The 121908-nt window shown below is 40.4% G+C and overlaps 1 protein-coding gene across 5 annotated transcripts; it reads right to left on the bottom strand.

Moving 5' to 3' along the window:
• Positions 1-6655: 6655 nt before the first annotated feature.
• LOC121270832 (AP2-associated protein kinase 1-like) lies at positions 6656-121237 on the bottom strand. Of its 5 annotated transcripts, XM_041176312.1 has the most exons (18): positions 120949-121049; positions 81006-81207; positions 65949-66067; positions 45255-45363; positions 41896-42038; positions 41686-41807; positions 39225-39306; positions 38937-39069; positions 38734-38837; positions 38035-38114; positions 37594-37829; positions 33149-33333; positions 22185-22346; positions 13342-13571; positions 12544-12701; positions 11744-11860; positions 11294-11389; positions 6656-8641 (listed from the first exon to the last, which is right to left on the bottom strand). In XM_041176312.1, the coding sequence occupies exons 3-18, from the start codon at positions 66003-66005 to the stop codon at positions 8547-8549; spliced, it is 2109 nt and encodes a 702-aa protein (XP_041032246.1). In that variant the 5' UTR covers positions 66006-66067; positions 81006-81207; positions 120949-121049; the 3' UTR covers positions 6656-8546. The 5 variants fall into 5 exon arrangements, with proteins under 5 accessions (XP_041032246.1, XP_041032244.1, XP_041032247.1 ...); XM_041176310.1 differs by lacking the exon at positions 81006-81207 and having other exon boundaries at positions 120949-121237; XM_041176313.1 differs by lacking the exons at positions 81006-81207; positions 120949-121049 and adding an exon at positions 75238-75315.
• Between the last annotated feature and the right edge of the window lie 671 nt (positions 121238-121908).

The following is a 121908-nucleotide window of genomic DNA, read 5'->3' as shown; positions in this document are numbered from 1 at the left end:
AGAGACAAGGGAGGGAGTCAGGCAAGGTAGGACTGGGTATCATCAGCATACGTATGGAAGTTCATCCGTAGACAAAGGGTCATGTAGCTAGGTAGCAACATGTAGACGAGAAAGAGTTCAGGCTATAATAATTCAGGGACTCCAGAGGCAACGTGAGATGGAATGAAAGCCTTTGCAGGAGATGCTCTTGCTAGGACTAGATTACTGTGAATAGATACAAGCAACGGTAGACCCACAAGCAGAAAACAGAATTTGGAATGGTTGACAGTATCAAGGCTGCAGGGGGGTGGAGGGGGATAGGATAAAGCACTAGAGTAGAAAACATAAGTACTATTATTCAAATCATAGATTTGCCAGTTAGAATTGTGTGTCTAGGTGTGCGTTTTACAAAGTTTGCCAAGACCATGCCATAGGTACAGAAAAAAAATCTATTGAGATGACGCTAGAAAATCTAGAGTTTTTTCAATTTAAACAGTGAAAGCTAATTAACCATCAGGTGGAGTTAAAAATTGGGTTTTAAAAAGATAATCAGTGAAGACTATTTTCAAAAGTTGGAGATATGGTAACAAATGCAACATTTGAAGATTACCATTATAACAAAGGGAGAGAGTAGACTTCTTTTGTAAATGCCCTGTGCAAGCGTGCTTGAAGTTGAATCTGAAATAGCTTTTAAAAGAGAAATGAATAAATAAATTTATTAAAACGTATATGGGAGAAAGGGCAGAGGAACGTAAGTGGTGAGCTTTTCCAGAGAGCTGGCATTAACAGAATAGGTGAATGGCCTCCTGGCAATGAAGCCAGCAATATTATACTGGCATTTCTCGATTCCTTATTACAAAGATTTATTGTAATTGAGTAGTAAAGAAATATACAACCGAGTCTACAAACAGTGATGGTCAGGTTTTAATTCATGCTCTTTGTGAAGTCTATTGATTTATTTATCGGCACAGATTTCTCATTTTTCCCCAAAGTCAGGCTACAAAAAAGTCACAGTGATGGGCACCAACTTATATGGTCTACTTTGAGCCACGTGTTTGAATATTTACATATCCTTTCCCTGGGAACGGTGCAGCAGAAAATGGGTCGTCATTGTCCAGATGCTGGGGTGAATTTGGACATGCGGGATACTCCACATCAATCACTCCCTCAGATTGTAGCTGTCCCAAATTTCTCAAAGCATGGTTTTGGCAGCTTCTACTTGCTTTATTATTACCGTCTAAGCATTCAAAACAGCAATTCTGACTAAAAGGATTTAATACAGAATAGACTTTTGAAAACAATTCAGGACTCTGATACTTTAAATGATTAGTTGCTTCTGAATGTTCACCCAGCAATAGCTCTTGCTGTTCTTTGTCTAGTTCATCTTTTTGTCCCACATTGCTGATCTCATCTGTCATTCCTTCCTTAGGTGAATGCATAGGTTCCTCAGTGGCATTTGTACTTTCACTCAATATGAAGTGGCATGTTTCTACAGAGGACCTTCCACTTTTAACAGGGACTTCTTCAAAAGGAAGATGACCAAACACATCTGTGTGCACTGAAGCAACAGATTGCAAGCATGTACCAAGGGCTGGAGACATTGTTTTGCTTCCAAATGGCGCATTTGTGAAAATCTGAGATTCATCTTCACCAATTTCAATATTATTCCTAGGTGTAAATGGTGCTTTTTTAAATACATCTGCATCCTCACTAGCAGTTACGTTATGAATATCGGTACATAAATCAGGTGAAAAAGGTAGAGGATTAGTTTCCAAATAACCCACTGTGAAATCTTGCAAAACTTCAGTATCTTGGAGGCCGAAAGTAGAATTCAGAAGCCCAATTTTAAAGAGCACATGGTCATCTACTGCAGAAATATTATTTTGGGCAGGATACTCCCCTTCATCCTCTGATTGGTCATGTAGGTTCAGATAAGAATTCCTCTGTTCTAGATCAAAATCCTGTTTTAAGTCTGCAAGTGCAGGCATGGAACTGTTGGTGTCTTTCAGATTGATTGTCTTCTCAACACTTTTACCCTCCTCTTTATCACTGCTATGTAAAGTTCCTGTAGATGGGGTGAGATCACTCGAATGTTCCTCGGTTATTGGTGCTGATAAACAGCGTCCTATAAAATGCACCATGTCTCCACAAGTCAGTTTTATTCCATCTTCTGATGTGCATCCCACAACAGTAGGCAGTGTGCTTTGCTTTATAAGCTTCACAGAGATTACACTTCCACAGCCTGAAATATAACCATAGAATCGAAAATTGGGAGATGGGCATTTGATAGATTATTTCTTTTGTTGAATTTATTCTTTGAAGGTGTTCAACATATTGGATTCGGGTACAGCAAGCTAAATGCAGTGAACCTATGAGGATAGATACTTGCTGCTTGTAGTGTTACCGTGGAACTATAAAGAACTGAATCCTTCACGTTTTAAAAAAAAATTCTAAATAAATCTTAAAAGTACTCTTAAAACATACTCTCGTACTTCACAAAACTCAAAATTTGTTCACATCAATAAACTAAGTCCACATGGCGGGAACCGTTTGATGAAAATACATATTTTAAAACATCTACAGGCAAAGTTTTCACTCTAGCCATGTAAAATGCCCAATTGCTGTATCGAGGCAGGAATGGAGAGAAGGATAGGTGTTGATATCAAACTATCCGTTCAGTAAACTGCAAGTAATGAATATCTAGGGGCTGGTGCTAAACTTCCCAACATTGACAAAGATATAGATTTCAGTGATTTTAAATCTCAAAACCTCCCATGCGAGTTACAAGTTTACTAACAAGCAGTTTGTCTGAAATGGTCCCAAAAATGAAAACTGAAGTTCCATTAAAGGGTTACTCCAAATCTAACTAGTCAGGTTTCTTCTTCAATCCAGTGATCTAGATTAGAATTATTCACACACTCAGCCAGAACTCCATTTCAAAACCTTAGTAAAATGAACAAGATCAAAATGAGGGTTTGCAAACATTAATTGGGTCTACACAAGTCACGTGAACTCCAGGAAAGAACTCAACCTCCATTGTGGAAAACAGCATCATGATCACCTTCAAGTTACCTACAGCTTTTACTATCTCATATTCAGCAACTTCAGCCATTAGCTGGAGATGCTTGAAATGTAGCTCCTTTGGCAAAAATCATTGAAAAGGGAAATGAATGAAGGCTCTGTTGATTACAACGCCAGTAGAGTGGCTGTTCAGTGGTTAAGGTATGGAGAAAAAAAAAGTTAATTCAAGTAAATAATTAGGAGAATGCACTCTAACAACACCGACAAGTGTCATATTTCAATAATCTTGGTAATACTTATATAGATGACAATTACAAATATCACTCCATTGGAATAATTAATTTAATTTCTGGGGATTTTATTTAGTAGAGGGCAATTAAAGACTATAACCAAGCTATGTCCAGAACAGCAGCCTATTGAGCATTCTAGAATGTAAACCACCAGTCTAAATCTATTAACAGTAAGCCATAGTCCTGGGAGATGCAGTGAAACATTTTCTCTAAACTCCAAGGCTCAGGAACCTGACTCAAGGTCAGCTCCCCTCTCTTCATTGTGTTGCCAATACACTCAAAACAGTTGTGCAAGTGCCCAAATTTGATGGTTAATGTACAACTGCTGTACAAAAACACCAGAATTCTAACCACTTCCTCATCACAATATCATCTCGAGACAGGACTTCAGTTGCTGCATCATATTCCATCTGTACAAGTTCTTATACAACTCGCATAGTAATTGAATCAATCACCTCATACCTGAACTATGATAGTATTATATCAAGCAAAGCCACAATGATTACTACTCAGAATTTGATTAAAATTGATCCAAGATTTTCATTTAATTTAAACTGCTAGAAGGTGAAGCAAAGAAAACAACTCAGGAAACTGGAGTTGTGGATTAGAGTCCCATGGACTGATTGTGTACATTGCCTGTAAAAGGAATAAACACAATGGAGCCAAATGTTTTATGCTTTCATACTCATTGAGTGAAAAGTTATTTTTTAAAGGTTGGATTGGCAAGGAGGAAAAGAAAAAGTTGTGAGTCCAGGGATGATGAGGTCAAGACTGTATAATGGATATTTCTGTGGACATAAAATGAGAAATAAACCCAGTGAAAAGTGCATTTGCAGGGAGAAAACCCATCTCGGTTATGGGAGGCTTGTGCTCAGTTAGCTGTCTGCAATTTTTCAAACCAATCTCACGCTCACACTTTGCACGACAGAGTACCTTGCAATTACTGGATCAAGAGTTAGAACCATATCGAGATGATGTATGCAGGGTCTTCAATAAGTTGCTTAACTGACCATTGAACGGTACAGGTTAATCCAGAACAGCTGAAACTTGCACACCAAATGTACTCTACACTCCATTGCATTTAGTTTCCTGAATTTCACTGATTTTGGAAGTTATCAAACCCAATTAATGGTGCTGTAGTTCAATTCTACAGAAAAATGGTAGTCACTGGATTCAGATTGACTGAAACAAGCATCAGAATAGAAGAATACATTAAAGAGTGCATTAACATTTCTCAAATCCTCAGAGGCTTTATCTGCAACGAATTACATTGAAGTGCAGCAAAAACAACAGCAGTTTTGCACATGAGAAAATTCCCTCAAACAGCAATGAGATGAATGATCTGTTTTTAGTGGCACTGGTTCAGGAGAAATGTTGGGTGGGCCGCCAGAACTCCCTGCTGTTCTCTGAACTGTGACTTAGTTCTTAATTAAAAGATGTTAAACCTTCTAAGAACCATAGGAAATAGGAGACGACAACCATTCAGCCCCTCAAGCCTGCTCTGCCATAGAATACGATCATAATTGATCTTTGGGCTTAACTCCACTTCCCTGCCCACTCTCTATATCCCCTGATTTCCTGAGACACCAATAACCTATCTCAGCTGTATATATATTCATCAATGGAGAATCCACAGCCTTCTGGGGTAGAGTATTCAAACCCTTTAAGTGAATTAATTTCTTAGTTTCAGATCTGAATGACCAGTCCCTTATCCTAAGGCTGTGCCCATGTTCTAGATTCTCCAGCCAGGGGAAAGACCTCTCAATGTCTACCTGTCAAGTCCCTTCAAAATCTTATATTTTAATGAGATTTCCTTTTATTTTCTGAACTCCAGAGTAAAAGCCCAGTTTACTCAGTCGCTCATCATAGGGCAATTCTCTCATCCCAGGGAACAAGTAGACAAAACCTTGGTTTTCACATTGAATCTGAAGGATAATGTCTCTGACAAAGAAGTACCACTCCAAAAACATGCTTAATTCCTAGAGCACAGTATAAACGTATAGTCTTCTGACACAGAGCCTGTCAACTCAGACAAGCTGACATACTGGCCCAAAATAAGACTCCTTTAAAATGTATTGGTTATGCCAATGGCATTGAATTAAACTGAAGGGTTCTAATTTGTAATATTCCAACTTTTATGTGTTTCCACAGTTTCTTGCTTAGTTTTTTCTCACGTGAAAGGTCTGTGGTGGAACAACTTGACATTGCTTGTGTTCTTAGCCAAGGAGGGCCTCTGCAATGGGCAACATAGACCTCGTCCACTAGCCATGTTTTTATTCCAATTAGATCTGCCTTGGGAAAGACTGGCACAAACTCCAGAATGTTGGACAAGTCAAATCAGTTTGAAAATACTGAGTATGCTCACAAAACTACACTATTAAAAGGCCCCAAAATGGCAGCATTGCAGAAAATACAATGACTTTTTCTGTGTTTGAAATCACATCTGATGAATATCAATATCACAAATATAACAAAATGATTGCAACATAGGAACATCCCATGATGAATTTAAAAAGGGCATTAGTTCATTCTGGAAAGATTGAAAAGATGGTCATCCTTTAGATTTACTGTTATTCCCCAACATTATTGACATTAAAGGAAGATATTCTTTCCAGTGATACTCTAATGGTGGTTCTTTGGTGAAATGGTTATTAGCAAGATACACAGGCATTTTATGCACATGCAGTTATTCAAACTCATCACTGGTGCAACAAGGATTTCAATGGCCATGCAGTTTGCAGAAAGCAACCTTTGTATCCATTTTTAAATATGAATATGATCACAAAATGTTACCATTTTGTATAATTTGTTACAATTATAACTGCTTTAGAAAGCCAATAAATATGTTTTCAGTCAGATGTTGAGTTATTACTACAAAATTCTTGTTTCTTCAATATAACCCCTCAAACCCATGACCTCTGGCACCCAGGTGGACAAGGGCAGATGGATGAGAACACCATCACCTCCAAGTTTCTTCCTCCAAGACACATGCCAGCCTGACTTAGAAATATATCACCGTTCCTTCATTGTCAATGGGCTCAAATTCTGGAACTCCCTCCCTAACAGAAATGTGGGAATACCTTCATATCACAGCGGTTCAATGTGGCAGCTCAGTACTACCTCTGAAGTGCAACTAGCAGTTGGCAATGAATGCCAGCATCACTGGTGATATCCATATCCAGAGAATTTTTTAAAAAGCATAATCTCCCTGTTAAGACATTTTCATTTGCACATAATTCTATACTCTCAACAGAAACAGTCATACTTGTTTTTGCAAAGCACAAAATTTGCTAACAAAGCTATTTTAGACAAAGCACTAATTACATGGTACAAATATACAAAATCAATAAACCAGAAAAGCAGCATTTAATGCAAATGTGAAAATGTTTTCAAATTTATTTACAGCATATATATGTTTTAAATAATCACATTTTAGTCATCCATTTGTTGCAGTCATTCAACACTAGCTGAGTGGTAGGACATTCAAAATTACTAGTGCAGAAACAATGCATCATATTTTATGCTCACAACTGCCAATAATGGCTACTTGATAAACAGGGAAACAGGATATATCCTGAGATTTAAACACAATGAAAAATATAGTGCAAAGCTTTATATTCTAAAAACCCTGTCAAAACTAAGCAATGTATTAAACAGACATCATTGCACATTGAGACACCTAGTAACAGTCCTCATATTAGACATTAAAAGACATCAGGAAGGTGACTGTTCCATCATTATCTTCATCCTGTTTGAAATATTTACAGCCAACAGAGTTTGTAACTTTACTATTGTTTCATTTATATATATATATATATATGTATAATGTGTATATATCTAGCAAAGTTACCTGAGACACTTTTTGTAAAAGCTCATCGCCCATTTAAGATACACAACAGCCATCATTCTAATAACTAACCAAGCTTCTATTTCGGTATTCATTATAGCTACTTTGATTAATAGTCCTACAAAAAGCTAAATCTTACTTAAATAAAAAACATTAGTGAAAAATGTGACCACTTCAAAATCTAACAGACTAAATAAAGAGCCAAATTCTATACTGAATTAAATAGAAATGATTTCTTTTTCTTTTACTGCAAAGAGTTGTGCAATAGATTTTGGGGACTAATTAAGCCTGAACTGAAATCTCAAAATCCTCATTCATGTGATTATGAACAAAATGCAGCAAAGACAGAATTAGATAACAGTGTGCATATAATATGTATACAACATGTATACATTTTTTGAACTTTAACCCACCACCAAGGTTGCTTTAATAACTCTAGTACAAAATAAATGACTTACTGGAAATAAAAAGCAATTTAAAAATCATGCTATGGAAGATTACTTATGCACAATGAGACATTGCACTCATTGTTGCTTAGCCCTATATGACTGGATGACATTTCATTGGTATGGCCGTACATCAAGTTAAAAATAGGCTAGTCAAATTAAAATTCAAAACAAATTAACAATGGAGGGAAGAACTAAAATTAAATAGCTAAATGGTGGATGCTCTGCTATTGACATTCAGTTTGAGGCTGAATAATGTTAGAAAAAATGAAAAATTATCTTTACAAAAAGACAGCAAAAATGCTCAAATAACTGAAGAGCATACGTAATGCATTGCAAACAAAGGCAAAGCAATTAAGCAGTGCAAAACAAGCTGCACGTTTTCACATCAGTATGTAGTTAAGTGTCATGCGAGTTAACACATCAGACCTCAATGCCACTACAACTTCAAAAGTAGTAGAATCCAGGTAGTGTTAGTTTAAATTGTTCTCAAGGTACAAAATTAAACCCAAAAAAAGACAAACAGGGTATCCAGTACTGCATTTTCAAATTAACTAATCACTGCGCAACCAAAGAATATTGTAGCTATGCACAGTTTTACCATACAATGCACAAAAATGCTGAGGTATATCGAGCCAAGGTCCTGCAGGGAAGCATTTCAATACAAGACAGGAAGGTAGGTAGAGGATTTCAGCAGGTTTTAAAAAGTGGAGGGATGTCCAAGCAGTTTTTCTTGTATATGCATATTAACGGCACACAGGCAGGTACAAAGTGAAGGAAGGCCTTGATGAATAGTCATTTATTTTTTTAGTAGCATCTCCATTGCATCTTGTTACAATCATGTCTTGGTAGGCGTGGCATTCAACTGAGGTATACTACTGATTTTACCATGCTTTCTTTGGAAAGGGATTTCTACTGGAAGGTGCAGGTAATTAGTATGCAGGTAGGTTAATGGAAGGGTCATTAAAGGTCTATAAGCTGATCCACAAGCAGTAAAGATCTAGCTAGACCAGGAAGACTGTTCTCTGAACTCCCACTGCGGTTCTTTGAATGACCACCTAGAAAAGTAAAAAATATAATTTACTAGGTTATTTTTATGCATCACACAACTGGATTTTGTGAACTACTTTATATTATTCCTAATTGCACTCACACTGCCAGAGTTGGAATCATTAGCTGTTGACAGATTTTAAAAAAAGATTGAAATGAGAAGTGCTGAAAAAGGCAAAAAGAATAGAAGTGATATCGAGGTGGAATGAAGAGGGGAAGAAGAATGGTACAACCCGGACTTAAAGTGGCAAGAATGGGAGAGAATGCCACAGCTCAATGAATTTATACCAGTGTCTTGGTAATTATTCATAATACAACAGGCCTGAAATGAGACACAATGCTGTTAGTCAATCCCAGACATCCTTTGAATAATATGGAAAATCGTTATCTTCTGTAAGTGGTTGTACCTCACATCAGTGAAGAATCATCACAATAAGCAAAACATTTTCTAGACTACTTACCAATTACAACCAACTGATTTTTTTAGATTTTATTTTTGTACACTTTTCCATATTACCTGGAAATTGATTTGTGTCCTGGATTCATCATAAACACCATTTATAAAATCAAATCATCTGCCATCTCCTCTTACCAGTCTGATTAGAAGATACAGCAGGGGTAAAAGTGTCAGCGCTGTCAGCTGAAGCAGCAGGAAGGATTCTGGGATTTGAAACAGAGTCATCCCCAGTACAGCTACCTGAGGTGCAACAGGAATAGCAGAGGAAAGAACATGATGACTCAGAAAAGGTTGCAAGACAGAAAAGTGAGAAAAAATACAACAAAACCTACTCTGTAGAACATGCAAAACAAGAGTTTCCTTAAAAAAAATTAGTGTTTTGCAGAAATTGACAAGAGTTATAAAGTCAGCTTAAAAATTAGAATCATATCTGGCTATCTGGACCTTCTTTCTGGGGAGGTAGTCCAAGGTATGTATAATTACCAAATTTTATTTTCATGCTCAGGAAATTTCTCTCAAGTTTGTGGAAACAAAGTACATTTGAAATTTAGCACTAAAACAAAAAGCTTCCATAAAAAAAACCAAATATTTGCCATTGAAAACCACCAGGTTAATTAATTTTCAAATATAATTTCAAGAATGCAAACAATAATGAATATACCCAATCCATTCATGATGGAAGAAATTCAATACCCTGTCATACAAAATAAAATCTAGTATTAAGGCACATCATATGGGTCCCACGTCTGTAGAAAAATAAATGCAGCCTCCCAGATGGCTCAGCGAGTTTATTTGGTGATCAGCTGACCTACACAGACAGAAGATCTTTGGGGTCCATCTCCGTCCGTGCTGGCATTAACTGATCTACTAATGGTAGGGGTGCTGCAATTGGTCTTGATGCCCTGGGCAGGGAAAAAAACTACGCAGGGTTCCTGTTCTTGATTAGGTGGAATGATTTCTACTAGAAACATACATCTAACTAACAGGATTTCGCTCATAAATGAGTGCCATCAGTCAAATAGCCTACCAACAAGAACCATCAAGGTTGATATATGGATAATGGTTACTTGGGTGAATGTCACACAAAGAATTCTACTCGAGCAAGATCCTTATTACAAGGGAAAGATAAAAAAATTCAAGTATTTAAACAGAACTTTGAAAATAAAGTATATTTTAGGTATCTCAATGTCAAAGTTTTCCTGATATTTTGCAATTCTAACTACAACTAAAACCCACAGGCAACCAACTATTTTGCATACAATTATACTAAAAACAATAATATGTGTTGCACATTTTTGGTGCATCCTGTGGGGCATGGATTACTATAAGCTTTTGAATAACTTTGAACCGCACTTTCCATTTTAGTAAATCCCTGACCATTTTTCTAATTAGATCTGAAGAAACAAGGCAAAGGTTCTCCTTACCGTTTCCAAAACAAATCAACAGGTCAACTGTTTGACAGCATTAAAAAAATTAAACAAAAACTTATTTCACCTTCAGAATGATAGACAAAGGCACCCTTGCATTGTGGCTGTGTTTACCTGTTATCAATTTAGGGCCCATGTGCCAACTACTTCACCCACTCTAAGTTTTGCATTAAAAAAAGGTTCAATTTTGGCCCAAGCCTCTACTTTAAAGATTTTTTTCCTTAAAAATTCTTTATCTTGACATTATATCTCATCAACAACCTTATAAATCAAGTTTGTCCCCAACCAATGTATACTGTGGTTACTGAAGTGTTACACAAAGATCCTGAGATACTACGGCAATTGGAACCCTTTTCCAAAATGAAAGCGTTCACACTACGAGAGACTGATTGTATCTGCACAAGTATTCAAAGCATTAGATTTTTAAAAAATCTAGCCAGGATCAGGATGACGTTATGGTGGTTTTAATTACAAATTTAATTTATTATTAATGAAATAAACTACAATCAGTTCCTTTCCTGTACATTGCAACACATAAAACATATCATAAATATATCTTATTGGCTCAATAATCACACTCATCTTTCAAGTCCTACACCTCAGATTACACATGGGAAGAGGAGCTCTTAATGTATACTTTTCAAAATATATAAAAATTGCTAAAGCATAATTCAAAATTGAATTTGGGTTAATTATGGGAAAACTGTTCCCCCCGCCTCATTAGAATAATCGTCAGGAGACCAAAATGCTAAGCCTCATTATTTATTCATCCTTACCTGGGAAGTCAGATAGCGGTACATGTATAAAAGGATCAGAAATAGCAGCCGAAGAGCTAGAGTCTAGAACTGAAGCTTCCATAGATACTTTAGCTTCTTATGAAGAGTAAAAGAGAACAGTAGGGAGAAAGGAAACAGTATGAGAAAGGAGTGGAGAGAATATCATGCATTTTAATAGCAGGCAAGCTGCATATTAGTGACTAAATTAAAAATATAAACTGAGTTACAAAGAGACTTTGTATGCATTTAAAAACTTTTACTGTGGACTCCCTTAATTTTTTTCTACCAAAATGGTTTGCTTGCATTGAATACTTAAAATTCATGATAAAATTGCATGATGTATTAACTGATGGTTTGTCAGATAAATATTATTTGTGATCAATATTGATAACAAAATTATAAAGGAATCTGCAGCTGCTGCTGGTAGATTATACAAATCCTAATACAAACCTGCTCCAGATGCAAAAGGTGATGCCCCAAATACATCAGTTTGGGGTGGAGTCATGCTGGGGTGAAATGCTTGAACTAAATTTTCGGTCGGCAATTTTTTCAGTTCTGCAGTTTTATCTGTCGGAATAGTTTTGAAGGAAAGGGTTAATTAACGTGGATCACCTTCAGTTCATATTTTTTAAAAAGAGGGTGACGAGTTATTTCAATGAGTTAAATAACAACATCTTTAAGCGACCATTGGCCATACCCCATTGTTGTTACACTGCTGAGCCGATTGAGCTTCATCTTACTGGAGCATATGAAGGGTTACTTCAGCGGCTTGGAGTTTGCGAGATCAACAAGATCAACTCCAACAACTTACTGATAGCTTCTCCAAGTCAGGAGTGGCAATGCACTTTCAGGGACACTTCCCAATGAAGGCAGGCCTAAAGACAACCTGTGAAACTTTAAAATCAGCAAACCAATCCTGTTTTAGTACCAAGAATAATCCCGTCATACCATGAAGTGCCGGTATTTCAAGCTTTTTTCAAACTTTTTACATCTCTAAGGAAAAGGCAAGAAAACTCAACAGCTTTTGTCCACAGTCAGTGTGGAAAAGTTATGGAATCAATGAAGCTTGCAACATGCAATCTCATAGGTAGTGCCTACATACATCCAAATACAGTACTATTCTTGCAATTCACCCCACTAATGTCCTATGTTTAGCCCCAGTGGTATGCAGAGGGCAAGGAACAGTTGTCACATGGAACGACTTATGAAAAATGAATGGAACACAACTCAAAAATGCACAAAACACTCACCAATTCGAAGCTCAGCAAACTCTTTATCTAGAAGTTCTTCCACTGTTAGTTTAGAGAAATTGTCATCTCCAAAAGGATTCCATACAGAGAGATCTGGTGGATTGTAAATGTTTTGCTCCGAAGCTTTGGGTGATCCTGCAGGACTTGTAGAGGCTGATCTAGATTAGAATTGGCCAGAAATAAAACATTTGGAAATGCAGACATTTACAGTTCCTGAATAAGTGATTAATTTATAATGTATATCTCATAAACAGAGATAAGTCCCAGAATGGAGAACTCATTCGCCAGAAGTTGAAAAGTGGTTGCAGAGGCCAAGTCCAGAAAGTCAACAGAGCCATACCTATTACTCAGCAATCTCTCTCATTACTAAAAGTATCTTCCAGATAAATCTAGAAAAATATTCTATTTGCTTAATTTATTTCACTATCAGCAATATATCTAGACAAATCTTATTCTGCAGGAAACAAGATATCTCATCTTCATTAATAGCCAATACTTAATATTTGAGACAAAAATTCCAGATTTTTGAAACTTAAGAGCTAAGGAAAGTCTTGTATGTTTTTTTTTATTCCAAATACTGCTTTGCAGAAAAGTAAAATAATAGATTTTGGAGAGTAGTGGCAATTTATAGTATGTCAACTTTGTCAACAATGGAGATTCTAGCGTCTATTATTTAACTTTGCAAAATGCAATATGTGGTGGTAGGGTGGGTGATTTTTAACAGGAAAGGAAAACTTATAGAGATCTTTGCAAGTTAAGGTGCAACCTAAATCAATACAGGTGTTGTGTTGAACTCACTTTGATTTATAAAGGTTCGCCTCTGCAGCAGCTGCTGCCAGTTGTTGAGAGGAATGACTGGCAGGGACTCCAAACACACTACTGAACGGGACATCACTGACGATTCTCCTGTGGCCTGCTCGCTGTACCTTTGGTGAAGACGGTGGCGTTAGCAACAACAGCTTGGCTGTCTGTTGGGACTGGGGCTGAACTTGTTGAGCTTGAACTTTTTGCTGCATATGTGCCTGCAACTGTACAGAAGTCATTATATTTTACGCATTCATTTTCACTGACTCAATTTACTTGTGTACAAGGTAAAAATGAATTGAAGGAAACCCAAATGCTGAAGTGCTTCACAATGCATTTAGGGAAGATGGTCAATTATGTTTGGGTTATGCCACTAGCTGAATCTTAAATCTAGTTTGAGGGAATCACATCTCCCTCAAACCCCAAAAGAAAACTGCTCTCTCTAAACAAATCTGTTATTTAAAAACCATGTTTGGACAGCTTTACAAAGCAATCAATGCCAAAATCTCACTAAACAAATTATGGAAAACACAACCAATAGTACAAGTAGCACTGAGAAATGCACTTGAAGCACCAAAAAATGTCGTTTATGGGACAAGTATCTGCTCCAATGAGCTATCTCCTTCCTGACATTTAGAGGATTTCACTTTGAGAATCTTTGGCGTGGTTCATTCAGTATGGTGTCATCAACTGTCTAAAGACATCTTTCAGAAAATAAAAACTTGGAAATTAGAATTGGTTGGAAGCTTTTAAAATGTTTTAGTATTTTATTAAAAAAACTAGAACTAAGTTATATTTTCAGCCATTGGTACAAAAAAGTTTTGTACTCACAATATTACATGTATAGATTAACGGACCAGAGAAAAGGATTGCAGCAAGATGGCATAGGGGGAAAACTACACAAGGCAGAAGAAACAGAATTTCACAATATGAGATAGCACAAATGGCACAAAAATGGAGTGTCTTAAAATTCTTCACTGTGGACTACACAAGGTTGGTTACTTCTGTGGAAAACCACTAGGGTTCGACTGATGCAGCATCCTATTCCAAAATCTTCATCTATTAATTTAGTGTGGCAAGTTCAAAACAATTACCTGCAGATAAAAGCTGCTCTTGAATATTAGAGATGTGCAGCTAAAGCACCAATGTTTAGGCCAGGGGTCAGGCAACCTTTTTACCTTAAGAGCATTTTAAAAATAATTTACCCAAAATAAAATCTATTGGAAACCACAAAACAAGAAAAAAAATCAGCATTTCTAAACTAATACTTGACAAATTTTACTGCAGCTGTACAGGACTTTGGTGAGGCCATTTTAAAAAATTCATTCATGGCATGTGGGCATCGCTGGTTAGGCCTTGTTCAGTGGGCATTTAAGAGTCAACCACAAGCTCTGGAGTCACCTGTAGGCCAGACCAAGTAAGGATTGGAGATTTCCTTCCCTAAAGGACATGGCAGATTGCATAATTTGCATACATAAATAAAATATATGTATCAAATTTGTATTATCAATAGAAAAAAATCAAAATAGACCCAACTTCTCTGAATTCTAGCATTTTTTAAAAAAAAATCACTATAATTTTGTCAGTAAAGCCATCTTTTAAACAACATTCAACTTAAGATGCATAGCATTAAGAGTTTTTTTGGCTATTGATTCCCATGATTTAAAAAATGCTTCAAATTGCAGTTGTAACATGTTACTCAGAGCAACACAGCACAGATTTAAATAATACAAAATGTTGCTCTAAAATTACTGTGACAATCTTTAGATTATGAGCAAGTAATTTAAGGAAGGATTCAACTTCTAAAACAATGGATAAAAATCAAATGATCTGAATAGCATTTAATCTCACAATTGGCTTTAAGTGGTTTATGACAATTTTTTTTATTACGTGAATATTCGCTCATCTTAAATTAACGCTCAGGAGCATTAAAACGCTGAGATGTACAACCTAGCTTTGAACCTAGAGATGATCTGCAAGCATTTTGGTGGATTAAGTCATGAAATGAAGGCAAATAACCAGAATCTTACAGCACAGAGACAACTCTTCAGTCCATCACTGTGCAGCTGCCAGATTATTAGAACTCAGATTTTAAAGATGTGCATCGTTTTAAAAGTAAAGGCTGGAGCATGTTGATCAATGCAAGTCTTTTTCAGCCCCTATTCAACACTTACTTCTCTCTCACGCGTACTGTGGCTTTTACACAAATGCCAGCTTACAGAATTTGCAGTGAGAAAAACTGAGGAGAAGAATAACATTACAGTTGTGCAGAAACTTTTCACATGTGCTTGGACTACAGAATTCTTCAGCTAAAGAGATTGCAGATTTCACAATTTCAGTGGTACAGGAGGGATTTGGATGGTCCTGGTACAGGAATCACAAGGTTAGTATGCAGCCACAGCAAGCGATTAGGAAGGCAAATGGAACATTGGTGTTTATTGCAAGGGGAATGGAATATAAAAGTGGGGAAATTTTACTGTAGCCGTACAGGACTTTGGTGAGAGTATTTTTAAAAATTCATTCATGGCACGTGGGCATTGCTGGCTAGGCCTTGTTCAGTGGGCATTTAAGAGTCAACCACATGCTCTGGAGTCACCTGTAGGCCAGATCAGGTAAGGATTGGAGATTTCCTTCCCTAAAGGACATTAGTGAACCAGGTGGGTTTTTACGACAATCGGCAATGGTTCCACGGTTGTTATCAGACTCTGAATTCCATATTTTTATTGAATTCAAATTTCACCATCTGCCACGTGGGATTCAAACACGGGTCCTCAGAGCATTACCCTGGGTCTTTGGAGTACTAGTCAATGACAGTACCATTGTGCCACCGTCTCCCCTTATCGGGAATGCTCTGTACAGTTTTGGTGTCCTTATTTGAAAAAAAAGATATAATTGTGTTAGAAACAGATCAGAGAAGGTTCACTCGACTCATTCCTGGGATGTGGGGGTTATCTTTTGAAGAAAGGTTGAACAGTTTGGGCCTATACCCATTGGAGTTTATAAAATCCTGAGGGGATCTGATTGAATGGTGGAGCAGGCTCGAAGGACTGAATGACCTACTCCTGCTCCTATGTCCTTTTTTCCTATATTGCTAACTGCCAAGACCAGCAGGGGAAAAAGTCACTTTATGGACAGCATGGAGTTACAAATTAGGATCCATTTCAGTGAATTTTAACAGGACATTCTAAAATTTCATTTTTAATACAATTTTAATAACGGGTCTTAACTTCCAACTAGCGTTGGAAAGTGCTGGCCCGCAGAAATAAATGCACATTTACTTGGTCTTGAAAACTGTGTTGCCAATTCTGTTCGCTGGAGCTGCTTGGGGCCTGCGTCGAAAGAATCCTCGCAGGCCCCAAGGAAGTTTAGATCCAGCGTATTCAAGGAGGCCATGCTCCCTTTTTTTTTAAACAGCACTTGCTGTCGTAAAGTACCTAAGTTTAAAGGGTCAGGGAAATTGACAGGCCAGGGAGAAGGTAAGTGTCTAAGGTAAGCGAATAGGATTTGGGGGTTGGGGGTATCTGGAGGTCAGAGGGTCTGAGGTCTGGGGGAGGATGTCCAGAGGTTGGGGTGTCCGAGGCTGGGGGCCCAGAGGTCAGGTGGGGGGAGATGGTGTCTGGATGTCGGGGCGAAGAGGTGGGGGCTTTCAGAGGTCAGAGGGTTTGAGGTCTGGGTGAGGGGTTGGGGTCCAGGAGGGGGGAAAGAGATGGGCTTGTTGGAAAGGGGGAGGGGGTGTGTGTGTGTGTGGTGGTGTGGAGGTGGTGTCTGAAGGTCAGGGTAAGGTGGGGGAGCTTTCAGAGGACAGGGGGTTTGAGGTCTGGGCTGGGGGTGTGGGAGATGGGATTGTCGGAGGTCGGGGGTGGAGGTGTGGGGGAGTCCCATGGGGTTGGTTGGATCTTTACTACAGTTAACCAGAAGTTAGAAGAGGTTTTAATTTTTCTAATTTTTTTTCTGGGTAACTGCTGGTATAACCCCGGCAGAATCAAAGTTTGCAATTTAAATTGCATTTTCGGATGGTTCCCAGCACGGTGCAATTGGCACTTCTGGGCATTTGCCATGCATGCCCTTGCATGGGAACTTGCCAGAGGGATTCCCTAGCGCATCTTTGGGGTACCCCCCCAAATCCGATGCTGGGGAACGGGAAAGTTACAGGCCATTATATCGTATCCATTCTCAGATTTTGCAGTTCATGATTTAATTTTGTTTAAAATAGACAACTAGAAACCTCTAACTGTAAAATTTTAGCAGAGGTAGGGAGATGGAAAATGGAAGGGAGGAAAAGAACAACTTGGGCATCAAGACACAACAACAGAAAAATCCATCAGGTAATGGACAAATACATCGACTGTTGTACAAAGGGTACTTTGGAATCGCACTAAATTCTACTGAACACCATGCCAAAATTGTGCTGTTACAATGCAAGAGTAGTGAAAATATGATTAAAGGTAATGGCCAAGATACAAATGCTTTTTAATTAAGTACAGAAATAGTAATACAATGAACAGTTGCTGTTAATGAAAACTGCTCGAGGGTGTAACGCATGACTTGAAATTAAATGAGATAGCATGTTGGAACACATGCCAGTGGGCAGAAAACAACTATCCCCAATGTGTTTAGTTTAGAATGTCAATTGTAAATGTTGCAAGGGAAAAACAATCACCAGGGCAATTGTTGCAAATCTCCTGATAACTGCTTTGCAACATTTTATCACGATAACAAAAATTAAAGGATGGAAGGGCAACAATAGGTTTAATTAATTTGTATTAGCTGTGTTCCTCATGTAGAGGATAATCAATTCTGCAATTCTACTGGAAATAGCGTGCCAAATTATATTTTAAAAGTAAAATAAGACACCAGGGACAGAGGGCGAACTTTGCTAAGAGAACCTCATGTGGTAATCAACGTACAGTAATAGTCGCTCCAAGATTTAAGCATCCATCTGATGTTTAAAAAATAGAAACAATACACTAATTTTAAAGAAACCTAGATGCCAAGATATCTGTAGAGAAGAGAAGACTAAAGATTAGAGAAGATAACTTTATAAGTGTTTCATGTTTCAGATTTATGTTTTATGTTTCAGATCACCAACTGCCTGCTTCTGCTATAAAATCTATAACATTGCTTTACCACTAGAGGGAACAATTGCACACAATCAATGGCAGCAATTTAATACTGTAGAGCAGTGGTAGGCAACCTGCGACCCATCAGGGCTCTGATTGTGGCCTGCAAAACATTTTGTTGACCGTTGCCCGAAGGATTGCCAGATTCCACCTACATTGTTTTTTTTTCCTACCGGTATAACTAAAGCGATATGCATGCAATGCAAAGGCACGTGAAGTGAGGTGCCTGCTGATTGCCCACAACATTGGCTGTGAGAGCTGCGCACTCCCTCTGCGACCAATCAAATCACTGTTAGGTTCAAGCGGCTAAAGAGGAAATGTATACGAGAACTTTGATTGAATACCCCTGCTCAATTCTCTGGCATTGCATTGCAAAATTGATGTCAATCTTTGGATCAACATACACACGTGAGCAGACTTTTTCTGCTATGGGACAGATTAAATGCAAGTATAACAGACTAACGAATGGAAATCTCAGTGCTGAATTGCGAAGCATCTGCATATCTGAGTCCTACTCTAAAAAGTCTATGGAAGACAGATCCAACCAGAAGTTCCACTGAGTATGATGCAAGGAAAACGTAAAATTTTTTTTTTTTTGCCATTTGAAGTTGATGACAGCTCTATTAGTATGAATATTAAGCATTTTCTATACCTTATTTTGAAATATTTGGCATGTATCAAATGTATTTAATCTTATTCGTTGTGTCATGGTTAGCGCGCGTGCCCGATTTCAATCTTACGGCCCACTGAGATGGGTGGGTGGGGGGGGGGGGGGACACTCACGCAGCCCACTCACTAGCCTAGGTTGCCCATCACTGTCTGGTGATATTGCTGAAAAGAGATAGAGACATGTCACCAAAGCCTTTTGTCTTGCACTCATCAGGACAAACACAAGATTGCCAAATTTCAAACCATCACGATAATTTTCACAATGATTCAGCCCAATCGCTGAATCACATCTAACAGTAGATATTTTATTTAGGTTTCGCAAGCACGACTAGTATGGTCTGCACTCTATTACAAACAGCCCACCACACAATTGAGCAACGTTGCGTATGAATTTCAGTGTCACTGTGATGCAAGGTACATATATCATAACTCCAAAAGATCGGCAGGTCGAATCAGACACGTGCTTCTGTTTCTGATAGGCAGAGTATAAATGTGCTCACCCAGCCCATGCTTGCGAAACCCAAAACAAAACATCTACTGTTGGATGTAATTCCATGATTGTCAGCACATGCTGAACTATCCTGAGTGCGCTAATAGTTACACCAACAACCAATTTAGGATAAAGGCAAAATACTGCAGATGCTGGAAATCTGAAACAAAAACAAAAAACGCTGGAAAAACTCAGCAGGTCTGATAGCATCTGTGGAGCGAAAGACAAGTTAACGTTTCAAATCCGTATGACTCTTCAGAGCTCTGAAGAAGTCATACAGATTCGAAACGTTAACTCCCTCTCTCTCCAGAGATGCTGTCAGACCTGCTGAGGTTTTCCAGCCTTCTTTGTTTTTGTTACCAATTTAAGATAATCAGTTAAGCTCGCAACATGGCTCATTTACACTTGCTAGAAATGACATACATTCATATGCAGGGAGCCATTTTCTGCAAACAAAAAGAAGGTTCAAGCCTTGAGCCTCTTTTGAATCAAATACATGTTGTTTTATCCAGGCAACACCAATCAGCAACTTTATCTCCTATAGTATAAATTGTTGTAAATGTTTGAAATTTGGCATTCTTGCATTTGTCCTGATGAGTGCAAGATGAAAAGGCTTGGCAATGTGTCTCTCTTTTCAGCAATAGTCAAGTTCTGTCCTACCAAGTGACAAGATTTGTGAAATTATTTATATGTGCTAACAATGTTGAAAAGTGCACCTTGTAACATTCCTGTGCTAGTGAAACATCAGTGTATTCCAACAGCCAGCAATCATTTCAGTTCTTACCAAGTTCTAAACCGTTGCTTTGTAAGGAGAGAGATGTAGGTGTGGGATAGGAGTACAATTTACAAGACCATCTGCTAACCTCACAGATTCTTACATTTCAGTATAATGCACTGAACACTTTCCACACAAAATGAATTTATGGAAGTTGCTAGCTAGGACGTTATGGTCAAAGGCAATTGCTTTGATTTTCCCAACTTGAAGTATTAGCTATTTGGTAAACAGGTCACTGGGTAAGGATTTTTTAGGTTTTATTTAAACATATATGAAATATATGCAGAACAATATCAGGAATATTTTATGAACACATGCTTGAACCTCTTATCTGACTAAACAATAAAGAAACATCACAACAAAATGAAGCGGTTCCAAGATTCAGACAGCATGCAAACTTTTCCAGAGTGTTGAGAAAGGTTACTTGATTGCTTGTGTAGCATCAAATTAGGGGTGTGGGCAAATGAACCTGAAATGTCATGGTACTACAAAAGCAAAATATTGCAGACGCTAGAACTTTCAGTAGGTCAGGGAGCATCTATGGAAAAAAACAGGGTTAACATTTCAGGTCAACATCGACCCAAGGAGTCACTGCTACAGTACTGTTCCATGACACCAGCATTACATTGGTTCAAACATGGACAAAAGAACTGAATTTCAGAGGTAAGGTGAGAATGACTCTGTTCCAAGGCATCACTGCAGGAGTTCCTCAGGATAGTGTCCTAGGCCCAACCATCTTCAGCTGCTTCATCAATCTATTAAAGTCAGCCCTTGAGCCAACATTTTTCTAGATCAATAGATATGGTAGGGTGGTCATGTTACTTGTTTAGTATTAGAGATATAGGCTAATAATCCAAGCGAACTCAAATTCAAATCTTATCACAGCAGTTTGAGAACTTTAATTCAGTCCAAAACAAAATGGGAAACAAAAACATGGAACCAATATGAAGCTGTGTGAGTGCACTAGTGTCCTTTTAGGAAGGGGACCAGCTAACCTAATTCAGTCTGGTCTTTATGTTACTCCAGTCCCACATCAGTGGTTGTCTCTTAACATCCCTCTTATTAGCCTAGCAAACCACTTAGTTACTTGAAACCAATGCAACAGGTCAACAAGGCAGCCCACCACCTACTCAGGGCAATAAAGGCCTAGGCAATAAATCTCAGCTTCATCAGATTAACAAAATCTCACACACCCATCAGACCTGTCCTTACCAACCTACATTGGCTCTCAATCACTTAACAGCTCAAATTTTAAACCTCCAACCACATTAAGCTCTCTCTTCCTCTAGCATTGGCAGCCATGCTGTTGGCCATGTAGATCCTATTTTCAGGAATTTCCTCCCTAAACCTCTTCACCTCACCATTTCTCTCTCTCCTGCAAGACCCACCTATTTGACTAGATTTTGCTCATCCTTCCTAATATAACTCGGTTCAGTTCTACTTATTTATGTTTACAACTCACAAAAGCACCATTCTGAAGAAGAGTCATACGGGCTCGAAACGCTAACTCTGTCTTTCTCTCTACAGATGCTGTCAGACCTGCAGAGTTTTTCCAGCAACTTTTGTTTTTGTCACAAAAGCATTGAACAGCTTTCTATGTCAAAGGTGCAGCATAAAGTACTGTTGTTGAACACATTTAAAAATGGAATCAAGTGATCGGATTTTCAGCCTGCTGAATAAAGGTTTTTAAAACTCAACACCGCTAGGTTCATCAAGCGGTAATTATGTACATAAAGCATTAATAAAATAAACTAATTAAATAACTATAAATTAAAGTTCTTACAAGAGTTTGTTGCTGTTGCTGCAGAGCCATTTGCTGTTGAACGGACGCTTGTGCCATCATCTGCCGCAAAGCTGCTTGTTGCTGCATGGCTGTTGCGTACTGTTGCTGAAGATAGTAGTTTTGCATCATCTGCTGCTGGGCCTGCTGCATTACCTGGTAGCGCTAAATTAGTACAGAGTACAGCATTAGTGCAAGTTCTTTAGGTTTAGAGAAAAAAAAAACTGGAGTTTCAGGCTTTATTATTTTAATTTTACCATTTTATTTTTTGACAGCACCTTCCAAACCTATGATCTTTACTACCGTAGAAGGACAAGGGCTGCAGATGCTGGGGGAACATTGCCACCTGCAAGTTACTCTCCAAGCCTCAGACCATTCTGACCTTGAACTATATCATCGTTTCTTCACTGTCATGGGGTCGAAATCTTGGAACTCCCTTCCTAACAGCACTCTGTGTACCTACACCACAAGGACAATAGCAGTTCTAGGCAGCAGCTCATCACCATCTTCTCAAGGGCAATTAGGGATAGGCAAAAAAATGCTGGCATAGCTAGTGACGCCCATTTCTTGTGAACGAATAAGTACAAAAACTATACATGTATACAACAGAATTCAACTGCTTTCATTCAGTAGTCATGGTCTAGGACATACTACAGTTTCAGTCATGGCTACATTTAATTCTTTCACAGGATGTAGACATTGCTGTAAAAACCGGCATTTATTACCCATGTATAATTGCCTTCAAGGAGGGGGTGATCAGGGGGTGAGCTGCTGCAGTCCACGTAGGAACATTACTCCCAACATTGTTAAGTAGGGATTTCCGGGGTTTTGACTCAGCAACGATGAAGGAACATAATATATTTCCGAGGCAGGGAGGTATGTGACTTGGAGGTGATGGTGTTCCATGCCTCTGTTGAACTTCTAGGTGGTAGAGGTCGCAGGTTTGGGACATGCTATTGGAAAAGCCTTGGCAAGTTTCTGTAGTGCAGCTGCTAAATGATGCATAGTGCAGACAGTGTACCAGTGGTGAAAAGAATGAATTTTTATAATGGTGGATGGGGTACCAATGAAGCAGGTTACTTTTATCCTTTCATCCAGATAACTGAACAGTATTCCAACACACTCCTGAATTGTGTCTTATAGATGGTGGAAAGAATGTGAATAGTCAATGGCTGAGTCATTCAATGTGGATACCCAGCCTTTGCTCTGCTCTTGTAGCCCCATTATTTGTGTGGCTGGTTCACTTAAGTTTTGGGCCAATGGCGATTCCCAGAATCTTGATGGTAGGGGATTTGACAATGATAATGCTACTGAATATCATGGGGAAGCAGTTAGACTTTCACTTGTTGCAGATGGTCTTTGCTGGCCACTTGTGTGGAGCAAATGTTACTTGTCATCATCAGCCCAGCTTGAACAGTGTCTAGGTCTTGCTACATACAGACACGGACTGCTTCACTGTTTGAGGAGTTGTGAATGGAACTGAATATTGCGCAATCAAACATTCCCACTTCTAACTTTATGATGAAGGGAAGGTCGCTGATGAAGCGGCCAAGACAGTTTTGTCCCAAGTAACTCTGCTCCATTGTCCTCAGGCTGAGACGATTGGCCTCCAACAACCACAACAATCTTCATTTGCGCTGGTATGACTCCAGTCAGAAGAGAGTTTTCCCCAATTCCCATGGATTTCAATTTTGCTAGGGCTCCTTGAATCAGTCAATTGCTGCCTTTAATATCAAGAATAGTCACGCTCACCTCATCTCTGGAATTCAGCTCCTTTGGCCATTTGTGGACCAAGGCTGTAATGTGGTTCTGGCATAACCCAAACTAAACATTGACGAAGGAGTAAGTGACACCTGATAGCACTACTGATTACACCTTCCATCACTCTGCTGACGAGTAAACTTATGGAGCCATAACTGACTGGATTAGATTTGTCCCGCTTTTTCTCAATTGGACATGCTAGCAATTTTCCACTTTGTAGATGCCAGCATTATAGCTGTGCTAGAACAGCTTGGCTAGAGGTGTGGTTAGTCAGTTATCAGTACTAAAACAAGGGTGCTGTTTGGGTTGATAGCCTTAGCTGATGCCAATGAACTCTGGCATTGCTTGGTGACACACTGAAGTGATCGAAGATAGGCACCTGTGATGCTGGGGACCCCAGGAGAAGACAAAGTGCTTAAGTGCTAGTCTTTGCTATTATTAAAGATAGGGATGGTCATGAAGCCTCCTTTGCCCACTAGTTGTTTAATTGTTCACTCTCTGCAAGAGAAACTCAGCTAGTCTCACCCCTCACACTTTCCCTGCGGTCAAGCAAATTTTCTCTCTTCAGGTGCTTATCCAATTTCCTTTCGAAAGCCCCATTTAAGTCTGCCGGCACCACGCTCTTGTGCAGTGCATTCTAGATTCTAAACAGCTGCTGTGTAAAAAATTGTTTTTCGCAATGGTAGTTTTGCAAATCCTCTGGTTTTTACCCTTCTGCCAATGGGAACAATTTCTCTCTGTCTATAGACCTTATGATTTTTAACACTTCTATCAAATATCCTCTCAACCGTCTCTGCTCTAAGGAGAACCACCTCAGCTTCACTTTAGGGAAACGGGAACATGGTGGCAACGTTACTAAACTAGTAATCCAGAGGCCAGATTAATTCTTCGGAGAAAGGAGTTCAAACTCCACCATGGCATCTGGAGGAATTTGAATTCAACTAAATAATAAATCTGGAATAAAATATCATGAAACTAATGAATTGTTGTAAAAATGTACCTGGTTCACCAATGCCCTTCAGGGTAGGTCACCCTTACCTGTCTGGCCTGTTGTCTTAGACTAGTCAAGCAACAGCCTGACATTGTATGTATGATTGAGAGTATGACTATTTCCCATACACCACCATCACCATCCCTGGGTATGTCCTGTCCCACCAGCAGGATAGAGCCAGCAGAGGTGGTAGCACAGCAGTAAACAGTCAGGAGGGAGTTGCCTGGGGTGGTCCTCAACATCACCTCCAGGCCCCATGACGTCTCATGGCATCAGGTCAAACATGGGCAAGGAAACCTCATGCTGATTACCATGCACTGCCCCCCTCAGCTGATGAATCAATACTCTATGTTGAACACCACTGGGAGGAAGCACCAAGGGTGGCAAGGGCGCAGAATGTACTCTGGGTGGGGGACTTCACGTCCATCACCAAGAATGGCTCGGTAACACCACTACAAACCGAGCTGGCCGAGTCTAAAGGACATAGCTGCTAGACTGGGTCTGCGGCAGGTGGTGAGGGAACCAAGAGGGATAAACATACTTGACCTCATCCTCACCAATCTGCCTGTTGCAGATGCATCTGTCCATGACAGGATTGGCAGGAGCGACCACAACACAGTCCTTGTGGAGGCAAAGGTTAATCCCCACATTGTGTAGTGTGGCACAATGGGAGAGATTTTGAACAGATCTAGCAACTCAAGGTTGTGCAACCATGAGGCATGGGGGCCATCAGCAACTGCAGCATTGCACATAACCACAATCTGTAACCTCATAGACCAGCATATCTCCCACTCTACCATCCCACCAAGCCAGGAGATCAATCCTGGTTCAATGAAGGGTGCAGGAAAGCATGCGAGGAGCAGCACCAGTAATACCTAAAAATGAGGTGTCAACTTGGTGAGGCTACAACACAGGACTACGTGCATGCCAAATAGCATAAGCAGCAGGCGACAGACAGAGCCAAGCAATTTCGCAAACAGCGGATCAGATCTAAACTCTGCAGTCCCGCCACATCCAGTGGTGAATGGTGGTGGACAATTGAACAACTCAATGGAGGAGGAGGTTTCACAACTACCTCCATCCTCAATGGTGGGGGAACTCAGCACGTCAGTGCAAAAGATAAGATTTAAGCACTTGTTACAATATTCAGCCAGAGTGCCGAGTGGATGATCCATTTCAGCCTCCTCCGGAGGCCCCCAGCATCACAGATGCCAGTCTTCAGCCAATTCAATTCACTCCACATGATATCAAGAAATGGCTGAAGACACTGGATATTGCAAAGGCTATGGGCCCTGACAATATTGCGGCAATAATATTGCAGACGTGCTCCAGAACTTGCTGCACCCTAGCCAAGCTGTTCCAGTATGGCTACAACACTGGCATCTACCCAGCAATGTGGAAAGTTGCCCAGGCACGGGCTGTACACAAAAAGCAGGGCAAATCCAACCTGGCCAATTATTGCCCCATCAGTCTACTCTCGATCATCAGAACGACTACCAATCGGCGCTTCCTCAGCAATAACCTGCTCACTGATGCTTAGTTTGGATTCTGCCAGGGTCAGTCAGACTTTGACCTCATTTCAGCCTGGGTTCAAACATGGACTGAACTCCCGAGCTAAGGTGAGAGTGACTGCCCTCGACACCAGGAAGCATTTCACCGTGTGACATCAAGGCACATCAGCAAAACTAGAATAAATGGGAATCAGGGGAAAAACTCTCCGTTGGTTGGAATCATCCCTCGCACACAGGAAGATGGTTGTGGTTGTTGGAGGTCAATCGTCACAGTTCCAGGACATTACCCTGAGGAACTCCTGCAGTGGTGTCCTAGGCCCAACCATCTTCAGCTGCTTCATCGATGACCTTCCTTCCATCATAAGGTCAGAAGTGGAATTGTTCATTGATAATTGCACAATGTTCAGCGCCATTCGCGTCTCCTCAGATAATATCCATGACCAAATGAAGCAAGACCTGAACAATATCCAGGCTTGGGCTGACAAGTGGCAAGTAATATTCGGGCCACACAAGTGCCAGGCAACGACTTTCTCCAACAACAAAGAATTTAACCATCACCCCTTGTCCCTCAATCGTATTACCATCATTCAATCCCCCACTATCAACATGGGGGGGAGTTTACCATTGACCAGAAACTCAACTGGACTAGCCATATAAATACTGTGGCCACAAGGGCAGGCCAGAGGCTAGGAATCCTGTGCTGAGTAGCTCACCTGCTAACTCCCCAAAGCTGTCCACAATCTACAAGCCACAAGTCAGGAGTGTGATGGAATATTCTGCAATTGCAGCTCCAACAGCACTCAAGGAGCTTGACACCTTCCAGGACAAAGCAGCCTGCTTGATTGGCATCCCATCCACAAACATCACTCCCTCTACCACCAATGCACAGTGGCAGGAGCGTGTACCATCTACAAGATGCGCTGCACCCAGTACAGGGGGGGGGGGGGCAGGAGGGAGGACCACCTCCTCATGAACCTGCTCCTGGGCCTGGCCAAGTTGGCCATTAACAGGCAGCGGGCGATCGAGGGGGTCGTCTGACCCGACTGTCTGCTCCTCTTCCGCAGCTACGTTCGTGGCCGGGTATCCATGGAGGGTGAATACGTGGTGGCTGCTGGCACTGTCGAAGCCTCCTGCGCCTGGTGGACACTGCGGGGACTGGGGTGTTTTATAGACCCTTTTGATCACATTTTGGTTTGACAATTGTATGTTTCCTTTGAATTTTGTCTTTTGTTATTGCAGTTTCTCTTTAAGGGGCTGCTTTTACTTTGTCCCTGATTTTGTTAATTTAGTTTAATTGTTTTGACTGAAAAGAGTTACAAGATGCATTGCAGGAACTCACCAAGGCTCCTTAGACAGCGCCTTCCAAACCCACGACTGCTACCATCTAAAAGGACAAGAACAGCATACATGTGGGAACATTATCACCTGGAAGTTCCCCTCCAAGCCACACACCATCCTGACTTGGAAATATATCGCCGGTCCTTCACTGTCACTGGGTCAAAATCCTGGAACTCCCTCCCTAACAGCACTGTGGGTGTACCTACACCACATGGACTGCCATGGCTCAAGAAGGCAGCTCACCATCACCTTCTCAAGAGCAATCAGTGATGGACAATAAATACTGGCCTAGCCAGCGATGCCCACGTCCTGTAAATGAATAAAAAAAGTGACTCCAAATTCACACCAATCTGTGATGTAACTGCCCTCTGAAATTGCATTCCCAATGAAGGGTCATCACCAAGCTAAAACATTTACTTTTTCTCTCCATAGATGTTACCTGACCTGCAGATTATTTCCAGTATTTTCTGTTGTTTCTGATTTTCAGCATCTGCTGAATTTTCCTTTTGTGAAACAAATTTGCCTATCACAAATCCATGCTGGATTTTACTAGTTAATCCACAACTTTGTCCTGGATTATCATTTCTAAAAGCTTTCCAACCACTCAGGTTAAACTGACTTGCTATTAGTTGTTTGATTTATCCTTGCACCTTTTTTTTGAAGGGTAAAATATTTGCAATTCTACAGTTCTCTGACTCCAACTCTAAAAATAAGGATGATTTTAATTTGTGGCCAACACTTCTGCAATTTCCACCCTTACTTCTCTTAGCGTTCTCACATACATTCCATCCAGTCCCAGTCACGTATCAACTTTAAGCTAGCAAATACCTCCTCCATCAATTTTTAACACTTCCAGTATCTCAACTCCCTTCTCCTTCACTATGACTTTGACAGCATCTTCTTCCTTGATAAAGACAGGTGCAAAAGTACTCATTTACTTTCTTAGCCATGTCCTCTTTTCTGCTTTTCAGTTGCTGATAGAGCAGGGGTGCACCCAACCTTTTCACTATTCAGACATTTGAGTCTTTTGGATTCCCTTTTAATTTAGCTGCTTGACTTTCTCTTTGCCTCTCTCAATTTCATTTTTCACGATCCCTCTGAGCTTTCTATATTCAGCCTGGTTCCTTCCTGCATTTTCAACCTGACATCTGTCATCAATCTCCTTTTTCTGCTTCATCTTAAGTTGGCCTAAAAGGCAGAATCTGTACGTGCAGCAAGGATTTTGCTTTTATGTGCAACAGGTCAATTTCCGTGCAGATTGTGCTTTAGGTTCATACTTAACAAATTAGCTTGGACCCACAACCAAGGTTTGATTTAGGGGCCAATGCAGACAGAAGGATTGAATTTAATCAGTCTTCGCTGAGTTGAAAAGGGCATATGCTAGTCTACTTTGTGTATTCAATCCTGGAATTGAGAGTTGCTGTCATGCCAGCATTTATTGCCCATTCTTAATTGCCCTAAAGAAGGCAATGTTAAGTCACCTTCTTGAACTTCTGCAGTTTACGTGAAATAGGTACACAGACAATGCTGTTAGGGAGTGTGTACCAGGATTTTGACCCAGTGACAGTTAAGGAACAGTAATATAGTTCCAAGTCAGGATGGTGTGTGGCTTGGAGGGGAACTTTCAGGCGAAGGTACTCCCATGCATCTGCTCCTTTTGTTCTTCTAGATGGTAGAAGTCATGGGTTTGAAAACTGCTGTCAAAGGAGGCCTGGTGAGTTGCTGCACGTATCTTGTATGTGGTACACACTGCTGCCACTGTGCATCTGTGGTGGTGGATGAGATGCCAATCAAGCAAACTGCTTTGGCCTGGATGCCACAAACTTGAGTATTGTTGGAACTGCACGAAGCCTTTTAGATGGCAGATGAACTTTGAGCAGTCAGGAGGTGCACATTTCGAGAACTCCCAGCCTCCGACCTACTCTTGCAGCCACAGTTAAGTTTCTAGTCAATGCTAAACCCCAGAATGAGGGGGGGATCCAGCAATGGCATTGTTGTTGAATGCTAAGGGCAGATGTTTAGGTTCTCTCTTGGAGATTATCCTTCCCTGGCACCTGTGGTGTCAATGTTACTTGCCACTCATCAGCCCAAGCCTGAATGTACAACTCAATCCTCCCTTCTCTCCCCCCTAGCAAAGTATGATAGTTTGCATTCTCTTAGTTCCAAAGAAAAATATACAATCAATGTAGCCATATCCTATTTGAACATGAATTATGCATATTTTTATCTCCAATCAAAACAAGTGACTACCTAGAGCCAAGAACACAGGCTAACCTAAATATAAGGTCTGACAACCGTGATATCTGCACTCATTTGAGGGAATGCACCAGTAGTAAAAAAACCTCAAGTATGAGAACTTATGAAATTATATTCTGACAATCTTAAGCAACGTGGAATCTTGTGGCTGACTTGAGTACCAAGCCAAATGTGCTGAGTCAAGCATCAGAAGTTGATGCTCATTAAGTGCGCAGATGACAGCAACACAGAAGTTACTGTTTTAACTGCAAGAAACTTCAGTTTGCTTGAATTGAGAGGTTACACAGGCAACAGTTATTTATATGTAGTATGTTTAGCTGATTACTTGCACAGTTACATTCAGGAAATCAACTATAATCCTAGAATCAGTAAGCATGGCTTAAATGGTACGCTAATTTAGTTCCCACTTTATCTTACAGCTGTCTTTTATTTTACACATCCCCCAGGTTTAATATTTATGGATAGCAATAGACAGGTTGACAGCAAACTGGGGTAGCAGAGTTGGATGGAATATGGGATTTTTTCTGCATTCATAGGCCAATATGCTGTGAGATATAAAATTGAGGCTATACAATGCCAACACTAGCATCAAAGTGGCATGCTTGCATAAAGAGTATGTTATAAAAGTGTAATTATGAATCTTGATTCGAAGAAGTTGTCCCAGAAAGTTCACAGAAATACAAGTTTTAATACATGGTAGATGGTTATAGAATTAAGATATCTACAACCTCAATAGTAATGTGTGGCCACCAGATGTATCATAAGCAAACCTGGACCCTCTTGGACAAAGAACTGGAGCAGAAATGTGTGCGATCTTTTAAGGTTTCATAATACACAAAGGATAAAAAGAATTTCCTGCCATCAAAAAAGCTCTCTTCCATTTCATAGTATATGCCTTGGGGTATGGAGGAATTATCTGATGTTATAAGAGTGTCCACAACAAAACAAGATCACCTTAAAGTGGTAATACCTCACAGCTGCCACACAAACATTCAAAGTGTTATCACCACATCTGGAAAAATAAATCTAACAGAGAGCTGAAGTTACCTGATGCTTAGAAGTTTCTAGAAAGGCAGAAAACAATGTGGTCATCAGCTATACTGAGGTTCTGAAATTTCCCATAAAACAGGAAAAGTGTTTAACTCAACTTTTAAGAGGTAGGAGTTCAGAGTTCCACTGGCACATTCTGTATTCTCAATCTATTTTGGGCACAGAAAACATCAATGCCAGATTTTTGGAATCTATCAAAGAGCACCAGACACCCAATTTATTTAACAGTTTGCCACAATTTAGTTTGTCCACCAGAGCGTGCCTGCATGCATCTGAATATAATCCCTCACGAATGCAATATTTGGAAGGTGATTTTTGGCTGACTCCACACATCTAGGTTCAAGTCTCTTTGCTGATGAGCATTTCAGCTGACAAAGCAAGTGTCAAACTGTTATTCAGCTTACAGTCACGAGATCAAAACCAACCACCTGCATATGCTCACAGATCTGAACTGCAAAAAAATCTTTTAGTGCTCAGCCTAAAAGTTGAGAATGGGAACTTTGCACTGGAGAGTCTGGGTCTGCCAAACTTTGATAAAGCCGATTCCTGATTACAAGGAATGCAAGAATCGTCATATGTCAGGATTATGTTTTGCATAGTTTAGTTGAAATACAACAGTTTTTCCTTGATTTTTCACTGATACTAGTTCTTTGATCCAACAGCTATTATCTTGGCACTAGGGGAATAGTTATTTTGATTATCCTGGCAGCTCTGATATGAAGCTTCAGGTTAAGATGCCTTACGATGCATGTTCATTTGAAGATCACCATCAAGCTACTACCTACTTGTTTGCTAGATCATCAGGCAACAAAGCCACTCAGTCACAAGGTACCAGCCAACCCATTGGGTGGTACCAAAAAACAAAGCAAAGGCCCTAGAAATGCACATCAGGCATTGTTCTGCCTACAGAAGTCAAGACGCTATCTTGTTTCTTTTAAGACAAAGGAGCCTCCATCGTAGCTGAGGACATTGGATAGTTTCACCAGCTCTGGCACTTGGTCATATATTTAAAGAAGCAGAGGTGGTGCACAGCCTGCCCAATTGGGCAACTGGCTATGTCCCCAACAACAAAGTCCCTTTCTAGCTTAAGAGTCTGTGTCTCTTGGCCTTTGGTGAAAGGGACTAACTTGGTACTTAATAAATTTGCAAGATGACTGAGCAAGTGGCATTGCTGTTGATAACAGCAGTGAATGTTTCAACTTGAAGTTCTTTAGACCTAAGCGAAGGCTCAGCTCCTAGAACTTGTAGGATGATAAATACAAAATACTTTTAATTATTATATAGTTCCTTACACTAGCATTGATCAAAGCAGGCTTTAACAGAGATAGATCCTGACTGAAGGATTCAATGCAGTAAAGACTGCACCATGAGGCACAGAATGATGGGGCTTGAAGGAAGTTTAAAAGGAAAAATGTATTGCCTAAAAAAACATGTGTGCTGAACCAAACAGAATGCACCTGCAAAGTGATCATGAAACTCCAATGAATGGATGAGTAGTTCATGAGACCAGCACTGCTGACAATGGGGCAAAAGCACCAAGCAAGATCAATACAAAGACAGTCAATTATAGCAAGTGAAACCATGCAAGTAAATGTTTCAGGGCTTGAAATCTTAAAGGGGATGACCATTTGAAGAAATGGACCAGCCTGTTGGTACTTGGAGGATGAACACAAAAGAGGTATTGAGTACAAAAGCAGGCAATTTATGCTGAACTTTTATAAAGCTTTGGGTTAGGCCACAATAGAGTATTGCATCTAGCTTTGGTCACCATGTTTTTGGTAGAATGTGATGGCCCTTGAGAGGGTGCAGAGGAGATTTACCAGAATGGTTCCAGGGATGAGACAATTTAGCTACAAGTTTAGATTGAAGCAGCTGAGTTTGCTCTTCTTGGAGCAAAGGAGACTGACAGAAGATCTGATAGAGGTGTACAAGATTATGACAGGTTTAAATAAGGTAGACAAAGAAAAGCAATGAGAGAATATTTGCAATGCACCAATCTGCTTTTGGTGATGGCATGGGAAGAAAAACAAAGTATAGTTTTAAATGAAATTGAGCATTACCTGTGCTGCTTGAAGTATTTGCTGTTGCCGGAAATAGGCTTGTTGCTGGTGCAGCAAATACTGCTGCTGAAGTAACAGATGTGCCTGTGGTTTCAGCTGCAGATGCTGCTGAGGCTGTACTGGCTGAATTTGTGCTCGTTGACCAAGTAACTGAGCAATGTGGCCACTACTTGCAGCTGCAACTCCTGTGCAAACCAAAAATTTCAAATGTTTAATATGTTCTGATCATTGTTGTGCTCACAGATCTGAACTGCAAAAAAATCTTTTAGTGCTCAGCCTAAAATTTGCGAATGGGAACTTTGCACTGGAGAGTCTGGGTCTGCCAAATTTTGATAAAGCCGATTCCTGATTACAAGGAATGTAAGAATCGTCATATGTCAGGATTATGTTTTGCATAGTTTAGTTGAAATACAACAGTTTTTCCTTGATTTTTCACTGATACTAGTTCTTTGATCCAACAGCTATTATCTTGGCACTAGGGGAATGGTTATTTTGATTATTCTGGCAGCTCTGATATGAAGCTTCAGATTAAGATGCCTTACGAGCTTCAGGTCCATGAGACCAACAGGAATCGAGCTGCTAGCAATTACTTTTCTCCAACAATATCTAAGCTTCAATATGAAAATGCATGGGTATTATCTGAACATCTTGGGAACTTGAATGTGTAATCCAAATGCGATGCTCAGAAGTTAAAGGTAACTCACTGTGCCAGAACTAAGTTTAGAATTCTCAATTATCACAATTTTCATTATTCACCAGGGTAGGGAAAGAAGGTCTACCTGTAAGTTGATAGAGGTTCCATTTTGCATAGAATATTGATATATTGAATTTTAGCCCTCTTTGATATAGCAAAGCAAATCAATAGACCAAAATAAATTTGTGGCTCCACTCAGATATTGATCCAACTCATATTACAAATACTGTGCGAATCTTCTACATTACTCCGCAGCACTGGTGTAGCATTCTCTTCAACCAAACTTGAAAACAGCATAAAACCAGTGCCAGGAGGATTTTTATGTATGCCAGAGTTAGTGTATTTGAATTTGACAACGCTGCATCAGAGATTATGATGTCAGGTCTCAGCACACCTCTGTCATTGGTGGGTTGTGTATCGTTTCCAAAGAAAGAGTAGGGCCAGTTTTTGACAATGCAGCTGCATGGAGTACATGAGGGAGAGATCAGCTGAAGCATTAAGGGGTTGGGACCCGAGCCGCAGGCAGAAACGTTGATGCAAAGTCTCAATGCATCAAAGCTTTTTTTCCTGTCCTTAGGATGTCATTAGACTGAGTAGTTGCTTTCACAGCTCCTAAAATGTTAAGACACAGTAGAGGTCAATGCTACTATTTGCAGCACTGAAAGTTAAGGGCCTGAAGATCCACTGTAGGAACCTCAGTGACCTGGTTTAAGTTCCTTAGAATATCTTTGTTTTGAGAGGCCATATGGGTTTCACAATTAAACTGCCCCTGTAGTTTCAGAGCTCCCTGTACTCAAATGCTAAAGGAACGACTGAATGATTATAATCCTAAAGCCTGTTAATTTGAACAATCTCAATACATTAAAAATCAGAGCATCAAATAACCTTGCATTTCACATTCACCAATCCTGCAGTCTGCAGGGGAACAACATTTAAAGGGGGTACAGATTGGAAAGCTGGCATTGCAATATAGCAGCCCACATTTCTTTCAAGTTTGGCTTCATCTGGGAGAGTTGGATCACTGACTTTAGCAACTGATTCATTCAACAAACAATTCTGAGATACTTAATGAACATACAGGACAAAACCCACTGAAGCAAGTAAAATAAAAGGGAATATCAAAGGCTATGTGATGCTCTGTCACATGTTACACTACCCTTTTGCTGCTAATGTTCTCCTACATCCATTATAATTTCTGATCTGCAGTATAAATTACTGCAATGAACAGAAAATATAAAAGCACTCTTTTTTACAAAATAAGTTTCTCTGATAAGTTAACAGACTTGAGAAGTTTATCACTAATGCCATCTAGAGAAAGCAATTTGGATCTCAAATACATGAAGGATGCTCAGTTGACATGACTATGTGACTGTGGTGGTTCGTGTCCAGGATTGAAAAGGGTTACTATTGCTAAGAGACAGAGGCTGTCAAATTCAATACCAGCTGAACAGATAACAGTACCCAGTTGGTACTGAGCTTTCCAGTCTGAGTTCGCACAATAGGCATCCTTTTCAGTCCTGGATTCCAACGACTATGGAATTGCTTGTTGAGTGTCAGCTGAGTGGCTCCGTGGCTGGTCTCAGACAGGCTGTGAATCATACTGTAAATCTAATTTCTTCTGCAACTGAAAATTCAAACAATGTTTTGAAGAGACTTTTACCAAATATTGGGAGGAAGGAATTACATTGTCATTAAATTTCCACTTGCATTTAACTTCTTTAAATTAATAAACCTTTATCCTAGCTTTAAATAGCCCACAATTATCATGACTTGAGTTCTCAGCACAACATAGTCCATTTACTGCCAAGGGCCACATAAAAATTAAAGTTCAATTAGTTTTGGTCAAGTCATATATATTTAAATGTTTTAAGTCTGCTTGTGTACAGCAAATTGCTGAAATAAAGTACAAGTGCACTATGCTTTCATCTTTGGTTTATAGAATGTTTGATCCAAGCACCATTTCTTAGAGTTAGTCTTATCATAGAATGGTTAAAGATTACCATTTGACCTGTCATATTTGTGTCAGCTCCCTGCTAGTGCAACTCACCTAAACACCCTCTCCTCCACCTTTCCCCATGGCCCTGCAATTTGTTTTTCTTCAGATAATTATCCAATTGTCTTTTGAAAACAACGATTCCATCTGCCCTCACCACAATCTCAGGCAGAGCATTCCCGATCGTAACCACTCTATGCATAAAAAAGTTTTGCCTCTTGTCACCAGTTCTTCTTTTGCCTTTAACCTCCATATATCAGTGCGCTCTGGTTCTTGATTCTTCTGCCAACAGTACAGTTTCTCTCCACCTACTTTGCCCTCATGATTTTAAACACAGCTATCAAATCTCTTCAATCTCCTCAAAGGATAACGCCCCAACCTCTCCAACCTATGCATGAGACTGAAGTTCCTCATCCCTGAAAATATTTTCATGAATCTTTTCTGCACCGTCTCTAATGCCTTCACATCTTTCCTAAAGCATGGTGCCCAGGATTGAACCTGTGTTTGATACAGATTTATCAAAACTTACCTGTTTTGTACTCTATGCCGCTTTCTATAAAGCCCAGAAACCCATAGCTTTATTAACCACTTTCTCAGTGTCCTGCCACCTTCAATAGTTTGTGCACATAAAAATTTGTATCCTTATGCTCCTACCTCCCCCCTTTAGAACCGTACCCTCATCTTATATTGCCTCTCCTCATTCTTCCTACCAAAATGAATCACTTCACACTTCCCTGCATTAAATTCTATCTGCCATTTTTCAACCCACCCCACCAGCCTATGTACTTTTGAAGTTTATCACTATCTTCCTCACAGTTCACAATACTTCCACTACAGTTGTGCCTGCCAGTCTGATTCCAATTTAACTGGGCCAGATATATTCTCACCCTATTGAAGTTGGCCCTCTCCCAATTAGTTATATTTGCTCTGGATTGTTGCCCTTTTCCACAGCCAGCCAAAACCTAGAGATGCTATGATGACTGTCCCCTAAGTATTCATCAACTGACACTTGATCCACTTGACTCAACTTGTATTCCAGAACCAGATCCACCAAAGCCTCATTCATTGTTGGACTGAAAACATACTGATGTAGAAAATTCTCCTTAAGACACTCAAGGCACTCTCTGTCCTTTAAACTATTACCGTCCCAATCTATATGAGGATAATTAAAGTCCCCCATTATAACTACTCTACAATTCTTGCATCTCTCCAATTTCCTGGAAATTTGTTTTTCTATATCTTTCTCATTATTAAATGGCTACTAGTTGGTCTTTTCTAACCATTTCAGAAATTTTCACCCAGAGTGCAACTGCTGTTGTTATTAACATGTTCAGACACAATCTAGCAGGATGATTCTAGGGGAAGCATTCTTGAAAAAAATTAAGCCAGGTACTTCTTCACAATTGCTCTGCAAACAATTTATAATGTTTCATATGCTTTTATTCAGCTATACTCATTAAAAAACACAGGCAGCCCGCTGTGTACTAATTTTCTAAAGAAAACCAACATCTCAGAACATCACCTATTGTTTGAGGATACATCTGTAAGTGTTATTTAATCAAGTAACTTTTTGTTTTAAATTACTGGTTCACTGCCACTAAAAATTGTTAAATTACAATCCTTTGTCTTTAAAAAGGTTGCCATTGACACCTACTATTTTGTTGGGAGGGGATAAGGAAGGAATTGGATGTAAACAAGTAACATAAATCCACTAAAAACATTTTCAGGGACTATATAGATATGTGCATAACTACACACCTGATGGTTGGGAGGCCAACTGTGCAGCTGATGGTTGAGAGGCCAACTGTGCAGCTGATGGTTGAGAGGCCAACTGTGCAGCTGATGGTTGAGAGGCCAACTGTGCAGCTGACCTCTTCCTTGGAGTCATAGCAGGCTGAATTGTCAGAATGTTTGAAGATGGAGTTGGCTGGCCAGCTTTTGGCCTTTGGCGGGGTGCAATTGAGGTCTCTGTAGTAGGTGCTGGGTCTATAAGCCTATGGAAGGTTTATATGAACAGCAAATTTATAAGTACACATCAAGTTTAAAAAAAAGTCTGCATTTATTTTTCCAAAAGTGGAACATGCAATTTTGGACTGCAGCTTGAAAGGCATCAGGAAATTTACTTTGAATCTATCTTTTATCATAATGGTTCAAAAGGAACAGCTTAAATATAACTATATGATGAAGGGGCCAGTGTACCTTGCTCTTACTTGAGACTTTTTAGCAGCAACTTCACTAGCTTTCACTGGTACTGGCATTTTCACTGGTATTGATACATTCTGAAAAACAAAAACACACCTTGTACATATTTATCATTCCTTCTCAAAACAATTAATTAAAATACAGAATGCTGAGGTTAAAATTAAACTGTCTTAGCAGCAAAGTAATCAAAGTGCTCAAGTTTGGTGAAATGTACAGCTAAGGAAAATGCTCAAAATTTCAAGCTTATCTCCTTCTCCAAAATCAAGATTCATGCATTTTAAACATTTCACTCTCAAAGTCTATATTTGCTTTTACTTTTATCAAACCAAACATACTGAATACCCAGTGAACGTGCTTCACTAACCATCTTTAGACCTTATTGACTGAGCTACAAAAAGGAACCCTCCAAACATAATGGTCAACATGTGCAAACAAGAACAAATACTTACTAAAATTACAAAGTACAGTACATATACAACAGGAATCAGAGTATCAGTTACTCATCTTACTCATGACCTAGATAACCAACTTGCAACTTTTATACCATCCACATTCATTAGCACGCATGACACTCAATCTGGATAATCTAGCACCATCTGTACTGAACTGTCAAAATGAGCTCTACACAGGATTATTCCTATCAAAGGATCATTTCTTTGTGGTTATTGACGAAACCCAGAAAGAAAATTAACTTACATTGATATTGTTAACTGGACACGCCCTTTTTGACAGCTTAAATGTAAAGAAAGAAACCTGATAAATATCAGGTCTTTTATCTGGATCTGCTTCAAGCATATACCCTGCAAAAAAAGGTAACAGTTTCAGTTTATGTACATGAAGATTTAGGCAAAGTAGCAAAAACAAAACCTGAAAATTAATCAGAAGAGCTGGACACTTACGTATTAAGCAATGCATTTCATTGGAATACCTAGAATTATCTGGAATTGTAAAACTTCCATCACAGATGGCTACTTGACTTTCTCCAAATGGTAAGGTAAAGAAGCACAGTTTGTAAAGTAAACACCCAAGGGCCTAAGATATAAAAAAGAGAGCTTATCTAGAGGGAAACTGATCAGCAACTTTATTACAACAGTCAGGTCAAACTAATTCCAAGAAATCAAGTGTGAGATGCAAAGACCATATGGGAACCACATAGCACTTCCTAGAAAGAATCAATCCTTGCTTACCCATATGTCAGCTTCAGTGGTTATAAACTTTCCACTGTAAAGATTGACCATTTCTGGTGCTCTGTATGACAGCGTTGTATACCTGAAAATTAAAGCAAAATTACATTATTCATGCAAAACTAGCACTACATTATAAGGAGCACTGCCTTTCCCTAATGTTTGCTGGCTTTTTGCACACCTTCACAGCATGTTGCTTGTGTTTATATTTGAAATTTAGTTACAACTTGCCTTTATATAGTACCTTTCATGTCCCTGGGCACTACACAGGAGCATTATCGAACAAAATTTGAAACCAAACCATATTAGGGCAGGTAATTAAAAGCATGGTAAAAGAGCTAGGTTTTACAGATGATCTTGGAGGAGGAAAGAGAAATAGAGACTGAAGAGTTTAGAGAAAAAATTCCATCGTTGGAGCCTGGGCAGCTGGAGGTAGGGCTATCAATAGAGGAGTAATGAAAATGGATTAGTTAAAAGATCAGAATCGGAGGAGAGCAGAGATCTCTGAGCGTTGTAGGGCTGGAGGAGGTTACAGAGATAAGAGGGGCCAAGGCCATGAAGGGATTTGAAAAAAGGGATGAGAGTTTTAAAATTGAACTGTTGCCGGATGAGGAGCTAATATAAGTCAGTAAACACAAGGCTGATGGGTGAATGGGTTTTGGTGCTTGTTAAAATATGGGCAGCAGGGTTTTGGAAAGTTCAGTTTGGAGGGTGCAGAGTGGAAGGTCAGCTGGGAGAGCATTGGAGTAGTCAGGCCTAGAGTTCCCAAAGGCATAGATGAGAATTTCAGCAGCTTCACCCCATATCAACTTACTAACTTACCAAGTTGATGCAGAAGTGGAGGCAGGTGATGCTACGAAGGTGGAAGTAGGCTGTTTAATGATGAAGTGAATATGGGAACAGAAACCCAGCTTCTGTCGAAGGGTCATGAGGACTCGAAACGTCAACTCTTTTCTTCTCCGCCGATGCTGCCAGACCTGCTGAGTTTTTCCAGGTAATTCTGTTTTTGTTTTTGTTTTGGATTTCCAGCATCCGCAGTTTTTTTGTTTTTATCATGGTTAAATAGATTGCCAAGGTGGCAAATTGTCTGGTTCAGCCTCGGGGAGTAGCCAGAGTAAGAGAAAAAGTCGGTGGCTAGGGAACAAAGTTTTTGACTTCAGTTTTCCTAATATTTAGTTGGGGAAAGTTTTTGCTCATCCAATTCTGGAAATCTGACAAGCAGCATGGTGAATCAGAGAAGTGCAAGAGTAGAGAGAAGTGACTGTATGGTAGAGCTGGGAGTTGTACTTGTGGATTATTAGATTATATGGAAGTGTAAAATTCCAAAATATCAAAAAATTAAAATGTTTTAAGGCCTAATTTGAGCTAGATAATACCATATGCATTTGAAAAATTATAGGACTTCATAGAATAAATAAAACTGTATAATACTACATCAAACAACATAATAAACAACTACTGCTGGTTTCATACAGAATGGTTACACACAGAGAGATATGCCACATATTCACAAACTTCATTTTAATTTCAATAAGAAAACCAGGTTAAGTCCATATCCACATGGGCCCATATGATCTGCTGAAACAAAGATGATGACTCACCTCAAAAGGAAACAGAAAGCATACAACCCTGCAGAAAGGTGGCAGAAGAGGCCTGGGCCACTGATGGATAGGCTTGTTGTTAGAGAGAGAGAGGGGACAGAGAGAGAGAGAGGGGGACAGAGAGAGAGAGAGGGGGTCAGAGAGAGAGAGAGAGGGGGTCAGAGAGAGAGAGAGAGAGGGACAGAGAGAGAGAGGTATTGTACATTTAAGCTATTTATTGTGGATGATAAGGTTCATGGCAGGACAAGTGTAAGGCGGGTCAGAATTTTTCATCTCAGGGGCAAGGTTGATAAGCATCAACAGGTTTATCCAAATTGAGGGAAATGAAATATTGAAAGACTGTTTCAATAGGTTGGAAATGTATAGAGGCTGTGGCATAGTCAAAAAATATATGAAGCTAATCACAGATTTACCAAAAATCAAATAGATTACACACTGGGGGAGTGATGGCTCGGGAAGAATAAAACTGCTTTTTAATCAAAGGATACCAACAGTAAATTGCAGGAATATAGCTCATGCAGATTTGTTTAAAAATTACCCTCCCTCAAAAAATATTTTTAAATATAACATTTATACCAGATTTCTTCTGAAAACATCTAGCAATATGGCTGTGCTATCATGCTAGAAGCTACTGGAGATGCACTGAAAAACTGGTTCAGGAGACTGAAGTAATTTTTTTTTAAATGGCAAAACTAACACGCATTAAAGTAGTTGGACCTTGATCAGCAACTAACCACTGTAATCAGTTATGCACAAGTTGCTGCAAAAAGGCTTTTTTTGTGCTAATTTTAATGCCTTTTTGACTCTAAGCTAATTCAACTTAACAGATACAGAACTTCAACAGGATTTTAACTAAGACATACTTTTTTATTTCTTCCTCAACTGCACCAACACCTTCAGTCTGAGGATGTATAAATCTGTTTGTTGCACTTCCAAAGTCACAGAGAACATAACTACCACTATCGTGAAGAAGAAGATTTTCAACCTAGTACAGAACAGAAAGAGCAATGAATAAAACACACTGCACTTGCATGCAAGAAATTTTAGTTTGATATTTCTCAAATAATTCTCACCTTAAGGTCTCTATGAATAATTGGAGGTTTGCACTGATGTAGCCTAGCCACTGCTTCACAAGTATCACAGAATATTTGCAGCACCTCAGTTTCATTAAACCCAGAATGCAATCGTTGGTTCATCAAGTTGACCACCTGACCACCTGTGAGAACAGAAAAATCTGATGCATTAAAGTACGCTTTTGATTTATCAACTGAAACTCAACCATACTGATTTACATAAGGGCCATTGAAAATGCTACAGTGCAAGGTCTCAACTTTTCAGCTTCAATGCCCCTTAGCTTTATTCAAGCTTTTTAAAGAGTAATAAGGACAAAAAATAAACTGTAAACTACAGTTAAAGCTAAACAGAATAACAAGGAATTCTTTCAGTGCCATAACAGCAAGCAGTCAGAGAGAAGGTGAACATCTGAAAGGTACTGTACCAATTGGGATAAAAAGGAGGATGAGCAGAGTCAATATAATTAAGTATTCATTGGAAATTACTTTTGTCTTTCATTGACAGATTCACCAGTTTCAACGACCAATCTAGCCAAGCTTACACATGAACAAAATCCTGGGAACAAATGCTTTTATCCCAGAGCACCAAGGCAGGCTAGGGATGACATTTGTGAAGTGCTGAAAATGGCCATGAAGGAGCCAGTTTTGGACAGATATTATTAAATTAAAAGCAATTAATGATTCAAAGAAAGATAAATTTAAGCCAAGTAAATGCAGGCCCTTTGGTATTTTATCAGTATCTATTAAACTAATGGAACTGATTATCATGGGGAAATCTGTTTAAGGCTAACAAGGCTGTAAACAACAACCAACAAAACCAGGGAAAGTAAACATCTTGCATGATAAGCCACCTTACCTACTTGTTTGGGACAGCGGCATTCCAATGGTGGAAAATCATGTGATGCAGTGTACTTAAATTTCCCAAAACCCTTCAATAAATGTACTCATCAAAATGCTGTTACCGAAACTAAAAATGGTTCCAAAAAGGATGTGGGTTCAAAATTGGCTCTAAATAGAAAATTATACTTTGTTAATGAAATAAAGAGCAGTGGATGGGTTGAAAACTGCACAGCATCCTGGTAATCAGCATCCTATAGTAGTGTGTTGAGTTTCAGTCACTGAGATGAATGGGAGACATCCAAGGCAATAATCAGGAAACAGATAGAACCACAACACTGATCCTTTCTGGTACAGTTATCATTGCTGTGCAAGGATAGTGTGACGAAGAAAAGGAATGAAACTATATCAAATAACACAAACATTAAATGGCATACGTAAGTTAAATTTGATGCATTACATCCAAGGTAGTAGGTCATAGCTCATTACAGGGGGTGAAGCCAACAATTTTGTCACAGAAACAAAATAATCTGAAAATGTTGCATTCAGCTGTAGCACAAAATTTGAACACATTCAAATGTGGAAAGTCTCTTGTATGAACAAATAGTTAAATCTCTGAATGACTGAAGATTCTATTTACTCAAGACTCGATAGTCAACCCAGAGAGCTTCACCTTAACAGCAGAATAATAGAACATGTATTAAGTATTTAATACTCTTTTCTTTATAAAATAGCATACTGACTTAATCTTAAGCAAGTCCATAGGACAGGAGGGTGCAGGGTAGTTTACAGGCCAACATCTGGCAGGACAGGTTGCCATATGTGGGATCGCTGGATGATGGATGCAGCTTTAACAATAGCCATTGGCCAGTGAAGGGAGGCTAAGCAGTCTCATGTTTCCCATGAAACAAATCAGATCATACAAAAAAAAGGCATGGACAAAAACCTTTCAATTTAAGATAAATTGGCAGAGTAAAAGGTGGCCTTTCGTATAATGAACATAATGATGTACCTGGTTAAGTGCCCAAGGCAAGCACTGTGAATTCAGAATGAACCTGATGACTTTGTTGATGATGTTTATATAGATTATTCAAGGCAATTTTCAATCTTCCAGATGAATACACTATTAAACATTTTGCGTATAAATTCCTTGATGAAGGAGTCAACTAGCTATTTTAGATTTACCTTAAAATATGTTATTTAGTTATTCATGCACAATGAGGTTTCACCTATCTAGTTACAACTGCAGGGGGGGTACTACCTAGTTACAACTTACGGGGGGGGTGTACTACCTAGTTACAACAGAGGTACTTGTATCAGATAAGGGCAAGGTTATATGTTGCATATGATTGAAAACAGCAGTGACATTTACCTTATTCAGTTTCCTATTCCATTTTTTAAAAAAAAATTATGCAGTCATAACAAACTTTCTAGTTTGATCATAGCTTCCAGGGTCATGCAATCTTAGGGTTCATATTAACATGTTTTGTGCTTTCCCTTTAAGTGAACAATTATCAAGTGTTCTCTTGAACATTTCACCTCAAAATGCTCTAAAATTGATCCTTTAGCTCATTTTGAAACGAAACCAAATAATGGGAAAGAGTTAGAAATGAAAATACTTAGTAGTAGTGGGCTGAGGGAGATATGCTTCCAGTTAATGTAGAATTATACTGACAAACACTGGGAGATTCTGCACACACTCAGACTGCAGCATCCTAGGAATTGCAAGTACAAGTGTACATAAGAACATAAGAAATATTGCAGGAACAGACCGTAGGGCCCATTGAATCCGCTCTATCATTCAATACAATCATGGCTGATCCTTTGCCTCAGCTCCACCTTCCAGCCCATTAATGATTTCCCAAGAGATCAAAAAATTGTTTATCGCAGCCTTAAGTATACTCAACATGTAGCTGATCTTATCTTCAGCCATAGCTCAGGATAAAAATCAATACCAGCCTTTTTGACAAGATGGAGCCTCTAAGTAACAGCATTAAGTAAAAAGTACACAAAGGCACAAAAGACAAAATTATGGGCAAGTTAGTCAAGTTACTGTGAAATGTAATTTTGATATATCTTCGTTATAAACCTTCATTATCCACATTAGTAATTTCAACTATGGAAAAAATGGCAGCTGAAACAAAAATTTTGAAAGAGTATTATTTGAATAAGAGTTTGAAACTGTTGCATGCTGGTAGATTTTGTTCATTGCGCTCATTGAATTTTCAAATATGAATTTTCAACATTATAAATATTACACAAAGCGCAACACGATCAATTGGAAATGCCATTATTGTAATATATATATATATATATATATATATATATATATAGAGAGAGAGAGAGAGAGAGAGAGGGGTAGATATATATATATGCAAATACATGGACTGCAGTGGTTCAAGGCGGCAGCTCACCACCACCTTCTCAAGGGCAATGAATGCTGGCCTAGCCAGCGATGTCCACATCCCGTGAAAGAGTAAAACAAACATTAGAGAAATGTGATTAAATAAACATTAACAAACCTCTGCAGTATTCCATTAGAATAAGAACCTCCCATACATCACTGGCATTTATCGAGGTAACACTGGAGTCCAGGTAATTCACAATATTTTTATGCCCAGACAGATCTTTCTGTTTACAAACAAAGAAAAGCAAGATACTTTAGTAACTTCGGTGAAAGTAAGCATTTAACATATTGAAAACTTCATTGCTCATTTAGTTCAAAATATGAAATTAAAAAAAGTTCCAAAAAATGGATTCTGTTAACATTGCAAAGTGAAATATATGGTCAAATAACCCTTCATTTTTAATGGGTTCTGTCATTCAGTTACATACAGGAAAAATACTTCTAATGAAGGGTTTGCTTTCCTGAAAGATTATCCCATATTTTAGCAGTTTATTTATTTTAGTTTGCAACAACATTTTTATTTCAGCTTTTGCAGTTTAAAAATCCTTATGTAATATTTCAAATTCAATGCATTTCCCTGCCAGGTCAAGAATTCAAAATCAAAACATTTTGAAATTCACATGAAAACCCAGAGACTGACATCAGTCGTTTCTCCCGTTTTTAATTTAATATAAACAATTGTGCAAATTATGGTACAATGCTGCAAGTTAAATAAAGATTTACATCTCGTACAAGATGAAGTTTCAAGGAAAAATAAATTGACATCAAGCCCCCAGCCATCTTGTATAGAACACATCTAAACTTTGTCAGCTTTGCCACTTCAGCTTGCATCCTTTACCAGCAAAGCTTTAGTTATCATTGCTGTTAAGAGTTTTGTGACATCTAACTGTATACCCATTTATCAACATACATTCAGCAGCCCCATTCATGTAAGTCCGATATTAGCCTTGTGACACAGGGTGGTATACCGTGCGATACAAATATATCCTAATGCTAAAACGGAACTGTTTCTGCTGACTCAAACCTTTCAAAAAGTTTAACTTCTGTAAGCATACGTGCCTAAGATTACAGAATTTAATTGTTGTTTGATGAGGGATGTTCGCAGATTTAAAATGCTTGTAAATTTCCAGCTCAAAATTTCCAGCCTGTAAAACAAGGCTAACACAACTTGAACATAAAATACAAAATCTTACCAGCGCATGACAGCTCTCAACATGCCAATTTTCTCCTTCCTAAATAATTGGCCCATTGTTCATTTCCAATCCTGATTTTCTTTTGTTTGCAATCACTTGCACCAAACAAATTCCCCACAAACACATTAAACCAAAACTCACCATGCAGTGCAAAAAAACTCACCCAATCACTTTACAGCAAAATAAAATTCCAAGAGAAAGCCAGTCGCACCTTTCCCATCATAGTTCCCTAAAAGTAAAAACTTAAAATAAAATGTACAAAAATGTCACTGTTTTCTCCCATGACTATCTTTTGTACCTGTACAGTCAGACAACCTGAGTTCTCCACTCACTTCCCAGCCTTTCCATGTTCGCTGCTCTATGAATTTTCGAATACAACCAGCTGACAACACTCGGGCATTGGAGTCTGTCTAAAAATAGCGTAGCAATCAGATCTAAACTATACCTATAAAGGGCCGTAACTTCCAGTGGAGCAGCAACCGAGTCCGATTTACTTGCATTTACCTGGAGATCCAAGTGACCCTATCTCACCCGACCCACTGACTCGGGCGGGGTCAGTGGGGGGGGGGGGGGGGAGAGATAGAGTTGGGATGCTTCAGTACCCCCCACACCCCTCCCCCAAATACACTGTCCTGGAGCACCAAAGGCTCTCCCAAAGTTTCCATGGAAAAGACCAGCCCCCGTGGATGTTTGAGTTGTGATCAGAAAGAGGGCAGCATGAGGCACACTTGATATTTCCATAATCAGAAAAAAAACGAGACACACATCATCTCAATTCATATGAAACGAGTGCCAATAGCAGCGATACAACCGTACTGGAACAGCTTAGCTAAGTGCGCACAAGTCCTTCAGTACTATTGCCGGAATGTTGTCAGGGCCCATATATCCAATGCCTTCAACTGTTTCTTGATACCACGCTGAGTGAATTGCATCGGCTGAAGACTAGTATCTGTGATGTTGGGGACCTTAGGAGGAGGTCGAGATGGATCATCCACTCGTCACTTCTGGTTGAAGATTGTTGCAAGTGCTTCAGCCTTGTCTTTTGCACTGGTGTGTTGGGCTCCCCTATCATTGAGGATGGGGATTATTTGTGGAGCCTCCTCCTCCAGTGAGTTGTTTAATTGTCCACCACCATTCACGACTGGATGTGGCAGGACTACGGAGCTTAGATCAGATCCGTTGGTTGTGGGATTGTTTAGCTCTGTCTTATGCATGCAACTTCCACTGTTTGGCATATCATTAGTCGCTTGTTGTAGTTTCACCAGGTTGACACCTCATTTTTAGGTATGCCTGGTGCTGCTCCTGGCATGTTCTCCTACACGCTTCACTGAACTAGGGTTGACCCCGAGGCTTGATTGCAATGGTAGAGTGGGGGTATGCTGGCTCTGAAATTACAGATTGTGGCCATGTCCAATTCTGTTGCTACTGATGGCTGCAGCACCTAACGAATGCCCGGTTTTGACTTGCTTGATCTGTTCGAAATCTCTCCCATTTAGCATGGTGATAATGCCACACAACATGATGGAGGGTATCCTCAATGTGAAGATGTCTCCACAAGGGCCGTGTAGTGGTCCATCCTACCAATACTGTCATGGACAGATTCATCGGAGTCAGGTAGATTGGTGAGGACAAGGTCAAGTATGTTTTTCCCTCTTCTTGGTTCCCTCACCATCTGCTGCAGACCCAGTCTAGCAGCTATGTCCTTTAGGACTCAGCCAGCTCTGTCAATAGTAGTGCTACCGAGTCACTCTTGATGATGGATATTGAAGTCCCCCATTCAAAGTACACTGTGCCCTAGCCATCCTCAATGCTTCCTGCAAGTGGTGTTCAATGTGGAGGAGTACTGAGGTTACGGGGGCAGGGGGATGATATATATTGAGAAAAGGGCTGTTACTGTATTTTGAAACTGGAGAGGTTATTGTAAAGATAAATTCAGATCTCTTGGTGACAGCATGATAAATAAGTAAGGGACTGAATTATCAAGGGCAGGCACTGTGTGTTTTTGAGCACTCTCTCTTCAGGGTGTCTCCAGAATGCACTCCATCATATAGCAGTTACCATGTATTGTTGTCCTTTAGTCAATCAGTATTATACACAGATTGTTCTTTGCAGAAATCAAACAGTTCACTATTCTTTGAACCAGATATATTTCAAATAGAGAATGCTGGAACAGAAATTTTGTATTGGTCTGACTTTTATTTTAAAAGAAAAACATCAAAGATGGTACAGCATCTGCATCACTGTCACAAAAATACAGGTGAAGCACCAATTCTCAAAACAAAGAAGGTTGATTTATGTTTAAAAGGAATATGCCAGCCTGCTTGCCAGGTTTTAACTATATATTATCAAAAATCAATAACTAATTTACCAATGTCAAAAAGCACTTACACTTTTAGCAGTTGATTCAAACACCCTAATCTTAAAAGTCCTTAATCTTAATGAACATGTAAATAAAACTTAATTATATCAACTAAAAATGCATCTTGATACATTCTTGATGTAGCAGAGTGTAAATAAATATTTTTCATATTCAAAGCAATATAATATAACTGAAGTTAGTCCTCTCTTGCTGTTGGTACAGTTTGTATGAAGCAATCTTATTTCTTCGATCAGGTCCACTGTCCACATCAAAAACAGAATTACCTGGAAAAACTCAGCAGGTCTGGCAGCATCGGTGGAGAAGAAAAGAGTTGACGTTTCGAGTCCTCATGACCCTTCAACAGAACTGAGTGAATATTAGGAGAAGGGTGAAATATAAGCTGGTTTAAGGTGGCGGTGGGGGGGTGTGGTTGTAGGGACAAGCAAGCAGTGATAGATAATCAAAAGATGTCACAGACAAAGGTACAAAGAGGTGTTGAAGGTGGTGATAATTAGCACATTCATTTAGATAATAAGAATGGAGGGCAGGACACTCAGGTACAGCTCTAGTGGGGGTGGGGTGGAAAGACTAGCAGGGCATACAAGATTTAAAAATAATGGAAATAGGTGGGAAAAGAAAAATCTATATAAATTATTGGAAAACACAAAAGGAAGAGGGAAGAAACGGAAAGGAGCTGGGGATGGAGGATGGAGTTCAAGATCTAAAGTTGTCGAATTCAATATTCAGTCCGGAAGGCTGTAAAGCGCCTAGTTGGAAGATGAGGTGCTGTTCCAGTTTGCATTGGGCTTCACTGGAACAATGCAGCAAGCCAAGGACAGACATGTGGGTAAGAGAGCAAGGTGGAGTGTTAAAATGGTGGGTGACAGGGAGGTTTGGGTTATTCTTGCTGACAGACTGCAGGTGTTCTGCAAAGCTGTCGCCCAGTTTACGTTTGGTCTCTCCAATGTAGAGGAGACCGCATTGGGAGCAATGAATGCAGTAGACTAAGTTGGGGGAAATGCAAGTGAAATGCTGCTTCACTTGAAAGGAGTGTTTGGGCCCTTGGACGGTGAGGAGAGAGGAAGTGAAGGGGCAAGTGTTGCATCTTTTGCGTGGGCATGGGGAGGTGCCATAGGTAGGGTTTGAGGAGTAGGGGGTGATGGAGGAGTGGACCAGGGTGTCCCAGAGGGAAGGATCCCTACGGAATGGCGCCGGGGGAGGGGGTGTGTGTGTGTGTGTGTGTGTGTGTGTGTGTGTGTGAAGGGAAGATGTGTTTGGTGGTGGCATCATGCTGGAGTTGGCGGAAATGATCCTTTGAATGCAGAGTTGGTGGAGGATGATCCTTTGAATGCGGAGGCTGGTGGGGTGATAAGTGAGGACAAGGGGGACCCTATCATGTTTCTGGGAGGGAGGAGAAGGCGTGAGGGCGGATGCGCGGGAGATGGGCCGGACACGGTTGAGGGCCTTGTCAACGACCGTGGGTGGAAAACCTCAGTTAAGGAAGAAGGAGGACATGTCAGTGAAACGGTTTTTGAAGGTAGCATCATCAGAACAGATGCGACGGAGGCGAAGGAACTGAGAGAATGGGATGGAGTTCTTACAGGAAACTGGGTGTGAGGAGCTGTAGTCGAGGTAGCTATGGGAGTCGGTAAGCTTGTAATGAATATTGGTGGACACCAGAAATTGAGACAGAGGGGTCAAGGAAGGGAAGTGTCAGAGATGGATCATGTGAAAATGATGGAGGGGTGGAGATTGGAGGCAAAATTAATAAATTTTTCCAAGTCCCAACGAGAGCATGAAGCTGCACCAAAGTAATCATCGATATACCGGAGAAAGAGTTGTGGGAGGGGGCCGGAGTAGGACTGGAACAAGAATGTTCCACATACCCCATAAAGAGACAGGCATAGCTGGCCTATGTGGGTACCCATAGCCACACCTTTTATTTGGAGGAAGTGAGAGGAGTTAAAGGAGAAATTGTTCAGTGTGAGAACAAGTTCAGTCAGACGGAGGAGAGTAGTGGTGGACGGGGATTGTTTGGGCCTCTGTTCGAGGAAGAAGCTAAGGGCCCTCAGACCATCCTGGTGGGGGATGGAGGTGAAGAGGGATTGAACGTCCATGGTGAAGAGGAAGCGGTTGGGGCCAGGGAACTGGAAATTGTTGATGTGACCTAAGGTGTCAAAGGAATCACGGATGTAGGTGGGAAGGGACTGGACAAGGGGAAAGAGAAGGGAGTCAAGATAACGAGAAATGAGTTCCATGGGGCAGGAACAGGCTGACACGATCGGTCTACCGGGACAGTTCTGTTTGTGGATTTTGGGTAAGGAGGTAGAAGCGGGCCGTCCGAGGTTGGGCGACTATCAGGTTGGAAGCTGTGGGAGGAAGATCTCCAGAGGAGATGAGGTCAATGACAGTCCTGGAAACAATGGCTTGATGTTCAGTGGTGGGGTCATGGTCCAGGGAGAGGTAGGAGGACGTGTCTGCGAGTTGACACTCAGCCTCCGCGAGGTAGAGGTCAGTGCACCAGACAACAACAGCACCACCCTTGTCAACGGGTTTGATGACTATGTTGGGGTTGGACCTGAAAGAACAGAGTGCAGTAAGTTCAGAAAGAGACAGATTAGAATGGGTGAGAGGAGCAGAGAAATTGAGACGACTAATGTCACGCCGACAGTTCTCAATGAAAAGATCAAGAGAAGGTAAGAATCCAGAGGGAGGGGTCCAGGTGGAGGGAGAATATTGGAGGTGGGTAAAAGGATCCGCTGAACGGGGAAAGGACTCCTACCCAAAGAAGTAAACACGGAGACGAAGACGGCAGAAGAAGAGTTCAGCATCGTGCCGAGCCCAAAATTCATTGAGATGAGGGCGTAAGGGTATGAAACTAAGTCCTTTGCTGAGCACTGAACATTCAGCATCGGAGGGGAAGGTCAGAGGGTATCGTGAATACACGGCCAGGGCTGGGGACGAAGGGACAGGCAGGGGTGGAGGGTCCTAGATGGGTGTTGGTGTCGATGAGTTGTTGGAGCTTGCGTTCCTTAGCACTTGAGAGAAAGAGAAAAAGTTTCTTGTTGAGGCGTCGGATGAGACGAAGAATAAAATGAAACGGGGGGCACGCGCAGCTTTGAAAAAGGATGCGGTGGTGCTGCTGGAGGGGGAGGTCAAGTGTGTTCATATGGCGGCCCATGGCACCAAGTATGGATCTCATTATCTCGTTTAGATAATATCACCACCTTCAACACCTCTTTGTTCCTTTGTGACATCTTTTGATTATCTGCTCCTATCACTGCTTGCTTGTCCCTAAAACCACACCACTCCCCCACTACTCTCCCCCCACCACCTTAAATCAGCTTATATTTCACCCCTCTCCTAATATTCACTCAGTTCTATTGAAGGGTCATGAGGACCTGAAACGTCAATTCTTTTCTTCTCCGCCGATGCTGCCAGACCTGCTGAGTTTTTCCAGGTAATTCTGTTTTTGTTTTCCACTGTCTACATGTTGTTTTACAAAAGATATTTGATAAACCTTTATGAAGTATAAACTGAGTGATGAATACTGCAACAGACATAATAGTAGAAATAGCCTGAGTTTGACTGTTGGGTTATTAGCATGTAAATCTAATGAAGCATTGATGTCTTGTAATATATTGCTCACTATTTTGTAACAAAATCAATAAACCTTGTGAATCCCTTTTTTCCTTTTGCTGATGGAGGCGATGGTGATTAGTAGGCTTCCATGACACATACATGTTACAATAACAAATCAAGTGAGTTGACAGCAACAAGAGCATAAAATTTTAACATTTAATCCAAGGAAACATGTCTGTGTAACAAATAAACTATATCCTTGTAACTGGTTATATTTATTTTATTGTATAACATTCACTTATTTCTGTGGTGCAAAGGCAATTATAGAGGATTACACAAGTTTTTAAAAAGTTATTACATATTTACTGTCAGCTTAGTTTGCAGATTTGACTAATGCTGTCAAATGCAATTGCAGCACAATGTAATTCAAACAAAGTTACTTTTAATGTGGAGATTCTTTCTCAAATCAATAAAATTAAGTTCACAAAGAAAATGCTGGAAAAACTCAGGTCTGGCAATATCTGAGGAGTTAACGTTTCGAGTCCACATGACTCTTCTTCAGAGCTCATTAAATTAAAGTTAATGCTCAATTGGAAAGTTCCATCACTCCACCCAAAACTGACACTCTAGGATTCTATGGAGGAAGACCTGAAAATGAGAGCAACAATTGGCAGACAGCCTCAGGAGACTCATCCCAGTGGATCCTGGTCAAGCAATGTTTGCTTTTAAAATTTCATACAAGTTTTCAAATTCCTCCATGGTCTCATCCCTCACCATTTCTATAATCCCCTCCAGCCTCTCAACTTGAGAAATCATACAAATACTGTATAATGCTGTTGACTGCATTTTATAAACTTGATAAACCAACTTTTTAATTGCCATCTGAATTCTGTGGCACAGAAACTATGTCAATTGGTATCTGAGTCTACATCACAGGAACTGGTGCCATGCACCATGAATTGGCTTTTTTCCTCATCCATCAAATTGTAATATTTTTATGCTGCAAATGTAGTGGTGCAATGACAGCAACAAGTCATATGGGACTTCCCAAATATTGGCTCCAATGGTGCATCTCCTTAAACAATTAAGGAGATTTAAGAATAGAAGTAGTAACATAGGTGGGCACAGGGTGAATTAGAGTCAATTTGGGTACTGACAAGTAAAGAGGAAAAGAAAGGTTGGATCTGGAAAAAGAGAAACAAAGAAAAACAATTCATTTATTTTTCAAATACTAGGAACAAATTACTACCTACAATAGCGAGACTTCAATTTCAATTAGTTCTTTTCTAGGCCTCCAAGGTCAAGTGACATTGTCAAGACCACAAATCACATTAACAGGGTCCTAGATGGTTGCAGCAGGATGCCTTCATAGTTATAGCACAAATCCAACAACGTCTTGACATTGATTCAGAGGTTGATGGAAAGTCCATTTTTGCAATATTAATGATGGAATGACGCAAATCGTCCAGCAATTTTTGACATTTGTCAACTCATCCTCGTTACAAATTGCTGATTTTTTTTTAAACAAAGCCATAATTAATGGTGGATGCAGTGAACTCATTGTTTTGTCAGCAGTTCTGGGGCATTTTATATTTGCATCACTGAGTATAGAAGTAAACTGAAAAATAGGTGTTTGATTCTTTCACCTCCCCCTTTAAATCCTGAAGTGACGACATAGATCAATGATCAGAGGAAAGCTGTAAAATTTTCTTTATTCATTTATGGGATGTAGCCAGCATTTATTGCCCATTCCTAATTGTCCTTCAGAAGGTGGTAGTGAACTACCTTCTTGAACTGCTGCAGCCCATGTAGTGTAAGTACACCCACAGTGCTGCTAGGGAGGGAGTTCCAGGATTTTGACCCAGTGACATTGAAGGAACAGCAATATATCTCCAAGTCAGGATGGTGAGTGGCTTGGAGGGGAACTTCCAGATGGTGGTGTAACTGTACAAAAATTGAACAATTAGTCTCACCCAACGTGATATATCATAATTAATGCTTTACATAAGGGTGTCTACAATTAGCCAACCCCATTGTGGGGCTCCAAGTGCATTGTGTGATATACTACTACATTTCACAGGCAAGGGCCAGTTAAAGAATCTCAACTTTGGTAGAGTCACATATGATGAACATGAAGCATTCGCCATGAAATAACTCCTATCAGGAAGTTCCCCTCCAAAGAAATCGCGATCAACACTTCAAATAGATCTCTGGGTAAGGAAATCATTTGAATTCTTAGATTTTTGAGAAGGGGGTGTTTTTCTAGATGAGTCAAAAGGCCTTCCTCATTCATGCTTGGCAGCTAAATAGCTGACTTTCAGCAAGGAAATCAGCCAGTTTTCTGCCCTCTATCCAATAATTGGAAGTCCATGTATATGGGCACAAGGCGAGGACAGCATAGGAATTGGTTGCAATATAAAATATTATCTTAGTAATCTACATAATTACATTCTGGAGCATGAGAACATAAATTCTATGGTAAATTTGTCAATGGAATGCATCAGCCTCAATATGAATATACTTGTACACAACCTCTGAGTTCCCACATGTTTAGCTATTTATAGTAATTGCTGCCACACTAATGTCACAAATGTTTACCACACAGATGTTCAAACAAAATCTGGTATTGAATTATCAATGGTCCAATGTGATTCCCACTGATTTTGTTCATTAATCCTCATGCAATTCACACCTTGCACATTAATCTGCTGCACCAGCTATGGGTTTTTTTTTTTACAAAATCCATTAATTTGGGCGTTATCAACTAAGTTACATATCTCCATTACCCCCTACACCTCAACCCCCTCCTACGGCATCTCCCCATGCAACCGCAGAAGGTGCAACACCTGCCCCTTTACTTCCCCCCTCCTCACCATCCAAGGGCCCAAACACTCCTTTCAAGTGAAGCAGTACTTCACTCGCACTTCCCCCAATTTAGTCTACTGCATTCGCTGCTCCCAATGTGGTCTCCTCTACATTGGAGAGATCAAACGCAGACCGGGTGACCGCTTTGCGGAACATCTTCGGCCTGTCCACAAGCATGACCCAGACCCCTCTGTCGCTTGCCATTTCAACACACCACCCTGCTCTTATGCCCACATGTCCGTCCTTGGCCTGGCTGCAATGTTCCAGTGAAGCTCAACGCAAATTGGAGGAACAGCACCTCATCTTTCGACTAAGCATTTTAGAGCTATCCGTACTTATGACTGAGTTCAATAATTTCAGATCATGAACTCTCTCCTCCATCCCCACCCCCTTTCTGATCCCCCCCCTTTCCAATAATTTATTGTTTAAAAAATATATATTTTTCTTTTCCCACCTATCTTTAAATTTATTTCGATCTATTGTTTTATCCCCACCTTTTAGCCCATTTCAATCCCTTCCCCCCATCCCACCCCCACTAGGACCATCTGTTACCAGCTTGTCCTGCTTGCTATCCTTAATGTTCCCATTAGCATATTCCTTAGATAATATCACCACCATATACACATATTTGTCCTTTTGTCTATGACATCTTTGGCAATCTCTCCTTTGCCTCCACCTATCACTGACCTCCTATCCAGCTCTACCTGTCCCACCCCCCCTCTACCAGCTTATATTTCACCTCATTTTTCTATTTCCTTAGTTCTGATGAAGAGTCATACGGACTTGAAACGTCAACTGTATTCCTCTTCGCAGATTCTGTCAGAGCTGAGGTTTTTCAGGTATTTTTGTTACAGATTTCCAGCATCCGCGGTATTTTGCTTTTACCTTACATATCTCCATGCATTTCACACCCCGTGCATGCCATTTGCAGGTGATGCTTGAAAGGTATGAAATGCATCCAGCTTGAAGAACTGCATATAAATGGTTTATTAGAAAAATGGTTATGCGGTACACCATTCAAAATCAGATCACAGGAGGATAGAAAAAAGATCCAAACATCTTGCCCCAACATTTAATTAGATCCATGGGGGATCTCTAACCTAATTCCTTTTACCCCCACCTATATTCCATGTAGCATGATGTCCTTAACCAAACAAAGAGCCATCAATTGGTCTTTAAAATTTCAATCAACTCAACATAATAACTTTTCTCCAAAAGGGAGATCCTGAGTTCTATTACCTCCATGTGAAAAAGTGGAACCTCGTTTCATTTCTAAATGGCCTAGTTCTGGTCTTAAGAGTATGGCCCCTTGTTCTGGATTCCCCCAGAAGAAATTATTTTTTTCCCACATCTTATTGAATCCCTCAATCATTTTAAATACCTCAATTAGATCACCCCTTAACCATCTACATTTTTAGGACAAACAAACCAATTATATGCATCAGATATTGGCGTACAGCATTGGTTCAATATGGTGAAATTTGCTTGGGCAAGGGAAAAAGAAAACATTCTACAGCAATTTCTATAACCATGGAATAACAGGGCAGAATAATGATAACCAAACACTATATGCAAAACTTTACCTTTATTGCTTTTTTTAAAATGGATTTCCTGAACTAAAAAGATGGCTGCTATAAGTCACATGACCACAGGGTTGACCCTTTGTCTGGGAGCTACCCCCAGGAGTTGAGAACAAAATAAATCTTCTGGAATTTCACACTTCATTGTACAAGTCCCTCGTAATCAATGAAAGCAGAGGAAGTGCAGATGAACTGGCTCCCCCATCCTGAACTATCACAGAAGAGAAAGATCAAAACTCGTTTTACTGGAAGGAGCACTAATAGCCGATTTGTCTCTCTAAGGAGGAACAATGAAATCTTGGCTAGGAGCACAGAAACGAATTCCTAAGCTGCAATTAACCATTAATAGACCATATCAAAAGACCCAAGCCTCTGGCCTTTTAGACAGTTTCAGTATTGCAGCTTTAGGTCGCACAGGCAGACTGCTGCTTAACATCAACTGGACAGAACTCCAGCAGCCCAGTCAGGGTAAGCAGTCTCAACTCCATGAAGCCTGCTTGATTTTAAAAGTTTCTGATCAACGCTTGCCAAGTGGTCTAAACAAAAGGCCCATTGTGCAGCAACATCAGTCATTTCAAGAATTTTTGTATCGTTTAAACAACCAGAACCTCATCGGAACTGAATCCCACCATGAAGGATATACCCTCTGGACTTGAATTCATGTGAACTGGTATTCATTTTTTCTGTGGTCCTTGTACTGTAAAACTCCTTATTTCTACTCATACAAACAATGAGTCAACCATTCAGCCCCTCGAGTATTTCCAGCATACTCCATTTATATTATAGCAAGAAAGTCATCCTTGGAACCATCTCTAATTCAGAACTGCCCAGATAAACTAGAGAAGAATTAAAATGTGTGTGTCAAAGTTGAAATCAACACCCTATGTGAAAGCTATTTTAATAATCTACAATGCCAATTATTTGAGCTTCTATAATAAATGTCATTCTACCAGACTCATGTCAATCGCCCAGTCTGAACATCTCATACATAACAAGGGGAGATAAAAGGGTGAAACAAACTATAAACATATTAAACATTGCTTGGAGATCATAACAGCCAAAAACTTTACACACCATGAGTAAAGCATATGAAGATGTGAGAAGAGGCTCATCATCATTGACTATGAAGAACTCAAAACCTTCTCATAATACTGGTCTCTGTTTTACTCTACTTGGCGAATGAAATTGAATAGTTATGGCAATAGCACAAGCTTCTGGCTTTAATGCAGGATTGTGTTAAAAGTTATGCATTTAGTGCACAGTCACATCATTTAAGTGTCAACTGCACACTTGCAAAGATAGATATTCTCAGAAATTCCAGTTGGCTAAAGCCACACACTGAAGAGCTGAAACATCCACAAGTGAAAAAGAAATTGAGACATGGGAATGCAATAAGAGCATGAAACTCTAGAGAATTAAGGTGCATTCTATTCAATGTCTCCTCAAAAGGACAGCCCTCTTCTCATGCTAGGAATCAATCTAGAGAACCTTGATTATACACCCTCGGGCTCCTCCTTGGGTGAGGAGGTAAAAACTACATAATTGCAGCAAGACATCCTTACTCTTATACTCAAATCCCGTGTGCTACTTGCCTAACCGATTGATCGCTGTACCTGCCATTGTTGTACGTTGCAAAGTTACAAGGACAGCCAATTTTTAATTTTATTTATTCATGGGATGTGGGCTTAGCTGGCTGGACCAGCATTTATTCCCCATCCCTAGTTGGCCATGAGAAGGTGGTGGTGAGCTGCCGCCTTGAACCGCTGCAGTCCATGTGGTGCAGGTACACTCACAGTGCTGTTAGGAAGGAAGGGAGTTCAAGGATTTTGACCCAGCAACAGTGAAGGAACGCAAAAATATTTCCAAGTCAGGATGGTGAGTGGCTTGGAGGTGAACTTCCAGGTGGTGATGTTCCCATTTATCTGCTTCCCTTTTCCTTCTAGATGGTAGTGGTCATGGGTTGGAAGGTGCTGTTGAAAGAATCTTGGTGAATTCCTGCAGTGCATCTTGTAGATGGCACACACTGCTGCCACTGTGCTGTGGTGGGAGTGAATGTGGTGCCAATCTAGTGGGCTGGTTTGTCCTGGACGGTGTCAAGCTTCTTGAGTGTTGTGGGAGCGCCATCACACTCCTGAATTGTGCCTTGTAGATGGTGGACAGGCTTTGGGGAGTCAAGTGGTCAGTTACTCGTCACACTATTCCTAGCCTCTGACCTGTTCTTGTAGCCACAATACTTTATATGGCTAGTCCAGTTCAGTTTCTGGTCAATGGTAATCCCCAGGAAGTTGAGAGTGGGGGATTCAGTGATGGCAATGTCACTGACCATCAAGGGACAACGGTTGGCTTCTCTCTTGTGGGAGATAGTCATCGCCTGGCACTTGTGTGGTGCGAGTATTAATTGCCACTTGTAAACCCAAGCTTGAATATTGTCCAGTTCTTGCTGTTTTTGGACATGGGCTGCTGCAGAATCTGAGTTGTTGCGAATGGTGCTGAATACTCTGCAATCATCCCCATTTCTGATCTTATGATGGAAAGAAGATCATTGATGAAGCAGCTGAAAATGGTTGGGCCAAGGGCACTACACTGAGGAACTCCTACAGCAATATCCGGAGCTGAGATGATTGACCTCCAGCCACCACAACAGTCTTCCTTTCTGCTATGTATGACTGCAACCAGCGGAGATTTTTCCCTCTGATTCCCATTGACTCCAGTTTTGCTAGGGCTCCTTGATGTCACACAGTCAAATGTTGCCTGGATGTCAAGGGCAGCTACTCTTACCTCACCTCGGAAGTTCAGCTCTTTTGTCCATGTTTGAACCAAGGCTGTAATGAGGTCAGGAGCTGAGTGGCCCTGATGGAACACAAAACGGGCACCAGTGAGGTTATTGCTAAGCAAATGCCACTTGATAGAACTGTTGATGACTCCTTCCATTACTTTACTGATGGAGAGTAGACTGATGGGGCGGTAATTAGCCTGGTTGGATTTATCCTGCTTTGTGTGTGCAGGACATACCTGGTCAATTTTCCACATAACCGAGTAGATGCCAGTGTTGTAGCTGTACTGGAATAGCTTGGCTAGGGGCATGGCAAGTTCTGGAACACAGGTTTTCAGTACTATTGCCGGAATATTGTCGGGGCCCAGAGCCTTTGCAGAATCCACTGCCTTCAGCCGTTTCATGATATCACATGGAGTGAATCGAATTGGCTGAAGGCTGGCATCTGTGATGATGGGGACCTCCAGAGGAGGCAGAGATGGATCATCCACTCGGCACTTCTGGCTGAAGATTGTAGCAAATGCTTCAGCCTCATCTTTTGCACTGATATGCTGGGCTCCTTCATCATTGAGGATGGGGATATTTGTGGAGTCTCCTCCTCCAGCGAGTTGTTTAATTGTCCACCACCATTCACGACTGGATGTGGCAGGACTGCAAAACTTAGATCTGATCCGTTGGTTATGGGATGGCCCTATCATTTGCTGCTTATGCTGTTTGGCACGCAAGTAGTCCTGTGTTATAGCTTCACCAGGTTGACCTCATTTTTAGGTATGCCTGTTGCTGCTCCTGGCATGCCCTCTTCCACTCTTCAGTGAACCAGGATCGATCCCCTGGCTTGATGCTAATAGTAGTTGGGGGGCGGGGGGGAGAAGGATATGCCGGGCATGAGGTTACAGTAGCCCCCAGATGTTAATAAAGTGGACTTTGCAGGGTCGACAGGGCTGAGATTGCCGTTGTCATTTCCGGTGCTTAGGTCGATGCCGGGTGGTCTGTCCAGTTTCGTTCTTTTTTTGTGACTTTGCAGCGGTTTGTTACAACTGAGTGGCTTGCTAGGCCATTTCAGAGGGCATTTAAGAATCAACCGCATTGCTGTGGGTCTGGAGTCATGTGTAGGCCAAAGCAGGTAAGCAAGACAGATTTCCTTCCCTAAAGGACATTCATGAATCAGATAGGTTTTTACAAGAATCGACAATGATTCCATGGTTATCATTAGACTTTTAATTCCAGATTTTTAAATTGAATTCAAATTTCACCATCTGCCGTGGCTCTAAATACCAACTTATACTCATCTCACCTTTAAAAACCATTCTTCCTATTGAAGTACATAATATAACACTTACCCCCATTATATTCCACCTTCCAATTTCTTGTCAAATCACTTAACCAGTCTATACCCCTTTTGCAAGATCTTTGCATCCTCATTACAGCTTACTTTCCCACCTAACATTTTAGTCAGCAGACTTGGATAAATTACACCCCAATCCCTCATCCTAGTAATTGAAATAGGTTTTTTCTGTACCTCAACTATTTGCAATCTTTGCACCATTCTACTAGCTATAGCTTGCTATGTGAAAATTATCCATTTATGTTCTTTGCCCATAAACAAGACCTCAATCCAAGCTAATGTGCTATCCCAACCACATGGGCCCTAATTTTGCATAACAGCCTCATGTGGCATTTCCGTTTCTTACACCTGCGCTGACTGTGCCGAATTATATGATTTTTCAAATACCCCATTACCATGCTCCTTATAGTAGATTTTAGCATTTTCCCCTGCTGCTGATATCAGGTTAACGTGGCCTACAGTTCATGTTTTCCATCGTCATCATTTCTTGAATAACAGGGTTACATTTGCAACCTACAAAGCTATGGGGATCATTCTAGAATCTAGTGAATTCTGGAAGATTAAAGCCAATACATCCACCATCTCTGCAGCCACCAATTTTAAAACCCTAATATGTAGCCCATTGGATTTCAGTCCCATTAGTTTATCCAATACATTTTCTATACTAATAAATGCTTTAAGTTTCTCACTGTTGGTAGACTCTCATTTCCCATATGTTTTTTTCTTCCACTGTGAAGACAAATACAAAGGACAGGATTTTCCGCCCCCGCCCGCTGCCGGGATCACTTTGGTAGGACCGCCAAATCTCCCGCAGCAGGTCCCGCACAACGGGGCCAGAAAATCCCAGCCTAAATATTTAACATCTCTGCCATTTCCTTATTCCCCATTATAATTTCGCCTGTCTCTGCTACGGGACCCATACATACTTGTAGAAGCTCACAATCTTTTTATACTTCTTGCTAATTAATTTCTCATTCTATTTGTTCCCTCTATCAATTTTTATGTCATGCTTTACCCATTTCTAAATTCCAAATCACAGGTTTACTAATAAAGGTCACAGAACTGAAACATAAACTCTGTTTCTCTCTATGGTGTCAGACCTGAGGATTTCCACCATTTTTGGTTTCTCTAAAGTTTACTACTCTTTTTGGCAACATTGTAAGCCTCTCTTAAATTAATACTATACTTCTCTAGTTCATCCCAGTTGCATCAGCACATCTTCACCCATGCCACTTTCCCACAAAAGAACAGCACAAGCTGGAACCTCAAAAACATGTGCCCCAAATTTTATAGCTCCTTTTTCTTTCCTTCAGCATTTCTCCACTTCCCCTTCCTGTGTCTCTTTCAATGGCCCATCTGTTACCCATGAACCCACACATGGCTTCAGTCTCTTGTCCTTACTTTTTCGAGTTTCAGTCTTGTACTTTCTTCAACTACCCTACTTTTGACCATGGGTGTTTTGCTGACTGTCTATAAGTGCACATTGCAAGTTGCTTCAAACAACCACATCCTCATTTCCAAACAGGAACTCACATATACCTATGCCAATTTCCCACAAAAGTTCAACAGATGCCCTAACTTCTTCAAATATGCCTCAAAGCTTAACATATACAAGACATCTGGCCCAATTTGTCAGTTTATAGCAAAGTAAACTAGTGTGTTAGTGGATCATCAAAAGAAAGTCAACAAGTTCAGGTCATATTTGTTGCAGCTATGAAGAATGAATTTAGAGTGTAGCAACTGTCATCACAATGGCAGTGCTTAACAAGGTTGCAAAAACAACGACTGGATTATACTGTAGTGCTGAGTATGGATATGCAAGTTTCAACTAGCTTCCATTTTCAGGGTTAGATTCGGTTACCATGTTAAAAATGGAACGCTCTAATAATGACAGAATAGTGGCAGAATCGGACAGAGTCAGCATGGATTTACAAAAGGGGAATCATGCTTGACAAATCTACTGGAATTTTTCAAGGCTGTAACTAGTAGAGTTGATGAGGAGGAGCCAGAAGATGTGGTTTATTTGGACTTTCAGAAGGCTTTCAACAAAGTCCCACATAAGAGATTAGCGTGTAAAATTAAAGCACATGGGACTGGGGGTAGTGTATTGAGACGGATAGAAAACTGGTTGGCAGACAGGAAACAAAGAGTAGGAATACAAACAGGTCTTTTTCCGAATGGCAGGCAGTGACTAGTGGGGTACCGCAGGGATCGGTGCTGGGACCCCAGCAATCTACAATATATATTACTGATTTAGATGAGGGAACTAAATGTAATATCTCCAAATTTGCAGATGACACAAAGCTGGTTGGGAGGGTGAGCTGTGAGGAGAATGCAGAGGTGCTTCAGTGTGATTTGGACAAGCTGAGTGAGTGGGCAAATGCATGGCAGATGCAGTATAATGTGGATAAACGTGAGGTTATCCACTTTGGTAGCAAAAACAAGGCGGCAGATTATCTGAATCATTATAAATTGAGAGAGGGGAATATGCAACGAAACCTGGGTGTCCTCGTACACCAGTCACTGAAGGTAACCATGCAGGTGCAACAGGCAGTAAAGAAGGCAAATGGTATGTTGGCCTTCATAGCAAGAAGATTCAAGTACAGAAGAAGGGACGCCTTGTTGTAATTATACAGGGACTTGATGAGACCACACCTGGAATAGTGTGTGCAGTTTTGGTCTCCTTATCTGAGGAAGGATGTTCTTGCTATAGAGGGAGTGCAGCGAAAGTTTACCAGACTGATTCCTGGGATGGCATGACTGACATATGAGAGATTGAGTCGGTTAGGATTATGTTCGCTGGAGTTCAGAAGAATGAGGGGGGATCTCATAGAAACCTATACAATTCTAACAGGGCTAGACAGGGTAGATGCAGGAAGGATGTTCCTGATGGTGGGGGTGTCCAGAACCTGGGGTCACAGTCTGAGGATACGGGGTAGACCATTTAAGGACTGAGATGAGGAGAAATGTCTTCACTCAGAGAGTGGTGAGCCTGTGGAATTCGCTAAAACAGAAAGCAGTTGAGGCCAAAACATTGTATGTTTCCAAGGAGGAGTTAAATATAGCCTTTGGGGTGAAAAGGATCAAAGGATATGGGGAGAAAGGGGGAGCAGGCTAATGAGTTGGATGATCAGCCATGATCATAATAAATGGCAGAGCAGGCTCAAAGGGCCGAATGGCCTACTCCTGCTCTGATTTTCTATGTTTCTATGACACTTAAAAGGGTTTGGTGACAGGGTTTGTATTATCCTACTGTTAACTTATCTGCAAGTGTGTTCTTTATGATCGAGTGCCTGTAAACCTTGATACTGTCAGAGCATATCAAAAAATATTTATTTGCTAAAACAATTTAATGCAACCACATTGTTTTACAACACAAAAGCAGACATGACAAACATTTCCACAGCGCTTTTAACATACAGAAACATCCCAAAGTGCTTCACAAAGGAGGATTGGGACAAATGGGAAGAGGAGAATGAAAAGTGAATTCTAAGTAATAGTTGAAACAATCAGGAAGGCTAACTAAAAATAAGTTTTAAGGACATGCTTGAAGGTGGAGAGCAAAGTAGCAAGGCAGACGGAATTAGAAAAAGGAATTTTACAGTGCCACACATTATATTTGAAAAGAGTGGAAGAGTGGAGCAGAAATGCTGTAGGGGAAAGATCAAGCTGGGTGTAGGGTTGAAAGAAGTTGCAAAGCTCTGTGGAGTATGATAAGCTTATTAATAGAGTCTAACCCATAACCTCACTAAATAAAGTTTACATCTTTACCTTCATTGAGGCCAACCTGCTCAACAATGTGATCCCTATGTGATCGCCACACAAAGTTCTGTGGCTACCATCTCCAAGTTCTCTCAGGTAAGCAGTTTTCCTGGATATCCATCTCTATACCATCCAGCTGTGTTCTCATATTTCTCACCATTTCCGGTACAAATTCTTGCACCACACAACACTGACTACTAACTTGGTCCAACTCAGCAGCACTTTTGTGGCTGCACAATCGCACATTGTCTCTTGTTCTCTAGCCTCTTCATAGGTTTCAATACATTCAACCAAGCAACCTCCTCCACCAACTTTCCTCTATGGTAGTATCTTCTTTAGTTCCACTCTGACCTGTCAACATAGCTAGCACAGATTTTGATATATCCTATCCATACCTACATGATCATCTCTGGCCCCTTTCTAATCCTTGTCTACACAACTTGCCTTTTTAATATTCCCTTCCAGTGAAATTAGAAAACCTAATAACCTAGTTTAATTTTCTTTAATTGAAAGTCTGTTTCTGAAAATGCAATGAATAAACTGAAAATGCTTCATCCACAATAGGACTGAAAAAAGTAACATTTTCCCTGCTCAGAGGTATTGCAGCTTATAGGTCAAATGACCAGTAGCAACGATAGCCATTTCTCACTTTCAGCAAGAATGCCAACAACATTTACCTAGTAATTATGCTGAATGGCACTTCCAGGATTTAACTAAGGGATTGGGATTTTAATGAAGGAAAATTGGTCATTCTGCAATATCATCTAGCTCCTAATGTTTTACTTTTCTGATCACTTATTATTTCATTTCTATCTCTGGCTTTAGTTCCTTTTGATTCAGTTTCTGGCCTAGTTTCCGTAAACGATTTAATTCCTTTTACTAGGCAGTCAACAATAACAGAAGAAAAGTTCCTAGAGGAATAGCAGATTGGGAAATGTTTATTTTACTGCACAGATGAATGAGATGTTATTTTCATGTAAATTATATTGAAATTTATTTGGTAAATCACTTTCTCCTTTAGTCTGCTTTCACTCTCTCCCTACCCATCTGTCACAACTTGACATTCCCTTCTTCTGCGTTTTGAGACATAAAGTGTAGGCCATGCTTTTAAAATTCACCTTATTTGCAGTAGACAAACGAGTCATGACAATCAGTTCACTTGCTTTTAGTTCGCCAGCTACCAAAGGCACCCAGTGAATATGTTTCAATGCTGAAATTAAGGATACTTCCAATAAAAAGCTTAAATGTTTCTACTCGCGCAGACCTCCAGCAAATTGCATAGAAGACAAACATAAGCAGGTTATTGCCTTAACCTGAAGTTAGCTATATGGTGACCATAATTTTTCTTACCATAATGGCTATTTCCTGCTTACAGACTTGGAGGTCATGTTCGCTGTTTACATACATTCGTTTCAGAGCACATCTTACACCACTGAGTGTTTTAGCTAAAAACACTATTGCAAATCCACCTAAACAAATGAAAAATAATATGATTAGAAACATATTACAGATAATTAAACTCTGTTTTTGTTTTGCAGACACATTGCAGTTTTAAATTTTACTATATACCTGCTACGTTGTCACATAATTAATAAATACGCAAGACACTTTTAAAATATTCATACTGCATCTTTTACTTGGGTGTCTGGACTATCTACCAAACTAATGATCTATATTAACCATGGTAATTATGTATCAAGGCCTAGGCAACAAAATTAATAGTTGATCTAGCTCAATAAAATCAATTTTAAATAAATCTCACTTATAGCTTCATCATGAATGTTTCTGGAAAGGATCAGACTGCAAATATTTATCAGGGAACTTAAGTAAAAGGAAACCAGCACCTCTGAGTGCGCATGTATGTAAATAGAGCCCTTCTGTTTTGTTTATCCATTTCTCAAAATGTTCGTCATCTACCATCTATTCAGACACGCCTTATAAGCTTGTCCTGTATTTGGTTTTCATTACTGTATGACAGAAATTCATGCCATATGTTTACACATCCCTCTATCCAAAAAAATGCTATACCTGCCTTGCTCATTTAAATATTATCCGCCAAGTATCAAGTGCAAATCAATGACTTTTCTAAGTAATATATCTATTATTTCAATATAAATAAATCAAAAGACATAACTCAAAATTGAGGAACTGCTCAAGTTAACAAAGCTAAAAAAGTACTAGACTGCAGAGGCTCAAAAGGACAGCTCACCACCGCCTTCTCATGGGTGCATGAGAAATGCCAGCATTTGGCCTAGCCAGTGACGCCCACATCCCACAAGTGAATAAAAAAAATTTATTGCAGTTATTGGTATAAAATTGGTAGATAACTGTTTGCATTGCCTCTGGTGAGAAACAAATTCTGTTGCCCTCCATTTACATGACCATACACACAATTATATTTTAATATGTCTAACCAGTGAATGTGGCAATTTAACTGCAGATAGGTAAAAGATGTTCAGGAGGTCCAAGCAACTTTACAACAACTTGTATTTATATAGTGCCTTTAACATAGTAAAAAGTCACAATGTACTTCAGTTGCTGCATTTTAAACTGCTTAGTTTCCAAAAAGAAGTCACTTGAGACTCCCTCCAAATTTCACACCACCACAAGAGCAAGATCAGAAACCTGAGCTTAATTCCAAATTTATAACATAACTCCACATTGAGCAGATACACACCAACAGCTTCTGCAACCCTTTTAAATAATTTATTCCATCTCCCATTCAAATAGCTATTAAAGTGCATTCACACTTTAAGTGCACATTTCCGATACTATTCCCAAAACTGAGACATTTTGCTGTTCAAGTTGCTGCCAGTTAAATGGAATCCTGCCAGTTAAATGGAATCCTGCCAGTTAAATGGAATCCTGCACACAAGTTCAAACAGACACAAGGTCAACATGTTGTAAAAAAAAGTTCTTATATTTGAAATTTTCTACAAGTGGTACTTCACCCTATTAACACAATTTGTTAATTCGCACAAGTAATGCTTTGAATGTATTTGCAACAAGAGGAGCCTTATGTCAACAAAGAAACGGGTCATGTCAGGTACAGAACTAGTAATTTGAGACACTAGTGAAATGCAGCATTGTTGCTTGTGATCATTTGATGAACAAAACTTCCATAATTGATCCTTCAACTTCTGTCATTCTATTCTCTACACATTGCAGCAACAAATCTTATAAATAATTTCATATATGAAAAAGGATCATAAATCAAAGGTTTCCTATTGGTTACACATACATAACACACACAATATATTTTATAAATATATATTTATAACTCTCTTGAACACTGTACATGAGAAGCTTCACAATAGTTCTTTGCATTCTACTACCCCGAACCTGTACCTCATGTGGCTCTGATGAACACAGTGGAAATCTGGAACTCTCCTGTAAATGCTGATCCATTGAAATTTTAAAGACAGAGATCGTTAGCTTTTTTTGAGATGTGTATCCGAAGAAATGGAGCAACGACAGCTACAAGGAACTAAGGTACAGATCAACCAGAATCTAAATGAATTGCAGAACATAATTGAGAGGCTGAATAACTTGCTTCTGTTCCATGTTAAACAGGAATATTCCAGCAGATGCACAATAAATTCAAAAGCAAGAGCCTCCCCATCACAATTAAGAGTTGGAAGAGATGCCAGTTTTTGGTCAAACTTTGTCTAACCAGGTATCTTCTACCTTTCACCTCAGTACCATTTTCTATTATTTAAAAAAGGTTGGAGGATTGCATTCTAACCAGAATGCAATTTGCATGCTTGCCATTTGATTGTGGAACTCTGAACACAGGCTGACCTTGGGTGCAGTTATCTTTGTGCTTTGTAATCCATAATTTCTTCTAGCAACAATTTAATTTTTGTCTGCACTTCGTAAAACAAAAGATGTAATGAACACATAGGAAAATGCAAATATAGGCATAGGAAGAAAAAGACGGGCTTTTAGCAGGTACAAGGGGAGCAAGTCAGCAGAGGCATTAGTGGAGTACAGAAAGTGCAGGGTGGGGCTTAAGAAAGCAATTCAGAGAGCATAGAGGGGATATGAGAAAGCTCTGGCTGGGAAAGGTAGGGAAAATCCCAAGATATTCTATAAGTATACCAATGGGAAAAGAATAACCAGGGAAAGAGTAGGGCCCATTAGGGACCAAGGGGGCAATCTATGGGTGGAGCCAGAGGACATCGCTAGAGTGTTGAACAAATACTTCACATCCGTCTTCACCCAAGAGAATGAGGATGAAGGTATCGAACTCGGGGGGAGAGAGACTGCGAGATTCTTGAGCAAATTGAAATAGGGAGTGACAAGGTATTGGAGGTGTTGGCAGGCACAAATTAAAAGTGGACAAATCTCCAGGTCTGGATGATTTGTGTCCCAGGCTGCTGAGGGAGGCAAGGTAGGAGATCGCAGGGGCTCTGACACAAATTTTTAATTCCTCTCTGGCCATGGGGCTGGTGCCTGAGGACTGGAGAACAGCTAATGTGGTTCCGCTATTTAAGAGTTGTAGAGATACGCCAGGGAACTACAAACCAGTGAATCTCACGTCAGTGGTAGGGAAACTATTGGAGAAAATTCTGAAGAGGAGAATCCATCTCCACTTGGAGAGACAAGGTTTGATCAGGGATAGTCAGCATGGCTTTGTGAGAGGGAGGTCATGCTTAACAAATTTGATTGAATTTTTTGAGGAGGTGACCTGGTGTGTAGATGAGGGTAGTGCAGTTGATGTAGTTTATATGGATTTCAGCAAAGCCTTTGACAAAGTCCCACATGGGAGACTTATAAAGAAGGCAAATGCACATGGGATACAGGGTAATTTGATAAGGTGGATTCAAAATTGGCTTAGTTGTAGGAGACAGAGGGTGATGACAGAAGGATGCTTTAGTGACTGGAAACCAGTGTCCAGTGGCGTACCACAGGGATCTGTGCTGGGTCCCCTATTAAACGTCATTTATATAAACGACATTGGTAACTATGTGGGGGGTAGGATTTGTAAGTTTGCAGATGACACAAAGATTGGCTGGGTGGTTAACAGTGAGGTTGAGTGTCTTGGGCTAAAGGAAGGTATAGATGGGATGGTCAAATGGGCGGATAAGTGGCAGATGGAATGTAACCCTGAAAAGTTTAAGGTGATACTTTGGAAGAAGTAATTTGACAAGGAAGTGTTCAATGAACGGCATGACACTAGGAAGTTCTGAGGAACAAAGGGACCTTGGCTTGTGTGTCCGTTGATCTCTGAAGGCGGAGGGGCATGTTAGTGCAGTGATGAAAAAGGCATATGGGACACTTGCCTTTATCAACAGAGGCATAGATTACAAAAGTAGGGAGGTCATGCTGGAGTTGTATAGAACCTTGGTGAGGCCACAGCTGGAGTACTGTGTGCAGTTCTGGTTGCCACATTATCAGAAGGATGTGATTGCACTGGAGGGCGTGCAGAGGAGATTCACCAGGATGTTGCCTGGGATGAAACATTTAAGTTATGAAGAGAGGTTGGATAGACTTGGGTTGTTTTCGTTGGAGCAGAGAAGACTGAGAGGTGACCTGATCGAGGTGCAAGATTATGAGGGGCATGGACAGGGTGGATAGGGAGCAGCTGTTCCTCTTAGTTGAAGGGTCAGTCACAAGGGGACACAGGTTCAAGGTGAAGAGCAGGAGGTTTGGGTGGGGTGGGGGGGGGGGCGGATGTGAGGAAAAACATTTTTACACAAAGTGACTGTCTGGAATGCACTGCCTGGGAGGGTGGTGGAGGCGGGTTGCCTCACATCCTTTAAAAAGTACCTGGATGAGCACTTGGCATGTCATAACATTCAAGGCTATTGGCCTAGTGCTGGTAAATGGGATTAGGTAGGTAGGTCAGGTGTTTCTCACTTTTCGGTGCATACTCGATGGGCCGAAGGGCCTCTTCTACACTGTAACTCTGTGATATGTAGAAACCGTGGCAAAAACCTGATTCCCTTATGCCACACCTCCCACCATCCCCCGCAAGAAACTTCCAATCCAGACGTTTCTGGGTCAATTGCCAATTCGTTTCTGCACCTGCAGTTTTTAGAGGCCCAACTGATTTACAGAAGTTGAATACTTCAACAAAACAGATTGTGGAGGACTGCCAAATAGACTTACTAGCAACTTAAAAGAGGTTTTAGTATTCCACAAGTAATAATTTAAAAGCAAAGTCCAGCAATGCAGTAACTTAACAAAATTCCACCTTTTCCATTGGAAGGTTACTCAACAGGAGACTGAAATCCATATGGAAGTCATATAGGATAATGCTGCCAACAATTTGCATTTATATAACATCTTTAATTTAGAAAAAGTGGTGAATTTGTAGGGCTGAAGGAACATAGTCTCAATCCTTTGTATCCTCTATGGAGAGATTTAAATACAAAGATGAGAATTTTAAATTTTAAGCATTGGGTGACTTGGGCAGTTGCACAAACAAAATTTGGTATGGCATTGGATACAGACAGCAGAATTTTTGGATGGTCAGCAGGTTATGGTAGATGGGAGGCAAGACAGGAGCACATTAAAATAATAGTGAAATCTGGAGGTGACAAAGGTACAGGTAAGGATTTCAGCAGTTGGGCTGACACAGTCAGAAACAAGCAACGTCAAAGATGTATAGAGTCATAGAGGTCTAAAGCATAGAAAAAGGCCCTTCGGCCCATCGAGCCTGTGCTGGTCAAACAAGTACCTAACCAATCTAATCCCATTTTCCAGCACTAGGCCCACAGCCTTGATGCCATGGCATTGCAAGTGTACATCCAAATAGTTCTTAAATGTTATGTGGGTTTCTGCCTCTTCCACCCTTTCAGGCAGTGAGTTCCAGATTCCCACCCACCCTCTGGGTGAAAAATTCTTCCTCACATCCCCTCTAAACCTCCTGCCCTTTACCTTAAATCTATGCCCCCTGGTTATTGATCCCTCCAACAAGATCCCTATCTACCCTATGTTTGCCCCTCAATTTTATACACCTCAATCATGTCGCCCCTTAATCTCCTCTGCTCTGGGGAAAATAACCCCAGTCTATCCGATCTCTCCTCATAATTACAACTCTCCAGCCCAGGCAACATCCTGGTGAATCTCCTCTGCACTCACTCTAGTGCAAACACATCCTTCCTATAATGTGGATTCCAGAACTGCATGCAATACTCTAGCTGTGGCCTAACCAGCGTTTTATACAGTTCCAGCATAACCTCCCTGCTATTATATTCCATGCCTCGGCTAATAAAGGCAAGCATCCCATATGCCTTCTTAACCACCTAATCTACCTGTCCCGCTATCTTAAGGGAGCGGTGGACATGCACACCAAGGTCCCTCTGATCCTCTGTACTTCTCAGGGTTCTACCATTCATCGTGTATTCCCGTGCCTTGTTTGTCCTGCCCAACTGCATCACCTCACACTTATCGAGATTAAATTCCATTTGCCACTGATCAGCCCATCTGACCAGCTCGTCAATGTCCTCCTGGGTTAATCTAAGGCTATCTTCCTCACTATTTACTACCCCACCAATTTTCATGTCAATTGCGAACTTACTGATCAACCCTCCTACATTCAAGTCTAAATCGTTTATATATAGACACCACAAACAGCAAGGGACCCAACACCAATCCCTGTGGAACCCCACTGGACACAGGCATCCAGTTACAAAAACACCCCTCGGCCATCACCCTCTACTTCCTGCCACTCAGCCAATTCTGGATCCAATTTGCCAAATTGCCTTGGATCCCATGGGCTCTTACCTTCGTTAACAGTTTCCCATGCGGGACCTTATCAAAAGCCTTGCTGAAGTCCAAATAGACCGCATCAAATGCATTGCCCTCATCTACACACCTGGTCACCTCTGAAAAATTCAATCAAATTGGTCAGATATGACGTCCCCTTAACAAAACCATGCTGACTGTCCTTGATTAATCCCTGCCTCCCCAGGTGTATATTAATTCTGTCCCTCAGAATTGCTTCCAATAGCTTCCCCACTACTAAGGTTAGATTGACAGGCCCCCAGTTCCCTGGTTTATCCCTTCCTCCCTTCTTGAACCACATTGGGTGTCCTCCAGTCTTCTGGCACCTCTCCTGTGGCTAGAGAGGTATTGAAAATTATTGCCAGCATCCCTTCTATCTCCTCCCTTGCCTCACTCAATAGCCTGGGATATATTTCATCTGGGCCTGGAGATTTATCTACTTTTAAGCCTGCCAGGCCACTTAGAACCTTCTCCCTTTCTATGCTAATTTCTATAATTATATCACAGTCCTTCTGCCTGATTTCCATACCTACGTCGTCCCTCTCATTTGTGAACACTGACACAAAGTATTCATTTAGAACCCTGCCTACGTCTTCCGGCTCCACACACAAATTACTACTATGGTCCTTAATGGGCCTTACTGTTGCCCTAGTTATCCTCTTACTCTTAATGTACTTGTAAAATAACTTTGGATTTTCCTTTATTTTACCTGCCAATGTCTTTTCATGCCCCTTTTTTGCTCTCCTAATTTCCTTTTTAAGATCCCCCCCTACACCCTGTTTTTTGCCCTCGGTGCCTGCCATAAGCCTCCCTTTTTCTTTATCCAATCCTGTATATCCTTCGACATCCAGGATTCCCTGGATTTGTTGGTCCCACCCTTTGTCTTTATTGGAATATGTTGGCCCTGTACTCTCCCCTATTTCCTTCTTGAATGAGTCCCACGGCTCTGACACAGATTTACCTAAAAGTAGCTGCTCCCAGTCCATTCTGGCCAAATCATCTCTGATCTTATTAAAATTGGCCTTCCCCCAATTTAGAACTCTGGTTTCTAGCCCATCCTTGTCCTTTTCCATAACAACCTTGAAACTAACAGAGTTACGATCACTATCGGCAAAAAGCTCCCCCACTGATATCTTTACCACTTGCCTAGCTTCATTCCTTAAAAGTAAGGCCAGGACCGCCCACTCTCTTGTAGGAATTTCTATGTACTGGCTTAAAAAGCTCTCCTGGATGCATTTGAAGAATTCTGCTCTCTCTGTACCTATCACACTGTGACTAACCCAGTTAATGCTGGGGAAGTTGAAATCCCCACTACTACTACCCTATTATTTCTACACTTCTCTGAAACTTGCCTACATATCTGCTTTTCTATTTCTGACTGTTTGGAAGCCTATAGTACACTCCCAGCAATGTGATTGCTCCTTTTTTGTTTTTAATTTCTACCCATATGGTTTCATTTGAGGAGCCTTCTAAGATGTCATCACTCCTTACTGCAGTAATTGATTCCTTGATCAATATTGCGATACGCCCTCTTCTTTTACCTTCTTCCCTGTCTCATGTGAAGACCCTATATCCTGGAATATTGAGCTGCCAATCCTGCCCCTCTGTCAACCAGCATGACAGCATACTTCCATGTGTTAATTTGTGCCCTCAACTCATCTGCCTTATTCGTCAGACTTCTTGCATTAAAATAAAATAAGCTCCCTTGTGCATTAACTGGCCTATAATTTCTATGCCTTCCAGACTCACTTGCCCTCTCTAATTTTAGCTGTGCATCTCCCCCTGCTGAAGTTCCACTTAGGATCCCATATTCCTGTCAAGTTAGTTTAAACCTCCCCAACAGCACTAGCAAACCTCGCCACAAGGATGTTGGTCCAATTCCGGTTCAGGCGCAACACGTCCACCTTGTACAGGTCCCACCGCCCCCAGAAACAGTCCCAATGTCCCAAAAATCTAAAGCCTTCCCTCCTGCACCATCTCTCCAGCCACACATTCATCTGGGCTAATCTCTTATTTCTATACTCACTAGCACGTGGCACTGGAAGTAATCCAGAGAAAACTGCCTTTGAGGTCCTGTTTTTTCATCTGGTTTCCTAGCTCCCTAAATCCTGCTTGCAGGACCTCATCCCTCTTTCTACCTATATCGTCGGTACCAATATGTATCACGATACCTGTCTGTTTGCCCTCCCCCTTTAGAATGCCTGCAGCCGTTCAGTGACATCCTTGACCCTGGCAGCAGGGAGGCAACATACCATCCTGGAGTCACATCTACTGCCACAGAAACCCCTTACTATCGAGGCTCCTACCATATTGCTCTTCCCCTCTTTTTCCTCCCCCTCTGTGCAGCTGAACCACTCACAGTGCCATGAGCATGGCTGCACTCCCCAGAGGAACCATCACTCTCACCGTTTTCCAACACAAAAATGGTTCTTGAGCGAGATGCACCCTGGGGATTTCCTGACTACCTTCCCAACACATTTCTTCAGACTGATGGTCACCCATTCCCTCTCTGTCTGCACTTCCATAAGCTGTGGGGTGGCCACGTCTAAAAACATGCTATTCACGAAACTCTCAGCCTCGCAGATGCACATCAGTGCCTACAGCTGCCGTTCAAGCTCCGAAACCCAGAGTTCAAATAGCTGCAGCTGGTGGCACTTCCCGCACACGTGGTTGGTCAGAGAGCAAGGAGCATCTAGGACTTCCCACATGTTATGTACTGCCTACAACATGGGACTGAGCTGCCCTGCCATGCCTCTAGTTGAAAAAAAACTAAGTTAAATACAGTAAAAAAAAATTAAATAATTTATGTACTTTAAATAAAATCTAGAACCCTTACCTTTCCTTCGCTTAATCTATTTTAAACTGGAGGAAAAAAACTGGAGAAAAACACTTACCCACTACTCACCAATCAGCTCTCACCTTTGTCACTTTTTAAAGCTTCCCTGCACTCGTGCTGGTTCTGATCACTCTGCCACTCTCTCGTGCTATCTTGTGATGTCACTCTTGTTACTTACAAGAAGAACTGACTGCAGGACGCTCTTCCCAGACTGCTTCACCGCGATGCTGACTGCAGGGCACTCTTCCCATGCAAGTAGGCATGTGACAGAGGACAATGGATAAGAAGCTCAGCTTGGGTTGAATAGGATACTGAGGTAGGGAATAATCTGGTTGAGCCAAAGAAGTAGTGACCAGGGGTGGTGATGAAATCAGTGGTATGGAGTTTGTGGTGAGAGCCAAAGCCTTTGATGTTCCCAAATGGAGAAAACGCCCTCATTAAAATTTGGATGCTGGACAACAGTCTGAAAACAGAGGCAGTAAAGAGGGTCAAAAGAGGTAGTGTAGAGCTGTATGGAATAGTTATATGTGGAATCAGACACCATACTTAGAAATGATAGTGGGCAGCATGAGGAAGAACAGGGGAGGGGGCCAAGGATAAGTACTTTTACCTGCAATGCTCTGCGCTCCTCTATTCAGGCCTCTTATGCATTACTTATTTTCATCTTTCCTTCCTCCTTTAAGACATTCCTTAAAACCTACTTCTAACCAAACTTCTCATTATCTATCCTAATGTCTCCTGCGGCAGGTGTCAAATTTATTTGACAATGCTCCTATGAGGTGTCTCAGGATATTTTACTATATTAAAAGTGCTATATAAATATAAGATGCTGCCGTGTGGTGCCTTGTAAGGCAACAGTGCATGGGCAGAAACAGAAGCAAACTAGGATTCTAAACTTACAACCAGACTGGAACTGGTAACAAAGGATCAGAGCTTGTGACATGACCAAAGACAATTTCTGCCTTCCCAATATATTGTGAATTTTAACTTCCCGAAAACAGGCCAGTTGTAAATGTTAAAAACTTTTCAATCTCAAGCCTAGCCCCAAACCAGGAGGCGGCTTGTCCATTTAAATACAGTGAGACAAGGCCTCACATTTAACTTTCCTTACAGGTTTAACCCTGGCTGGCTGGGTTTCCCAGGCTTTGGGAAACATGGTACCTCAAGGGAGGCAAGGACAGCTTCAGAAAAATGGTGTGCACCCTTACAGCACTGCTTCTGGGCCAGGAGGAACAAGAGTGCTTCCCTCTGGCCCCAAAGTCTTACTACCACCACCGCCTCCCCCCCGCCACCTCAGACCATCTGTCTCCTTTATTAATGCAGAATAAACATTAAGATTTAAAAGTTTCTGCACAGTGGAAACAAAAACATGCTCTAGAAACTACAGGAGAAGAGTGAGTTTTCTAGCACTCTAACAAGTGGATCTTAGCTTTAAAAAAAATTCCCTTCAAATTGTGTTTCTTCAAACTCCTACTTTTCAAAAGATCGGTATGGTTTCACAAATGCACACTGCAAGAGGCCATTCATTAAGTATGACCCAAGACAATGTGTTGTTGAGAAGTTAATTTAACCACTGGCCTAATGTTGCTTCAATGACATCCACATACATACTTTCCTGAAGGAAATCAGGAGTAGGAACAATGGTTGATTTTTCCTCTCCATCTGTGCTGCAGCCAATCAACTTTGTAAAAAAAAAATCAATGCTTATGCATAAACTGCAGCAAAAACTTGTTTTCCATCCCCCCACCCCTCTACTGTTACTCCTAGTTGAGATCAGCTAATTCAGCAGGGATGAGGAATCAAAACATGGATCTTTCGATGTGTTTGCGATAGAGAGGAAATCAGTGCTGCATTTTACTCAACAAGTCACCACAGCACTGGATAGGGATCATGGGAGGCAAGTTCAAACTTCCCAGTGCTTTTTATATGCAAGTGTTATCAACGACTTTGGCCAAGGAGCAAAACAGTTTGAAAAAAACATACATGTCAATTAAAATTAAAATCACACTCCTAAACTTTATTGTGCAGAAGCACATCCAACATGTTGAGTCAAAAATGAGTTTTGCAGAGCAGGTTCTCTCAGTAAATAAACCTGAACACTACCTCATATTGGTAGAGTGCATTATGTCCTATTCCTCTACAGAATACACTATTTTACCCCAATATATTTGTAGTCAGAATCAATCCTTTAATTCACCTAGTCTCACTTCCCTCCATTGGGCTGAATCTTACCTATGTCGGGCGGGCTGGGCAGCAGCAGAGCCAATAGCCACCCGCAGTCCCTGTTAATAAGCTAAATTACTTTCCTAGTGGCCTTAATAGGCCTTTGACCGTTCGGCCGGCATGCATCCGCCAAACGTAAAATCGAAATGACACCTATGACATTGGGACACACACCCAATGTTATCTCACATCCTTTTACACATCGCCGTGTCAGGCTTGACCCCGCACTCTGACAGCAATATTCTGGCCACTGTTTCAGCAGCGATTGATGTAAATGTTAGCCTTGCACCTCAAAGTCCCACATGTAGTCTGAGAAACTGGGCCAGGTTTCAGGTCGGCATCAACATACAGCAGCAAGCTACTCAGTTCACCCACATACAGGATCAAAATTTTGGCAAGAGTATAACTTTGCTTTCAAGTTAGATTGATGTACTTGCATATTTTCATGTTGCTAAAATCCATGATTGGGAACAAAATAATTGAGTAACTGAAAAAGCATCAAGGAGTCAGCATGGTTTGTGAAATATCTAATTAACCTAATAAGATCTCTATGATAACATCTTATGTAAGAGACGGAGGTAAAATTGAGGCACATGAATTGGGAGACAACCATATGACATGGATAGGACATTAATTGGGAGTTAGGAAGCCGAAAATTGAAATAAATTGTCTTCTGAAAAGCAATCGGGCTTCAGCTTTTCACTCTATACAAAATGACTTGGATTTTGAACTAGAGTTTGGGAATGGTGCAATTGGAACCATCTCCCACTATTCAACTGTACTCCTGAACAGCAGTTTCTATAAGCCTCTTACAAATCAAACATTAACCTTTTGTGTATCTATTATGATACAGCATACCTCTGAGTTAACAATCAATCTTTACTGTTGAATTAGGTGGGACACAAGAAAAAACCAAGAGAGATATGAGCCACATAATGGAAATCCAGATGTTGCCAAGTTGTATTTCTGATTAGCAAATGAAAACTGAGTAGCAGACAGTCATAGGGCATCTGATCCCAAAACTCACTCACACTGTACATGCATGCTTTAAACTTTTTTGCCATTTGTTGATTTCCGTCTTGCTATTCTATTGAAGTGAGAAAGTGCTTCAGTAATTGTTACTGATGGGTGGCTGATCATTTTCATTAAATATATTCTGTTTGTGTATGAATGATTTTGTCCAGTTAAACAATAACTTTTATTGTCTTTAATGTAGCAAAATGTCCCAGGTACTTCACAGGAGCATTAATAACGAGCCACAACAGATGACCAAGAGCCATTTACAGAGTCTCCTTGAGTTATATTATGGGTCTCTGATAATGAAAGAAAATAAAAAGCCAAAATTAACATGGATGTCAGGCACCCAGACTCACTAGGATACCACTGCAAATAAGGAATTGCAGTTAGAGACAGTTGAAAAGTCAGGGTTTTTTCCATTACTGCTAAGCTTTGGGTCAGCTCACAGAGGCCTTTGACATAATGGGTTCTTTAACATAGATAGTAATGGATTGTTTCAACTAGTTGGTGTGATACTTGAGGTGTAAATTTAAAAGGTCACAAAAAAATCAAAAAATCCAGGTTTGGAAAAAAAACCTTTCAGAGGGTGGTTCAATTCTCTATTACAAATGGTTGTTAATGCAGAATCCATAAATTCTTTTAAATCCAAATTAGACAGTTAAAAGACAGGAGGCTGTGGGGAGCAAGCAGATGGGATTTGTTGAGATGGCTCATTTGGTGGAATTTGCCACTGCACACCTGAGAGGTCAAATAGGCTGTTTCTAGGCAACACTATGACAAAATGCTGGATTTAGCTATTAGAGATACAACCTTCCTTTACATGAACATAGACTCTACATCAATAAATGGAACAATCATGGTCCTAGTCTTTATGCTGAAGAGGCAAGAGGACTATCAAAGTTAAAGTTTCAAGTAGCTAAAAGTATTCTTTGTACAGCCTGTTTCCCTACATCCAGGATAAATCCTGCATGGTCACTATTGTCTTCCTATCCTTTCCCCAAGCTCAATCCATCAGTGCCAAGGACTGCTGTAATATTATCAGGATGTAGAAGGATCTTTTAAAGACAAAGGTCGATTCATTACAGGAAACATCCTCAACTAGATAATTTTATTCTTCGAAATAGCGTTATTAGGATCTTTTCCTTCTGCCTGAGGGGCCAGATGGAGCTATGCTTTAACATCTCATCTTCAAGATGGCACCTTCAACAGTGCAGAACTCCCTTAGTACTGCACTAGGTGTCAACCTAGATTTTTGTACTTGAGGGACTGGAGTGGGACTTGAACCCCAAATCTTTTGATTCAGAGGCAAGAGTGCTACCAGCTGAACCAGAGATGGCACATGCCCATGCAGGTACTTAAGAAACTTTTCAATAATGATATGGTGGGGTGATAGTTGTTTAAGCTTTTCTGTGCTTTTTGCTTTCTTCCTTATGTGGGAAATCATAGTACCAATATTGGTCAATTTGACAGATGTCATCAGTGACAAGAAAGCCCGACCAATATTCATCCCTCAATCAACATCACAAAAACAAAATTATCTGGTCACTGTCACAATGCTTTGGGAGTTTGCTGTATGCATACTGGCTGCATTTCTTACATTATAACAGTGACCACCACACTTCAAAAGTACTTCAGTGGCTGTGAAGCACTTTGGGATGTCCTGTGGTCATGAAAGGTCCGATATAAATGCAAGTCTTTCTTTATACAAATCAAAGGTGAAAAGGTGGCAGAGATTTGTCAAGGTGCAATGCACAATGACCTCTGCTGTTTAGTGATAGGATGTATATTAAATAGCAACAAGTTGTATCTTGTATGGCACTTTTTATACAGCAAGACTTCTTAAGACGTATTCGTCGTCCGTCAGCTCGAGTACGTCGCTGGCCAGTGGCGCACCGACAGTTTGTATTACAAAACATAAGCGCATTGGTTGATCCATGAGAAGGGAGATGGAAAGAGTCAACTAAGACAAAGCAGCAAAAAGCTTATGGTCAAGAAAAATATACTTTCTTTTGAATCCCTATTAATTACTGTTTGCTAGGTTAGGCAATCTTAACTACCAACAGCCAATTCCCTTCACTTGCCTGGCATTTGCTATGTCACATTTTTTAGAAAGTAACATGATGTTACCATGTTTTTAATCTACTGAAGCTTCTGGATCCAATGAGTTCTGCCTTAGAGCCAATTTAAGATTGCTATCCAAATATACTCATCAGTTCTGATGTTGAGATCAGCTTCTTTGAAAGCATTTCTTTCAGACAATATAAACTTGCTTTTAATAAATTTCAGTTAGACAAGCAAGGTGTCACTTTCAAAGGAAACACTTTTTGAAATGTGATTTGCAGATCAAATAATTTGAGGACAATGATTATTATGCACTTGTAGGCTTTGCAAGCAACATATTTCAAAAGATGAGAATTTCTGATTTAACATGTAATGACTTCTTTGCAGGAGGCTGACTGGGACACCTTGGTTTGCTCACCCACTTCCAAGTGCTTCATTCCCTTATTTTGAAGTGAAACAACTGTTCGGTGAGCAAGTGCAACTATTTTGTACAAGTGCAAGATTCCAAGAAAGTAATGAGTTGAAATCAGATAAACCTTTTCCTGGAAGATGTGTTGATTTTGGACAGACACTAGACAAAGTTTCTACTCTTCCTCACATATCATCGAATCTTTCATTCCCATTTGAATCACTGAATAAGATGGCAGGGCTAATCTCATCAAAAAGCAGGGTCTCTAGCGATGCAGCACTTCATCAATATAGCAGTGGAGTGTCAATCCAACATCAATTCTTGAACATCTTAAAAAAAAAACCACAATTACTAGAATTCTTTTTCCTAAGAGAAATCTCCAAAGGATATAATAAACAACATGACCCAAAATGAAAATAGATCAATCAATACAAACGTTGACTCCACTGGAGCAAAATCACAGAAGATATATAGTGTTAAAGCTAAGGTAGCATTTTAATAACTCCTTCTCAGTCAAAAATTATTTCAGTAAGATACAAGTATTCTCCCTTGAATCAAACAACTTACATTTATATAGTGCCTTTGACATAACGAACCGTCCCAAGACCGTTCTCACAGCAGTGTTACAAAATGAAGTCTGATACCAAGCCACAAAGAGATGTTAGGTCGGATGATCAAAAGCTTGGTCAAAGAGGCAGGTGTCTTAAAGGAGGCAAGTGAAGTAGAGAGGTAGGGTGTAGAGGGAGGGAATTCAAGAGTTTGGGACCTAGGCAACTGAAGGCACATCTGCCAACAGTGGAGCAATTATGATAGGGAAAGCACAAGAGGCCGGAATTAAGGGAGTGTGGATATCCTGGAGGGTTATGGGGTTGGAGGAGATTAGAGATAGGGAGGGGCAAGGGCATGGAGGGATTTGAAAACAAATCATAATATTTTATCCTATTGTCATTATAAAGAGTTCCTAGGAAACATGCACTAATATTTAGCAAACACCAAATTGGCAATTTAAGCATAACATTGAAAATAGAAAATCTATCAATAGTAGGTAGCCAATAAAGGCAATATTTACTTATCTAATTTGGTTTATAAACTATGCATTATACAACTTGTGAATTAGCTGCAAGTGACAGTAGATGTTATGAAAGCCTGATTTAAATATAAATCAAGTGCTTTATATAAACATCTTGAATTTTAGAAAGTTTTGCAAGTATCTTCAAAACAATCACATCTTTTGTTTTTATACATCCTGTAATCAGTCTTGAACACTGACTTCACTCTTTAATTTTCCAACTTTACAAAAACATACAGATTAACTAACTCCTGAGAAAAAAGCAGTGTGAACAGCCAGAGCAGCCAGTTAGAGTTTAATTAAATGTTGATATTCCCTCCCGATTTAAAGCATTGCAGATCTAGAGTGGAACAAAGCATCTGCCAGTAACAACTTACAAGAAAATATACTCCACTCCTTTCCAAAATCTTAGAGATATTTAAATGGCAACTCTCCTTTTCGATTTCAATCCCAGGTCACACTAAGTTTATGATAATTAATAAACTAGAAAAAATGTTCTTTCAGACAGATCAGTTACATAGGCCATGGGTCCACAGCTAAATGCTACGGGTTTCGGAATAGTGGTAAATGTTGAATTCCAAAGCTTTTCATAGACAAATAAATGTTCATGTTCAAGGCACATCCACATCTCACAGAAGTCTATTGAAACTGACAAAGGCTATTTTGTTACCTGTATCAAATGAAATTTTTGACCTAAAATTCCCACCCCCACCCAATGCTAAAGCTGTTACGATGCCAAGTGATAGGAATTTCCCAGTCACCAATGCAAAGAATCACACAGGTTACCCTATTAAGGCTTTTGCTGTAACAAACAAACAATTTCCGCTAACCATCACTTGGACAGCAATTAGTACACCAAACTACATAAAGGGTTTTCCCATCAACTTCTTAACACAACTGACAACTCCACACCATGATTATACATCACACCGCACTCTTAGCAGAAATTTAGTCTTGTGTATAAAGTCCCAAGCTTCTCCAGTGTCCTTTTAAACAAAGTTCCTTCATTCAACCTTCTGAGCATAATCAAATGGACTTCCAGTAGCAAGACACCCTCTACCGACTCCATGGCCTTTAACTATTCACAAGCCTAGTTTCTTCAAACTGGGAATTCATCTTTACCATTACTCTGCTTGGTAGTTAACCCAAAACCAGCCCTTCTCTTCGGTATGGCACAGCAGCACCAGTTTTTAACACTTTTCCCTCAAATTCTGTCTAACTGACTCAGTCTGGAGTTTTTACACGGCAAAAACCAGCTGGGTCCTCCTGTGTGTCCAGGTGTTAAAACTTTACATTCAATAAGTTTTGATTTGAGTTTCTGTCTCCACAACATTTATATAGTGTTTCTCTGGTCAGATTCTATAGGAGATAACAACTCCCTCTCCAAACTACTCCATTTCACCTTGAATTAAAGGAGATAGTTTTAAACATAACCATCTTATAAAGTCCAGCATCTATAACAAAGTCATCAGCCTTATGTATGGTGCTTGTGTGTGAATTAAGGCTGTTCCACACTGCTTCAAAGTCTCACTTACATATTGCCATCATATCTATACATACAATCCTCCGTAAAAGATATTTCAGGTAAAATGCTTGAGTGTTTAACAAATTTTCAGCCCGAAATATGACAGTAGCCATTTTAGATCAAAGATATGGCATACTAAGGCCAGACTCAAAAATAACTTGCTGAATTTCAAACAGACCCAGGGATACCTGTACATAAACAATTGAAGGTGGCTGGGCAGGTGAAGAATGGCATATAGGGTCCTGGGCTTTATAAATAACAGCACAGAGTAGTCAGCTGCCCCTCGATTCGAGGATGATGCCTACTTAGGGCTGCAAGTTTCCACCATGGATTTTCATGTTTTGATCTATGCTCGTGGCAGAGGCAGAGAGTACAAAACCAATGACGTTATAAGAAACCTTTATAAAACACTGGTTTGGCCTCAACTGGAGTAGAGTCCAATATTCTTTCATGGGGTGTGGGCATTGCACAGGAACATAGGAATAGAAGGCCAATCAGCTCATCGAGCCTGCTCTGCCATTCAATACGAGCATGGCTAATCGAACACTTGAATGCCTTTTACCCACACTATCCCCATAACCCTTTACATTATTGTTAATTAGAAATCTATCAATCTCTAACTTAAACATACTCAATGACTGAGCTTCCACGGCCCTCTTGGGTAAAGAATTCCAAAGATTCACAACCCTCTGAATAAAGACATTCTCCTCATCTCAGTCCTAAGTTTGTCTTATTTTGAAATGGTGTCCCCTGGTTCTAGGCTTCACAACCAGGGGAAACACCTTAACTGCATCTACACTGTCTATTCCTTTAAGTATTTTGTAGGTTTCTCATTCTTCGAAACTCCAGAAAATACAGGCCCAGTTTCTCCAATCTCTCAGAATCTCCAATTCATAAGACAATTCCCCAGACTCCCCAATTCATAAGACAATTCCGCCATCCCTGGAACAAATCTGGCGAAACTTCGTTGCATTCCCTCTACGGCAATAATATCCTGAGGCAAGGGGACCAAAACTACACATGGTACTCCAGGTGCAATCTAACCAAGCTTCTATACAATTGAAGCAAGGCTTCACTAATCCTATACTCAAATCCTCTTGTGATAAAGGCTAACATTCCATTAGCATTCTTAATTGCCTGCTGCACCTGCATGTTAGCTTTCAGTGACTTATGGACAAGGACACCCAGGTTCCTTTGTACATCTATATTTTCTAACATCTTACCATTTAGAAAATACTCTGCACATCAGTTCCTCCTACCAAAGTGGATAACCTCAAGGCCAGCATTTGTTGCCCATCCCTAATGGCCCTTGAGATGATGATGGGTGAGCAACCTCCTTGAATCACTGTCGTCCAACTGCTGTGGAAACTCCTATACTGCTGTTAGTAGGGGACTTTCAGGATTTTAATCCACAACAGTAACAGTTCTAAGTCAGGATGATGCGTGGCTTAGAGGAGACTTGCAGGTGCTGGTATTCCCATGCACCTTGCTGCCCGCATCCTTCTAGGTGGTAGAGGTAATGGGTTTGGAAGGAGCCCTACTGAGTTGTTGCAGTGCATCTTGTATATAGTAGGGGAGGCAATGTCGGAGTAGTATTGTCGCTGGACGAGCAATCCAGAGACCCAGGCTAATGCTCTGGGGACCTGGGTTCGAATCCCACCACAGCAGATGATGGAATTTGAATTCAATAAAAAATTGGAATTAAAAGTCTAAAAGTCTAATGATGACAATGGAATCATTGTCGATTGTTGTAAAAACTCATCTGGTTCACTAATGTCCTTTAGGGAAGGAAATCTGTCCTTTCCTGGTCTGATCTACATTTGACTGCAGACCCACAGCAATGTGGTTCACCCTAGAATGCCCTCTGAAATGACCTAGCAAGCCATTTATTTGTAAAGTCACAAAAAAAATGAAACTGGTCGGACCTCCCAGCACTGACCGAGGCACCTGAAACGACAACGGCAATCGCAAAGCCCTCCTTACTAACATCTGGTGCCAAAATTGGGAGAGCTATCTCATAGACCAGTCAAGCAGCAGCCTGATATAGTCATCCTCATGGAATCAAACCTTACAGATAATGTGCCAGATACCACTATCGCCACCCCGGGTTATGTCTTGCCCCACCAGCAGTACGGATCCAGCAGAGGTGGCAGCACAGTGGTATGCAGTCAGGAGGAAGCTGCCCTGGGAGTCCTCAACATCAACTCCGAACCCCATGAAGTTTCATGGCATCAGGTCAAACGTGGGCAAGCAAAGGATTACCACGTACCGCCCTCCCTCAGCCGATGAATCAGTGTTCCATGTTGAAAACCACTTGCAGGAAGCACTGAGGGTGACAAAGGGTGCAGAATGTACTCTGGGTGGAGGACTTCAATGTCCATCACCAAGTGTGGCTCAGTAGCACCATTACTGACTGAGCTGGCTGAGTCCTAAATAACACAGCTGCTATCCTGGGTCTGCGGCAAGTGGTGAGGGAACCAACAAGAGGGAACAACATATTTGACCTCATCCTCACCAACATGCCTATCGCAGATGCATCTGTGCATGACAGTATCAGTGGGAGTGACCACTACACAGTTGTTGTGGGGACGAAGTCCCGCCTTCACATGTCCTCTATCGTGTTGTGTGGCACCACCACCGTACTAAATAGGATAGATTTCGAACAGATCTAGTAGCTCAAGACTAGGCATCCATGAGGCACTGTGGGCCATCAGCAGCTGCAGAATTGTACTCTAACATAATCTGTAACCTCATGGCCTGGCATATCCCCCATTCTACCATTACCATCAAGCCAGGGGGTCAACCCTGGTTCAATAAAGATTGCAGGAGGGCATGCCAGGAGCAGGACCGAGTATATCTAAAAATGAGGTGCCAACTTGGTGAATCTATAACACACGACTACTCGCATAAGCAGCAAGTGATAGAGCTAAGCAACTCCACAACTAACGGATCAGGTATCAGCTCTGCAGTCCCGCCACATCCAGTCGTGAATGGTGCTGGACAATTAAACAACTTACTGGAGGTGGCGGCTCCACAAATATCCCCATCCTCAATGATGGAGGAGCTCAGCACATCAGTGCAAAAGATAAGGCTGTAGCATTTGCTACAATCTTCAGCCAGAAGTGCCGAGTGGATGATCCATCTCTGCCTCCGAGGTCCCCAGCATCACAGATGCTAGTCTTCAGCCAATTCAATTCACTTCACGTGTTATCATGAAATGGCTGAAGGCAGTGGATACTGCAAAGGCTATGGGCGCTGACAATATTCCAGCAACAATACAGAAGATTAGTGCTCCAGAACATGCCATGCTCCTAGCCAAGCTGTTCCAGTACAGCTACAACACTTGCATTACCCGGCTACGTGGAACCCAAAAAAGACAAATCCAACCAGGCCAATTACCGCCCCATCAGTCTACTCTCCATCAGTAAAATAATGGAAGGGGTCATCAACAGTGCTATCGAGTGGCACTTGCTTAGCAATAACCTGCTCACTGACACCTAATTTGGGTTCTGCCCGGGCCACTCAGCTCCTAACCTCATTACAGCCTTGGTTCAAACATGGGCCAAAGAGTTGAACTCCCGAGGTGATGTGAGGATGACTACCCTTGACATTAAAGCAGCATTTGACCCAGTGTGGCATCAAGGAGCCCTAGCAAAACTGGAGTCAATGGGAATCAGGGAGAAAACTCTCTGCTGGTTGCAGCCATACTTAGCACAAAGGAAGGTGGTTCTGGTTGTTGGAGGTCAGTCCTCTCAGCTCCAGGACATCACTGCAGGAGTTCCTCACATTAGTGTCCTCAGCCCAACCATCTTCAGCTGCTTCATCAATGACCTTCCTTCCATCATAAGGTCAGATGTGAGGATGTTTGCTGATGATTGCACAATGTTCAGCACCATTCATGACTCCTCAGATACTGAAGCAGTCCATGTCCAAATGCAGCAAGGCCTGGGCAATATCCAGGCTTGGGCTGAGATGTGGCAAGAAAGATTCGCACCACACAAATGTCAGGCAATGACTATCTCCAACAAGAGAGCATCCAACCACCGCCCCTCGATGTTCAATCACTGAATCTCCCACTATCAACATCCTGGGGGCTACCATTGACCAGAAACCGAACTGGACTAGCCATATAAAATACTGTGGCTACAAGAGCAAGTCAGAGGCTAGGAGTCCTGTGTTGAGTAACTCACCTCTTGACTCCCCAGAGCCTGTCCACCATCTACAAAGCACAAGTCAGGAATGTGATGGAATACTCCCCACTTGTCTGGATGAGTGCAGCACCCACAACACTCAAGAAACTTGACACAATCCAGGACACAGCAGCCCACTTGATTGGCACCACATCCACAAACATTCATTCTCTCCACCACCGATGCACAGTAGCAGCAGTGTGTACCATCTACAAGGTGCACTGCATAAATTCACCAAGGCTCCTTCAACAGCACCTTCCAAACCCATGACCTCTACCATCTAGATGGACAAGGGCAGCAGGCACATGGGAACACCACCACCTGGAAGTTCCCCTCCAAGTCACTCACCATCCTGACTTGGAAATATATCGCCATCCCTTCACTATTGCTGGGTCAAAATCCTGGAACTCCCTCCCCAACATCACTGTGGGTGTACCTACACTACATGGTCTTTAGCGGTTCAAAAAGGCAGCTCACCACCACCTTCTCAAGGGCAACTGGGGATGGGCAATAAATGCTTGCCCAGACAGCAAAGCTCACATCCCAAGAATGTATTTTTAAAAAAACACATTGCTGCCACTGCATGACAGTGGTGAAGGGATTGAATGCTTCAAGTTGGTGGCTGGGATGCCGATCAAGCAGGCTGCTCTGCCTTGGATGGTATTGAGCTTAAGTGTTGTTGGAGCTGCACTCATAAATGCAAGTGGAAAGTATGCCTCCACACTCCTGACTTGCGCTTTGTAGATAGCGGACAGGCTTTGGGGAATCGGGTGGTGAGTTATTCGCTGCAAGATTCCCAGTTTCTGACCTGCTCTTGTAGCTACAGTATTCGTATGGATGACCCAGTTCAGTTTCTGGTCATGGGTAAACCTTAGAATGTTGATAGTGGGGAATTCAGCAATGCTAATGCCAGTGACCATCAAGGGGAGATTGTTACATTCTCTCTTGTTAGAGATGGTCATTGCCTGGCATTTGTGTGGTGCAAATATTACTTGCCATTTGTCAGCGCAAGCCAGAATGCTGCCCAGGCCTTGCTCGATGTGGACATGGACTGCTTCAAGCTTCAGTATCTGAGCAGTCACAAACAGTACTGAACATTTGTGTAATCAGTGAACATCCTCACTTCTGACCTTATAATGGAGGGAAAGTCCTTGAAGTAGCTAAGATGGTTGAGCACAAGATAATGCTCTGAGGGGCTCCTATAGCAGTGGCCTGGGACTGAGATGATTGGCCACCAGGAATCACAACTTTATGCTAGGTATGGCTCAAACCAGTGATGAGTTTTCCCAGGTTCCACTGGCTTCAATTTTGGCGAGTACACAGTTTAATTAATGCAACTTTCTAAAAAGAATTCCTACATTTAGCCGTTTGGTAGGATTTTTAAAATGTCAATTGCTCAAACAGCAAAAAGTTTGGAAACTGAGACGCTCAATCTTTCATTCTCAATTACCCATCAACTGCATGCCTGTGATATACCAAGCAAAGAGTCACCATATCAAAGGTATAGGTTCCTCTCTTTTACTTCATAGCAGAGGGAGATAGACCATGTATATTACAGCTTGAGGACAACTTACCAAGGAAGAAAATAAATAAGTGTTCCTTTTAAAAACATAAGTCACTGTCTTCATTTGCCACACTAAAAATCTACCAATTTATACTTGCAAATTTAGTATCTAAAAGTTATGGGCTTCATAATTTCCCGGAGATTTATTTAGATTCTGAATTGTGTGATTATCATGTGCACCAACACAAATCATTTTTTGACACTCAACTTGTGAGGTGGAAGGAGGCAGAGAAAGATTAAAATGTAAATAAACTTCCCCTTTGACTCTAGCCTAATTTTAAAATGATGAATTTATTTTCTGTATACAGTTCTTTGCAATGAATCGAGTGAGCAGTTTGATATCTGTGGAAGGTTTAGATCAGTATATGGTCATCTACATTAATGAAGATTCTGCATACAATTGATAAAGAAAATGTTATGGAGTTGAGAAGTTCACGTGCATCTAAATTTCTTTACTTCCTACCCCTTACAAAACTATAACCTTCACTTCTCCATATGTAATCCTGACAACAGGTAGTCAGACTGGAGCCTGTATTAGTCATGACCATGTGATTCTGTCAAATACATGCAAACAAAAATATCCCAAATGACTACCATATTTAAAAAAAGAACTGGAAGCAGACTAAGTATGGGTTGCTTCAGAGTACTGTAGTTCAGAATGAAATGAAGGAAATCTTCAATTTACATCCCACTGCAAAGAACAAACAGTTTGAAAGTAGAGAAATATAGAATGAGAATAGAGTACATTATTTGAAAAATCCCATATTGCACAATCATAAAGAGGAACTGATGACAGTTAGAATGACAGCTCATCAAGAGCCCTCATATGTGTATAACATCTCCCCATATTATTTCGTCACAATTTTACTAAATTGTTTGCATGCTATCCAATGTTCAACTTATGTGTGTCTTTATACATTAACCTTCACTCCAACATAGGGTACAGCAAGAATAGAAAAAGGCTCTGTAAACAAAGGAAGAATTTTGAATGCAATTACTCAAGAGATGGGAAGCCAAACAGAGGTCAGCGATGATGATCGGGCATGGCTTAGTGCAGAAGAGATGCTGGCAAGAATTTTAGGAAGTTGGAACTTGTTGGAGAGAAGCTCCAGGAGGTCAAGGTGGAAGGCATTCAAGTTGTTGAGCACTGAGGCAACGTAATTGCAGATAAGGGTTTCAATGGCAGTGAATGCAGGTGCGGATGTAAATGCAAAGGATGAACTATGCTGAAGTATCCAGTTCAGTAATGGATAATATGGATTTGAAGAACAACTTAGTGGTACACCTTTTGGTCCAACCAGAGAAAACAGCAAAGGAGGAAGTTGAAGTCAGGAGCACAGGTATCAAGACCTTGGTCCAAGCCAAAAAGAATGGAAAAAGCTCACCTTCATACTAACACCAACCCGTACAACTGAATCTGCAACCGGAATCTTCTAGCCCCCTCACCAAAAATCAGGCAAGGAACTGGTAATTTAATCAAATACTTTCTTTTGAAGAATCAACAAATGAAAGACAAGTTTGGTAACAAACAATAAACAAAAATTCCAGAAGCCCAAGTTCCCAGTGTTATGTTCAAATGGAGAAAGTTCTCGTTCACCCACAACTTAATGTTGGACAGGTATTCTGATAATAATGGCAAAAGGACATTGATTGGAGGTGTCTGCAAGTTAGAAAATTAGGTATAATGTGCAGACAGGAATAAATGGTTATGAAGTGCACAACATATCCTAGAAGAGTAAACAAGTAAGTAGAGAAGAGGCTGATACAAGAATTGCTGAACCAAATACATTCAATGTTAAGTATGCTTATCATACCATTTCTATATAACAGGAAATCAAGATCTAAAATGGCAACTTCCGCTGATTTTAAATACAGCTCTCCACTTCTAGCCTGCAAGGTTAAGTTTAGATAGAAGTGCACATCCTTGGAAAATCCAGTGCCGCAATTTTTAATTTGTGTTGAGAAGAACAACATAAGGAATAGAAGGCATAGGCCATTCAGCCCCTCAAGCCTGCTGCACCATTCAATAAGATCATGGCTGATCTGCCCCAGGTCTCAACTCCTCTTTTGTGCCAGCTCAACTCCCCAATATTTAAGAAATCCATCTACTTCCTCTTTAAATACTTTTGTGATCTAACCTCCACAACTCTGAGAATTTCAGACATTCACTAACCTCTGAAGAAATTCCTTCACATCTCAGTTTTAAATGAGTGTCCCCTTATTCTGTAGTTATGTCCCCTGGTTTGAGATTCCCCCATTAGTGGAAACATCTTCTCAACGTCTACCCTGTCAAGGCCCCTCAGAATCTTGTACATTTCAATAAGATCACCCCTCATTCTTCTAAACTCTAATGAATAAAGGCCTAACCTGTTTAGCCATTCTTGATAAGCCAACCCTTAACCCTTTCATCCCAGCAATCAGCCTAGTGAATCTCTTTTGAAATGCCTCCAATGCCAGTATTTTCTTTCTTAAATACGGGGACCAAAACTGTACACAGTACTCCAGGTGCGGCCTCACCAACATCATTTAAGTTGTAACAAAACTTGCCTATTTTTAAACTCCAACCCCCTAGCAATCCAGGCCAAAATTCCATTTGCCTTCTTACTTGCTGCACCTGCATGCTAACGTTTTGTGTTTCATGTACAAGAACACCCAGATCCCTCTGTGCTGCACTTTTTTGCGACTATTTAAATAATAGTCTGCCTTTAGATTTTACTACCAAAGTGCATGACCTCACACTTTCCTACATTAAACTCCATCTACCAAATTTTTGCCCACCACTCAACCTATCTATATTCCCTTGTAGCTTATGTCCTCATCACAATATGCCCTCCCGCCTATTTTTGTATCAGCAGCAAATTTGGATACATTACACTCTGCCTCCTCCAAGTCATTAATATAGATAGTAAATAATTCAGGCCTTCGGACTGATCCTTGTGACATTCCACTAGTTATGTCTTTCCAACCTGAAAAAGATCCATTAATCCTGACTTTCTGTCTTATGTGTTAACCAATCCTCAATCCATGCTAATACATTACCTCCGATACCATAAGCTCCTATCTTGTGCAATAACTTTTTATGTGGCACCTTATCGAATGTCTTCTGGAAATCTAAATACACAACAACTACCGGCTCCCCTGCTTGATTATATCTGCATGATATATCCTCAAAGAACTCTCGCAAATTTGTCAAACATCATTTCCCTTTCGCAAAGCCATGTTGACTTTATTTGACTGCGTTAAGCTTTTTCTAAATGCCCTATCTCTTCCTTAATAATGGACTCTCGCATTTTCCCAATGACAGATCTTAGGCTGATTGGCCTATAGTTTCCTGCTTTTTGTATCATTCCCTTCTTGAACAGGCGTGCCACATTAGCAGTTTTCAATCCACTGGGACCCTCCCAGAATCCAGAGTTCTGGAATATTTCAACCAATACCTCCACTATCTCTGCAGCCACTTCCTTTAAAACCCTTAGATGCAGGCCATCAGGTCCTGGTGACTTGTCTGCCTTTAGCCCCTTAGCTTGTCAAATACTTTGTCCCTTATGATAGAGACTGTTGCAAGATCTTTCCTCCCATTAGCTCCTTGCTTATCTGATATCTTTGGGGTGTTTAGTGTCCTCCACCGTGAAGACCGATGCAAAATATTGTTTTAAATTACATTCCATTTCCGTTTCCATTATCAATTCTCCAGTTGCATCCTCCAAGGGTCCCACACACACTTTAGCCACTCTCTTTTTATATACTCATAGAAGCTGTTTGTTTTATATTTCTTGCCATTTTACTTTCATAATCCTCTTTATTAGCTTTTTAGTCATCTGCTGCTGGTTCCTCTGACCTATCACTAGTTTTTGAAGCTTTGTATGTTTTAGTTTTTGAAAGTCTGTTAGCCACAGGTGGTTTATCCTTCTCATAGAGTCCTTCTTTTTGACCAGGATAAATTTTTGCTGAGCGTTACGAAATATCTGTTTTAAATGTCTGCCACTGCTCATCCATTGACCTTCCTCTTAGTCTATTTTCCCAGCCCACTTTAGACAACTCTTTCTTCATACCTCTGTAATTGCCCTTATTTGAGGACACTGGTTTGAGACTAGAGTTGCTTGCCCTGAAACTGAATTTGAAATTCTGCCATGCTTTGATCGGTACCCCCAGAGGATCCTTAACTACAATCTCTCTTATTAATCCCACCTCATTGCACATTATTAGATCTAAATTAGCCTATTCCCGGGTAGGTTCTGCAAAGTATTGCTCTAAGAAACAATGCCTGATGCACTCTACAAATTCGTCTTCCATGTTATCCCTGCCAATCAGGTTTGTCCAGTCAATATGCAGATTAAAATCACCCATGATAATAGTAGTGCCCTTCTTACACGCCTCCATTATTTCCCGATTTATACTTTGTCCTACAGTGAGGCAACTCTTCGAGGGCCTATAGATGACTCCCACCCGTGACTTCTTCCTCTTGCTATTCCTTATTTCCACCCAAACTGATTCCACATCATGATGTATTGGACCTATATCACTACTCACCACCGGATTGATATATTATTTTCTTAGCAAAGCTACCCCATCTCCTTTTCCTTTTTGCCTATTTTTCCCGGAACGTCAAATACCCTTGAATATCAAGTTCCCAGCCTTGGTCACCCTGCAACCACATCTCTATAATAGCTATCAAGTCATTTATTCCTATTTGCACTGTCAGCTCATCTATCTTGTTACAAATGCTGCGTGCATTCAGATAAAGAGCCTTAAGCTTTGACTTTTGATATTATTGCTCATTCTGGTTCTGATTTCTGCTGCAATCTTGTGCTAATGTTTTCTGCCCCTTCCTGTCGCACTTCGATTATCATTCGCCTCATCACTACCCTGCACCTCTGCTGCTTCTTTTTGATTTTTAAAATTTCCCTTCAATTGATCCCTCCCCCCCACTAATTAGTTTAAGGTCCTGTCTACAACCCTATTCACCAGGACACTTGTCCCAGCAAGGTTGAAATGAAGCCCATCCCAACAGAACAGCTCTCTTCTTCCCCAGTACTAATGCCAGTGCCCCATGAATCGGAACCCATTTCTCCCAAACCAACGCATTGAGCCATGCATTAACCTCTCTATTCTTATTTACCCTACGCGAATTTGTATATGGTTCAGGTAGCAATCCAGAGATTACCACCTTTGTGGTTCTGCTTTTTAACTTAGCCCCAAGCTGCTTGTGATCTCTCAGCAGAAACTCTTTCCTAGTCCTATCTATGTCATTGGTACCTACACAGAACACAACAACTGGATCCTTTCTCTCTCACTCCAAGTTCCTCTCCAGCCCATAAGAGATGTCCTTAACCTTGGCACCAGGTAGGCAACACAGCCTACAGGACTCTGTCTTTGCTGCAGAGAACAGTATCTATTCCCTTAGCTACGCTATCCACTATTACTACTACATTTATCTTTTCTCCCCCCACTTGAATGGCACTCTGCACCACAGTGCTGTGGTCAGTTCATTCATTCTCCCTGCAGTCTGTGCCATCATCCACACCTGGCACCAGAACTTTGTATCTATTGGACAAGGAAACTGGCTGAGGCTCCCCCAAAGCTAAATTCTGGATCCCCATGCCTGCCTCACTCACAGCCACTCCTGCCCCTGACCATGATCCAAATTTTATGTAACTCATTTAAGGGGTGTGACTGTCCCCTGAAACAGTGTCCAGATACCTCTTCCCCTCCCTGACGTGTTGCAGTGTCTGCAGCTCAGACTCCAGCTCAACCCTGAGCCAAAGTTCCTTGAGCAGCCAACACTCGCTGCAGATGTAGTCACCATGGATTGCACCAGCGTCCACCAGCTCCCACGTACTACAGCTGCAACTGATCACCTGACAGCATTCTCTACTCTATTTAATTAATTAATTTGGATGTTAAATATTTTACAAGTGAATTTCTTAACTGTATTCTTCGGCTGTAATAACGTCTCCTGATTTAAACCACTTGGCTAATCAAGAGAGACAGGGAAGAGATCCCATCCAATTACCTACCTGTTTTCCTTTGTGTCATGAAGCAATGTATATATTATTGGAAAATATTTTTCTTTAAAATAGAGGTTTAGTCTGTGGGTGTGTCTTAATTGGATTAAAGTCAGCTATTCTGAATGCTTTGCTGTGTACTAGTTTTGAGATGTAAACAGAGAGGGAGAGTGCATTTTTTGAATAGAGCACTCAAAAAGTGAGGTTACTTCTGGCACCTAGCTAGCAGAGACCAAGCAATATGTTTATATTACTAATAAAATTGGTACTATGAAAGGGGTTTTATTGTTAGAGAGGAGGAGTTCAAAGCAGCTGGTGATACAATGAGAATTTACATTCAATTGACTGTGCTAGGTATAACAAGACAACCGTTTTGTGTGTGTAGAGGAGAGGCAATGTGAAATCAAAAGCAGCTGTAAGCCTCCAACTGTCTCCATAGGAACCAAAGTGAAAAGAACCTCATTTTGAGTTCATAAGGTGAAAATGCTTTGCCTGGTGTCTAGTTAAGTCTATGGGTTGCTGTAGCTTTAATGGAGATTAGTTTGGGAATTTGTTAAAAGTTATGATCATAGTAATCTGCAACCACGTGCACATATTTAACTCGTGTAAATTAATAAAATGTTTCATTTAGCTTAATATAAAGCCTCCTGAGAACTGGTGACCTAATTTCTGAATTTAGGGCTGCATTTCAAACATAACACTTAAAATTATAGGTCATGACAGTTGTTTAAAGTTTCCCTCTGATGTTTTTAAAAATAACTCAGCTTTACCAACTGCTCAGTCATAATAATTGGGGGCTCTTGCCAGGATAAATTACATTTCTAATTCCTTGATTAGTATGGAATTAGTGAATCTTAAGCTTACGAGTACAAGAGGCACTTTCAATTGAGGAGTTGGTGAGGTATTTTAGAAGTGGTGAGACTGCAAGATGGCTTTGACAATTGCTGAGACTTGTCTGGGAGTAGAAGAGATTACTCTGTTTGGGTTGGAGAAAATAACCAAAAGTTAGTTTACAGAATTGGCAGAAAAGTTAAAATGGGGCTAGGAAATCAGACATAGCTAAAAGTATAGCACAGAATCTATAGTTGGAAGTGAAACCTAGTGAGTCACAGCTGAAGGTAGTGAGACTTCAAATGCAAATGAAGAAGCTTGAATTAGAAGCAAGGAAATTAGAAATGTGAAGATGGAGAAGGAAGAGAAAGAGAGAATTCCAACTGAAAATATTGGCAGTTAAAAAAGAGATGCCAGTAGTTGAGGAAGGATTTATCTCTAGGGTAGAACCCAATGGGGAGATGTTTAATTTGTACAAACTCTTCCAAAGTTTGAGGAAAAAGATATTGAAGCATTCTTTATTTCATTTAAGAAGCTAGCTAAACAGATGAAATGGCCACAGAAAAACTGGATGTTATTATTAGTCGAAGTTATGTAGGACACACGGGGTATATGTTTTGCTATCAGAAGAAATGTTGGTGAATTATGATGCGGTGAGAAAAGCTATTTTGAGTGCATGTGAGTTGGTTCCTGAAACATACAGGTAGAAATTTAGGAATATGATAAAACAGCCTGGGCAAACTTACATTGAGCTTGAGAGTGTAAAACAAAGTAATTTTGGCTGGTGGATACTGGCGTTAAAAATAGAAACAACCTATGCTGCTCTTAGGGAAGTAATTCTTTTGGAAAAATTTAAAGATTCAATCCTTTCAGTACTGAGAACTCATGTGGAGGAATAGAGGGTTGATTCTGTAAGACAAGCAACAGAGATAGCTGATGATTATGTGAGTTCATAGAGCTAAGCTCTTTTTCCATCATCCTTTCAAATTAGAAAAGAATAAAAAGTGGGAAGGTGAAAGGAAAGTAGGTCGTCAGGGAAGAGGAGTAGCTGGAAGTTCCCAGGAAGCTTTTCTCAGAATAAAAAGGAAGATGTTGAAGGTGGCATTCCAAAACTGAGGTGTTTTCATTGTAATAAAGTGGGGCACACAAATTCAGTGTGTTGAAGATTGAAGGAAAAATCTGTAGGAATTGTTGGGGTACGGAAAAGCTCTGGAAGTAAAAGTATGTGGGTTCTGAGGTTCAGACACAGGAGAAACCAGTCGTTTGTGTACAGGTGAAACAGGGAGAATCAGTGAAATGTAAAGAAGTGGGAACGTGTTCACAGTTTACTCAAGAGAATTCTGATGAGCAGGCTGCAGAAATGTTTAAAAATTTTGTATGCGAAGGGAAAGACTTCCCTTCTCTACAGGGTGGAGTAGGTAAAGATATTAAAATTTTAAGAGACACGGGGGCTAGTCAATCCTTACTATTGTGGGATAGTGATACTTTTTGTTCAAAGGGAGTATTGCAGGAGAATGTGATATTAAGTGGGGTTCATGGAGATGCTTAATCTATTCCATTGTGGAAGGCAACGTTAAAGAGCAAATGGAGGACAGATGAAGTTATAGTTGGAGTGGTGGAAAAATTGCCCATTGCAGGTATTGAATTTATTCTGGGTAATGATATAGCTGGATCATAAATGTGGGTGATGCCTATGGTAGTTGAGCAGCCAATAGAAGTGTTTTCAGAGGTGTTACAAAAGGAACATCCTAGATTGATCTCGTTATAACAATCAGGAAACAAAGGCTCATTGGGAAGAACAAGATAAATAAGAAGGGTAGGCAGTTCAAAGGCAAGAAGGTTTCGAAATCCAATTAGCTGGCACTGTATTTGACAAAAATAAAAACAAAAAACTGCGGATGCTGGAAATCCAAAACAAAAACAGAACTACCTGGAAAAACTCAGCAGGTCTGGCAGCATCGGCGGAGAAGAAAAGAGCTGATGTTTCGAGTCCTCATGACCCTTCGACAGAAACAGGAGCAAAATGTATTCCAATATGTTATTATCTTCGGGAAAGTATTTTGATGGGAAAATGGAGGTCGGATCATGTCTCAACAAATGAAAGCTGGAGGTGGGGTGGGTGCATCAGATTGTTATCCCATTAGGGTATAGAAATGAGATTCTGAGGATTGCTCATGAAATTCCAATGGGGGGGGGGGGGCGGCATTTACGAATTAGGAAAACAGAGGAAAAGATAGAGGTTTTTCTTCGGCTAGGATTGCATAGTGATGTAGTCAAATTCTGTAGGACCTGTTATACATGTCAAATAACAGGAAAACCACAAGCAGTGAGTAAGCCGGCGCCTTTAATCCCAATATCAGCATTTGAAGAACCTTTTACTAGTGTCATGATTGATTGTGTAAGACCCCTCCCTAAGACTAAAAGTGGAAATCAGTATTTATGGGCAATAATGGACGTGTCTACTAAATTTCCTGAAGCTATACGTTTAAGAAATATTACAACTAAGATGACTGTGGAGGAGTTAATTAAATTTTTTACAAGATATGGTTTACCTAAAGAAATACAATAAGATCAGGGGTCAAATTTCATGTCGCAGCTGTTTAAGGAAGTAATGAACAGTTTGGGAATAAAACAGCTTAAATCAACAGCTTATCATTCAGAGTCACAAGGAGCTTTGGAAAGGTAGTTTCAAACTTTAAAAACTATGATGACAGCATACTGTCAGGATTATGCACAGGATTAGGAAAGAGGAATTCCATTTTTGCTATTTGCCATTAGAGATGCTCCTCATACATCGACTGGTTTTAGCCCTTTTGAACTACTTTCTGGTCATGAGGTAAGGGGGCCACTGAAACTGATGGGTCATAATTCAGAAAGTACTCTCCTGAATTATGTATCAAATTTCAGGGAAAGATTGAACAGAGCATGAGTGTTGGATAGGGAACATTTAAAGATATCACAGTTTGTGATGAAAGGTAAAGTAGATAAGGCAGCCAAAATTTGCAGTCGTGTTTCTGGGGAGAAAGTACTAGTTTTGTTACCAGTACTAGGTGATTCATTAAATGCAAGATTTAGTGAGCCTTACAGGATTGAAAAGAAATTGTGCAAAGTAATTATTTAATAAATACTCCAGATAGAAGCAGCAGCGGGTGTGTCATGTAAATATGCTTAAAAAGTACTTTGACAGGGAAGAGGAACAGCAAGAGGTATTAGTGATGGTGGATGAAGAGAAAGAGGTAGAAGTGCAGGACTCAAATTGATTTTACTCTAATCAAATTGGATAATGAGGGGGTGCTTGAAAATTTAAATGAAATATTGAGTTACTTTCCAAGGAGGTGTCAAAGTGATTTGGAAAAGCTATTGCAGTCACACAAACCTATTTGTAGAAATAAGTTGGGAAAGACACATTTAGTTTTACATGATGTATGTATAGGAATGTCATCTTCAAGAAGGCAACAACCTTATAGATTAAATCCAGCAAAGTTATCACAGTACAGAAATAAATTGATTTCATTGAGGCTAATTGCAGTAACTGGTGTTCGCCTATTGCATTAGTACCAAAACTGGATGGAACACAAAGACTGTGTGTGGACTATCGGAAGGCGAATACGTTGACAAAAGCAGATTCATATCCCATACCACAGTGAGAAAGTGGGACAATCAAAATTTATCACAATGATTGACTTGCTAAAAGGATATTGGCAGGTACCATTGCCAGAGAGAGCAAAGGGGATATCAGCTTTTGTAACAAGTGTACTATATCGGTTTAAAGTCATGTCATTTGGTATGAAGAATGCACTTGTGACATTTCAAAGACTGACAAAGTAATTACAGGTCTCAGCAATTATGCGATTTATATTGATGATCTAATTGTTTTCAGTCAGATGTGGGAGGGGCATTTACAGCATCTGGGATGAATTATTTACTCAACTGCAAGAAGCTAATTTGGTGATGAAATTAGCTAAAAGTGAATTTGCAAAGCGCAAGTTAGGCATCTAGACCACACCATTGGACATGGTAAGGTGGCTGTGAGTGATCTGAAAGTCAAGGATATCATGGATTTCCCAGTGCCTACAACAAAACAAGAAGTTCTGAGATTTCTGGGCATGAGTGGGTTTTACCAGAAATTTGTACCAAATTTTAACCAAGTGGTTGCTAAACTGACTAAACTATCAAAACAGAAGAAGTTTCAATGGACACTGGAGTGTCAGAAGTCATTTGGTAGTTGGCAGTACACAGTTATGCCAAACAATTCAAGTTGGCTGTTGATGCAAGTGATATAGGCATTGGGGTTGTACTGTTACAAGATGGCGACACTGGAATTAAAAAACTGATAGGGTATTTTTCACGGAAGCTGAACATACAACAGAGAAGATATTCAACGATCGAAAGAGAGACCGAGTTTGGTGTTAGCGCTGCAGCATTTTGAAATTTATGTTGCAAACAGTTCATCAGAAACAATTGTTTATACAGGCCATAATCCTTTGACGTTTTTGGACAAATTTTGTGACAAAAGTGCAATAGAGTTTTTCAGATAGAGTCTATTATTACAACCATTTAATCTACGGATTATACATATTGCTGGAAGAGAAAATCTGTTAGCAGATATGTTATCAAGAGTTTGAAGCTTAAAGGAAAATGGGTAATTTGTAAAAAAAGACATGGACATTGAATTCGACTGATTTCTGTTGATACCAAGGACTTGTGCGTGTGATATATTTATGTTAATGCATGCATCTGGTAACGTAATAGTGTAATAAGTATAGGAGATAGTGAGAGAATGGGTTATTAAAATGAAGCCGTCTTCTAGAATTATGACGATTCATTTTTTGATAGGGAGGGGGATGTCATGAAGCTATTAACGTATATAATTTTGGAAAATATTTTTCTTTTAAAATAGAAGTTTAGTCTGCAGGTGTGTCTTAATTGGATTAAAGCCAGCTAGTCTGGGTGCTTTGCTGTGTAGTAGTTTTGAGATGCAAACAGAGAGGTAGAATGCATTTGCATTTTTTGAATAGAGCATTCAAGAAGTGGGGTTAATTCTAGCACCTAGCTAGCAGAGACCAGGCAGTATTTTTATATTACTAATAAAACTGGTTCTATGAAAGGGGTTTTATTGTTAGAGATGGAGTTCAAAGTGGCTGGTGATACAATGAGAATCTAGATTCAATGGGCTGTGCTAGGTATAACAAGACAACCATTTTGTGTGTAGAGGAGAGGCAATGTGAGATCAAAAGCAGCTGTAAGCCTCCACTGTCTCCACAGGGACCAAAATGAAAAGGACCTCATTTTGAATTCATAAAATGAAAATGCTTTGCCTGGTGTTTGGCTAAGTCTATAGGTTGCTGTAGCCTTAATGGAGATTAGTTTGGGAATTTAAAAGTTATGATCGTAGTAATTTGCAGCAATGTGTATATATTTAACTTGTGTAAATTAATAAAATGTTTCACTAAGCTTAATATAAAGCCTCCTGAGAACTGGTGGTCTGATTCCTGAAATTAGAGTTGCATCTCAAACAAAGCACTTAAAATTATAGCTTATGACAGTTGGTTAAAGTTTTCCTCTGGGATTTTTTTTTTTAAAAGCAACTCAGCTTTACCAACTGCTCGGTCACAACATTTGAAGTCACTCTTTGGCTCTGACAGGTAGAAACAGGTCCTCCTCTTGCATTCTCCTCTAGGTGCTGCTGACTGCCTGTCCCAGGGTGCTCTTCCTGCACTCTCTAGGTGCTGCTGACTGCCTGGCTCGGGGTCCTCCCATCGAGGTGCTGCTGACTGCCTGGCTCGGCGTGCTCCCATCGAGGTGCTGCTGACTGCCTGGCTCGGGGTCCTCCCATCGAGGTGCTGCTGACTGCCTGGCTCGGGGTCCTCCCATCGAGGTGCTGCTGACTGCCTGGCTCGGGGTCCTCCTCGCACATTCCCCTCTGGTTCTGGTCAAATAAGGGGAAACATGCCTGAAGGCATGACTTACGCAATGAATTTTGTAGTAGAAGTTGGACTAATATTATGTTACATTGTGCCACATCATGTCAAAATGTCTCAAATGTGCCCGATACAGTTGCTCTTGAATTGAAATCATTGGGAAATAGTGACAACCATTCTAACCCAGCAGTGTTCCTGGAAAAGCAATGAGGTGAATGGCCGGTGAATGATCATTAATGGTTCAGGTCTTATCCCACACAAACAGCTTGACAAGATTCCAAAAATAGATGACACTACCTCGGAGTCAAAACTTGTGTCTTTTATGGAGTTAGTACAGCCCAGGTTTAAGAGCCTTGATCAAGCTAAATTGCTAGAAGTTGAAAATATAGTTTGCACATCGTGTTTCCTGTCAGTTTAAAACACAAAATATTCACACACTAGTCTACTTTGTACGGGTTAACTACAGTGCAGATTTATTTACATGCTAGAAAATTGCTCATGGCGTTATTCAAGGCAAAGCAGTGGTTATATTGACAAGGGAGGGTGCTGACGTGCGAACGTTGGGAGATGCGCAGATGGCCACTGGCAGGATCGGGAAAGAAGCTTTTGAGAGATGAACTGTTTTAAGAGATGTACTTTGAGACAGTTTTTTTATTGCTATTTCAGTCAATCAAGTCTTCTGTCTGCTCAACACTCAAACACAAGACATATACCCAATATGTATATAACAGAGCTTCCTCCGTTCTCACAGTAATTTGAAGTCTGTAACACCATTCAGAGGTTTAGTACAATCTTAGCCCAAGTCAGTCATACAACATAAGTGCATACCTGGAATACAGAACTTCAAAACTCAAAGCACTGGATCTCATGAGAAGTAAAGATTTACCTGTTTAGTAGTACTAGAGATGTACATGCATTGGGAATTTTCTCTGGTCTGGATTTAATTTATAAATCCGTAAAAGTGCCAAAGAAAATCCATATATTTATCCAAGCAAAAGGACATTTTTAAATGTGCCATAAGTTCTTTTTTAATAAGTAAATGTGGTTGACTCTTAAATGCCTTCTGCACAAGGGCAATTAGAGATGCGCAATAAATGCTGGCCTAGCCAGAGACACCCACATCCCATGAATGAATAAAAAAAGATTGACAACAAAACTGGCCATTTGCAAAGCAAGCTGTTTATAAGCTTTATGCTCCCTGTCCAGTGTTGTACTGAGTAAATAAAGTTTCCACCTGGAGGTTATAGTCTTAACAGAGTGAACCACACTGATACATTCTGGGAGCTGTAGTCCTCTATGCGAAATGCAGGAAATGAAAACTGAGCTTTCCAAGAATCAGCTTGGCTTAATCCTGTTTGCCCAAGGACCCAGGGATGCAGGAAAACATAACAAAGAAATTGAAGCACGAGTACATAATACTGTCCTTTGAGCCTGCTCCACCATTTAAAAGACTATGGCTGATCAAACTCAACTTTCCCACCAATCCCCATATCTCTCGATTTCCTTACTCCAAAAATCTATCAATCTCACCCTTGAATATCCTCAACAACTGAGCATCCACAGCTCTCTGGGGCGGAGCATTAAATAGATACACAACCATCTGAGTTTCAAATTTCCCATAACTCCTTTCAAAACGGTCATCCCCCTTTACCTGAAACATTCCAGCCAGGGGAAACAACTTCTCAGAAACTATGCTATTAAGCCCTCGCAGAATGTTATACCCTGAGACTCAAGAATCAAATTCTAACAGAAGCTTGATATGAACTTTCATTTTATATAATGAAAATCTTATCTTTCCATCCAAGAACTGACAATGCAAGATGAGCCTAAGTTTACAGAATGATTTGAGTGATTGAATGGCATACAAGACATAAGCACAAGTGATTGACAAAAGCAGACAGACAAAATGCTATACAGCCCAAAAAGTAATACACAACTGAGTTGCCAGTTTTAAACATGATCTTGCAACTCCTTACAGCATAGAATCTAGTGATAGACATGCCATTACTAGTTACACAGCTTCACAGTTATGTATAACAGTGGAGTTTGAGCTTTAAAGATTATTTTGCCTTCAAGGTACAAACATTTTTTATTTATAGAGAAAAACGTTAACAGATTTACAAAACATTATTCCATTGTTTGCTGAGTTATATTTTCTACATATTCAGAAGACAATCTTGACTTGACAATCAAATTACATAAGAGGCTGTTGAATATATCTTTTAATTATATGCAATTCCAAAAATAACCTCCAAGCACAACCACACTGCCATCTGAAATTTAAAGGGAGAAGCAGCCTCCATTTTAATCCTTCATTACAATTACTTTCAAAATACATGAAACCAAAGATGAAACTTCCTTTTTTGTCACACTGGTGCTACACAGAGAAATGTTGGCGAAGTCACTTCACTATTCTTCCCTGACGTGTCACAGGATCTTTAACATCCACCAATTGGGTATATAGTTTTGTTTTTTTTCAAAATATAACTTCTGCAAAAGATATTGCACTCCCATTTTTGCCACTTTAAATTATGAGCTCAAACCAATTAGGGCTCCAAGAAACAACCTTCTTCAGGAGGTTAAATTCTCAAATGAAGGATGCCACAACACAAATATCAAATGTTGATCTAGAAAATATTGTGACACTATAAAGACAATTAAATAAAAAGATATTGCACAGTCACTACACACTTACTTAAACAGTTCTACTCTAAGTACTCTCTCCGGGTCACCTGCACTCACGTTTTTAGAAGTATATATTTCTCTGCTTCCCCCATGAAATTTCTCCTCTCCTAATAGGTGGCACTGATTCTTTGATAGAATGTAATTTCACAACTGATTTCCATCTCATCCTTTCACTTGCAGGAGTGAAGGCTGTAAAGACCTTTAGAATGTTCCAAGGGTGCAATAACACAGATGCAATAACGCACTGTATAAATGGAAGGCTCCTTTTTTGAAATAAAACTTTGTTTGAAAATAATACAGGCAGCACAAAACAGATGCCTGAAATCTAGTTTATCCACTGACACTGTTTTACTCATGCACTAATTTACTTGAACTAATCAGGTTAGGAGCAACAAGAAAGTGTTAAGGTGCATATTTATCAACATTAGGCTTTACAATTTTAAAAAACAAGCTGACACTAAACATTGCAGGTTTGCTTAAGGAGATCTCTACAGCTTTTTAAAAGTGCAGAGGGCCTTGTGCAGGAAAGATTTTTTTAATATTAGTTGGGATGTGAACATTGCTGGCAATGCCAGCATTTATTGCCCATCCCGAATTGCCCTTGAGAAAATGGATCACCTTCTTGAACCACTGCAGTCTGTCTGGTGTAAGTACATCCACAATGCTGTTAGGAGTTCCAGGATTTTAACCCAACAACATAGTTCCAAGTGCATTCCAGCAAGTGGTTAAGGTTGCACTGCCTGAATGTGTGATGGAGGCAGGTTCAATTAAAGTACTCAAAAGGAAATTAGACTGTTATCTGAAAAGGAAGGACATACAGGGTTACAGGGAGAAAGAGGGAGAATGGCAATAAGTGAATTGCTCATTTGGAGCACCGCTGCAGACATAATGGACCAAATGGCCTCCTTCTGCCCTGTAATCATTCTGCGATTCTGTGATGTCAAGATGGTGCACGACTAGGGGAACTTGAAGGTGGTGGCATGTCCACATGCATCTGCTGCCCAGTGATAGAGATTGCTGGTTTAGAAGGTGCTATTAAACAATGGTACCGTCTTATAGATGGGGTGCTGATCAAGCAAACTGCTTTGTCTTAAATTATCAAGCTTCAAATGTTGTTGAGGCTGCATTCATCCTGGCAAATAGCAATATTGCATCACACGCCTGACTTGAGCTTGTAAATGGTGGACATGCTTTGGGAGATGAATTATTCATATCAGAATTCCCAACCTCTACCTGCTCTTGTGGGTTGGTCCAATTCATTTTGGATGAATGGTAACACCAGGATGTTGACAGTTGGGGATTCAGCAATGGTAACACTACTGAATCTCAAGGGCAGATGGATTGAATTGCTCTTGTTGGAGGTGGTCATTGATTGACATTGGTGTGGCATAAGTGTTACTTGCCACTTATCAGCCCAAGCCTGACTGTTGTCCAGGTCTTGCTGCATGCAGGCACATTCTGCTTCAGTATCTGAGGAGCTGCAAATGTAATTCAACACCTACAAATATTGTAGAAATATTGCAAGTGTTCAGTTTGGCAGGATTCTCTCCAGTCAACAGAAACTTGGATGCAGATCACCTATTTGCTTTCTCAACAAGCTAATGTTAAGTGCCACAGTGAAACCTAAAATATAAAGTTGGAAAATAAGGTATTTCTTTTTGTTAAAAAACACTGCCAATCTGTTTGTCAACATAACATTATGCTTCCAAAAATAAATCCATTTGACATCAAGGGTTTTAGGACATTGAAGTGAACAAAGTACCACATAAACGTAAATTGATTCTTGCTATGTGAAATTATACATTAAAATAAACAGCCGGTTGAAACTATTTTTCTTGAATCTATTTCTCAGCTTCACCCCAACCAATTTTGTTTATATTTCATAAAGCCTCCGCCAGCTTCACTTGAGAGGGCAAGGTGCAGATTTCAGATGGCAAAAAGTTGTTAACAAAGAGGGAGAAATTGATCCAAACATCCATTTTCCGCACAGAAAATTTGGGCAAACCAATGCAACATCCAAGGATCTGCACTGATGTTAAGGGTAACGTCATACTGGTAAAGGCAATTTTGCAGGCGTCCCTGGTGGCCACCTAGCACAGGCGTCAGGCCCATGTAAATAAAGAACATATTCAGCAGCACCCAGGGTTTCCAGGTTTAGGTGATTTAACCTGTGGCCTTTAATTGGACCATTGGAGGCTGACAAGTGTAATTTTGAAAATTTACTTTAAAATAGAGCAAGAGTAAAAGGAGTGCTCCTCCTGGTCACCTCACATTTCCTCCTCCACTCATCCCCACCTTAAACCAAGGGACTCTGCCAGTGAGGCAGCTGGCCCAAACTGGCTCAATGACAACTGGCAAACTGCTTCTGGGAGGTGCTAATAACAACAGTACATCACTTCAATTAAAAACGAGATCCAAGACCTAACTTCAGGCGATCTCTGGCTACGAGTTTCTGGCCTGCATTCCACTCAAGCAGATAGTTCTTTGCTTGAAATTTCTACCAGAAGGGGTTCTAATGTAGCACATAAAACTTTGCTTTTAATAGTGCTTATTGAAATTACAGAAAATGGTCTCAAACATGTTAAAATATAAGGTTTAACCAATTTATTCTAGTGCTTTGCCATTCTATCAAGAGTGTGCGTGCTTATAATAACCTAGATAGACAGTTTTGAAAGGCCTGGACAATTAAAAAACAAATAGAAATTCAGATAAAATCAACTTTTGCAGCCCTCATTTTTAAACAGAAGGCAAAAAGGAACTACTCAAACCAATTACTAATTTGCATTTTAATCTAATATACTACTTTCAAACTGCAGGTGTTTCCTTCGTACATCATGTTGGAGCTTCTCAGAGCATGAAATTACCAACAGAAATAGAAAAAGAAAAAAATATCTCTACTTTCACAATGAGTTTGAATAGAGGCCAGACACCCGCTACCCACCAGCTGACTGTTAGTGATGTCCTGAAACCACAGAAGTTGTGACAAGGTGCCTGATGACCTTCCCCCACCTGCACAAAATAATTTCTGGAGGTGGGAAGCTAAAGATACATGAAACCCAAGTGTACACATCAAGGTAGAGCTCTCTTATCATCCTGCTGGAGTGTTATGACCGATGCAGTTGATACAGCTGAGTTATTTAAAAATCCCCAGAGGGAAACTTTAAACAACTTTCATAACCTATTATTTTAAGTGTTAAGTTTGAGATGTGACTCTAAATTCGGGAATCAGACCACCAGTTTGAGGTTTTACATTAAACTAAATGAAACATTTTATTAATTTACACAGGTTAAAATATAAATATATATATAAATATAAATATATATGTGTATATATACACACACACACACACACACACACACACGGCTACAAATTACTATAACTTTTAACAAACTAATCTCCATTAAGGCAACAGCAACCCATAGATTTAACCAGACACCAAGCAAGCATTTTCACCTTACGAATTCAAAATGATGTTCTTTTCACTTTGGTTCCTGTGGAGACAGTGGTAGGCTCACAGCTGCTTTGATGTTATATTGCCTTTGTTCTGCACACCCGAAAACTGCTGAAGTTATACCTACCACTGCCCATTGAATGTAAATTCTCATTGTATCACCAGTTTTTTCTAACTATAAAACCCCTTTCATAGTACCAATTAGTAATATAAACATAACTGCTTGGTATCTGCTGGATAGGTGTCAGTTTTCACCCCACTTCTTGAATGCTCTATTCAAAAAAATGCAAATGTATTCTACTTCTGTTTACATCTCAATACTAGTACATATCAAAAGACCCAGACTAGCTGGCTTTAATCCAATTAAGACACACCAACAGACTAAACCGCTATATTAAAAGAAAAATATTTTCCAATAATATGAGATACATTAATAGTTTCATGACAGGAGCAAATCTCTATTACAAATTTGGATAAAACATCAATGGGTCAGATGCTGGTAAATCAAGATTTTTTTTGGTCTCTACAACCAGAAGTTTGTTTGTATTAATAGAATCTCACTGATTACACTTGCGGGGGTTCAACATTAACTATGCGCCAAATTTTACTGGGTGTACTAGTCTGATTTTATGTGCCTGTGAGCACAAAATAGTGTAATGTCAAAACTATGCACTTTCTAAGCTGCACACTGGATCATGACACAATGCTCTTGGGCCCAACCTTGAAACATAATGATGTCACTGTTAAATATGTGGCACTGCACTGTTACACAGTAAACACTCATTTTTGATTGAATAATTTATTTTTCAGGCAAAATATTATGCCATTGCAATGGATAAAGTGGATCATAAATCGTTACAAAATAAAGCAACTTCCAAAATCTTTCACAATATATTTAAACCATAATACGTGGAGGTACTTCACCTTTGAACACAATGCTCCAAGCTTAAAATTCAATTGATTAATTTCATAATTGAAAGTGTACACAGGTTTGAGATACATTCCTTCTGATTTTTAACCATCCAAATCATTACCGTCTAGTCAGTGCATCTCCACAATCCTTAAATAATAATTGGCACAATAGATTTTTTTCCCAGCTTTTAGCTAACCCCTCTTACGGATATCTGGAAAATCTTGATTTTATTTAATTACAATCGAAGTTACCATACAGAAATAGGTCATTCATCCTGTCATAAAAATATAATAATTTTCATAATATTATTGTGATTTATTGTAAAGATAGGTTAATAGTGGGATTTGGATTACTTTCTGTGTGTTGGGTTTTAATTGAATTGCAGACAGCTATTCTGGAGCTTTTGAGTTACCAAAAGAGAAGCTAGGTTTGAAACGCTAAATACTTAAACATGGCTAAAGTTTTAGAATGTGAGGTGCGAGGAACATTTGCATTTTTCGATAAACCCGAGTAGTTTGAATTACAAAGAAATAATGGGATGTTACGCCTCGCCATATGAAGCTATAAATCAAACAGTGTGTTTATTTTTCCCAAAGATTACTGATAATATGACTACTGTGGAACATTTATATTATGGAAAAAGTAAAGTTGCGAAGGCATATTGGAACAATGGGATTTACACTAAAAAGGGAGAAACATGTATAAAGGAAATGAGGTTAAGTGTAAGGAAAGAAGGTATTCTAAGATCTAATAAGTGTGAAAAGCCTCCAGCCTCTATGTACCAAGCTGCTATCTACAGGAACCAAAGCTAAGATAATTCACTTTGAGTATCACTGTCCAGGGTGTTGTGTGCTTTGCCTGAGGCTGTTGAAATCTATGTTGTTTTACTCTTGCCTTAATGGAGCTAGATGTAACTATAAGCTAGATTATTAGGAGGTTTAGGAGTTATTATAAGAGTAATTTATAGACCTATTGTGCTTAAAACCCTTTTTCTATTAATAAATGTTCAATTTAGTTTTGTAAAAAAGCCTCTAAACCACGGTGCTCATTACTACTGAATTCAAGGCACGCATCTCAAAATAAAGTAAAATTGCAAACAGTTGTGGCAGCTGTTTCAAGTTTCCCTTCAGGATTTGAGTAAGCAGTTTACCATCCGCTGTGCCATAACAATCGTAAGTCCATGTAGACACTTCCTGTCCATGCAAGCAAGTAGTCCCAATCACAATTAATCATCCTGCTCCCATGTCCCTTCAACTGCTTTTTCCTAATCCACCTATCCAATTTGATATTGAATGCTGACACGGTTCCTGCTTCAGCCTTGGCAGTGGGCATCACAACTTTGAGTGAAGTTTCTCCAACATTGTTCTCAAAAAATCTTATTTAATCTCCTGTGTTGTCTTGTCTTAGATCCCTCAAATACAGGAAACTGCTTACTTCCTTGCCGCATCGTTTCATAATCTTAAATCACTTCTATCAGATTGTTCTGTAAGCCATGTTGTTAAGCAATCAGCATCCTAATAAATCTGTCTTGTACCCTATTTAGATGTCTATATCCTTTCCGTAGTGTGCAGTTCAATGCTGCACAGAGTATACTTAGGTCTTATTATGACTTAATATAGGCTCATCATTAACTCTTGTTTCATAGAATAGAATCATAGAATCATGGCTTTTATGTAGTATACTTTTTCAATAAAATCTTGAATTCCATTTGCTTTTACTTTACATGGATAGCAACCTATTACGCCCTGTGAACATTTCCCCTCAAACCTCTCAATAAATTAGAGTATACTACAATGGTTAGTTTCTTTTAAACCAAAATGAATCACAAACTTTGCTGACACTTTTTAAACTCATTCCCCAATCTTATCAATATCCTGTTGCAGCTTCCTTTTATTTAAGGATTAACTATACCTCATCACTACCTTCCCCGATGCAATTTTGGTGCCATTTGTAATTTTTTAGCATCAGTCTATGAAACCTAGATCCAAATCATTGATGTACTTAGTGAACAAAATTGGTTCAGAATTAAACCCTGAGAGTCATTGACCCACTTCCAAACACTCTGGAAAAAGTTACTTAACTTCTGTTTTCTCTTATCTTGAAGTTTTAATCTAGTTCCTCAAAAAAAAATCTCTTAATCTTTCCTAGTAATATCCCTTTGGGTGTCTTGTTGAATAGTTTCCTCAAGTCCATGTACATAACATGCATTTCATTTGTCTATCACCCAAAGGACATCCAGCACAAAAATACTACTAAACTGTGCTAAGCTTAAAATCATGGACAATGGCACAGCAAAATAATTTCAGTTTGAAATCCTTAGCATAGGGGGAAAATAGTGTAGAAAAGTACCAAGAAATATAGAAGCTCAGATACCTACAAAAAGGGCCAATGTGAGAAACCGATAGAATTTTGCCCATGAGAACATCAACATAACTGCATTCATAGAAAATCAAGGGTAACCTTTAATGCCTTGCCATGGGTGGTAGTGGGCTAATAAACTGAGTACATCAAATGCAAACAAAGATCCTAATCTTAAAGTATAACATTATACTAACTCATGTAACAATGCGAGCAGGCACCTATCAACAGGGACTCCTGCAAATACTATTAAAAAAGTGTATAATTCTGTCACTAACTAATAAACCAGTATGACATTTTGGGAAATGATAATAAACTGATGCCCGCCCTATAAAAGGTTGATCCCATAAAAACAGGGAGGTGGGAAACAGGGAATGTTATTTGTTGTCAAACCAGATTTTTAAAAATGCACATGACGACCTTCGGACCTTCTGAACACTATTTAAACCTATATTCAACCATTGTGGTCAATGCCTCTAAGAGTTTAAAAAGGAAAGACTGAGCCCTCTTCTGAGCATAAAAGAATCCAGTCCCACAATATAAATAGTCCTACCTGACTGAAAACCAATCATCTCAATCCAGTTAATGAGTACAGGTCTAGAGTATAAAATTGGACGTAATGGCACAAATTGGCCATCTCAACCAAAGAAACAAGCAAGATATCAAGTGTAGGAAATGTAAAGTTTCCAAACTCCATTTCTAGGGTTGTTGCTTGATAGCAACACTGGGTATTTGAAGTGCCAATATCCACGATTACAGGCATCCCTCAAATACTACTCAAGATATAATGGCTACTGGAGGCTTTTTAAAAAAGTCTTCAAGTACTGCTTGGCAATTTGTTTCCCCCCCCTCCTCAAACATAAACTTACATGTAGAATTATTGTTGAAATCTATCAATATGCTGCATAGGCACCACTCTGACAAAGTGACAATGACAGTTGTTCTGATAGCTCTCCCACCCCAGCCAGGAAGCCAGCATCTTTAATTATTAGCATTTTTCAGTCATTTGTAAGGTTTCAACAATGGAATGTTGCCCAATCACAATAAAAATCATGTGTCAAACTGAAGACTAAAACAAATAACTTGCAGTGTCTACATTCTAAACCAATTAGCAACAGAATTGAAGAATTTCCATTAAAGTAAAAAAAATGTAATACATACGAACAAGGTTATATAGGGAAGTTCATAGAAGTAAATCAGTCCAAATTGTGTAACATAATTTAATTGCGTTTATGTAAACCTGCTTACTGACTTAAAGTTTACATCAATACAGTTTACTCCTGTTTTTTCTACAAGTGGTAAGAAAGTACAGAAAAAGGCACAATAACTGGAAATATGACCTCAATGTTCAACCAAGGCTGAAACTTCACTTACTGTTCTAATGAATACAACTGTATTTTCATAACAAAAACAAAAACAGAATTACCTGGAAAAACTCAGCAGGTCTGGCAGCATCGGCGGAGAATAAAAGAGTTGACGTTTCGAGTCCTCATGACCCTTCGACAGAACTTGAGTTCGAGTCCAAGAAAGAGTTGAAATATAAGCTAGTTTAAGGTGTGTGTGTGAGGGGCGGAGAGAGAGAGAGAGAGGTGGAGTGGGGGTGTGGTTGTAGGGACAAACAAGCAGTGATAGAAGCAGATCATCAAAAGATGTCAACAACAATAATACAAAAGAACACATAGGTGTTAAAGTTAAAGTTGGTGATATTATCTAAACGAATGTGCTAATTAAGAATGGATGGTAGGGCACTCAAGGTATAGCTCTAGTGGGGGTGGGGAGAGCATAGAAGATGTAAAATAAATAAATAAATAATTTTTTTTCTTTTTCTCTTTTTATAATGGAAATAGGTGGGAAAAGGAAAATCTATATAATTTATTGGAAAAAAAGGAAAAGGAAGGGGGAAACAGAAAGGGGGTGGGGATGGGGTAGGGAGATCACGACTTAAAGTTGTTGAATTCAATATTCAGTCCGGAAGGCTGTAAAGTGCCTAGTCGGAAGATGAGGTGTTGTTCCTCCAGTTTGCGTTGGGCTTCACTGGAACAATGCAGCAAGCCAAGGACAGACATGTGGGCAAGAGAGCAGGGTGGAGTGTTAAAATGGCAAGCGACAGGGAGGTTTGGGTCATTCTTGCGGTCTGTCCGCAAGAATGACCCAAACCTCCCTGTCGCTTGCCATTTTAACACTCCACCCTGCTCTCTTGCCCACATGTCTGTCCTTGGCTTGCTGCATTGTTCCAGTGAAGCCCAACGCAAACTGGAGGAACAACACCTCATCTTCCGACTAGGCACTTCACAGCCATCCGGACTGAATATTGAATTCAACAACTTTAGGTCGTGAGCTCCCTCCCCCATCCCCACCCCCTTTCTGTTTCCCCCTTCCTTTTCCTTTTTTTTCCAATAAATTATATAGATTTTCCTTTTCCCACCTATTTCCATTATAAAAAGAAAAAAAATATTTATTTATTTATTTACATCTTTTATGCTCTCCCCACCCCCACTAGAGCTATACCTTGAGTGCCCTACCATCCATTCTTAATTAGCACATTCGTTTAGATAATATCACCAACTTTAACACCTATGTGTTCTTTTGTATTATTGTTGTTGACATCTTTTGATGATCTGCTTCTATCACTGCTTGTTTGTCCTGACAACCACACCCCCATTCCACCTCTCTCTCTCTCCGCCCCCAACACACACACCTTAAACTAGCTTATATTTCAACTCTTTCTTGGACTCGAACTCAAGTTCTGTCGAAGGGTCATGAGAACTCGAAACATCAACTCTTTTATTCTCCGCCGATGCTGCCAGACCTGCTGAGTTTTTCCAGGTAATTCTGTTTTTGTTTTTGTTTTGGATTTCCAGCATCCGCAGTTTTTTTGTTTTTATCTCTGTATTTTCATAAGCTAGTTTTGCTTCCTCTTGTCATTCTCCAAGGATGAGATTCATGGGAACAGCAACATGAGGAGCTAGTTTCCTGGGAAAACACGATCATGGTACGGGATCAGCTGCATCCAACTAGGATCAATGTTTTTGTTATAGCCCAGCCGATGGTAAATGCTGAGCTGTTCAAATCCCAGAGGGAAACTTGAAACAACTGCCACAATTGTGTTACAATTTGTATTTATTTCAGATGCATGCCTTGAATTCAGTAGTAATGAGACCACCAAGTCTTTTAGGTTTCTTACAAAACTAAATTAAACTTTTATTAATCAAGAAAAATGATTTAAAGCACATACACAGGCTTATAAATTACTATAACTCCTAGCTCCCAGTTACACCTCGTTCAGGCAACAGAAAACACAAAGATTTGAAAAGACCCAGGCAAAGTAACACGATACACTGAACAGCTGAATTCAAGGCAAGTTTTCTTCACTTCAGTTTGTGTAGACAGCAACTTGAGGTTTAGAAGTTGGAGGCTTTTCACACTTGTTAGATCTAGAATGTCTTCCTTTTATACATAACCTCATCTCCTTTATACATGTTTCTCCCTTTTTACTATAAATCCCATTGTCCCAAAATGCCTTTTCAACTCTACTTTTCTAATAATAAAAATCTTTCATAGTACCAATTTTATAGTAGGTTTGGGAAAAATAAACAGTTTGGCTTCTTCTGGCTACCGTGTCTCTTGAAATTCAAATTACCCTGGTTTGTCTAAAAATGCAAATTTTCCCTTTACACCTCTCATTGTAAAACGTCAACCATTTAATATTTCAAACTTAGCTTCTCTTCTGATACATCAAAGCCTTCAGACCAGCTGTCTTTAATTCAATTAAGTCCCACACAGACTCACTATTCCTACCTTACAATAAATTCCAATAACATTATGAAAATTATATTTTCCTGACAGTTTCACTTTCTGTTCCACTAGGCTCAGCTTACTTCCCTAATCTAGCACTCGTCCCCTTGTTCCGAACCCACTAAACATATTTGTAAGGGGGAGTAAAGTGCATATAGAAACAAATTATTTCTAGAAGATAGTCAAATGGACTTCCTCATTTGCAATGTTGTTAGATCACTCAGTATTAAGCAATGTTTCTATTGGAATTCATCACTGCCCAAAACACAATCAGAATAAGAGGTGGTTGTGCAAAACACTAAATTTGGCTTTTCCAACTGTTAAGAGTATTGAGTAGCTGAGCCACACAATCCAAGATTTCTCTAGGTTTAATCATTCATTGTGCTAGATTAAGACCATAAAACATAGGAGCAGAAATTAGGCCATTTGGCCCATCGAGTCTGCTCCGTCATTCAATCATGGCTAATAAGTTTCTCAACCCCATTCTCTCGCCTTCTCCCTCTAACCTTTGATCCCCATACCAATCAAGAACCTATCTATCTCGGTTTTAAATACACTCAATGACCTGGCCTCCACAGCCTTCTGTGGAAATGAATTCCATAGATTTACCACTCTCTGGCTAAAGAAGTTTCTCCTCATCTCTGTTCTAAAAGGTCTTCCCTTTACTGTGAGGCTGTGCCCTCGGGTCCTAGTCTCTCCTACTAATGGAAACATCTTCCCCACGTCCACTCTAGCCAGGCCTTTCAATGTTCTGTAAGGTTCAATCAGATCCCCCCTCATCCTTCTAAACTCCATCGAGTATAGACCCAGAGTCCTCAAATGTTCCTCATATGTTAAGCCTTTCATTCCTGGGATCGTTCTCGTGAACCTCCTCTGGACCCTCTCCAGGGCCAGAACATCCTTCCTGAGGTACAGGGCCCAAAATTGCTCACAATATTCCAAATGCGGTCTGACCAGAACCTTATAAAGCCTCAGCAGCACATCCCTGCTTTTATATTCTAGTCCTCTCAAAATAAATGCCAACATTGCATTTGCCTTCCTAACCATCGACTCAACCTGCAAGTTAACCTTAAGAGAATCCTGGACTAGCACTCCCAAGTCCCTTTGCACTCTAGATTTCTGAATTCTCTCCCCATTTAGAAAATAGTCTATGCTTCTATTCTTCCTACCAAAGTGCATGACCTCACACTTGCCCATGTTGTATTCCATCTGCCACTTCTTTGCCCATTCTCCTAATCTGTCCAAATCCTTCTGCAGCCTCCCTGCCTCCTCAATACTACCTGTCCCTCCACCTATCTTTGTATCATCTACAAACTTAGTCAGGATGCCTTCAGTTCCTTCATCTACATCATTAATGCATAAAGTGAAAAGTTGTGGTCCCAACACTGACCTCTGCAGAACTCCACTAGTCACCGGCCACCATCCTGAGAAGGACCCCCTTATCCCCACTCTCTGCCTCCTGCCAGATAGCCAATCTTCTATCCATGCTAGTACCTTGCCTCTAACACCATGGGCTCTTATCTTACTGAGCAGCCTCCTGTGCGGCACCTTGTCAAAGGCCTTCTGAAAGTCCAAGTAGATAACATCCATTGGCTCTCCTTTGTCTAACCTACTCGTTACTTTGACTTGTTGTCCAACAACTCCTGTTCTAAGTGTGCAAGCAGACAGGGCAGTAAGGTCAGCTTCAGCTGTGGTTCCTCATGATGGGGCAGCCTACAACACTCAACGCCAGGGATAGAATACAAACAATGGGTAATTCAATGAAACAGCAGCAAGTACCCATTGGCCTAAAACTAAGCAGCAATACGTGGGAGAAAGAAAAATTATTTTTACCTCTCACCAGTTTAGGGCTCCTCCCTACAAAGCTGCTTCAGCTATCTCAGCAATACAGAGCACCTCAATGACCTTGGACTAACCAGAGGACCCATCTGGAGCCCACTGACCCTGAATTACTTAATCCTTAATTACTGAAAACCATTCCAAAATTATCACCCTATTGTTTTCTGCTAGGGATTTCACCAAGAGGGTCCAGCAGTGAGATACATGCATTGCAGGTTTTAAGACAAAAATAACTTGCAAGTATTTTTAGCAATATTTTTTCTGAATACATATGAATATGCTTAAATATCTGAGTAAAAAATTCAAATCTTTAAATGCCCAAAACTAAATATGCTGTCTTTGCCTTTAACGTACAAAAGCAGCAACTCAATTCCCATTTAATAGGAATTTTTGCTCATTCACCAGTCCTGTTCTTGCAGGCTTCCACTAATTCCCCACTTGCCCAACAAGATTTCAAAATCTTTATCTTCATTTACAAATACCTCTTCAGTCCCACATCTTTCTTGTTCCTAATTCCTGGCTTACACTCTCCACGCTTCCAATTTTGTTTTAATATGTAACCCTGCCTTTTGATAATCCCGTCAGCCATTATGGCTTTGTATTCCAGAATTCTCAAGTCACTTCTCCTTAGTATATTTCTTCCCACCTCTTACATCTCACCTTCCATTACACACACCTCCATTCCCCTGCCCCTGCAGTTCCAGCTACCTGATAGGAACAGGAGTAGGTTATTAAGCCCCTGGAGCTTTCTTTAGTGAGATCATAGCGGATCTACGACACAACTCCAAAAACCCACCTTTGCCCCATATCCCTTAACACCTTTGATAGATTTTTGTTAGCCAATCTCAGTTAAAAATTGGTGATCTAGCATCAGTTGCCATTGCTGAAGAGAGTTCCAAACATCCACCATCCTATATGTGTAATAGCATTTCCTAATTTCACTCCTGAAAGGTCTGGTTCTAATTTTTAGACTATGCCCCTCAGTCCTAAACTCCCCAACTAGCAGAAATAGTTTCTCCCGATCAACCCTATCTGTTCCCCTTAATATATTGAACACTTCAATCAAATCACCTCAACCTTCTAAATTCCAGGAAGTACAACCCTTTCTTAGTCTCCCTCATAGGTTAATCCCTTGGAGTCCAAGTATCATTCCAGCAAATTTATGCTGCACTCCTTCCAAAGCTGGTATATCCTTCCTAATGTGCAATGCCAAGAACTGTTCCCAATACTCCAGGTGTGGTCTAACTGGGGCTTTGTACAGCGGAAGTATAACTTCTATCCTTACGTATTCTATTCTCTGAATATAAATCACCTTGGGCGATGTTATTTTAAAAGGGTGTTGTAATAGTACAAGTTATTGATTTTGCTGCGTTTACCCATGACTTCAGAGCTCCTGGTTCTATTCCAGGATTTTGAGCACATAATCTGGGCCAGGCAAATCCAAATTAATGCCTTCATTGGCCACATGGCTGCATACCATGGGGTGCTGGAGGCCACATAAAGTTAACATCAATGCTATCATTCATTTTTATTCTTCACACTTTAACAGAAACTAAAAGGCAAGTGGTAATTTTAGAAAACTTACAAACATGCTAAACATTCAAAACAAAAAGGTAGTAAATCTGCAAATGCTAAAAATATAAAAGCTAATGAAGAATCCCCAAACATCATAACTTGTCTTTTCTTACTATAGATGTTGATTGGCGTGTGCGTTTCCAGCATTTCTATTTGTTTTATGAACCTAAATTTTATTGTCCAATTATAACAATTTTATTGTTATTGTACAGCACTAAAGCACTAAATGAAAAAAACGACAAGCTGCCACTCACAGCAAGAAATCAATCAAGTCATGGGGCATCATTGTCTTTACAGTTGCTTTTACATGATTAGTTTGCAAAATACCTAGTTTGGACATTTCAAAAGCATTGTTGGAACATGGTAACAGAAGTAGGTAATTTAGCCTGCTTCGCCATTCAATTAGATCATAGCTGATCATCTAGCTTGGCGTAAGAAAGTGGTGTTATCTTCATATCCCTTGGTGTCATTAGTCTCCAGAAATCTATCAATTTCTGTCTTCTGAACATACTCAATGATCGAGCTTCCATAATCCTCTGGGGTAGAAAATTCCAAAGCTTCGCCACCCTCAGTGAAGAAATTCCTCCTCATCTCAGTCTTAAATGGCCTTTCCCTTATTCTAATCTCAGGACTCAGAAAAAAAACACATTTCAAGGTGGGTCCAAGACAGGAATGTCACTAAATGTCATTTAAGTCAGCACTGGAAAGTAAATGCAAAATCAAGCAAAGATGGAATCATTTTGAAACATCATTGGGCAGTAAGTTTAAATAAGTTTCATGTTGGAACAGGAGACTGAGCTCATTAAATATCCTGGAGCATGGAGTAGGCAATAGGTACCACCCATTAATCTTTGTTGCCGCAGCCAATTAAAGGATCATTTCTGTTTACTTAAAATCCACATTATCGCTTCACATATCTGTAGGCATTGCAATTATCTATCATATCCTAACAATGAAAGCAATATGCACAAGGTCTAAGTTGCTAGAGCTGGGATCACATTTGTTTGAACAAGAACAGCAAAGCACTAGGCAAATAAAAAGAAATAGCACCAAACTACTTGGAAACCAGTCATAACAAAAGGTTAAAGGTGAAAAGCCAACTTTGGCCAGATACCAATAGAGCAACTGTGCATTTCCAGCTTTAAGTTTCAGACCTCCAACGCTCACTTTAATATTCCTACTTGGGCGTGAGTTCTCACTGAACTTACTGAGATTAGGCTTTCTGGACAAAACGGCAGAGTTGGTGCGACTGTTGCCACACCTGACTATGGAGAGGTCGGTGGCGGTATCTGTTCTTTTCTTTTTTAAAAAAAAAAGTGATGCCCACTTCCTTCACACACTCGCAAATTTCTGTTTTGCATCAAAAGAAATGTCGTCTCTTCAATGTTTTTTTTTAAAATAATGTGTACAAGTACCAACTTTTACATCACACACACAAAAAAAAACATTTTCAGTATAGAAATTTGGCCCAAATGGTTCATGTCCTTATTAAGTCTAAGGGCCTCCTTCCCCCACATCAATTTCACCTTATCTAACACATCCTTTCCTCCCTCAAGTCCTTGTCTAGCTTCCCTTCAGCTGCAGCATGTGGTTAAGCAAGTTTCACACCCTAGCACTGAGTAAAGAGCTTCCTGCTGAACTCTTGGATTTAAACTGTGCTGCATTTATTGATGACCCTTGGTTTGGAACAATCTCCCCCATCCCCCACACACAGGTGGAAATAAATATCTCCAATACCCATGCACGCCCCTCCTAAATTCCAAAAGACCCTCCATCAGGTCACCTCAAAACTGGTGCCTGGAGGCGGAAAAAAAAAGATCCTCAGCCTGTTGACCGGTGCTTTTTTTTTTAAAAAAAAAAGTTGTTTTATATGAAAGTGCTTTACATTTAAAAAATAAAGAAAATCCTCCATCCAAACTGGAAACCATCACTTCACAAATGTTTGGACTGCTGGTGAACGATATTGACGGTGCTATTGAACTGACGCCGCCGGGGCTGAGGGGAGAAATGATCGTTCTCTACACCCCACCCCTCCCCCCTCCGCCTACCCTTTCCAGCGGGGGTGACAGTTTTAACGGGTCTTCGTTCTAGAACGCGGGGTTTGGAACGTTCGGCTGAGTTTAAACCGCCCCCACGTGTTTTGGAACGTTCGGGTCGGTTTTAACACTACCCCAACCCCCGCGTGGCTTGACAACGCGGAGGTTTAGAACGTTCGGGTCGGTTTTATATCCCCCAACGCCCCCTCCCTTCCTTCCTCCCTCGCGCGGTTGGGGGCTCGAGCCGCTGAGGTAACGGTGACGCGATCGGCAGCTTCTATTCCACCCCCACCCCGCCGCCTTCGCCTTTACCTTCCGCTATCAGCTCCTCCACCGTCACCTGGTAGCGGCCCACCGCGTACACTTTGCCCTGGAAGGATGACCAGCCGCCGGCGCTGCCAGACTGTCCGGCCGCTCCTCCTCCCACCGCCGCCGCTGCACCTTCCCTCCGAACGTCAAAAAACTTCTTCATCCTCCCTCGGGCGCCTCGATGTGCGTTGTGTTGTGTTGTGATGCCCGGCTGCTTCTCCTCCTCCTCCTCCAACCTCGCCGACCACCTCTCAGGGCCACCTCGCCGACAGCATTGTGACCTTCATTCAGCCACGGGCCGGCTTCCCCCCCCCCCCTCTCTCTCTCTCTCCTCCGAGGTCAGGTAGGTGTTTCCAGTTCTTTGTATGCATATAAGGGTGGGGGATAGCGCATCGCCCTTTTCTTCCTCCACACACACGCGCGCACCGCCGGTTACCTGGCGGACTGAGCAAGTGTCAGGAAAACATGCGGCAGGCGTCAGGCGCCGGCCCCGCCCCCTCTCTCCTCCTCCTTCTCCTCCTCACCTCCCGGAACCGGAAATACCCGCCCCAGACCCTCCCTCCCTCAGTTCCCCGCTTCATTCTGCCTCTCCCTCCACCCTATTTCCTCCCCCCTCCACCTTCACCCTGTTTCCTTCCCCCTCCCCCCTTTCACCCTATTTCCTTCCCCCTCCCCCCTTTCACCCTATTTCCTTCCCCCTCCCCCCTTTCACCCTATTTCCTTCCCCCTCCCCCCTTTCACCCTATTTCCTTCCCCCTCCCCCCTTTCACCCTATTTCCTTCCCCCTTCACCCTATCTCCTCCCCCCCTATTTCCTCCCTCTCCCCCCTTCACCCTATTTCCTTCCCCCTCCCCCTCCCCCTCCCCCTATTTCCTTCCCCCTCCCCCTCCCCTTCACCCTTCACTCTATTTCCTTCCCCCTTCACCCTATTTCCTTCCCCCTCCCCCTCCCCCTCCCCCTTCA

Source organism: Carcharodon carcharias, chromosome 28, assembly GCF_017639515.1.
Source record: "Carcharodon carcharias isolate sCarCar2 chromosome 28, sCarCar2.pri, whole genome shotgun sequence".
NCBI lineage: Eukaryota > Metazoa > Chordata > Chondrichthyes > Lamniformes > Lamnidae > Carcharodon > Carcharodon carcharias.
Note: the sequence above shows the minus strand (reverse complement) of the source record. Positions and strands in the feature narration are given on the sequence as shown.

Excerpts from the sequence above, each read along its gene's own strand:
- LOC121270832 (XM_041176310.1), bottom strand. The coding sequence starts at position 121,108 with ATGAAGAAGTTTTTTGACGTTCGGAGGGAAGGTGCAGCGGCGGCGGTG. Across the intron at positions 41,808-41,895 it reads TTATTCATAGAGACCTTAAG|GTTGAAAATCTTCTTCTTCA; the intron begins GTGAGAATTATT and ends GTTCTGTACTAG. Across the intron at positions 11,861-12,543 it reads GTTTGCTGAGCTTCGAATTG|ATAAAACTGCAGAACTGAAA; the intron begins GTGAGTGTTTTG and ends CTATTCCGACAG.